The sequence below is a fragment of the Phascolarctos cinereus genome, unplaced genomic scaffold, assembly GCF_003287225.1.
Source record: "Phascolarctos cinereus isolate Bilbo 61053 unplaced genomic scaffold, phaCin_HiC Scaffold_5;HRSCAF=322, whole genome shotgun sequence".
Lineage (NCBI taxonomy): Eukaryota > Metazoa > Chordata > Mammalia > Diprotodontia > Phascolarctidae > Phascolarctos > Phascolarctos cinereus.
The window spans coordinates 453,085,967-453,190,730 of record NW_027555958.1 but is presented as its reverse complement, the minus strand read 5'-3'; the positions used below and the strand labels follow the sequence as shown (position 1 = coordinate 453,190,730).

General features: G+C 45.4%; 1 protein-coding gene across 7 annotated transcripts; it reads left to right on the top strand.

Annotated features, from left to right (window-relative positions):
* The first annotated feature begins 33,925 nt into the window (after window positions 1-33,925).
* TUT4 (terminal uridylyl transferase 4) lies at window positions 33,926-104,100 on the top strand. 7 transcript variants are annotated; one of them, XM_020987780.2, is made up of 33 exons: window positions 33,926-34,016; window positions 44,328-44,418; window positions 47,565-48,289; window positions 52,450-52,613; window positions 54,940-55,056; window positions 55,645-55,797; window positions 58,630-58,807; window positions 60,763-60,851; window positions 61,832-61,883; window positions 63,936-64,005; window positions 65,446-65,572; window positions 68,752-68,871; window positions 71,302-71,523; window positions 71,975-72,149; window positions 77,769-78,508; window positions 82,565-82,715; window positions 83,550-83,636; window positions 86,192-86,295; window positions 90,238-90,295; window positions 90,380-90,483; window positions 90,746-90,835; window positions 92,506-92,619; window positions 95,370-95,447; window positions 95,567-95,744; window positions 97,437-97,484; window positions 97,572-97,654; window positions 97,807-97,922; window positions 98,463-98,638; window positions 100,116-100,216; window positions 100,476-100,998; window positions 102,416-102,589; window positions 102,832-102,964; window positions 103,578-104,100. In XM_020987780.2, exons 3-33 carry the CDS (start codon window positions 47,659-47,661, stop codon window positions 103,729-103,731), a joined length of 5,310 nt encoding a protein of 1,769 aa, XP_020843439.1. In that variant the 5' UTR covers window positions 33,926-34,016; window positions 44,328-44,418; window positions 47,565-47,658; the 3' UTR covers window positions 103,732-104,100. The 7 variants fall into 7 exon arrangements, with proteins under 7 accessions (XP_020843439.1, XP_020843440.1, XP_020843441.1 ...); XM_020987781.2 differs by having other exon boundaries at window positions 47,561-48,289; window positions 98,478-98,638; XM_020987782.2 differs by having other exon boundaries at window positions 47,561-48,289; window positions 100,509-100,998.
* Window positions 104,101-104,764: the final 664 nt, after the last annotated feature.

Here is a 104,764-nt window from a genome sequence, read left to right as displayed (position 1 = left end):
GGATAGAGGCTACGTGAATGGAGAAAAGGGAATAGACATATGAGGTGTTGTAAAAACAGATTTGGTAAGGATATGGCGAGTGATGGGATAGAGCGAGCAAGTGAAAGTCAAGAGCTGAAGATGACTGGTGAGTAACACCTGGGTAATTGGGATGATGGTGGTGGGGGGGAAGTTTGGAGCAGGGGAGGTTTTGGGAGGAGGGGAAGATAGGCCATAAGCATTTATTGAGCACCTACTGTGTGCTAGATATTGTGCTAATCCTGAGGGATACAAAGAAAAGCAACAAAACATCCTCAAGGAACTCATGGTCTAATGGGGAGACAGCGTGAAAACAAGTATGTACAAACAAGCTACACAGGGTTGACTAATGACTGGATCCAAGGGATTTCTTGATGGTTCGATGGTCACGTACGGGGAGTTGTCTAGGCAAGAAAACTACCTCCTTGGCTGCGTGTCATCTGACGTTTTCATCATGGACTTGGATGAAGGCATAGATGACACGCTCATCAAGTTTGCCAAAGCTCCAGAGGGGAGTACAACAGCTCACATGTAGAATGGAGGGATCAGCAGGCGGTAGGTTCTAGAAATAAGAGAAATCAGGAAAGGCTTCCTGTGAAAGGTGGAATTGTAGCTGGGATTTCAAGGAAGCTGGGGAAGCCAGAACATAGAGATGAGTGGGGAGAGCATTTTAGTCATGGCGGACAACCAGTGAAAAATGCCTAGAGCCAAGATTATGAACTTTGCTTTGGGTGTAGTGAGTGTGAGATGCTAGGCAGCTGGTAATGCAAAATTAGAGGTCAAGAGGGAGATATGCACTTACAGATTTGGGAACCATTTGCATAGAGATGATAATTGAGCCCATGGGAGCTGATGAGATCACCACAGGAGAGATCTTCCCTTCCTAGATTGATATTTTTTGTGATGGTAAATTAGGCCATTGTTTTGGTCTCAATTCTTACCTAGCCCGTAGTCATTGAATAGGCTTGCCTTAGACAAACTGAGGCCTGGGAATGACTTTAATTTAGAAAGGCCAAGGTCACCCACTCCATTCTGAGCCATCACCAGTCGTCCTGACTTTTGTCTTGCCACAGAGAAGACTCTGGAAGAGAAAGTGATCTGACAACTTTGTGCAGCTCTGTCTCACTTAAATCAAATTCATGCACAAGTCAAGGCATCATCCTCATGATGTCGATGATCTTCCTCAAGGATGAAGGATGAATAATTACAGAAACAGCAACACTAATATGTAGCGGGAAAAAAAAGAAAAGGACCCAAGGCAGAGCCTTGGAAGATGCAAAGTTAGTGGGTAGTAAAAGAATGATGATTCAGCCAAGGAGACTAATGAGGAAAGCTTAGAAAAGTAGGAAGAGAAGCAAGAGAGCATTGTTACAGAAGCTAAAGGTGGAGAGAGTGGCCAAAAGTGTACAAGAGATCAAGTAAAATGAAGACTGAGAAAATGTCTCTGGATCTAGCCATTGAGGAACCTTTGTCAGCCTTGGAGGGTGTGGTTTTCATAAAGTAGTGGGGCTGGAAATTAGATTAAGAGACAAGAAAGTGAGGAAATAGAGACCAAAATCATAGACAATATTTCCTAGGAGTTTAGCTGTGAAAATGAGAGATATTGGATGATAGCTTGAGCAGATGATACGGTCAAATGAAGGCGTTTTAGGGCTAGGAGGGACCTCTATGTATTTGTAGGCAACAGGGAAGGGATGGTGGATAGACCAAGGCTGAGGTGACAAGTTCCTGGAGGTAATAGGAATGGCTAGAGATCAAAAAGTATAATATATGCCTTTGGCACCTTTTCATAAGAGACTGGAGGAAAGGAGGGGAAAGTGGGGGATGAGGAATGGAGCAAAGGAATAGAGTGAGCTCACAGCAAATGGCTTCCAGTGATGTCCTCTGCTGAGTGGAATAAGGGGAGAGGTAGGCACAGGATTTTTGAAGCAAAATTTTGAAATAGCCACTGCAGGGAGTGTGATAGAGAGGCAATTTGGGCAAGAACAAAAGGACGTTTATTAGAGGCTAGTTGAGATTACGATGACAAAAATTTGCAGTGAATCCATTTGGAATGTTTGAGTGAGCAATACATGAGTAAGAATGGAAAAGGCAAATGGTAGAGGTAACCAGACCTGAAGTTTAGTAAGGTGTGACTTGACTGGACAAGGGAGAAAAGGGTTCAAGAGGAGTCAATAGTATGTGACTGCACTGGTCAATCACAGGGTCAAGACTGGGAAGACAAGAAAATGAGTCCAGAGAAGGGTGATGGTCTCCAGAGAGACCACGGAAGGGTGGAGGTCCCCCTAATTCTATGATGCTATGATACTGTGATCAGATGTAAGAAGAGTGAGGCATAGAGAGAGACATAAGGTGCTGGTCAGACAGGTCAAATGACTACCTCTAAGGGCTATTATGGTTAATTGGATTCAGAACTGGGTTGACTAATGATTGCATCCAAAGAGATTTATTGATGGTTTGATGGTCACGTATGGGGAGTTGTCTAGTCAAGAAAACTATCTCCTTGGCTGCGTGTCATTTGATATTTTCATCATGGACTTGGATGAAGGCATAGATGACACGCTCATCAAGTTTACCAAAGCTCCAGAGGGGAGTACAATAGCTCACATGTAGAATGGAGGGATCAGGATCTGAAAAGGTCTTAACAGCATCAAAGACAAAGGTCCCATATGCTCCAAAGTATTCATAGAAATACTTCTTTATGGTAGCAGAAGAATAGAAATAAAGTGGGTGTCTGTGGATTGAGGAATGACTGAACAAATTGTGCTATATAAATGTAATAGAATATTATTGGACCATTAAGAAATAACAATGTTAGAAACAACTAAATTGTGAAGATATTGAAGTCAGTCAACAAACATTAATCCACTATGTTCCAGGCACTATGCTAACTGTTGGGGAAACAAAAATGGCAAAAACCAATCTCTGCCCTCAAAGAGCTCACACTCTAATGGGGGAGAAAACAAGCAAACAACTACGTACAAACAAGCTATATACAGGATAAAATGAAGGTAATCACAGAGGGAAGGCACTAGAATCAATGGGGGATCAGGAAAGGCTTCTTGTAGAAGGTGAGACTTTAACTTGGACTCGAAGGAAGCCAAGGAGGCCAAGAGACAGAGAACGGAGTGGGTAGCATTCTACGCACCAGGGTTAGCCAGTGAAAATGACCAGAGCTGGGAGGTGGAGTATCTTGTTCTAGGAACAACAAGGAAGCCAGTATCACTGAATCACAGAACACATGAGGAAGAGGCAGAGGAAGAGAGGAGAGAGTATAAGCTCTTAGAAGATTGAAAATAGAGGATGGGGCAGGTCATGAAAGGCTTTAAAAGCTCAACATGATGTTATATTAGATCCAGGAGGTAATGGGGAGCCACTAGTGTTTATTGAATGGGGGCAAGGCAAGACATGGTCAGACTTGTGCTTTAGAAAGATCATTTTGTGTTGGAGAAGATGTGGTAAAATTGGAACACTAATGCATTGTTGGTAGAGTTGTGAAATGATTCAACTGTTTTGGAGAACAATTAGGAACTATGCCCAAAGGGCTACAAAAATGTGCATACCCTTTGACCCAGCAATAGTACTTCTAGGGCTATATCCCAGAGATCATACAAATGGGAAAAGGACCCACATGGACAAAAATATTCACAGCAGCTCTTTTTGTGGTGGCAAAGAATTGGAAATTGAGGGGATGCCCATCAGTTGGGGAATGGCTGAGCAAGTTGTGGTATATGAATGTAATGGAATACTATTGTGCTATAAGAAATGATGAACAGGCTGACTTCAGAAAAACCTGGAAAGACTTGTATGGTCTGATGCTGAGTGAAGTGAGCACAACCAAGAGAACGTTGTACACAATAACAACCACATTGTGCAATGACTAATATTGATAAACTTAACCCTTCCCAACAATACAAGGATCTAAGACATCTCCAGAGGCCTCATGATGGAAAATGCTGTCCACATCCAAAGAAAGAACTATGGAAGTTGAATTGCTATGTTTTTTTCTCTTCTGTTGAGTTTTGTTTCCTCTTTCTGGTGGTTCCTCCTATTGGTTTTAATTCTTCCTTACAACATCGCTAATGTGAAAATATGTTCAATAGGAATGTAAATGTATAGCCTATATCAGATTGTGCACCATCTTGGAGAGGGTGGTGGGGAGGAAGAGGGAGAAAAATTTTAAACTCAAAAGCATATGGAAGTGATTATCGATAAATCAAAATAAATTAATAAAATTTTAAAAAAGAACCAGAAAAAAAAGGAAGATCATTTTGACAGCTATGAAGAGGATGGGCTAGAGTTGGGAGAGTTACGGGGCAGGCAGATCAACCAGTAGTCTATAAGGTAATGAGGATCCACATCAGGTTGGCGTAAGTGTTAGAGGGGAGAAGAGGGCATGTATACAAGAGATGTTTTGAACGTAAAATTGGTTGACAAGGTGTCTAAGAAAGGGAAAGATACCAAAGGTGCTTTGGGGGAGGGGACTCTATTAATGTTCTCCCTCTCACCCTGAAAAATATGACATAAAGACATTTTTTGCCATCTAGATAAAATTGTTATGAGAATAATCTAGTCATGCCTAGAAGGAATCCTTGATGAAGCTGGTAGTGCACGATCCTACTGTGTTGATTTTTCATTAACTATTTTGAAAGTATTTTATTGGAGAGTCAGTTAATAAATATTTATTAAGTGCCCAAACCATTCCAGTATCTTTGCCAAGAGAACCCCAAATGGGGTCATGGAGAGTCCGATGTGACTGAAACTATTCAACGACAGTATGTGCCAGGCACCGTTCTGAGCCCTGGGGACACATTGCTGAATCTCCTGGGAGAGATTGGTAATTACTCAAAGGAGGTTGACTAAGCATCCACTCAGGAAATATCAAGTGGAGGAAGAATGTCCATCGTCCAGACCATGGAGCGCAGTTGTATGGACAGCTTAGAGATCTTGTCCATCAGTATATGTATCTCATACAGATTGACAGTGAACAGTGAATTAGGTGCAGAATTAAAGAGGAGCAGGAGAGCATTGCCCTTGGAAAATTGCAAAGCTCTTTTAATGACACCAAACTTTTCTCCGAAACAGAGCTCCATCTTTTAAAATCGTATTAACCCGTTTCGCCTACCTGTTTTTCTTTGTTCAAGGCAGTCTCCTGTGGAAGTCTTCATTTTGCTTGATCCCAAAAGGCAGAACTAGAAACAATGGGGAGAAGTTGCAGAGAGGTCGATTTTGGCTCGATATAAGGAAAAATTTCTAAATGTAACTTATACCCCAGGACCCCCTGATTCTGGGATTACGTGCATTGGGTACAATCCTGCAGGTTTCCTAAAAGCTTTGGCTAGTTATTACCCACATCTAGGATTTACTCTGGGAAACCTTTACATATAACTTGTATTTCTATAGATATAGGAAATGGAGTCTCCAGATCCTATACAAGCACCCAAGGTAACAAATGATATCAAGTGCAGGACAGCCTTGATTTCATCCCATACAAAATGCAGAAAAGGATTTGAAGAAGATCATAAACAATTGTAGAAAACATATAAAGTAGCTTTCAAAATCCCATTAACAATCAACACAGTTCTACTTTTCCACAGGTTCTGAGAGTTCTTGTAAGATTTAGCTGCCCTGTGGTTTGGACTCCACCTTTGAGAGAAATACATTTTGGGCCTGCAAGATAGGCATCCCCCTTACCACAAGACATGCAATGTCACAGTTACCCATGGAAACAGAGGAGAGTAGAGCTAGAATCTTTTGTTTCCCCAAACGATGGCTTTTGACCCTCACCAATCTTCTAGTGTCTGGGAAGTGGGGCAAGGAACAGGACACATGGAGGGAAACACTAATATATGCACTAGCTTACAGGATTGGTTCTTGGTGGACACTTTGAAAACTATGCAGAAGTGACATTCTTATTAGCAGGGATTTCTATTCAGGTATGGATTGGATTGGATGGCCATTGACATCCCTTTCAGCTCCAAGATTTTGTAACAAGGGCTCTTGTATGGGGTAGGAAATTGGACTAGAGGACCTTTGAAGCCCCTTTCAGTTCTGGAATTCCAGCCTTCCAGAAGGATAGAATAAACAAACTCAGTAAATATTAGCTGACTACTGAGCAGAGCAGGAGTAGCTACTAACAGTGACGATGGCGTGTGCCATGGGGTCTTGGATGGAGAACTGGAAGAGACCTTGGAGGCACTCAGCCTAACTCCCTCATTTGATGACATGATTTTCCCAAGGTCACACTGGCAGTAAATACCAGAGACAGGATTTGAACTCCGGTTAGAGGATCATAGATCCAGAGCTGGAAGGGACCTCAGAGGCCATCTCCTGGGAATTTAGAGCTAGAAGTGACCCCTGAGGACATCTAGTCCAGTCCCCTCATGTGACAGATGAGATTCCTTATACACAAGGAATAAGTATCAGAGTCAGAAATCAAATCCCACTGCATTCTAAGATTTACAAAGCACTTTACAGATGTGATCTCATTTCAACCTCACAATGCTCCTGGTGATAGGTGCTGTTATTATTTCCATTTTACAGATGAGGAAAACAAGGCAGACAGACGTACCTAGGATTACTCTCTAGTAAGTGTCTCAGGCAGGATTCACACTCAGGTCTTGCTGACTGCATGCCCAATGCTCTGAGCACATTGCCAGCCGGAAACCATTGGGCTGGCAAGATGAAGGTAAGCAGATGCTGCCGAGGAAAAAATTCAAAGTCCTGGGGCTTCCACAAGAGATGGTACATTTGAGCCACACTGGCTTGCTTGGAAGAAGCAGAGAGGGTGAATGTCTGTGGGGAAGTTAAGGCTGTAGGGCTATCAGAAGGGAAAAGTGCTATTCCTAATTCATCTCCAAAAGTGAACTCAGATCTCCTGCTTTGTCTACATGAACACGGGATCACCAGCCCAGGGGCTGGAGGCAGAATGTGAAATCAATTTATCAGTCAATCCACAAACATTTTTTAAGCATCTATCATGTTCAGGCATTATCATATGGGGGCACATAGACAAAAAGGCAAAAAATGAAGGGAAAGGATGATTAGAAACACTGACCTAGCTCTGAGAAACCACCTATTACTGCTGAGGCTCCAGCCTGCATACACTTATTTTCCTGTTAAAAATGTCCTGTCTTGGGGCCAGTGTCTTGGCTCACAGATGGACTTCAACTCCTGGCAGCCCTGAGTAGAGTGAGGCTCAGACAGCTTGTTCTTGGCAAAGGTTCAGCCCGTTCTTTCTATTATGTATGGCTTTCCTCCCCCCCCCACCAAAAAAAAGAGAGAGAGAGAGGAAAAAAGAATTGTAGTTCTTATAAACACTCGAAGGAAGAATTCTGATCCTGTCAACAGGCAGTGATTGACTCTAGGAATGAGGCTGCTGCTCTTAATTTGGAAGAAGAGAATCATTGGGACCTTCATGCTGGCCTGTCAGTTTGGGACAACTCGGACTGATTTCCCACCCTGCTCGGATGTCAGCAGCTAACACGGTACTGTCCTGGAGGATAACCAGAGAGCTAATGAGTTTTGTGAAGCTGCCCTTTTGAAAAAGGATGCTTTCAGGGGAAGGCAGGCAGCTGGGCTCCTGAGTCTCTGCTCCCTGACTTGGATTACCTGGAAACGAGGTTTCCCACTGTGCTCACATTGGCCTGAATTGCATTCCCTCCCTTTTTGGACAGCGCACTCATAATCAGGATGTATCCGGAGATATGGTTCATATGGAAATTAAACAAAAACAAAAACAGAAGTCTGGCTCCACTCTCCTTATGCACTCCAATTTACTTAGTATTACAGCTGTGTATATGTAGGTCTTAGCTCATGGGATCATTGGTCCAGAGCTGGAAGGGACCTTAGAAGCCATCTAATCCAACCTCATCGTTTTACAGCTGAGGAAATGGGTCCAGAGAGATGCAAAGATAAGCCCAAGTCAGTGACCATGGGTTCTCATCTTACCAAGCTGGAAAGGATCCAGGAATCCTAGATCCAGGGACTTAACATCCCAAGAAATCAAAGGCATCAAATCCAACCCCCTTACTTGGCACAGGAGAAAACTGAGGCCAGGATGAGTTCACTGGGATGCCAAGCTAGGTCCTCTGACTCCATAGCCCATATCCTTTCTTCTGTCTCATGTTGCCTCTCTCACTAGTCCATAAGGATCTTGAAGGCAGATATTGTCATCATTTCTACATCCACCACCACCCCCTCCCTGGAAAAGGCATGTAAAAATAGCTTATTCAATGTCAACTGAATGTTGATCTTAGCCCTCTGCCCATATATTGTGAAGTTACTTCATCCTTCCACTTACTCATGACTATTCTTTGTTCAAACCCTTGCAATCTGGCTTCCCACCCCATCCGAACCACCACCACCTTACTGAAACTGCCTTTTCCAAAGCCAGCCACAACTTCCTCCTTGACAAATCCAATGGCCTTTCCTTAATCCTCATCCTCCTTAACCTCCTGGCAGCATTTGACACTGTATACCACTTAATGCTTTGAGAAGTTCTCCCCTCTTTTCACTTCTGTGACAATGGAATCTCCTCCTACTTCTCTGACCACCCCTTCTATCTCTTTCATCAGTGCCTCTTCTTCCTCCTTCCCAAAAGGATGGCTGACACTCAAAGTTCTATCCTTGGCCCTCTTTCTCTCTGCCTCAAGTTTCTTACCTTCCAATCAGACCAGATGAAATCCGCAAGCATTTATGAAGGACCTTCCGTGTATCTGTCCTGTGCTAAGCCCTGAAGACAAACACAAAACTGATCCTACCCTCAGGGCACTTACGTTCTAACAATCCACCAGGTAGAATGCCGCCAGATAGAGCTCCAGAATCACAGGATCATGGATTCATTCGGAGCTCTCTCTCTCTCTCTCTCAATCCCCTTTTAAGGGGCTTTGGAGCTCCTGAAATCCCAGAACTCGGAAGCTGGGAGGACAATCCGTAGCCATTTCATCCAAGCCATACCTCAAAAGGGAATCTGCACCCAGCCAGGGATCGCCCCGCCTCTAGGCAAAGACCTGCCAGGAGGTAGACCGTCAGCCCTCCAGGCAGCCCATTGCACTGATGGACTCCTCTCATTGTTGGGAAGGGTTTTCTGCTATCCTCAGTTGGTCCCTTTCTAGCTTCCCCCACCTTGCTTCCAGTTCTGACTTCTGAACCTCAAACAAACAAGCACGATCCGTCTTCTGAACAAACAGCCCTACAAATGCTGGACAATAGCAACCCCATTCTCCTGGAGTCTACTCTGAGCTAAATAGCTGGCATTTATGTAACACTCTTAGATCTGCAAGAGCACTTTACATATATTATCTCGTTTGATCCTCACAACAACTCTGTGAAGTAGGCACTATGATTATCATCCCCATTTGCAGGTGAGGAAACAGAAGCTGAGAGAGGTTAGTGACTTGCCTAGGGCCACACAGCTAGTATCTGAGGCAGAATTCAAACTCAGATCTTCTTGACTCCAAGTCCTATGCTCTGTCCACTGAACCACCTGACTGCCCTAATTTAATCTGCCATGGCCAGGATTCAAGACTCTTTGGCATCCTGGTTGCACTCTTCTGGACTCTCTCCATCTTATCAATATCCTTCAAAACGTGATGCTGCTCAGACCAGAACAGAGCACTCCACAAGTGGTCTGACTGGAGCAAAGTATGGTGGGAATCTCACCTTCTTCCTGGAGGTTATACCTCTCTCAATGCAGCTTTGGACTGCCACATCATACTGCTCACTCACCTGGAGCTTGCAGCCCACTAGACCCCCAGATCTTTTTTAGAGCAGCTGCTGTCTAACCATGCCTCCCTCATCTTATACTTGGAAAGTTAAAGTTGATTGTTTATCCAAGGGTCCTCAAGTGCGGCCCTTGGATTGAACCCAAACTTCACAGAACAAATCCCCTTGATGAAAGGGTTTGTTCTGTAAAACTTAGACATGGTCAAAAGGTCACCCTTGAGGACCTAGAGGGCCACAATGTGGCCATGAGGCAGCAGGTTCCCCACTTCTGGAAGTATAAGACTTCAACATTGATTGCTAATGAATTTCCTCTGATTTGCTTCGGGCAAGTCTGTCAAGATCTTTTTTGGATCCTGCTTCTACCATCCATTGGGTTAGACACCCCACTCAACTTTGTGTCACCAAAAAATTGGCTGAGCATGTCATCTCTGCCTTTGTCCAGGTCATTGATAAAACTGTCTGAGAGCTCAAGGCCACGAACAGGTCCCAGAAGTGCTCACTCCATCAACAACTTCCTGCCCCGTTGACATGGAACTGCTAACGGCTCTTCTTTAAATCTGTCCCTACAACCAGTTTGTTCTGAATCTACATGATTATATGACTATCTTTTCCATGTAAAAAGTATGAAATACTTTATCATATTGTTTTCCAAAATCTAATTAAACCATCACGTACAGCATTCACATGATCTATGAGTTTAGTGAAGGTGTCGCCAGAAGAAACAACGCTAGTCTGGCATGACCCATCCTTCATGGAGCCCCTGCCTTTTTCTAATCCCCACTTCCCTTGCTAGATGTTCAATACCCATCTCTTTAGGGATCTATTCTAGAATTTTCCCAGGAATCAAAGTCAAGCTCACTGGCCTAGACGTTGCAGATTTGAGCGTCATCACTTTTTTTAAAAATTAGGACATTGGCCCTTCTCCAGGTCTGTGGTACTTCTCCCATTTTCCATGGATTTTCAAATGTCGTTAACAGTGGTTTAGCAATCACCCCTGCTAAAAGGAGTTCTTTCAGTACTATCCTAAGGTGCAATTCATCTGGACTAGGTAACTTGAATCCATAAGGGGAAATTAGGTGTTCTTTGCCTGCCTCCTTATTTACAATCTTAGGGACCAAGTCCCCCTCAGCCAATTTTATTCTGTCATTTCCGGGCTAGGCATCATTCTACTTAGGAGAAAAAGACAGAAACTAAATACGAATTCAGCATTTCTGCCTTCTCTCTGCTGATAGTGATTGCTGTCCCGTCCACCTCAAGATCCAGTCCTATCCCTGCTTTGAAGCTCTTCCTTTCCCTAAAACAACTGACAAAAACAAGCTGACCTTAGCTGATCAGCGTCATCTCCTTCTGAACTTCAGCACGCCTGATTCCCTTCTTCCAGGACCATGCCAGCCTCTGTTACTGTCTTTGCTTCTAGCTGCTGTTCCTTGAACAAGTCACTCTGTCTCCTGAATCTGGGCATTTTCCACTGGCTATCTCCCTTGCCTGAAACTCTCTTCTTCCCCACTTCCATCTCCCGGCTTCCCTGGCTTCCTTCAAGTCTCATCTAAAGTCCCACCACTGCAAGAAACCTTCCTGATCCCCCTTAATGCTAATGCCTTCCCTCTGTCGGTTATCCTCAATAATGTGTGTGTGTGTGTGTGTGTGTATACACACACACGTGTGTATATGTACACACACATATACACATATACACATACATATTTGTACATAGTTGTTTGCATATGGTTTCCCCCATCAGCCTGTGAGCTCCTTGAGGCCAGGGACTGTCTTTTGCCTTTCTTTGTATCCTCAGAACTTAGCACAGTGCCTGGTGTATAGAAAACACCTAATAAGTATTCGTAGGTTGTTTAATCAATTCGTGATTTCCTTGATGAATTCACACCAGCCGCTTCAAACAACTCCTAACGTTCCTTTTCATTTCAATTGTTTCTCTTTTCATCTTCAGAAACCTATTCTTGAGAGTGTCTACCCTATTCCTCTGGGATGACTTCCTTTTTAGAATTTCAGACCTTGGGATCTACCTAAACTTCCTCTGAATGCTTTGAAATCTTATTTCTCAAAAAATCTAACATGTATGTCAGACTTTTTAGACTGTGCCCCCTTTTCATCTCTTCCATCAAAAACTCTATGAGGAGTTTGGGTGGTTGCTTCCCTTCTAAAGGAACCAATTCTTCCCCGGTCAAACCAACTGTAGAATTTTCACTTGTTGGTTCCTTGGTCTTTTGAGAATAAAATTCTCATTAAGAGGAAGTCAAAGGGCAGCTAGGTGGCACAGCGGATAGAGTACCAGCCCTGAATTCAGAAGGACCTGACTTCAAGTCTGGCCTCAGACATTTATTAGCTATGTGACCCTGGTCAAGTCACTTAACCCCAATTGCCTCCAAAAAAAAAAGAAAAGTCAAGAAGTTACCAGCTGCTCTGCTTTTGGCATTGAAAGCTAGATCCAGCTGATGTGTCTGAATGACTAATTGATCTGCTCTCATTATGGTATCTGTGTCAGGCTTGTGATTTCTTTCCCAAACTCCTCATTTATTTCTCCTTTCTGTCCAGGTGGTCTGTAGCATCTGTAGGTCTGATGACATAATCATTCCTCCATTCATCTCCACCCAAATGTTTTCCACCATACCTCCCCACTCTGGATCCTGGATTTCCTTACATGGGCATACCTTCTTAATGTACAATGCTGCCTCACCTTCCCCCTCCTCCTTTAACCTCTCCTGTTTCTTTTGAACGAGGCATGCCCATCCAGCACCACATTCCAGTCTTGGGTTTGTTTCATTCTGCCATGTCTCAGTGGCACCTGTGAAGACTAATTTGCTTCTTTGTGTTAGAATCTCTACTTCCTGCTGCTTCTGCTTAAACTTTGGGCGTTTGTGTATAGATAGATAAAGGACCACCTAGTTTTAGAGCTGGAGATGATGTCACACAATGCCCTCACTTTTCATATGAGGAAACTTGGGCCCAGAAAAATGAGGTGACTTGCCTAATGTCACTTAGGTAGCAAATGCCAAACAGAGATAGGATTGTCTCCCTGCCCCAAGACTCTCCCCATTCCAGTCCACTCTCTGTTCAGCTGTCAGAGTGATCTTCCTGGCCATATCACTGCCCCACCCCCATTCCAGTGGCTCCCGGTTATCTCCAGTGTCAAATATAAGATCCTCTGCTTGGCATTGAAAGCCCTTCATGATCTGCTGTCCCCCCCCCCACATCTTTCCAGTCTTCTGGTCCCTTTACATACTCTACATTCCAGTGACATCGGTCTCCTTCATCTTCTTCAAACCCTCTCCCTCCTCATCTCTACTTTCTGCCTTCCCTGAGATTTGCAAGTCTCAGCCAATGTCCCACCTTCTGCCAGAAGCCTTTTTCTACCCTCCATAATATTGGTGCCCTACTATGGGACTGTTCTCAGTTTATCGTGTATGAATCTTGTTTATACACAGTTGTTTGCAATAGAATGTAAGCTCTTTGGGAGCCCAGCACTGCTCCAGGCTTGGCCAGAAACTGGGTTTACAGTGAACAGTGTATTGGACTTGGAATGAAGAAGATGAGGGTTCAAATCCTGCCTCTGACACTTAAGACCAGTGTGACCTTGAGCAAGTTACCTAGCCCCACTGAGCCCATCATCTGTAAACTTTAGGTCATAATCTCTAACTTTTTTTCAGCTCTAAGTTTGTGATCCAGAGCTCCTGGGATAAGAAGACAGATACCATACATCAAAGTATCTAAGTACTAATTACATATCCCAGCATTAGTCAACAAACATTTATTTTTTGAAATAATATTTTATTTTCCCCCAATTACATGTAAAAATAATTTTTAACATTTGGGGTTTTTTTAAGTTTTGTGTTCCAAATTCTATCCCTCCTGTCCCCCCTCCCTGAGATGGTAAGCAATCTGATACAGGTTATACATGTACAATCATGTTAAACATTTAATAAACATTTATTAAGTGCCTACTATGTGCCAATGTAAAATGCTTATTGAATGAATGAATGAGTAACATAGCTCAGGAAATGTCTTTTGAACTGCCCTTACTTTGTTGTGTGCGTAAAAGGCCTGGTCCTAAAGGCAGGTTTGTGACTAATAAGGAATTCTCAAGCTTGTAACAGGGACAGTTCCAAAAATCAAAACCTTCCTTTGTCTTCCAGAGGGAACCATCCCTCAGAGTGGGAAATGCACCCAATTGGGGCAGGAAAATGCATTAGTTTATAAATTAGCCAGGCATAGAAGACATCATCAAGGGCGTGTATAACTGGCAAAAATAACTAGGTGGTAGAGAAAGACAGACAACATATGGGGAGGTTTAGGGCAACCAAAGGACCTCAGACATAGTGAGAGAAATCATAGCAAGCCTCCAGGATGTTGGGGGGAGGCCGAGAAGGGGCAAGGGTTTGTGAAGGGGATATGTCTAATGGTATAAGATGTGTGTGGATTGCCCATGTCCACATGTCTAAATGCATATCATAGAGAAGCATTGATAGATATCTCTGGAATCTTGTCTACCCCTCTCCAAGGAAAACTGAGATTCCTGCTTTGGGAGGATCAGGAGAAGAGACCACAGAACTGGCTGTCAGGTATCCTCTGAGAGACTGGGTACCAGAAAGAATTATTTCTATCTGCTCCTTTAAATATTGCTGGTCTAGAGGCACAACCTCAAGATTTGAAACAAAAACCACTAGTTTCCCTGGTTGCTACCCCTTAAAAGAGAAGCCTACCTCAAGATCACACTCCCAGTTTTTTACTCCTTACCATTAAATGCTACTTACACATAAGATCATCACAAAGAGAGGATAGCAGGTAAAGTCATTTATCCAAGCAAATAACAGACAGAAATCAGAGAAGTTATACAGACGAGAACATAGTGAAAAGGCCCTTCAGATGAGAGTGACGTGGACTCTCTACCCAGAGAGAGATGAGAGAGAGAGACAGATAGACAGACAGAGACAGAGAGGAAAGAGAGACAGAGAAAGAGAGAGAAGGAGGGACAGAGAGAGGAGAGAGACAGAGAAAAGGAGAGACAGAGAGAAGGAGAGAGACAGAGAGGAGAGACAGAGAGAGGCAGAAGCAGAGAGGGAAGGAGAGACAGAGAGAGGAGAGAAAGTCAGAGACAGAGAAAGGAGAGAGAGACAGAGAGGAGAGACAGAGAGAAGGAGAGATAGAGAAGAGAAAGAAGGAGAGAGAGACAAATAAAGAGAGGAGAGAGAGAGAGAAGGAGAGAGAGAGAGAGAGAGAGAGAGAGCCCAAGACAGAGAGACAGAGACAGAGAGAGGAGTCCTGACCTCACTTAAAGTCCTCAGTGTTTCTAGGGAGGCAAGGTGAAAAGCAGGGATGTGCTGAGAAGCCAGTTTTCTCTACATGTTTGTGAAAGAATCTTCTTTCTCCTCCCTAGAGCAGGTACTGAAAAGAGTCTGGAACCACATGTATCTCTCAAAGAAGAAGAAGGAACAAAGGTTTTTCTTATCCAAAGCCCATGGACACACACGCACACAGTATTCACTCCTCCAATAGGAGGTTTTCATAAAAAATGTTTCAGGCTTGGCTGGACACTTGGTTTACGTTGGATGGTATGTGGGACTTAGAACGAAGATGATAAAAGTTCAAACCCTGCCTTTGCTATTTAAGACCAGTGTAACCCTGGGAAAGTTATTTTACCCCTGTGATTCTCTCATATGGCAATTGAAAGGGTTGGGCTCTAGGCCATGCTCTCTAAGGTCCCTTTCAACCCTAAGGCTATGACCCAGAGTTTTTTGGATAAGATGACAGATGCAACATATTACCTATTAATTACATATCCCAGCATCAGCCAATAAAGATTTGTTAGGTGCTTACTGTATGTCAGGCACTGTGTTAAGCTCTTGGGATACAAAGAAAGGCAAAAGATACTCCCTGCTCTCAAGAAGCTCCATCTAATGGGGGAGACAACATACAAACTACTATGGCCAAAAAAATAAAATTATGCAGGATAAATTGGAGATAGTCAACAGCAAAGGAGACTGAGAAGGAAGGGTCAGATAGGTAGGAGGAAAACTAGGTGTTCCAAAAACCTAGAAAAAAACCAGAGTATCGGGAAGAGGAGGGTGATTGACAGTGCTTTGCCAATTGCAGGGAAGTCACGATGGATGGCTGAGAAAAGGCCATGAGATTTGGCAATGAAGGGCTCATTGGTAAGTTTGCAGAAGGTGTCTTTGATTGAATGATGAGGTCAGAAGCCAGGCTGTAGAGAGCTAAGAACAGAGGGAGAGGAAAGGAACTGTGGGCAGCTATTTTAGACAGCCTGTAAGACAGAGAAATATGCAGTGATAGTTAGCAGGAATGGAAAGGTCAAGTGAGGGTTGTGGTGGTTTTTTTTTCAGTATAGGAGAGACACTTATAGGCAGTAGGGAAGGAGTCAGTACAAAGGAACAGATTGAAGATCAGTGAGAGTAGGGGGGAGGCTGATGGAGGGGGCAATCTGTTGGAGAAGACAGGATGGAATGAGATCACTTGCGCAGGTAGAAGTTTTTGCCTTGGTCAGGAAAGGGGCCACCACATCATGAGTGAAAGGGAATAAAGGAGTAAATAGTGTCAGAAGACATCTACATTATGAGGAGGGGAGAAAAGGGAGCTCTCAGAGAATGGCCTTAATTTTTTCAGTAAAATATGAAGCAAGATGAAAAAGTGGGGTTAGGGGAGCCATAGGAAGTCTGAGGATGAGGTTTTGGAAGGGTTAGAAGAGGAGTAGGATAGTGAGCTAATTTGGGAGCTATAAAAAGATTGCCATGCAGCATTGAGGGCCCAATGGAGCTTATGTAACATAAATTTGTAGTGGACACCATCAACATGGTTGTGTGTTTTTCTTTGGCTACGTTCAACAGAATGTATGTGACAGCAGAGGTTGCAGATGTTAGGGGTGATCCAAGGCTGAGGCTAGGGAGGGCAAAGTCAGCCACAAGACAAGGGATAGAAGCAACGAATACTGTGTGGAGTTGAACTGGTTCACCGAGGGATCAGGGTGGGGAAGGGAGAAAAGAAGGTAGCCAGTGCAAGGGTGATGGCCAAGAAGAGACTGAAGGTCATATGGTTTGGGGTTACCGAGTGATGGTGGTGGAGGAAGAACCTAGAAGTGGCAATGGGGAGCAAGGAGTATTCCAGCTCCCCCACCTCAACCAGCAAATCAGAGGGAAACATATGAAAGTGTAGCCGATGCTGGAAAAGGAGGTCAATGAGGCTGTCAACAGAAGGGAGTCAGATCTCAATGAAATCAGAAGACGGAATGGGAAAGGAAATCATTAAGATGAAAATGAGTCTCTTGCTGATGGAGTTAGCTTAGAGCATCGTACCTAGAGTGAAAAAGATTTGGGTTCAAACCTTGCCCCAAACATTTACTTACTGTGTGACCCTGGGCAAGGAACTTAGTCTATTTCAGACTCTATTTTCTCTTCAGTAAAGTGGGGATCATAATAGCACCTACCTCATAGGAAGATCAAGTGAAATGATATATGTAAAGTAACATACAAATGCCAGCTATTATTATAATAACAACTTAGTTGGGGAAATGAGGTTTAGATATATTTAATAAGTAGAGAAAAGCTTAATAGCTAGCATGTATATAGCACTTTGAGGTTTGCAAAGCTCTCTACATATATAATCTCATTTGACTCATTGAGTTTGCAGGATGCAGGGATGTCACTGAATGCTAGCTCTGGAAGCCACCTTACAGGTCAGCCAGTTCAACACCCAGATTTCTCAGATGGAGAAATTGGAGTTCAGATAAAAGTGATTTACCCAAGATTACACAATGAATAATTAATGGTAGAGCAAGGGTAGAAACCAGGATTCCTGGCTCCCAGGACGTCTGCTACCCCAGAGTGCTCATGACGGTCACAAGGATGGAAGACGATGATGGTGACAAAGGACTTCTCCTGGTTCACATTCTTCGGTCTTTGTTGAGGAAGGCAGTTCCTCAAAATTCTGGGAGTTTTTCATCAAGACCAATCTCTTTTTTTGGGAGGGTGGTCTTGATGGACAATCTGTCCCTGTGGATTTGCTCAGGAAACCAGAATGCAGATAGCTTCCACTCTATCTGTCAGCAAGGAATCAACACTATAATGATAGTTTTAATAGTAAATGCACGTGTTCCTGGGGGTGGAGTGTAGGGAATGGTAACCGGCATCTCCTTTGAGGTTGGATCATAAACAGCAAGAATCCTTTTCCAAACCTGGGTTGTCTTTCAGTCACTTTAGAAAAGGTTGGGATGGTCCCAGAGAGCGAGTGGACATGTATTTGATCCACCTGAGTTGCTAAATTGAGATTCTTGGGAAAAAAAAGAGTCATGTCATTAAGCGGCTCAGAGCTTCAGGAGGAGCAAAGATATGAGCCACGAGGTAGAGAAGCAAATTTGGACTAGCCCTCCACTCTTTCTGTGAGTCATATGGACTGTGCAGGTCCAACTGGACAGGAATTGCTACCTTAGTACCCTCGGCACTTCTTTTTGGCCTTAATCTTAGAGTATAAATCTGGAGAATTATATGGGTCCCCGCAGGAGGTATGAGCTTACCAGAGGATAAGGGGTTGCCTGTAGCAACCCTAAGCATATTTCTCTTTGGGGGAATCTCAGGGTGCTGTTACTGTTCCAGAGAATTATATGGGTCTCTTGGGAAATGTAGAACCCACCCAAGAGGGAGAGTTATCTTGACTATTTACTGATTCTTTTGAGGCTTTTATATTCTTTTTGAGGACTGAAATAAAGGCTGGCTGTCCTATATCCATTACATAGTTAGCTTGAGTTCTTGTATAGAAAGTGGGTACTATTTTTCCCACATCTTTAGAGACTTGGGCACGAGCTAATCTCTAAGCTTCACAGGGGAAATCTTGGTGTATGACAGAGTGATTCATGAGAAGCCTTCTAAGCTATAACCCAATCTATATGAACCCCAAACCTAGGACATTCCTTGGGGGTCTGGGTCATAGGATAAAATCTCTAAGGAGAAAATGGTTGTATTTGTGTAATTACCTACATGTAGCACCCCAATCTATTAGTGGATGAGCATTTATTAAGTGCCTGCTGTGTACCAGGTACTGATTTGAGTTCAGGGCTAATAAAGGGGTTCAGATGTCAGGTTTAATCCTTAGATGGACTAACTGGCTTCATCACCACTATGACATACTTGATAAATGGTCACCCAGTTTCTGCTTGAAGACTTCCAAGAAGGGGAAATCACCATGCTTCAAGGCAGCCCATTTCACTATGGGATAGCTTTCAGGTGCAGCCTCAGTTTACCTCTTGGCAGCTTCCCCTCATTGCTCCTGGTTCTTTCCTTTGAGATTAAGTAGAACAAGTTATTTCTGCTCTACATGATAGTTCTCCAAATACTTGAGGGCTGATACCATATCCCACCTCAAATTTCTCTTCCCCAGGCTGCACCTTCCTGGGTCTTTCGAACACTTCCCATATGACATGGAATCAAAGACCTTCCCAATCCTGGTTGTCCTCTTCTGAACACTGCCCGGATGATTAATATCCTTCCTGGACTGTGTCACCCAGAACTGAACATGCGACTCCAGAGATGGACTGACCAGAGCACAGGATAGAGGGACTTAGATGGCCTTAGGGTTTTTGGGCTACCACTGCTAATTGAAATCCAGAAATAAGATTGGGAGCTGGAAAGGACCTTGGAGGTCTACAAGATTAACTCCATCATTTTACAGATGAGGGAACTGAGGCTTAAAGAGGTCACATGACTGATCTTCCCATGGGTATATAGCTAGTATCAGAGGCAGAATTTGAACCTACGTCTTTCTGACTGCACCTCCAGCACTCTACTTAACTATACTCAGAATCAAAAAGGGAGATGCTAGGTAGATTGGTTTTCTAACCACCTAAAATGCTTTTTCCACTCTTCTATTTCCATCTAAGTTCTATCCATTCTCTATGATACAGATCAAAAATCACCTCTAACAGAGGTGTGATAGTAAATGTTTAACAACCAGCTCTCTGAAAAAAAATATATATATAAACATGACACTTTTAAGTTTAATAGATGTTATCAACATTTTCTCCATTATTCTCTTAAATCTAAACACTCAACAACATTAAATCAAGCCTTGATTTGTAGCATTTGTTGATTATAGAGGTATAAATGCTCACATTGAAAATTTCACAATTTACCTCTGTAAACCCTCCCCACCCAGGGAAGTTAGCTCTTTCCACTTTTAATCTTTAGTAGAACTTTCTTCCATATAATTCATTTAGCAGCTGATCATGCACCTCCTTCCTCACCCCTCCCACCCAATCAGTTGCTTGCTTCATCAACCGCAAGCCCAGTGCAACATGTGACCCCATTTTGGTTCTCACTTGTCACCCGTGCTGTTGCCATGGTTGTTATTGTTGCTCGTCCTTCATTCTCAAAGAGGACCAACGACATCGGGAGGGTGATGTCTTGACTTGCAATGCTCGCTGGCCCCGTCCGCCAGCCTCCAACCCACTCTGCCCATTCCTGCGAGGTGAATGTTTCAAAGGCCCAGCTCAGATTCCATTGCTTCAATGTTCAAAAACACTACGGTCTTCCCAGCTCCCTCCTTCCACTTGGTGTTTAGGGCTCCAACTGCATTCCCCTTGGTAGGTTTGCTTTGTGCCGTTCTTTTTCCTACTTCATACCCCAGTCAAACTAGATTGCTGGTAGACCTCAAAACATTAGCCCACACTTTCCAACCTGTGTCCATCTGTCCACACCATCATTCTGCCTCTGAAATGCCACCTACATATTGCTACCTGCTGAATTCTTAACACCCAGCTCAAATACCACCTCTTCCATGAAGCCTTCTCTGACTCTTATGCTCAGAAATTTACCTCCCAGAAATGTACCTCTCAGAGCCTATTTGTACTTCTCATTCACTTAAATTCCATTTGGCAGTTTAGTTATTTCTGTATAGGTCTTATCTACTCTCCTAGAATGTAAGGTCCTTAAGGGTAAGATAGATCCCAACTTTTTTTTTCCTCTTCCCCTCCCACCTCTCCCCCAATTCAATTCAATAAATGCTTTTTTGGTTTGAATTATCCTGTGACATTTATTATTTAGGGTTGATTTGAAGACCTATTTAAATCTTTATTAAACTTTTCACATGCATATACTCTATCTCTCCACCTAGATGCAAATCTCCTTACCAGAGGCTAGACTCTAGACACACTGGATCAGGCTGAGCCATGCTAAGTTCCTGGTAGCCATGAGGGTTGCCAGTCGGCAGGGTACAGAAGGAGGTTTGGCTGGTCAAAATCAGGAAATGCCAGCTGGGAGAGCATAAGGCCAGAGACCAAAGGAAGAACAACTCCACTCACTGCTCTCACCAAGAGGAAACTGAGGCTTAGAGAAATGACTTCCCCCAGGTGTTAGTGCCCCCACCAAAAACAACAATAACAACAACACTTTGCATTTATTTTGTATGAATTTTTAATTCCTTCCTCTTTGTCCATGCTGTTCCCTCCAGTAGAATGTAAGCTCCTTGAAGGCAGGGGCGTTTTCACCTATTTTATCTTTGTATCTGCAATGCCTGGCTCAAGACAGGTCCTTTGCAAATGATTGTTGAATTAAGTTGCCCACAGTCATACCAATGGAAGTTCCAACTCAAGGAGACCTACTAACTCTACTCAGAGTGCTCTTTACTCAACACCAGGCTGTCCTCCATGACATCAACTATGTATTAAAGAAGTCTAGTCAAACTGGAACCTGGAAGCAAAGGAGGTGGAGAGCAGCACTGAGCTCTGGACCACAAAACATATCAGAGCATTCCTGGACCCTGAGAAGGGATTCATGGAATGAGAAAAGTCATCCAGGTACCAAATCTGCCCAATGGAAAAGGAACAAGTAGAATTACAAACTGAAAAGGGGAGACAGATGACATGGGCATCTGGGCCACAGTGGGAGAAGGGAGGGACTGCCCACTGGTGGGTGTGGGTATCGGAGGACCTTGTCTTCTCAGAAACTTTAAGGGGCAAACAATGCATTAGAATTGGGGACTGGAGAGAAAATGCACATTCACAGAGTATGAGAGTTGGAAGGGACCTCGTTGACCATCTAGACTAACCTAATGTCAGATGAGAATCTTCACTATGGGGGCAGCTAGGTGGTGCAGTAGATAGAACTCTGGCCTTGGAGTCAGGAGAACCTGAGTTCAAATCCGACCTCAGACATTTGACACTTAACTAGCTGTGTGACTCTGGGCAAGTCATTTAACCCCCATGGCCTCACCAAAAAGAAAAAAAAAAGAATCCTCACTCTAACAGACCCACCGAAAGGTTGTCCGATCTCTACTTAGAGATGTCTTACGAGGGAGAGCCCACCACCTCTGGAAGGAGTCACCCTACTCTCACCATTGGGAAGTTCCTTCCTAACATCCAACTTCAATTCACTTACCTCTTGGCCACTTTGCCTTCACCCGCTTTGTTCCCTCTGAAGCCAAACAGAGCAAGACTAATAAATAATTCCTCCTCCTCCAGAATGGTCCAGCAAACGTCCAGAGACCCACGATGAGGAAATCATAGGTTCCTGACGCACTGGAGTTTGGTGCTCCCTCAAACCCGACATCTGTCAAACCAAAGAGTCCTACTCCCTCCCGGCCCCGAAGCAGCACCTCGCTCCCTACATCCTCGTTTCAACCCGTGGTGTTGCCCTTCTCTCCATCAGCCACGTCCCAGTCTTGAGAATCCTCTGCTGCACACCCCACTTAGCCATCACACCCTTCTGAGTCCCGACGCATCATCCTTAGCGTCCCTTTCTATTTCTACAGAAGCGCTGCTTCTGAATCTCGGCTCTGCTCTGCTTCCTTACTGACTATGTGACCTGGAACAAATTGCTTCCCCTCAGGCCTCAGCTTCTTCCTCTCTAAAATGATGGAATTGGGCAAGATCATCCCGAAGTCCCCGGCAATTCTACAGCCTGTAGTAGTACTAGCTAACATTCGTATGGTCCTTACTATATGCCAGACCCTGTGCTAAGCACTTTACAAATAATGCTCTTATCTGATCCTCACAACAGCCCTGGGAGATAGGTGTCCCTATTGTCCCTATTTCCCAGATGAGAAAACTGAGACAGAGGTTAAGTGACTTGCCAAGGGTCACATAACCAGTAAGTGTCTGAGACCAGATTTGAACTCAGGTTTTCCTGACTCCGGGTCTGACTCTGTCTGCTGTACCACCTTGCTGCCTATGATCCCACCCTCTTAATTCAAGTCCATTAACTTATACGTAGGCCTTATATCATAATAGCCTCAAGTTTCCCTCTACTATGAGACTCAATAGATATTGGATATCCAATTGGATATTGGAGTATTAGGCTTGGTATCAAGCAGACCTGAGTTCAAAACCTGCCTCAGAAACTTAGGAGCTGTGTGACTCTGGGTAAGTCACTGGGTGTGTAGCAGGAGGCATTAGAGAGGATTCTCAAGACTGGGACGTGGCTGATGGAGAGAAGGGCAACACCAAGGAGTTGAAACAAGGATGTAGGGACTCGACTCTGTCTTAGTTTCCTTATATGTAAAATGCGGATGATAATAATCCCCAATTCACAGGGCTGTTGTGAAGCCCAAATGAGATAATTTATGTAGAGCGTTCTGCAAACTTCAAAGGGAACTATAAATTCGCATGGTTATCTTTTCTTATCCCACACACTGTCAGATTAATCTTGCTGATACATTGTCTCATGTACAAACACTTGCAATGGCTCCCCATCGCCTTGTACTCAAGTCCAGACTCCTCAGCCTGTCATTGGCGGGGAAGGGAATCTTCTCGCAAACCTACATTAACTCCAGGTAGGAACTTTTTGCTCCAGGCAGACTGGCCTATCCATTGTTCTCCAACTAAGTCATGTCTTCTTATTCCATCATTCTATCTCCCTCCATGCCTAGCACACTGCCCTGCACAGAGAAGGTGCTTTATAAATAAGTGTTTGCTGAAAGGCATGAGCTTTCCCATCTGTATGTCTTTGCTCAAAACATTCCCCACCATACACTCCCCTATCCTCTTAGCTAAAACTTCCCCTTTCTTCAAGGTCCAGCTCCAGATTTCACAGGCTTCTGCTGAGGGCCCCAGGGACCTGTTTTTTGACCCTATGCTGATTAACATAGAATCCTAGATCTAGAACAAGGACCACCCAATGGAAGGCCATTCAATCCAATGCCCTCATTTTATGGCTGATGCACTGAGACCCAGGAAGGGGTGGCGATCTGCTCAGGGTCACACAAGCTAGTAAACGTCAGAGGAGGGATTCAGACCCAGATCTTCTGATCCCAGAGCCAGGACTCTTTCCAATATACCACAATTACTTGGATGAAGGTAGAGATGAGAAAGACTGAGATGGAATGCTTATCAAATTTGCAGAGGACACACAGCTGAGAGAGTTAGATAATAAGCTGGATAACTATGGCAGGTTTCAGAATCACTCAATCAAAAACATTAATTAAGTGTTGACTGTGGGCCAGGCACGGGGTTAAGAGCTAAGCACTGAGGAGAGAAAGAGCCTTGACCTCAAGAAGTTTGCTTACATTCTAATGGACGAGACAACATGTGTAATACAAGTATGTCTACAAAGAATATAGGCAAAGTGGATTCAAGGCTAAAACAGCATCTTGCCTTACTCTGATAATGTGAAATTTAATCCCGATGAATGTGACCTTACATATGGGTTCCAAAAATCAACCTTGTGAGCACAAGGGGAGATTAGAGAGCAGCTCGTCTATACAAGATCTTGGGGTCTTAGTGAACCGTAATAGAGGCATTAAGTCAACACTGATTTGGCAGCCAAGAAAGCTTATGTGATCTTAGTCTGCCTAGGAGAGGTATGATGTCCAGGATTCAGGGAGGTCATAGTCTGGCTATATTTTCCCTCGATGAGAGATTGAGGGCACTCTGTTGAGTTCTGGATGGCACATTTCAGGAAGGACGTTGGTGAGCTAGTGCAAGATTCTTCTCCTTTTTGTGTGTCATGGACCCTCTCCACAGTCAGTCTGGGAAAGCCTATGACTACTTCTCAGAATCATGTTTTTAAAAAGACAAGTTGATGGACCCTTAGGTTAAGAAGCCCGGAGCCAGAGAAGAGTAAACAAGATGGTGATGGGCCATCATTTGAAGGAACTCGAAAAGGCTTAGGGAGGTAGGGGCATACCAGCCTTCTTCTTCAAGCATTGGAAGGGCTGTCATGTGCAAGAGGGCCCTCAGAGACCAAACCAGGAATAGGGCCTAGCACACAGTAGGTGCTTAATAAATGCTGATTGATTGAGAGGCAGATTTAGGTTTGAGGTGAGGACAAACTTTCTAATAATTAGAGATATCCCAAAATAAGACATCAGGGAGTGGCAGGCTTCCCCCATGCAAGAAGTCTCCAAGCAAAAGTTGAATGACTACTGTCAGGAATGTCATACACTTCTGTATGAACAGTGCTCTGCATAATCCAGCTCACTCAATCTTCCCTGATGGCAGACATTCCACTCTCGCATGGGCAGGTCTCCTCCTCATCCACAAACATGCTCTCCCCCTCTCCCCCCACTCAATGTACTCCCCTTCATTCATTCATATGCCACTTATAATTCAAGACCAAGCTCTTGAAGAGGAGCATCTTCTCCAGCAAGTTCCTGAATCACAAGGTCACAGAGCAGGGAGGGTCCTCAAAGGCTGGCTTGTCCACCTTGCATTTGGTGTCTTCTCTCTGAGGTGACCTTTCATCCATGCTGTAGGTGGTCTGTACATGGCTGATGTACCTGGTTATTTTCATGTTGTCTTCCCTATTAGACTCTGAGCTCTTTGAGGGAAAGGACTATTTTTTGGGTTTTTTTGTATCTCCACTGCTTACTGCAAGGCCTAGTATACAGTAGGCACTTAATACATGCTTATTTAGATGATGATGGTGGTGGTGATGATGATGATGATGATGATGATGAACAAGCAAACCCATTTGGTCAGCCAGCCTTCCTCTGAAGACATCCAATCAACCCTCTCCTCTCTTAACTCTCTATCTTGGTGAACTTATCAGCTGCCACGGATTCAATTATCATCTCTATACCAATCACTCCCAGGTCTCTCTGTCCAGCCCTGCTCTCTGTCCTGAGGCCTAGTCCAGCATCACCAACTGCCCACTAGACATCTCAAGCCAGATGTCCTTATGGCATCTCAAATCCAACAGATCTAAAACAGAACTCGTTATCTTCTCTCCTACACCTGCCCTCATCCAAACGCTCCTACTGTCCTTCTACTTACCCAGGATTTGAGTCATCCTTAGGCCTTACATCTCCCTGACTCCCATGTCCCATCAGTTGCCAATATCTCACAGAAAGGCATCCTTCCTTCTTGAAGAGGACCAATGACATCAGGAGGGTGATGTCTTGACTTGCGAGTGAATTGGATTTAAGGGAGGCAGCGCTGTGCAAGGTCATCAGCCCCACTCTCTCCTCCAGGGTCATCAGAGTCCAGCGGCAAGACATAGGTCAAGACCACTGGTGATGGCCCCCGGGATGTTGGTAACTGTTTAACAACTGACTGTCTAGAAAAAAAATAAGCAGTGCACACTTTTAGGTTTAATCTGCATCACTAACATCTTCTCCATCACTTTATTAAGTCTAGACAATCCACCAAACGATAAATCAAGCTCTGATGTGTAGCGTTTGCAGATTTCCAAGGTGTAAATGCTCACACTGAACGTTTAACAATCAGTTCTTGTGAGCCTGTTTAAATTGGCTCCAAAGCCTCCTGGTTCTAAATCTTTCACCTCTCTCCCCTTCTCTGCACTTAGGTAGCCACTCCCTGGCCTGGGCTCTCCCCGCCACTCTCCCACGCTATTCCAATACCCTTCTTCTAGGTCTTTCCTCTCCCCCCTCTGATCCAGTCTTCCCACAGCTGCTAAAACAAGATTCCTTGCCACTCTCCCGGGCTATTCCAATACCCTCCTTCTAGGTCTTTCCTCTCCTCCCTCTGATCCAGTCTTCCCAAAGCTGCTAAAACAAGATTCCTTGCCACTCTCCCGGGCTATTCCAATACCCTCCTTCTAGGTCTTTCCTCTCCCCCCTCTGATCCAGTCTTCCCACAGCTGCTAAAACAAGATTCCTTCCTAAGCCACAGGGAATTGCTCCCTTCCTTAAAACCCCCAATGTTGCCTTATTGACTTTAGGATAAATACAGACTCCTCAGCCTGACATTGAAAGCCCTTCCCCTTCTATAGGATTGTGGAGCTGGAAGAGACCTTAGAATTCACCAAATCCAACCCCTTCATTTTACGGGTGAGGATCTGGTATATTGGGTATAGGACTAAACTTGGCGTCTGAAATACCTGGGTTCAAATCCTACCTCAGATGCCCACTAGGGGTGTGTGTGTGTGTGTGTGTGTGTGTGACTCTGGGCAAGTCATTTCACCTTTGAAGTCTGTTTCCCCATCTATAAAATGAAGGTATAAGACACAATCATCTCTGAAGTCTCTTAATACCCTAAATGTCTGCTCCCATGAACCAAGGACCATAGAAGGTCACATAGGTAATAAATGGCAAGACTAGGATTTGAACTCAGGTCTTCTGACTATAAGCTAGGGCTTTTTCCACTGTAACTCTATTTCCCTCTACTCCCCAACCCAGACCGCCATGCATTGTTAGTTATCCTTCTGTGATTGTGTTCTTTTTCTCCAGCTATTTCTCAGAAGCACCTTATTAACCTAGACCCAGCTTTGGTCCTAAACGTAGAGTCACCATGTAATTATGCATGCTTTACCAGACTTGGGATCTGAATTTGGAATGCTGGGCTGGGCCCAGGTGAGATAGCAGTCACAAAGTTTGGTCAGTAGACCCAAAGCAAAGCCAAGGGAATCTTCTCTGAAGAAGAGCTGGTCAAGTTGGAGAAAGGAGGAGCTGCTTCACTGACTCAGGAGCTAAGGAATAGACACACTTGTATTCTGTAGGCAAAGTCAGGATCAGAGGAGCAACAGAAACAACAAAGCTAGCCTGGCTGAGCGAGACGAGTCAGGATAACAGGGCAGATGACATATCGGGGTCTGAGGTAAAAACCAATGTCTGTATGGGGCAAACCATACAGCTGATATCGATTCAATAAGCATTTATTAAGTGCTTAATAAATGCCAGGCATTGGATAACACTGTGAAAGAACGTGCTTATATACGTATGAATTGTCTTCCTGGTTAGAATGCAAGCTCCCGGAGAGTAGGAATTGGTTCATTCTTGGGTCATTCTCAGCCCTAGCCCAGTGCCAGTACCTAGCACTTAGTAAGTAATTCCGTTAATGCTTATTGATTGGATTGATTCAACGGATGAATAAATAAAACACAAATCATTCATTAAACACTGACTATGGGCCTAAAACTGTGCTAAGCACTTGGATTACAAATGAAAAAGTAGAGATTATTGTCCTGAGTTTACAATCTAATAGTTACCGATGATCTCTTCGTTGGCAAACCCAAAGACCTTTTCTCAATCCTCATCCTTTTTGACCTCTCTGCAGACTTTGTCAGCATTGCTCACATTCTTCTTGAGATTCTCTTCTTTCTAGGTTTTTGGGCCATTGTCCTCTCCCCGTTCTCCTAGAATCTATCTGACCAATTCATCTCCATCTCCTTTTATGGATTCCCAACCAGGTCATACCCTCAGACCTAGGTGTTCCGAAGGGTTCTAACCTGTCCCAGGGTAAAAGGCAGCAGAGAGGTCAAGAAGAATGAGGACTGAGAAGAGGCCTTTGGATTTATCATTGATAACTTTGGAGAGAGAGCAGTTTCAGTGGAACAAAGATGTTAGAGCCAGATTGTAAAGAAATGAGTTTGAGGAGAGAAATTAGAGGCACCTTTTATAGATGGTCTTTTCAGGTTTTCAAGTTTGGCCACAAAGGGCAGAAGAAATTTAGGATGATAATTAGAATGGAAGGATCAAGTTTCTTGAGGATAGGGAAACATGGGTATGTTTGTAGGCATACAATGTTTGTAGAAAGGAGCACATAGACAGGGAAAGATTGGAGATGTGATTGACAGAGAGGGGCAATCTGTTGGAGGAAATGAGATAGAATGAGATCACTTGTGAAGGTAGGGTTTGTCTCAGTAAGAAGTAAAGGCTCCTCTTTGTATGACAGAGGGTTGAAGAAGGAGATAGTGGCAGAAGCCATCTGGGTAATATGAGGTGAGGAGGAGGGAGAGGGGAGAAGAGGAAACTCAAGGCGAATGGACTCATTTTTTTCTATAAAATTAGAAGGCAAGGTTTTTAGCTGAGATGGCTGGGAGAGAAGGAGTCATGGGACATTTGAGAAGGAAGGACAAAGTTTGGAAGAGCCATTGTGGAGAGTGGGGATAGTGAGTTGATAAGGGAGGCAGAGGAAGATTGCTTTGTGGGCCCAGTTGAGGTTACGTAGAATAAATCTGTAGTGGATGCAGTCAGAGCAGTTGCACAATTTTCTCCAGCACAGAAGGTAGAAGTGAAGGAGGTGGATCCAAGCCTAAGGCTTGGCAGGGTCCAATTGTCAAGACGATAAAGAACTCGAGCGAAGAGGACAGCATAGAGTTGAATTGATTCAATAAAGGGTCACCTTAAACAAGTGCTTACTTTACTCAAAAAAATCTTCCTCACTCAATAAACTTCAGGGACTCCCTAATTCCTCCAGGATCAAACACAAAATCTTTTGTTTGGCATTCAAAGCCCTTCAAAAACCTAGCCTCCATCCTACCTTTCCAGCCTTCCTATTACACCTTATACTGCTCCTGGAGAACACTGGCCTGCTAGCAGTTCCTGGAACAAGGCCTTTCACCTCTCAGCTGCAGGGATTTTCCCTGGTGGTCCCCTGTGCATGGAATTCTCTCTCTCCTCACCTCCACCTCCTGGCCTCCTTCAAGTTCCGGCTAAAATCCCACTATTTTTTATAGGAAGCTTTTCCTAGTCTGTCTAAATTCTGGTGCTTTGCCTCTAGTGACTATTTCCGGTTTCTCTTGAACCTGACCTGTTTGTACATATTTGATTTCTTGTGGTCTTCCTGATTCAATTCTGAGATCCTCTAGGTAGGAACTTTCTTTCACCTTTCTTTGTAACCCCACTACTTGGTGCAATGCCTGGCACTGGCTTAATAAATACTTATTGGCAGACTAATAGGAGAAGACTCCTGCTTGGGGGGGGGGAGTGGTAGCTGGGGATGGAGTACACAAATAGGTAAATACAAAGATATTCACATGACCCTGTGATATTGTTGTGGCTCTCTGCCTACCTCTCCTATGGAACTTGCTGCCCATGTCTGACCAGGTTTGCCACAGATACCCATCTAACACGCTCTCACAGCTGCCCTTGCCAAGGTGAGGATACCAGCAGAACAAATGGTAACCCTCCGGAATATAAGGTACTCCTCTTCTCATACGTCATTCTTGCCTAACTCAATTACTAGTCATCCCTCGCCCCCCACACTGGTTTTATGTCTCCCACCTCTGTGCACTTGTACAAGCAGTCCTGCCTGCCTGGACTGCACTCCCCTCCATCTCTGCCTCCCAGAATCCACCACTTCCTGCCTCTAGTACTCAGCTCAGTATCACCTTCTCTTCCCTGGATCCCCCTCTCCCACTTGTTAGTTACCTGTCCCTCTTCAGATGACCTTGAACTATACTAGCATGTATATACCATCATACTGTGGAAACAACACAAGTTTGGAGTCAAACGATTTGTATTTGAACCTGGGTTTGGGGATTTATAGATGTGTGACCTGGGCCACATAATTTCATCTCTCTAGGCATCATTTTCCTCTTTTTGGACTAGATGGCCTCTAGCTCCAAACCTATGCTGCTTTGTCCAGTGCCTGCCACCCAGTAAGCACTTAATAAATGCTTGTTGAATTCAAACTGAATGGTGATGCTGTTTTACAGGGTGTTTAAATCCTGGCCAACTGGTCCCTTCCAATCTAATCTGCACAATAGGGTAGCATCTTGAGCCTCCCAGCCTCAAAAGGACAGGAGACTCAGGAGGAAGAGGGACATCTTGGAGCCAGATGAGGGGTTCACTAGTTCCCCAGGGTGTGCCCCCTTCCACCTTTGAGGCCTTTGTTGTCCAATTCAATCCTCAGGGGGTCAGTTCAAAGGGTGTGGAAACCTAAGCTTTGACAGAAAAAACAAGGCATGAACACACATGAAACAACATCTGAACAATGCAAGGCAAAATATAATTAAGTGCTGAATTGTGTGGTATAGGACTCTAAATCCTGAAGAAGTTCTGAAAGGGTTCCCAATGTTTTCTGAAATGGAATGATTAGTCTGGCTGTCACTAATTCACACTCGCCAGCCATGTGGATTCATTTCCATTCAATCTAACAAGTACATATTGAGCACCTACTAAGTGCAAAGAATGGTGCTGAGGCTGGAAACTGCCCAAACCCATGCCAACAAGAAACAGATATTCTATTCTTCCTTTCTTGGTGGTTCTGTTTCCTTCTGGGTCATTTAAAGGAACTGGGCTTGGTCATTGATAAGGTATATCTTATTACCAAATACATATATATATATATATATATATCTTATTACCAAATATATATGTATATGTATATGTATATGTATATGTATATGTATATGTATATGTATATGTATATGTATATGTATATGTATATGTATATGTATATGTATATGTATATGTATATGTATATGTATATGTATATGTATATGTATATGTATATGTATATGTATATTAAAGATGAATGGAGTGACCAAAGCTTCCTAGACAAGACAGGACAGGACAGGACAGGATTTAACACTGAAGCTAAGCATAGATTTGGAAAGGTGGAAGAAAGGCCATTTGGCAGGAAGGCCACGAGACAAGCATTTTTTAAGCGCCTACTATGTGGCAGGCATTGGACAAAGGAGCATAGGTTTGGAGCTAGAGGCCATGTAGTCCAAGAATGAGGAAAATGATGCCTAGAGAGATGAAATTCTATGGCCCAGGTCACACATCTATAAATCCCCAAACCTATATTCAAACCCAGATCCTTTGACTCCAAACCTGTGACTTCATTGACATGAGGACCTCCAAGACAAAGCACTTCCAGTGCTGGAAGAGTCAGAGAGACCCATACACACACACGGTCATATGTGTCAGAGATAGGACTTGAACCTGGGTCATTTTGGCTCATAGCCACTAAGACCAGGTACCTTCCTTGGCAGAAGGGGATCTGGTCATTTCCTTCTAGGACACTGAAAAACCAGCTGAACTACTCTAAGAGTGTGTCATCATTATTAACACATTTATTAAGCATTTTAGCTCAGGGCACTGTGGGGGAAAAAAGCTTAAGATTTTTTGGAAATGAAGAAACGTCAGACCCTTCCTACCTTTTAGGAGGTTACAATGTCTGGCAGAGCTGATGCAAAGAGAAAATGAAAAAGACCAAAGAGCCTGTGTTGGCAAATAGCGAAAAAGAGATTTGGGTAGCTAGGATGAGGTTTATTTCTTCCCTGGACCAACTACAGTAGAGAGATTGGTAAACCAACCCTAGCTTCTCCTATGGGGATGTTTACATCCAGCTGAGCAGAAATCAAGGATTAATTGTATGACTCAAAGTCTTCTTGCCCAGAGTGTGGCCAGTGGCTAAGAGCTAGGTTTTGACCTCAAGTTCCCGGCTTTTTAAGTCTCCTCCAAGGCTATGGGTTGCAGGTGACGCTCTCTCATACGCCTTTTAGCTTTCATGGTGGCGGAGTGGAAGGAGCCCACTGAACTTGGAGTCACAGAATTCGAGTTGGAATCCCGACACACCTACTCTGTATCTTGGTTTCCTCATTTACGTGTAAGGTACCGTGTAGACGTCAATTCTAAGAATGTATCTTTGCTTCGGAGTCTCTGTCTCCTGACTCCGGCTTTCGAGAGTGGCCCCCAAGCGCTTGGGGCCGGGGTATAAGACAGGCTGGTGCAGCGGCATTGGCCGTAGGAGGGGGCTGGATTCCGAGTCCCAAGCCCGAGCCGGAGCCCGAGCTTCCGAGTCCCGGCTCGGCTCGTTCGGTAGGTGGATGGGGAGGCGGGTGACTGCACAACTCCCTGACTGTCTCTAGGTCTAGAGACAGGCAGGCTGCGGGAGCAGGGCGAGAGAGAAGCAGGAGCGTTGGGACGCCCCCCCCATCCCTGCTCAGCCCCAGGCTGGGGTGGGCGCTCCGGCCCCCTCACTACCCTTACCCCCGCACCCCCGCCCCCGCGCACCTGTCCTGTCCCTTTCTTGAGGCTGGAGCTCTCGCCCACTGCGGGTTAGTCGGTATCCTCATCCCTCAATCCCCCTCCCCTCCGCGGGGTCCATCCGACCCCCCTCTCCCCCACCAGCCCTGCCCTTCAAGCACCCTCCAGCCCCACTACCCCGACAGCGAAGAGGCCTAACAGGTGTCCTGGCATCGAGCCCCCTCCTCCCGGGTTGGTGGGGAGGGGGCCCCAGCGCTGCCAGTGGGGCGCCCCCCGCGGGTCTCTGGGCAGATGGGCTGAGCTCCCCTCCGCCCGGCAAATTGCCGAGATGGCGGGGGAGATGGAGGAGGTCCTTTCGCGTGAGCCCACTCCTCATTCCTAGGGGTGCATCCGTGAGCCCACTCCCCATTCCTGGGGAGGGGTGTGGGGTGTGAGGGGAGGTCCTGGCACCTGTTCCCTAGTCTCTGCCCTGCCGGGGTCTTTGCGCCCACTCTCTATTGGGGGGGGCGGTTCTTCCGCCTGCTCTCTCTCCTGGGGCGGACAGGGTCCTCGCGCCCAGGGAGGGGGGTGGGGGGGCTCGCTCTCGATCTCCGGTCCCAGGGATGGGGAGGCTCGCGCCCCTTCTCTGGTCCTGGCGGGGGGGGGGCGTTCCCCGGTGAGGAGAAGGGCTCGCGCCCGTTTCCCAGGCTCGGGGATGGGGAAGGAGGGGGTGGCCCCTGCAGCCGATCCGCGGCCCCCGGGTCTCCGGCCCGCTCCCCTCCCCTCCCCCTCCCCCTCCCTGGGGGGCGCCCTGGCGCCGGGCCCCGGCCCTCGGGCCGCCCCTGCCGGGCCCCGCCCCCCGACGGCCCCGCCCCCGACGGCCCCGCCCCCTCCCCGCTCACCTCCTCCGCCGGCCCTCCCCCCCACAATGCAGTTCGCGGCGCGACGACGGCCATGGCGGCAGCGGCGTCCTGAGCTCGTCGCGTCCGGGCCTCCAGCGGCAGCGGCGGCGGCGGCGGCGGCGGCGGCGGGGACCAGCGGGGACCGCGGGGACAGCGGGCGCGGGGGCCGGGGCGGCGGCGGCGGGCACGGCGGCGGCCGAGGGGCGGCAGCAGCGCAGCGCGAGCCCGGCATGAGGAGCCGCCGCGCGAGCCCCGCCACAGGTAGGCAGGCAGGGGGGCAGCCGGGGGGGCCGGGGGGGGGCAGCCGGGGGCGCGCCCTCAGTCTGGAGCGCCGCGAGCCCCCGGCAGGGCGTCCGTGCCGAGCCCCGGTTCGCCGCGGCGGGCTGCTGTGCGGGCGCGGGGGCTGCGGACCCTCCTCCGGGAGCCCCCCGAGAGCGCGCCCCCGGAGGGGGGCTCGGAGGGGGGGCCGGGCAAACAGGCGGCGCAGCCCAAGGGTGCGCTCCCCGCGGAGCCCGCGCGGGTCGACCTATCGGTCGATCTACCGGGGCACTGCCGGAGCGGTTGCAGGGCGCCCCGCGCCTCCTCGGTCCGGGGGCCGGCTCCCGGGGCAGCCGCTCGGTCCCGGCGGCTTGCAGGCGCTTCCCTTGTGCACCTCGGAACGTGCCTCCCCGGACCGGGGCGAGAGAGGCGGGCGCCGAGACCCCGGTGGGGACTGGGGCGGGGGGGACCCTGCTTCGGATTGGAGGGGGGGCTGGGGGGTACTCCGGGGGAGGAGGCGGAATCACCGAGGATCCCGTATCCCCGAAATGTGGCGGGGGTGGCCACAGCCGGAGACGAGCAGGAGAAGAAAAAAAGCGAGAAAGTTGCCTCCTTTCCCCCCCTTCTTCCCGGCAGTCGGTCCGGTGTGGATGGGGTCAGTGCGAATGGTCAAACTTTGTGGGTAGTAGACGCCCCCCACCTCCCCTCCCTTGTCTTGGTCTTTCTCTGTAGGATTCGTTTCACCAGAGTGTAACCTCCGTCCTCAGGCTCAGCTTTGGAAATCCTGAAACATTGGTTCGCTCTGACACTTGGTGATGTTATTCTGTCGCTGTGTGTAATGTGGCATGAGCCGTTCTATCGCAAGCCTTTTAAGGTTTGGAAAGGGCATTTTCCAGGGGGTTTTTATATCTGGAGACAGCTTCTCATCGTATTCGATTATTAATGGAAGAAATTTCAGAGCTTTTCAAAATTAAAAAAAAAAGCAGAAGTCTTTTAGTAGCGTCTCTCTGCTGTATTTGCAATTCAGTTATTCATTGAAGTTCAGGTGGAAGGATGCAAAAATGAAACTTCTCAGGAGATAGCCAGGAAAGGAAAATGAAAGTGATTGACGTATTGAAAGCTGGCAAATATCTAAGTGTAAAAATGTGTTTTTTAAAAAAGCTTTGATGTTACTAATTCAGATAAGAATAAAACTAGCAAATTGATCTGCTTTGAAATGACACAATCCAAATAGGCTAATTGATCTCTTTTGAAGAGAAGCCTCAATCCCAATGCACATTTTTGACAATTCCAAATCATACTTAAAATTGTAATTATTTAAAATAAAATTTTAACACAATGCTTGGCACATAGTGTTTTAAAAATGCTTTGTCTATGTAAAAGTAAGTAAGTCCCTGACAGTAGATGCAGGAATCTTTCTTTGTGTTATTAGGAAAGCTAAAGCTTAATTAAATCTTTCGTTTCCAAAAATGTAGCGGGTTACAAAGGTGTAGCAGAAAATATTTGTGTTTATAAAATATAGATTGTGTTTCAGAAACACCTTTTTTTAGCCCTCTTTCAGCCATCTCAGTTTGGCAGCAAGTGGTTGGAGAATTTCTTTTGGATTTTAAAGCACATTCTGGTTTGAGAGAATACCATCAAAATCCTTCAGTGTATTTACATTATGTCAGATCAGGATCATTGTGTAGGAAAAAGTGTTTAAATAAATTAGAAACAGAAAGTTTCCAGCTTTTAAGAAACAAATCTTTTGATATATAACTGCTTGTAACTTGTCTTAATCCTGATTCAGAGAAAGCAGTCAAACCATTGCTAGAGTAAATTAAAATTTGGTTCCTTCCAGAATACTTTGTATGTACCTACCTTAGAGATGTTATGTTGCTGAAGACATTGAGGCAGTCACCCCAAATAAAAACTCACTTTTTTCCTCCCTCTTCCTGCCCCCACCTCCACCCCCCAAAAAAGTAATTCGACAGAGGCTGGGGGAAAAGGATAGGATATCTCACAGTGGGATATGTGGATTTTTCATTCTGAAGCCTTTCAAGGAAAAAGAATTGTTTTTATCTCACTGATAAAAGATATAGTCGCTCTGTTTTTATATCCGAATCCGAGAGAATTGTACCATTTGAAAAATACATAGAGGCCAGCATGACTCTTATGTTTTATAAACTTGGCCATTTGAAAAAAGGATCAAGTATATAAAGGCAAAAAATAAAGACCTCAGAATATTTTCTTTTACAACGCCACACTCGGAAGAATAGTTTTGAACTGCCATATTTCTCTAAGCACAAAATAGGTATTTAAAAAATGTAAAAATATGGTTTTATGTATTACTTCCCCCTAAGAAGTTCAGTGCTTTCCCATAGTTGGTGAGAAGCGTTTATTGAGAACCTACTCTGTGTCTAATTTGCCATCTTATTTATCCTTGCAATATATTATTCCCATTTTGTAAATGAAAGACTAAGGCACATTGAATTGACTTGTTTAAAATCACAGTGTGATTGAACCTTGGCCCAATGCCAGGGCTCTTGGTCCAGTGACAAATTCACTTTGGATCTAGGAGCCCATAGACTTTTTCAGGTTTTAGGGTTTAACCATAGTCACACACACCTTCCCCCCAAAAAATAAAATTACAAATTACTACTGGATAATGTAAATTGAATTTTTGATAAAATTACTCTAGGTAAAAGATCTAAGTAAGGTCTTTCCAGTCATAAATCCTATCCCAAACTTAACATTTTTAATGAGAATAGGAGAAAAATTTTATTGTTCAGCTTTTTTGGGACTCTTTTACTTGTCCTACGTCATGAGAAAAATCCTTTAAGATGACCACTACTTCCCTTAGAAGCAGGCAGAGAGGGATCTCTGCTAGCCTCTATTTACTGTTTTCCACCTGAACTATATCTCCCACCTACCTTGGCAGTTTTAGTGTTTGGTGGTTGCTGTCCCATGGCCTTACACAGTAAAGGATTTTTCTTGTCCACTTACAAGTTTGTGCTAAAGTTTGAGAACACATTTGTACACTGGTGCTGGGACACTCTTGGTACTTGCAAGCATCAGAGTGCTGGCCTCCAAATAATAAGCCTGGAAAATTGTTAGAGGAGCCGAAAGTTTTATAAACCTGGCTTGTCACCTGGAAATCCAGATGTGGCTCTGCCTACAGTTACAGGGCATTTGAGTCTTGGTCAAGCTCTGAGGCAAAGTTTTGGGGGTTTTTGGGGGGGGAGGAGGGGCTAGGTTGAGCTAAAGATGAAGAAGGGACATGGTGCTTTTTCTGGCATTGAATGTCACCCCTTTCTAAATTAAAAGTGACCATCTGTCCTGAGAACAGTCAGGAAGTTCATCCATCCCAAGACAACAGTTGTTTTCTGGAGATATAATCTCGAGTTCCAGTGCTGCCTTTTGGTCACATTAGCTTGTATTGGGACACCACCATTATGAATTTTTAAATCCAGATTCTATAGTCATTTAGCTCTTTGTGATGGGAAAAACAAACAAAAAAGCAATTTTCTGCACTTTGGTTTCTGATATTATGATTTTCCTTCTCAAAATCTGTGATTTGAGAGGAATCCTGGGAGAGTGGAAAGAGCAACCCTTATTTGGGATTCCGATTACCCCTGGTCTTTAATATTTGTTCTCCCCCCTAGATTATCTGTGTAATTCTGGAAAGGTCATTTTACCTCTTGGGGAGTAAGTTTTCTTTTCTGTATGATGATGGGTTGGACAAGATGATTTCATTGTCCCTTCTGACATATTCTTTGGTTGAGAATCCTGCCTGATTTTACACTCTTGTTTGGGGTGGGGAGGGGGGAATGATACCAAAATATTAAGTGCTTACTATGTGAATTATGCCCTGGAAAGGTAGGCCCCTCCACTTAGGAAACTCCTAAAACAAGTACAACATAAAATATTTTACATGATAAATGCATTGGAGAATTCCAAAAAAGATAATGCTGTGTGAAGTCAGAGGTGGAAGGTGATATGCAGACCTCAGAGGAGATGGTATATGAATATGTGAATGATTTAAATTTTGTATCAATTTCCCCAAATTCTTTTTTGTTAAATAGTAACAGTTAATGAGGGAAATATTGAAATTTACCACATTGTCTCAATTATCATCAATTTGTAAAATTCAAAATTAGGGATGATTTCAGTTACTTTATTTTTAGCAGTTAATAGTTATGGCAGATTATTTGAGGGGCTGATGCCTCAGTAAGTCTTTATCATGCTAGAAACTAATGATCCCTTCTCACTGGATTTTCCATGTGTATGGTCTGCAGCACCCTGTTTTCTAGTAGGAGAAGGGCTAGTCTTTCTAGCATGTCTGGTTTACAGGGAGGTGAGAGAAGAACAATCTCATTTCCATGAAATATTGTCAGGTCTGGCAATTACTAGCCCTGTGTTCAGATCTAGTTGGTCTGAAAGTAAGGAATGAAGTGGTATTTCAGAATCTTTTGCTTTTGGGTACCAATATCTCAGTTCCCCATTATCGAAGCACCTTCCCACCCATATCACAAATTACCACAAACAAACAAGTGAACCCCCACACCAGGCACTCACTCCTGATGCCCTAGAGCCTGCTTGAAATAGGGAAGAAACAAGAAAGGCCATGCGTGCTGCTTCGGAGGGCTCCTGTGTGACAGAGTCAGCCTTGATTATCTGTGTTTTCTGGGAACAGGAAAAGTGCGGGGTAGGTAATTGAAATCCATGGGTGATTCCCAAACCTCATTTTAAAAGCCAGTAATTTCAGCCTGCTCCGTTAACCAAACCACAGCTACTGAAAAGAAGCAAGATTTTTATTTCTCTTGACCACCTTGGGTGAAAGTGCTAAATGAGTTAAAGGTTAGGTGGCTGGAGAAATTTGGAAAAGGCATGGATAATCCGCAAATGAAACATCATCTTCCAAATAAACATTTCATTAGTTTGGCTTCAAAATCCTACTTGTTCACAAGGGAGGTAGGGAGAGATGCGTTCTATATGTCTCTGATCACAAAAAGTCTTTGGATTTGCCCAGAGGAGAAAATGGGTAATTTTTTTAAAGCTTTCATAATTATAATTTTAAATGATGATAAATCTATTAGACATCTGGGTTCTAATTAGTTTTCTATTACAAATGTCAAGAATTCTTTGTTTCCTATTTTGATTTTAGTAAACTTTTTATGTTTATTCAACAAGTATTCATTGATTACTGAATTTATGAATTATTGGGAAATAATCTTCCATTGATCTAAGAGTGAACTTTATTGATCACTGTAGTAATGGCATAAATAGCAGGCAATGAAGTATGATTCAGTTTGAACATGTTTTCAGAATTTTGCATATTTTTGTCCATTAAACATTAGGGTAGGTTAAGTTTAGCCTCTTGCATATTATTGAAGTATAACAAATAACCAGTAGGCTTATGTCCGGTTTTAAGATTTATTAAACATGTTAGTGATCTCTGTTCATTAATAATGCATGGAAACATTTCATTATGTGAAGATATTTGGACCTCTGGCTATTTGGACCATTTTGCTTAGCCAGTAGGGTAATGTTATATGTAAATGCATTGTTCTTCCTTATGTACCATGAGGAGTTTTTTATAATTTTTTTATAACTTGTTGAATTAAAGCAACAACAGGACGTTAGCAAAGACTCCCGGGACTTCCTGATTTATTCAGTTCATTTCCACAAACATTTATCAAGTGTCAGTAAGTTATTCTGCCTTGGTGGTTTACTTGTTCTTATGAATTTTAAGGGCTTAGCCAGAATGGATGCTTTATGTCAGTCTAATGTTTTGTGGGTCTTAGAAGTCAGACTTTTTGCAGTCTTCTCCTGTTGAATTAACAGAACTAGAGGGGCCACCCCATATAGGTTAGTGTGACTTCCTGGTCTGGCTCACAGGGCAATTACTTACTTGGTCAGCCACTACCCCATATGATTAAGATCCTAGTCTTGTTGGCTGGCTCTAAAGCAGAACTTTGAGGCCCCATAAAACATTATTTACACACAACACTGCTTCAGCTAAGCCTTCTCAACTTGCCTGGACCAAGCAGGGCCTCCAGTGCTTAGATTCCCAGCACATCAACTCTGGAAGGTCACTAAATCAGGAAGTCACCCAGTGGAGAACTGTGGGTTGTTGCTCTTTGAACTTAAGAACATTTTCTACAATGGGCTGATCAAACTTTTATTCTAACAATATCTATTTCTGCCTGCATCTCTAACTTAAATAAAGACTATAGGAAGGGATGGGTCTTAAGACATCTGTCAACTACCTAGATTTTCTTATAACTGAAAAGTTTTTATTGATCACCTTGTATTGCCAGCTGCTAGGATCCCAGGACCATAGATTTATAGCCGTAAGGAATATTATAGGTCATCTAATCCAAACCCCCTCCTCAGATGAGGAGACCAGGGCTCAGAGAGATGATGACTGACTAACCCCAAGCTACCCTGTCAACGACTACCACTTTGGGAGTCCCAAGACCTGGGTTTGAATCCCACTAACAGAATTAGGATTCTAACAGAGGTCCCTACTCCAAATCCAGAGCTCTTTTAACTGAATTAACAACAGTAGGATATTTAGCCAGCCCCTCAGGGGCAGAGGTAAGAGGGTGTGTGGGGAAGTCGAAGGACAAGAATGGAAATTCAGTCCCTTTTGCTGGCCTCGGGACCTTCTAGTTTAGGTTACACGTGACCATTACTGTACTTAAGTTCCCTGATTTTTGAAGGCTTCAGAAATGATTTAAATCGTTCGGTTGATAATCCAGTAGATGCCACAGTTAAGAAAGGGAAGTTAATTTTAATTCTAGGAGTGATCTACATTATTTGAAAATACTGTCTTGCCATCGGTTATCACAAGTCATTGTTACCATTGTGACATTTGGAATGGCTTTGTAGCAACTTCAGGAAATGTCATAGTTCAGTGGTCCCCAGCTGGGTAATCCAGCCCGGCCCTGTGTAACAAGTAGTTTCTGCTGTGCTTCAGGTGATTCCTACTGCAGTGGGCATTTCCAGTAGCAAGTGGGGATATGGCTGGAAGCACCATGTCCTGTACTTCTCCACTTCTATTAAAAGGAAGTAATTCCTCTCCTCAAAACCATCTGGGACTCTTGCCATATTTTATGGGGTATTTATGAATATCTTCTTGTCACAGCTTCTCCAGGACTCAGTTTTCTTACCTGGAAAAATAAGGGAGTTTGTCTAGCTTATCTCAAAGATCTTTTTCAGCTCTAAAATTCTGATGCCAAGGGTAAAGAAACTACTTTTTTTTGTGATTTCACAAGTGAAATAAGGGAATTTTAAGCACGTTAAGGCTGAGGTCCATTTGATCTTAACAGAACATTAACAGTGATATGGTTATAGGAAGGAACTAGGACAGGAGCTTCTCAGAGTGTAAATTCTCACCCCTCCCTATGGCCTGATGCTGATGAGCTAGAGCAGCTTCTGGACCGCTGCTCTTCCACCGTGTGGTCTGTCATGGAGAGCTCAGCAAGAGGAGGTGGAAATGGACCAACATGGAGATGTTTCTCCCTGGGAAAGGAACTGAATGCATTCCAGATCCTGTCCGTTTGTTCTGCCCTCTTTGTTGATTGATTTATTCAATTGCCTTGAATTCTCTGCTTTCTTCATCATTAAAAAAAAAGTTAATTAGCTACTTAATGATGCATTTATTTCTTATACCAATTGATCACATTGTTGTAACAGCTGAGAACTGGAAGACACATTTGTGATCAGTGTAGTGGAGGTCTACAGATCTTTCTGCTTTAGGAAGCAGAGCCCTAGGATCTCCTTGGAGCCTCAATTTCTAACCTCTTCATCAACTTCCTCTTTCTGTACCAGTAGTCTCTAGTAAACTCCATGAGAGAATCTCCTTTCACTTCTGTCTCACCTTTGACATTCTTCCCAAATGTTTTCCCATTCTGGTTCCTGGATTTCTTCACACAAAGAAACCTTCACTGCTACTGTGCTCTTTCCTCAGTCTCTTTTTATTTATTTATTGGGGGCGGGGTGAGACAAGTGATTTGCCCAGGGTCACACAGCTAGTAAGTGTCAAGTGTCTGAGGCCAGATTTGAACTCAAGTCCTCCTGACTCCAAGGCTGTGCTCTATCCACTGTGCCACCTAGCTGCTCCTCCTCAGTCTCTTACAGGAGAATTTTACTCCGTAGTTTCTCTGGCTCTCCTGTGTCATTCTTGGGAAGACTAGCAGCTTCTTCCTTAAAACAGCCCACTCTTTCTTCAGGAAGAGCCTCCAGTCTCTTTTTAAGTTCTAATTGCACAGCTGCCCTTTTCTTTCTCTGTTGTCATACTTTTCCATTCTCTGTTATCCTGTCCTGACAGGGGTTGTCCCACCTCCTTCACTTTAATCAAAACTTTCTCCCCCCCCCCCAATCGAAGCCTTGTTTCTGTTTATACCTTTAAGAACCCTTCATCTCTCAGGAGGGAGATCAGACTGAACTTGGAACACAGAAAACAATCACTTGACTAACAGAATTACAACTTCCCCAATTTTCTATAGAGGTTGAGATTTTTAGTCTCTTAAAATTACTTGTAGATGTTTATCCACCAAGTACCTAATTAAAAAAAAATCACCTCCAGTTTGCTTCACCTCCCTCACCCCACACACTCTGTCGGTGTACATAGCCTTCTATTTGTTCCACTTAGGTTTTCTTCTCTTCCTTTGCCTTGTGTTGCCAGCTACCTTCTTATCTTTCTCCAGCCTTTCCTAATCCTCCTTAACTGTCCTTAGTCTTTTCATATCCTCCTTAATTATCCATTATCCTCTTCTTAACCCCAAAGTAGAATCCAGGCCATTATTCTAAGCCTGGAGATCGTTCTCCTTCATATTTTCCTCAGTTTCTCCCAAATGTTGCCCATTTCTCCTTAGCTTCTGACATAGGTTACCCGATCCTCCCACACTTCCTCTACCTCCCTTTTCTCGAGGTAGCCAGTAGAATAAGTGCTCTGCCCTCATCAGCCCTTAACTCCGGTATTATGTTCAGTTTGAGCACCATGGTTCCACGGCGTTGATAAGCTGAAGGATGGCCAGGATGCTTGAAGGGTCTTGAGTTAGTGACATGTGAGGATCTGTTGAAGGACTTTGGTGTATTGAGCTGTGATCACTTTTCTTATGTCTTTGAAGAGCACTATTGTAGTGGGCTGATCAGACTTGCTTTCTTTGGCCCTGGGGGCAGAACCAGAGGCAGTGAGTGGAAGTCAGAGAGAGACCACTTTAGGCTTCATGTCAGGATGAGCTGTCCCACAGAGGAACTCCTGCCCCAAGAGCTAGGCTCCTTAGCCTTGGAGGTCCTCAAGCGGTGGCCGGACAGCCACTTGCCAGGCATGCTATAGTGGTGATTCCTTTTTGTGTAGGGCTTGATAGTCTTTGGAGGTGTCTTGCAGCTCTCAAATTCCATGATTTGGTGACTCTTGTCCCCATCAGTTTTTTCCCCTGAAAGCATCAGAATTTTACTTATATCCAGGTCTCTAAATGGTACAGTCCTTAGTTCCCACTCAAGAACTCCAGCTAATAAAACATTGATAAGGTTTATTTCACCCTATAGCAAACAAAAGGATTCATACTTACGCCCACTGACAATGGAGGAACCTCCCTTTCCCTCTCTGGTAAGTCCCCCTACCTCCCCCAGCAGCCCAAAGGTCTTCTCTACTTAGGCTGCCCTTTTATTTGAACTTTGCTGTTCTCTCCCAACTCTGCCAGCCCCCAGGCCACTCAAGGAGGAAGTAGCTGAGGTGGATTGTATATGTCCACAATAGAGTTGACTCACCAGAGAGGGAAGAACAGTTATTGTTGTCTTGACTGTTAATAAAGAGACTGAAGTCAGTCCTTCATATTTTCTTGATGGGTGAAATGAAGCCTGCCTGACATTGTTTTCTTAGACTCAGTGCTTGCCTAGCACCTGAGGACTCTACTTCTTGGGGGTGATCTAGATGTGAGCCCCGCATCCCCTTTGAGCCATAGGAGAATTACTTAGGATTGCTTCCCGGAACCTGCCCAGTTCACAGAGCTCACAGTACCAGTGAAAAGCAGCGTTCGGTTTGACTCCTCTACTTGGTGGCTGCTTCTTGCTCTTCCTTGCCCCTAACTCTTTGTCCAGTAACTCTTTCTCTGCATCCGAGAAGCATGGCACTTACTCACTGCTGCTGGCTCGAGCTCTTGCAGTAACCAAGGAAGTCCTCAGTCCCCCTGGTGCCACCATCTCAGGGCCTCTCTCCTTTGAGGGGTCTTATAGATGGGCAGGCTTTCCTTATAGGGGACGGAATGGCATCTGGAATCCAATGTATCGATAGGCCAACCTATCTCTGTGTCTTTTCTGCAGCTCCGGTCGGCCCTTTTTAAAGGCCAAGTCCAAGGGAAGCCCAGCTAGCAGTCATCCTCAGTTTGGTGTCCTTGGAGCCAGACTGCCCAGGGTAAGGTACCTCACACCTATTTCAATAATACCAAAACAAAGACATTTTGCTAACTTTAATGTCAAAGAAAAAAACCTCGTCAGGGGAATTCCATGTCTCCTTAAGAGGCATAAAAGGTATTTAGATTCCTCCTGGGTGCAGCCCAGACAATTATAATAACGATAATACTATTATTAAGTGAGATTCCATAAAAAAATTTAAAAGCAGTTTTAAATTTTATTAGATGAATGTGATTGCAATGATATTGAGGGATTAATTTGAAAGTATCTGAAGGAGGGAAAGAAAACAAAGGTATGGAAAATTCTCAGATCTTATAAATATCCAGAAAAGGCCAACTGTATCACTCAGCCAGGCAAACCTTTATTAACCACCATTTATTAAACCATTTATTAACATGTGCTAGGCACTGTGCAGGCTTCTGGTGCTACAAAGACAAAGAATGAAGTCATTTCTACTCTCAAGAGGCTTAGTTCTGTCCGGGGAGACAAGTGTATATAAATAGATACCTCCTTCCCTATCTGTGTAGACTTTTTATGAGAATAATCTACAGGTGAATCTGTGACCTCTTCAGTGAGGGTGTTCAGAATGGGCAGACTCTTGTGAAGGGGGGGTAGTCTACCGTAAACTACATTTTACCATTTAACAGCCTAATGAAAGGTATAGAGAAGAGCCTACTATGCTTTTTGTTTGTTGACTTTGTTTAAAGCACACCTCATTACATCAGAGCAAAATGCTACTCCAGATGCTCTTCCAGTAAGGGATCACCCATCCATCCATCCATCCAAATTACTTAAGATTCCTTGAAGATAATCAGCAAGTATTTATTAAGCACCTCCAGGTGCCGATCTCTGTGCTGGGTGCTAGGGGTACAAAGACCAAAAAAATGAAGCAGTCCCTCCTCTCAAAGAGCTTCTCCCTCTAATCATTAATGTCAGGTGAAACATAAAACAGCGAGACAAGCCCACTAGTGTCATACACTCCTATTGTGCTGATCTTGTGCACAGTGCTAAGGAGAAGAGGCATTCTCTATGGGTGGTGAGGTCTTCCAGATACTCTGGTTAGTGCTGGTTCCATCCAGCCCCTAAACTTGCGGAGTGGAAACTATACTGACCAAACTGAAAAGAAGGGGAAGAAGAATGTCCATTTTCCAGATTGATGTGCAGTTGGACTACCTGTAGACCTCCTCATCTGTGGGTGCGTATCTTGTACAGACATTGCAAGTAGACAATGAATAGGGGCTGAAATTAAACAGGAGGAAGGGAGAGTGTGCTGAATTTCTTGGGGAAATTACAGGACTCTTTTAATGACCTTAAAAATTCTCCCAGAAACAAAGGCTTTATCTTTTTGCCAGTGCTCTACTGGTGGTGTGTGGCTGCAAATCATAGAGCAATAGATTCTCAAAAGAATTAAGAAAGAATGTGATTCAGAGGCAAATGGAGAAGCATAGGGTAAGTGTGAGTAGGCTGTGTGCTGTGCATCCCTTAGGAACGAGGAGGAGCCAAGATAAAGGGGGGAGGTAGTGAAAAAGGTGGCCAGAGTAAGAGTTAGTAGTCCGGCAGCCTGTGTGAATGGATGGATAGGTGGATAGGTGACTCCCTGGTACATTCTAATGTCAGGAAAAATTGAGGAGGGCCTCCTCAGCCCCTGGATAGACCCCCGGTGGCGAACCCAGAGAAGAGCATGGAAAGAATTGAGCAGCGGGGGCTGCGGGCTGCCTCCATGGAGAGGAGAACTCATTTCTGGTCTTCTAGTGAAGGCTCCTTCTGGCTTGGAAGGTGAGCTTGGAGGTTACCTGCCTTCCCTGCAGCCCCCTAGTGACCAGAGGAAAAGGGAATCTTAAAGAAAAATGCCTGGGTCACCCATTAGAAATACCTACCAAAGGAGGGTATCTTAGTATTCTACATTGTAGCCACTAGCACAAGGCCTTGTGCTCAGGAAAGGAGGGTTGAATTTCTCATTTTAGGTAAACTTTTTTTTACTCTAAGTTACCATTAAAATATACATTATTTTTATTGAAACATTTTGTTTTGGGCACACTGGACCCAGCACAGTAAATTCTCGATGAAATCCTCCGCAGTGCACAGCTCCTGACACACTTTATCTGAGTCAGCATTCCTGAATTTACAGATTTGTGACTAATAGATTGTGGAACTTAGTGAACAATAGTACAGAGGTTCATATTGGAATTCAACAGAGTTTGTTTTCACCTGGAAAAAAAAGGTGGTTTTTTTTGGTTTGATATTAATCTTTGTGAAGTAGATTTTTTTAAAAATGCTATGTGAACCGATCTGGATTTGGGTATTTTATTTTATAGCAAGCTGAAGAATGAAAAATCCTGGTGTTTCTAAAGTTTAGCATAGGTGTATGCGTTTGAAATGTAGAAATCAATTAGCAGTAAAATTGTGAGTCCATTTCCTACTTGTTAAACATTTGAGTTTTGTGGCAGATACATTGTTCCTCCTCTGGGATGACAATATCCATTATATCCCTAGGACTAAGTGAGTTCTCTTGGCTTGACTTTATTAATGCTTCTGTCATTTTTTGGTAATGTTGTGGTTTTGTTCACTTTTCATTTATCTTTTCACAGAATGATTAATTTAAGCTACTCATACTTCCAGAAGTACAGAAAAAGTCTATGCAAAAGTATTTTTCTATGTTTAAAGAGTCAAGTGTGAAGAAAAAGCAAAAATTAGCAGTAGAAATAGGAAGTACTTAGTAAGAAGGTCATATATAAAAGGATTACCTGGTTAGTATCACATAAGACATGTTGATATATGTGGCCCAGCAAACTCAGAATTCCTAGGTTCCACGCCTTCCTTGTTTTTACATGTTAACTCTAAAGATTCTATTACTGTTTTCAACCTTATGTTGGTTGAAATTTTATTGAGTAATTAAATTCTGCTCTTCTAAAATTCCCTTGTTGTTTTGATGTCATGGTTACCATAATATCATTAGAACCTCCTCATTGGGTACCTGTCCAGTCTGTTGTATTATTAGTGTGATTTAATTCCTTGTGAAATTATTAGTTTCTGGGTTTTGGCATTTTTCAGGTTAGGAAGCTTCACTATGTCTTTTATCAGATGATTATCATTGTTGTTGTTATTTTCACATTTTGAGTAACTAATATTCTTTTCTCCACCAGACAGTTTGCTTGCCTAAACTGGACTGAAAGACACTCAGATTACTGGAGATCATCTTTTTTAAGGTATCTCAAGAGAAAAGAAGCAGGTCTTCATAATAATGGAAGAGTCCACAAGCTCTAAAAATGGAAATCATGAACCAAGGAAGTCTACTCGGGTTGTTTGTGAAGAAAGCAAAGCTCCTAGAGCGTCAGCCAATCAGAATTTGAGACCTAGAAATGATAGGGTCGTAAGGGACATTGGAAGAAGTTCTCCAAGTGGGAACAGTAATAAAAAAAATAAACAAAATGATGTTTGTACAGAAAAAATAGAACTTAAATCATGTAAGGTAAATACCTCTACTGTCCCAGGCACGAAAGACTTGGGATCTGTCCCAGGCACGAAAGACTTGGGATCTGTCCCAGGCACGAAAGACTTGGGATCTGTCCCAGGCACAAAAAACTTGGGATCTGTCCTTCAGGATCAAAGTCATTGCAAAGCAAAAAAGTCACCAGGACCACTGGTGACTGGAGAAGGCGTGAAGCCAGTGAGAGCTGAGCAGGTCGAAGAGGATGTTCCAAGCACCTCTGCTTCTGAGAAGGATGTGAATAAAGAAACTTTACCTACTGTACAAAAAGGGAAGTCAGCTTTAGAAACTGCACCAGGCTCTCCGAAACTAAAAACCTGTACAGATAATACTAGTGACTCTGGTAATAGCATTTCAGGAACAGAAGACAAATCTGATGACTTGAGTAAGTAGGAGTTACACTGCACGTGACTTTTCTTTGGTGGGAAAGAAAATTTCCTATAGAAATGCTTTCTGGGGCAGGTAGGTGGCACAGTGGATAGAGCTCCAGCCTTAGACCTGGATTCAAATCTGGCCTCAGACACTTGATACTTACAAGCTGTGTGACCCTGGGCAAGTCACTTAACCCTGATTGCCTCAATAAAAAGCAAAAAAAAAAATTTGCTTTCTAATTTGCATTGCTTCTTAATTATTTAATTACCTTTGTTTACAAAGAGAAGTCTTTGTGATATCTATATATATCTTTTAAAGCTGAATTCAGTTCCATAGTAGATCTAAGTGTTGAATATTAGTTACTACATATGTGTTACTTTTAACTGATCTTAAAGATTATTTTTGGTTCTCACTTTGTACCTTGAAAAATATTCTAGAAACCTAATTTAGGTCCTTAGTAAGCGTGCAGTTCTGTGTTACATATAGTGCTTGGTCCTGATTTTGTGTTTTTTTTAAAATTTGTCCATAATTAGTAAACTTAATTACCCTTAAACTACTTTAGAAATAGATTCCTAGAGTATTGGGGTTGGAAAGGTCCTTATTTTATGGACGATGAATCTGAGGCTCGGAGAAGGGGGAAGTGACTTGCCCATGGCTATACAGGTGTCCAGACTTCCCAAACGCTGTTCTCTCTCCCCTGTATTAGGCTGCCTCTGGTTTTGGTGGGATGAAGGATCAGAGGAAAGTGAACTGTATCATTTGATCATTCCATATCTTTCTAGTCTATAGAGACCTGAGTAATAATGCCTTCAACAAACGTAGCATTTAGGTAGAAACTGCTTCCAACTCCATTGAGAACTATCTAGTTCTAAATCTTATTTTGGATGCATTAAGCACCCCATTTAGCCTTATAATTAACCCAGCTGTTGCTTAATGATACATTGGCCATGTCTCCAGAGTGTTTCGATGCCACTTTCTCTGGAATCTTGAATAATACATCTGTCCCAGGTAAGCTTTACTGATGTGCTGAAATTGGAAGGAAACAGTCCTACTTAACTTGGATGGACATACAAATGAACACACGTGTTCCTGAGTTCTGTGTTCAATAAAACCTTCAGACAGACCAGATCCGTAGAGTGTATCTGATCTAATGCGCCCTCCTTTTACAGATGAGCAAGCTGAGGCTCGGAGGTGGGAGATGACTTGCCTAAAGTTGAATGGTTGGCAGAAGTGTTGGAGCCAGGACTAAAGCTCAGTTTTCCTGACTCCAAGTCCACTGAACAGAACTAGTGAAAATTCTCAATTGAATAATATTTTTAAAATGCAGTTTTATTTACTTTCAAGCATAGGCACATTTATTAGCTTGACTTGGGCTAAAAAATGATTGTCAGGTTTTTCTAGTGGAACTTAAATTTATACTACACTTTAAGGTTTGCAAAGCACTTTATCCACTTTCTGTCATTTGCTGCTCAACACCCTTGAGATGTAGGTGCTCTTATTCCTTTATTACAAATGAGGAAATGGGATCTGAGAGTGCCCTGGCTCCCACGAAGCCTGTGGAAGGCAGGATTCAGGCTGAGGTCTTTCTCTGTCTCTGGGGATCTAGAGAGAGCAGGTGTTTGTAAACAAATGCACAGAGGAATTTTCTGTTCTCTGAAATGACTGCTCTGGCATCTTCTTGACACTCCCTTTGCTTTGCTAATCATATTTTTTGTTTTTTCCACATAGTGAAGAATCATCTAACCAAATTAATGGGGTCTGAATTAATGACATTTCACTTTAAGCAGAGTGTAGTCGGACCTCCTTGCCAGATAGCTAGGGATTGAGTCTGATCCAGTTACGAGGAAGCAGGAAAGCTTTCCTGAGCCCTGACATTGGCGCCTGGTCCCATGTTCTCTACCTCTCTCTACAGTTTCCCTCACAGGTGTTACTGTTTCCACCCCTCATTTTATCCACCTTGGCGTCTTTCTCCCATACTCTTATTAGCACTACCCTCCTGTTTGGCCCTCTTTAACCTCAGAAAGAGATTCAGGTAACTCAGACCGGAATGTGGCGGGGCCGGAGATGTGTGATTCTGTTGTAACATGGTTTTAAATGGAACAACAGCGATCAATAACGTTCTTGAGTAGGTTGGGCTCTACAAATGACCTAGCAGCTTCACTCATTGCTGTGGGCCTAGTTGCCTGGGTAACCCAGCTGAACCTTTGAGCTTTTAATCAAATTGGTTTGTGAAGGCTTCTGCTGGTTACATCTGCACCATTAGGTCTGACTTGGAAACTTGGTGTGGACAGGCACCTGTTTTTTACCTCCAAGTATTTATGAGTATTTTTGAGTATCCTGGAGTAGAGGATAGTTTACAGAGCCCTTGTTCACACAGTGAATAGATTCCTGAAAAGGCACATGGGATTGAATTTTTGTAGCTCAGATCAGAACTTTAATTTAGTGAAGCTTACTTCTAAAAGGAATTTTAAGGCAACGTCTTTTGTAAAAAGTGACTCTACAGTGAGTATTTCCTCCTCCCTATTGTCTCCTCCACCATCAAAAAATAAATTGTTGCATCTGTTTACCTCCTCTAAGGTCCTGCTCAGATGCCTTAGGGCTGGTGAGTGACCCTGGGCTCTTGAAGACTGGGCGGCAGAACCCAGGCTCTAGCAGTCCTCAGCTGGACGCGTATTGAGTTTGAGTACAGAGATCATCAGGTCCAGCCCACCTCATTGTACAGAAGGGGAAACTGAGGCCCCAATGACACAATAACTTACCTAAGGTCACGTAGTAGTAACAGAGCTAAGATAGAGATCAACCATTACAGTCTTCCCATGTGCCAGACACTGTACTAAGTGCTAAGTCCCTGCCCCCAGGGAGCTTACATTCTTGTGCCCCAAATCCTCTGTAGTTCTTGTCATACTTTGCGGTTACAACAGCAGGTCAAAAATTGTTTACTCTTGGAGGTTCTCTGTTCATTTCTTAGGATGCAGAAGGAGGCATGCCACAGGCCGTGCTCTGCAGGAGGTTACACGGGGGAGGGTCACGGTAGGAAGAGGAGGAAGGGAGGTACCAAGGAGAGTTCAGGCAGAGTGCTGTCAGACACTGGAGAAGGGAGGTCAGGTCAACGCCGTTGATCAAGCACCTGCCGTGCGCAGAACCCGAGAAAGATCACTTCCTTCCAAGCCTGAGGGAACATGTGTCTGGGGTCTAAGGGTTAACCAGATCTGCTTCGAGAGCATTCATCCACAGAAGGTTGGCCACTGGGTGATGGATTTCATTTCACTTCGGAGTCTTGACCTGTGTCAGTGAAGAGAAAGCCCACCAGAGCTAAAGACACTGGGTGTCAGGGAGCCTGTCCAGGGCTGGGGACAGCGGGACAGGAACTCGCGTGGTTTGGAGCCCAGTGTTGCTCAGGACAGTCTGAACTCATGTTGGGAGCCTCTGATCCCAAAATCCTACTGCTACTGATTCACTTTGTAGTTTATTTGCTTTAAAAACCCTGAATGGGAAGCTGAGAGGCCCGGCTCTTCTCTTAACTTGCTGTGTGACCTGGCACAAGTCAGTTACTTGGCTTCTAGCGCGCATGGGTCTCCCTCGGCCCTCTCCTCTCGTGCTTGTGGTGTCCATCTCTGGAGCTTTGGGCTATGACCTTTACCTGTAGGGAGGGCCAAAAGGAGCAGGGCAGCACCTTCAGTGCCACTCACCTCAAGCTTGTGTTTCCTTTCTGGGGTCCCTTTACATTCTCCCCCAGGTGTGGGTGAACTCCATGGAGGCTCTAGAAGTAGCAGCAGGTGAGCTGCAGTGTGAGGAGACTGGGTGGGGACCTGAGTCTGAATCCTGGCTCCTACATCACCATGGGCAACCCCTTGGACTCTTTGGAGCTTCAGTTTCTTCAGGTGTAAAACTGGGCAGTGAGGCTTATCTCACAGTGAGTGCCTGGCAGGGAGAGTGCTTCGTAAACCTTAAAGCCCCCTAGAAAAGTGTGTCATTCTTGGTGCTGTGTTGGGGTGACTTAGGTCCCCCTGAGTCTGCTTTAGGTCTTTCAGTGTGGGGTGGCTCCCAGACAGCACTGTCCCTGTAATGGGTCAGCAGGTGCCCCGCTCAGGAAGTGGCAGCTCTCTTCTTCCTCCTCCTTAACTGCCCAGTGGTTCTGGTAACAGTGACTTCCCGCTTGGCTTCCTTCTCCAGGTAAAATGAAGAGTGCTGAGCCAACGAAAGACCCTCCTTCAGAGCTGGATTACTTGGAAAATGTCACCACGATCGATGAGTCAATGCTCACCCCGGAGCAGAAGCTGGGGCTGAAGCAGGCAGAGGAGCGCCTGGAGCGCGATTACATCTTTCGACTGGAAAAAGTAGACTATCTTCCTTGGCTTATTGGGGGCTGGGGGCTGCGCGGCTTCTCATTCATTCTTCTCCTTGCATGGCTGTCCCTCCCAGGGTGGGCTGTGCTCCTGTCCCCCCAGGGGGTAGTATCTCTTGTGGAGTAGTTTTGGGTTCCACACATTTGTGTTCTTTGTATGCCTCCTTCACTCAGACACGCCTTCTCCCTTGCCATTCATCCCTGACAAACTGGGGGGCTAATGACTGAGTTAACGATGAAGGACCAGTGTGTTGGACACAGATCATGAGGGGAGAGAGTTCTTAGTGGGAGTCTGAGGAAGCTGGAGTGGTGGCCTTTCCTGATAATTGAGGAAAGGACTGGGGAAGAAGAGTTCATTCAGCTGGAAGAGGTCCAACTTGGAGTGGGGGAGGCCAGAACTAATGGTAGATTAGCCAATTAACCCCGGGGTGGGAAGAGAAGAAGAGAGAAGGGAGGGAAGGGGAAGAGGAGAGAAGAGAGAGGGGAAAGGAGAGGGAAGGGAGGATAGGAAAGGGAGGCCAGCCTTACTGAAGGCCTTGGGTGCTCCGTAAGGCCTCCAGATTGAAGGAGACCCCAAACACAGTGTCCCTACTGCTCTTTTTGTGTTTCTGCCCCACCCATCTCACATTTTGGACTCAGCTCTTCTCTGGGTTCTGGCAGTGGAAAGCAGCCTGGTATATTCCTGGGGAAGAGGAAGAAAGTTGTGATTGGTAAAGGGCTGGGCCAGAAGAAATGGCAAGGGAGACTGATATGGTTTGTTTTTGGCTTGGGGCATTCACTTAGTAGGAGTCTAATAAAAGTATCCTGATTGATTGATTTACCTCCAAAGACCCATACCCTCTTCTGTCCTTTCATTTCTTTTTTTCTAAGGCCTTTTTGCCCTATTAACCCGTACCATGTTTCCAACTGGACGTGCAGAGTGTTGGGAACTGAAAAGAAGCCTTCCCTTTTCTGCCTTTTAAAACTCAGCAGGATCACCCTTCCCAAATCTCTTCTGGTTTATAAATCCTGTGTTGCCACTGATTGGCTCATCTACCACAGAGCCATAGAATTTGATGTAATAACCAATGTCTCACAACTTCGCAAGGGTTTTCTGTCTGCATTAGCTGACCTGGTCCTTTGAGTAGCCCTGTGAGGTAGTCAGAGCGAGGGTGTTGTATGTAAGAGAGAGAAATTTGAGCCTAAAGGGGTGAAAGTAGCCCTCAGAACTTAGGTCTTCTCACTCCACCATGTTTCTTCTCCAAAGGAGGGATGGGCTCTAGTGGCAGCCTGGTGGGAGGAGTGAGGAGGATGGTACTCACATGGGAAGCAGGTCATAGACATCTCTGCATCATGGCAGGGATCTCTAGCATCATCATCCATATTCCCATTGATAAAAGCACTCTTCTTACAACTACCTTGTGAATTGGGGAGTACAACAGCTATTGTGGCCTCTGTTTTACAAATGAGGAAAGTGAGTCTCAAGATAAATTATTTCTTCTTGATCGTATGGCTAATAGGTGTTAGAGACAGGATTGGAACTCAGGTGTTCTGGCTCTAGATCTACACTCTCTGATCTAGATTGGGCAATCCTGCCACATTCTTTTCTTCTCTTTTCCTACAAACACATACCGTCTGCTTAGGTCTGGTAGAACCAACTATATCTGTAACGATCATTATCATTACTATTATGTTACTACAAAATAGATTCCTGAAGTATTTTTTGAGGCTATATTCTTGACCCCCCCCCCAGTCAAGAGTATAAATGAAGACAGATTTAGAAATGGTCCTTGATATCCACAGTTTTACATTCTAAAATGTTTAATTTTCTGAGGGATGTTGCAGTAGAGTCCCTTCTGAGGACCTCATTAGGTCAGGCTAACGCCTGGAAAAACAATGTCAGTATTAAGGGATGGTGCGGATTGAGCTCAGCTTCCGGGGGGCATTGTTCTTACTTCTACCGTTACTAAAAACCCTGAATGACCATCTGGCCTGAGCTGCAGTGCTGCGTGTCAGCCATGCTGTAGGGCGGGGGCCTACTGTTGAGTATGGGTGGGCAGCAGTACCTGCCCCAGGGCCTGGAGTGTTGGGCACATGAGCAGTTTGCTGACCACATCTTCCCCACCCTCTACTGGGGCAGGTGAGTTTCTCCACACAAGTGCAGAACGTGACAATTCTCCCCATGAAATTTCACTTTTCTGTCTCCTAAATTTGTTCCTGGTAAATTTGCTTCTTTGTAACCTTAAGAAAAGTGCATTTGAAAGTTTGATGTGAACAGCCAAGCTTGGGTGTTTTGTAGGCTTCGTGTCCTCTGTTACCTTTTTACTTTTCTCTTTCAGCGCTCCCCGGAATACACCAATTGCCGATATCTATGCAAACTATGCTTAGTTCATATTGAAAATATCCAGGGAGCACATAAGCACATAAAAGAGAAACGGCATAAGAAAAACATCACGGTAAGTTTTGTTGTTTGTTTCTTAAATTTTCACGTCAAAAAAGAATGTCCCATTCAAGTTTTTGTTCAAAGGCCAATCAAATCACTTTCCATTTTCTTAAAATCTGAATGTTTACCTAGGAGCAGCAGTCCACCACGTGGTGGCCTGCTCCCTCCTTATGTCATGTGGCCAGGGAGGAGGACCTGTATAGGGAGCAGGGTGCCCCTCCTCCGGGCTGGAGGTCATCAAATTAAAAAAGGTGTGAAGGGACAGGCTAATGGCCTTTTTGTTGTTCTGGCCACAGCTGCTTCTTCCACATGGGTAAACTTGGTATCTGATCTTTGGGGGTAGACTTTGTGTGCCTTTTGGTAATAATTTAGTATAGGTAACTATTTAAAAAAAGATTTGTCTCTGAATTTGCCTCCTTACTTCGAGTGGTACCTCTAATGTACCTCCTTAGCTCTGTACTGGGTACTTACTGCCTTTTGTATTTGATTTCCATGACTACCCAACAAACTATTCAGAACATGTCATGTAACATTATTTTTCTTTCATTCGTTCATTTATTCATTCATCTGAACCTGTCATCACTCAACACTATGAGAGCAGAGATCTATTAAAAACACCAGATCCAATGATCCCTGGCTCGCTCTTTCCATGTCTCTCCCAACAACTGGACCATTGGCTCATCCCACTGAATTTTCCACCTCCCAGTCAGCTGTTTGTGGTCCTGTGGGATCCAGTCTACACAAAGCATTATGTGTAGGTGAAAATAATTTTGTTAAAGTATTCTTGCATCATCTTCTCATTAAACATGCTGCTAATATGCCCTGTTGGTTGAACCCTTTAAGAAGAAAGGCGGGCCTGCAAACCTAGGTGCTTGGCCAAGAAGCATACCTAATTGGGAATTGCAGATAGACCCAAGGACCTTTAAAGAAGGGACTTATCTTGCTTCCTTGGCTTTAGAGTTCCCAAGGCTAGGTGAGCTTCATCTTTAGCCAAGCTTTCATGACAGAGAGAATTTTAATTTAACAATGAACTAACCTCTGGGGGCGGGCTGCCTGGAGGCAGGACTAGCGCTGGGAGCTCTGTCACAAGCACGTTGGGACCCTTCTTCTCCTCCTGGATCGTATGTAGAGTTAGTCATGGTCAGTCTCGTCCCCCTTAAGCTCTTTGGCTCGATTCAGTTTTGGAGCTTCTCTTAGGGTAGAGCAGTTGTGACAGTCTGGTCTAGGCTCAGCCTGAGAAAAGCTAGTTGCCAGTCAGAAGTGCCTCAGACAGCATTACTGTAAACCAAGTGGCGATCCATTGTGCAGAGGCAGAGAATGTGTAATGTTGCCCCAACCAGTGTTATTTCTTCATGATGTCATTATGGTGGGGTTTGGTGATAGCCCATTAATGACAGCCAGCTGCCCGAGGTGCCCACCATTGGTGGTCAGCAGTGATCTGAGGGAGCGTTGGCACCTTTCCCCATGCCATTAATTCCCTGAGCTTGTCTGCTTCTCTTTACCACATTGCTTATTGCTCATATACAAACATTCCTATGGAACTAACCTCTTCCCTGCCTCCCCCATGTTGTTCTGCTTGCCATGAGGAGATTGGACTAGATGGTCTCCAGGGTACTTTCCAGCATGAAATCCAACCATCCTGGGTTTTCCCAGAGTCACCTGGCATCAGAGGGGATGTGCGTATGTAGTGTTTTCAGAAAAGTTTGCCCTTTTCCCCTGTCCCTAGGGACAAGGGTATCTACTTTGCAGCTGGATCATGTCAAAATTACAATACAGGACATTAAGCTGCAGCCGAAACAAAGTCTTCTTGTCTTATCTGTAACACAAACACCTGCTCCGTGGCACCTGCTATGCTGGTAGTTTGAGGCAAAGAATGAGGCATTCTGATATCATTCAGTGCAATAGGAAGTTTTTCAAAACCATGTACAGTTTTTTTCTGTGTGCTGATTATTTCTTAACTGCTCAAACCACTGGCCTTTTCTCAGCCCTCCTCCTTTACCTAGCTGCTGCTTCTGACCTTTCTTGCCTTTTGGCCACAGTGTTCTTCTCTTGGCTTCTCTGACTTTGTCTTCTCTTGATTCTCTCACTTCGTTTGACTGACCTAAATTCTCATGAGATAGATCCTGCCGTTGCTGCTCCCTAACTGTGAATGCCTCTGTGGCTGTGTCCTGGGCCCTGTCCTCTCTGTCTCTCGTCCCAGGTTCCCAGCTCTCTACTGGACAGTGCTCCCTAGACTTCCTGTCATCTTCTTAAACAAAACACATGCACAGCAGAATTCCTCCTTCCTTCCAAACCCACTCTTCCTCCCAGTGTGCCCATTTCTGTGGACAGTACCACCATCTTTCTGATCCCTCGGATTGTAGAGTCCATAACTCTTCCCTTTCTCCCAGTCCCTGTGGCCAGTTTTCCAAGTCTTATTGATGCTGCCTCTACAATATCTCTTGCCTCTGTCTTCTTCATCCCATTTTTAGGCCTCTACCTTAATTCATACTCTCCTCAAGTTATTGCAATCCCTCTTAATTGGTTTCCCTGCGTCGTCTCTTCCCTTTCTAGAGGCAGCTAGGTGGTTCAGTAGATAAGAGCATTGGGGCTAGAGTCAGGAAGACCTGAGTTCAAATCTAACCTCAGATACTTCCTAGCTGTGTGACCCTAGGCAAGTCACTTAACCTCTGTTTGCCTCAGTTTCCTCAACTGTAAAATGAGGGCCTCACAGGGATGTTGTGAGGATCAAATAAGATAATATTTATAAAGTTCTTAGCATAGTACCTGAAACATAGTAGGTGCTAGATAAATGCTTAACCCTTCCCTTCTGTTCTAAACTATCCTCCAAATAGCTGCTAAATTGGTATTCCCAAAGTACATATCTGACCATGTGACCCTGCCCCCCACTCAAAAGTCTTTAATGTTGTGCTATTGCCTCTCAAGTAAAATAGGAATTTCTCACCCTGACATTTCCTCTGGCTCTCACCTTTCTGGTCTGTCTTCTTTTGATTCCTCTGCACGTGGGCCTTCTTCTGGTCAGGCCTGCTGTGTTGTTCCTTGGGTGAAACGTTCCATCTGTTGCCTCCTGTGCCTGGAATGCACTCTCTCCTCCACCTGGACCCTTGTGAGCCCCTTGCTTCTTTCAGAGCACTGCTCAGTCACCTCCTCTATGAGGCCTTTGGCTTTCTCTCTCTTGATGTTATCATATTAATGTATGTACATGTTGCCTCTCCTTGCTGGATTTTAAGCTTATTAGGTGCTGAGTAGGTGCCTAGTAAATATTTTTGAATTGAATTGGAAATAGGATTTAGAGCTGGAAGGGCCCTTAGGTAGAGATGATCTAGTCCAGGCCCCTCACCCTAGTAGATGAGAAAACTGAGGTGCCAGAGATTAAGTGACTTGCTCCAAGTCACAGAGTTAGTAGGTAATAAAACAGGATTCATAGCTGGTGCTTAGCAGAAGGCCTTGCACGCAGTAGGCACTTCATAAATGTTTATTGAACTGAAACCCAGGCCCTCTGATTCCAAACTCAGGGGCCTCTAGGCTGCTTCACGCTGCCTCTTGTGTTCATAACTTCACCTTGTAATTTTGTGTCCCTTGATAGGAAAAGCAGGAAGAAAATGAACTCCGAGCCTTGCCACCCCCTTCTCCTGCCCAGCTGGCTGCTTTGAGCTCCACCCTCATGCAAGCAGCAAAGGAACAAGGAATTTCTGACACTGACTTTGGGTTCCGGCAGGAAATTGTGACCGAAATGGAAAAGGTTGTGCAGCAGCGCTTACCAGGTACAGGGGGTCGCTCATCGTCATCACCATCATCCTCAACCAGGGCGTTTTATTTCTTCTTCTAAGGCCTGGCACAGAACCTCTCATCTTCTTCTTCCTCCATGTTCTCTATCTTAAAAAAAGGGTTTATTTTGAATTTTTGCTTTAAAAGGCAGTTTTTCTCTGCCTTGCAGGGACTCCAAGGAGAGTAATATTTTTGTATTGTGAAGAGCTGATCATTTTAAGTTTCTGTTTTACAAAGAGAGAATTTAAGTAAATAAATGTGTGTCTGCTAGAAGGTATCCCTGCCTTACCAGCAGGCGTCCTCAAGATTGGAGTTGTAAGATCATGCTTTTGATCCCTAAGTTCCTCCTCTCCCTACAGGTCACATAGCCCCTTCTTTACACTGAGAAAGAGCCCTTTTTGAGTTGCTGTGACTGAAAAGTTCATCCCCCTACGGCCAATGTGGTGGTGAGACTGTCCAAGCTTAGCTAGACTGACCCTTGAGTAGTGCCTCCTTCCCTCATGTAGCATGCCAAAGATGGCGTCGCACTAGCATGGAGCCGTCAAGGACCCAGGGTCACATCCGTACCACACCATAGCACGCCCCAGTGAGTGAGGCATTAGTGGAGACCACTTCTGATTCAGAATGAAAGGGATGGGCGAACTCTGCAGAAGAAAACACAAGAGATGAGAAGATGGATGATTGATTAGATTTTGATTGGGAAAGAAATGTTTAGTTATCACTGTAATTTGTATTAACTAGCGGGTTCAAGCGTTTGAAGCGTTTTTCTCCTACATTGGTTGGGGCTAGCCAGATCCTGGGAGGTTAGTGTAGGCGGAGTGGTCCTGGCACCTTTGGTATTCCTCCTTCACGATGGTACATCTCTGGGCCTTAGGGCTCTGCCCGTGGCTTGAGGAGGCTCTGGTCCATCTGGCCAGTCTGCAAGGCTTTGGCTGCAGGCCCATGGGGCTGGTGTCTGAAAAAATCAGCTTTAACTAAGTTTAGGAAGGTTCATTATCAGAACCTTTGGCAGAAGGTGATGATTGTTTTTGGTCATAGCAACTCATGAAAGAGTTTGCTGAGGCCTGGAAGTATTGTGCTTGACACCAGCAGGGCAGATGCACTCACAAACCCAATCATGTATCTTGGAAATAGGAAGGGTTTTCCTAATAGGTGAATTTTGTCCTAGTTTTAAATACAGACATTATAAAAATGCAAAAGAGAAAATTACCAGTACCTCTTTGGCTTAGCCAGATCGTTTGCAAACATTTGATAACAAGTCAAGCTTTTCTACATCAAGAAGAGACTGAGACAAAATCACGGTTTAGGGAGAACTCCCTCACCTTTCCAAAGCTAATCATTGTTAACGCTAACCTTAGCCAGAGGAGAGGCTGCCCCGTTCATCCTCAGCCTCCTAAATGTGTGTTGTCTTTCAGACTGGTCCCGTTGGGACTAAGTGTGAGGTGGTCCGGGCCGTACCGTTTTCCCCCATTTACCTCTCTTCTAAATAGACTCGCAGTCACGGCATCCTAGAAGATCCCCGTTGCAGTCATTGGTATTGGTGGTTATTCATGATGTGGCTGTACTTCAGCACTGAACAGCTCATCCACACTGAGTCTTCCTGGCTTTTCTTCTAGCCCAGATGTGCTGTTTTCTTATGTATAGTAAATAGTCTCTGTGCTGGATGGTCAGAACCTCAGTGGTTTGTAGCCAAGTTCGCATGTGTCCTTAGCTTTCCATTCTCTCCGAGTTAAATTGTTAATGAAAATAACATTAAAGTCTGCAGTTTGATGCTCAGCTGCCTTGCCTCAGTAGCTGAACCATAGAACTGCTTGGTCTTGTGGCCTGTCAGAGTTCACCTGTGAAAGAAGGGAGACACAGAAAAGCTTGTCTGTGGTTCGTTTGCTGTTATTTCTTTAGGGCACCATTATCTTGTGTGTTTTATGCCTAATGCACTTCTCTTGTCTTCCAGACTGTTCGCTTAGGCTGTATGGCTCCTCTCTGACTAGGTTTGCTTTTAAAAGCAGTGATGTTAATATAGATGTAAAATTTCCACCCAAGGTAAGTAGCCATAAAAGAACCCTGTCAATGGTCTTCTGAACTTAGTATCTCTGCGTTGCTTTTGTTTGGTGAAAATTTCCCCAAAGTAAGGAGGGTAGTAGCCTCTTTAGGCCTGAGTCCTGCAAGTACTTTTCTGTGCAGATGCTCCTAAGCAGAAGGGGGCTGAGTGGGTGCCTCGCCCTCTTGTAGAGGCTGACCATTATTATCATAATAGCAACGGCTCACCATTCGAGAGAGCACTCCCAGGTTGACAAAAAGCTTTCTTCCCAACAAAGCTATGGGAGTCTGGTTAGACTATTATCCTTTTGGACCTACAGAGGAGGCCAGAGAGGTAAGTGGCTGATCCCCTGACCTTCAAGGGGTGTCTCCTCTTAGGCCTCCTGACCGTCAGGGGCAGGCCTTTTCATGCTCTGCCTCACTGCCTGGCTTGTGTACAGGGAGCAGATTTTTCTTTAATCATTTGTGTACATGGATCTTGAAATCAGATTTGTTGAGTCAGAAAATGTACCTTTTTGAAGTTTGGTTCAGGGAGAACGTGAGTCTGTCACAGCTTCTGTTCCATCTCTCTCATTAACAGCAGTGTACTAGATATTAAACATCAGCACTGACGAGCTTGTTGTTGGGAGCAGACTTTGGTGGTAAGCTTCTTGGGCAGTCTGCTGATAGTTCCCAACTCAGATCATCCCTAACAACCATTCAGAACACTGACTGTCCCCTTTGCTTTTGCAACGAAATTGTAGAGTCAAGTTCTCTTTCTGCAAAATACTCAAGCCCACAAAATTTGCTTAACTGTACTTCTGTGATTGAGATGGTAAATAAAAACATAAAACACATTGATTTTCTTTTCATTTCTATAATTTTAAATTAAAATAATGACAGTAATTTTATATTAAAATGCCCTTTCATGGAGTTGAGTTTACTCTGATGTTCTGCTATTTGGACTGTAAACCTGTATTGATTCTACCTTGTAATTTTTTTAGATGAGTCACCCAGATGTTTTGATTCAGGTGCTTGACATATTAAAAAACTGTGGTAAGTTTCTTTTTTAATTGACACTTTCCAAAGAAGGGTGTGTTAGAATATTTTCAGTTTAAATTGCTTGTGTAGCTAACAAAATTAAAATTCATATCCCTAGCACATTTGAGTCCTGGGATAGATAAAACATTTATTTCTTTCAGTTCACTTATCCTAGGATTTAAATAGTAGCTATGCTAGCTCTTGAAAAGATTATTTGCAACCTAGAAAAGTCAAAAGTAAGTATAATTAAAGCAATAATGTTAAAAGTTGCCCCCATTTGGGTTTTTGATTGTTTATTTTGAATATTGTCAAAGCAGAAGTCCTTATGCCAAAAAAGATAACTAGTTCTAATCGTGAAAAGAGGGATGTAGTGAGAGACTTTGAAAGAGGAGGGGTGCCAGTACGGAAAATAGATTTTTCTGTGAATTTGAAGATGTTTTATAACCCCAGATTTAACCTAGTTTAGTGCTTTACTGAAAACATAATCTTGCACACACAGTAAATGTGCCTCATCTTTCTGATTTGCTCTGGGTTGCAGAACGACCATTAAAATTGGTCAGGAAATCTGTTTCTAAGGAAGACTTTATATACTAATTAGACAGTCTTTGTCTTTGTATGCCCAAAACTCAGCACAAATTGTCCCAAAACAAACTGTGAGCTGTTTTTAAAGAGTGTGTCTGGTTACTTTCTCATTTTGCCCTTCCCAGGATACTTGAGCCTCTCAATCAAACAATATTTATTGTCAATCAAACATGTATTAAGTGCCTTTTATGTGCCAGGCACTATGCTAAATGTTAAGGACACAGAGCCAAAGGATGAAATGATCCTTGTTCACAAGAAGCTGCTTTTAACATCTCATATATTAATTTTGATTTTAAGAAATGTAAAGATATTTTCAGTGACTATTATTTTTCACATTTTGATTTATTGTGGTTTTTTTTAAATTTGGTTAAAGTGCTTAGTAAAAAAAGATGTGCATTTGGCTCAGGGGTTACCTTTCTAAAGCCCGTCCACTCCAAGCTCCGCATCTCCTTAGCCCTGTCCTGTTCTTTTCCACTGTATGCCTACCATCAGCCCAGTCACCTGCATGATTCTACACACCTTTCTTTCCTCTACTTCATGTCATTATCTTTAATAGTAATAATAATAATAATAATAGAAATGACTCAGTTACCTTAGAAGGGAAATACTACAGATAGCATTCCCATTTTATAGTTGAAGAAACTGAGGTACCAATAGTTTAAGGCCACAATTTGAGATAGGATTCAAGCCCAGATGTCCTGGCTCCAGGTTCAGTACTTTCCCCGCCACTACAACAAACTACTTCCTTTACCTTTTAGATTTTATCTTCCTTTTGGCTATTTTTTATTTTTTCTGGAAAAATCAGGAGGATTTTGTAGAGCAAAATATATATAAATATGCATCACATATCTTTAGTCCAGGTTTCTCCCAGCTTATTCTGACCAGTTTTGGATATCTTCTGTAAATTGAAAATAAAATAGCCAGGTCACTCATTTTTGTATATTTGGGGCATTGGGTCTATAGTGGAGGGCTGTAGGAAGGAGATAGACAGATGTGCAACATCCTGTTTGTACTAGGGCCATATTGGTGCCACTGGACCTGGGTCCATGCAACAGCAGGAATTTTAACTGTATAGCAGTGTTAGCAACTTTCTGTTTGCGTGCAGATTGGAAAGCCTAAACTCTTAACCCATTCATTGTAGGTAGTCACCACGGGCTTCTTGTGGGCTATTTTTTCGATTTAAGAAAGCTCAGTTCTTACCAGAAAACATGCTTAACAAAATAGAGGGCACTTTGGACGGGGAAAATAGTTGATCCTTTATGGATGTGGATTCCTCTTTTGAAAAATTTGATGAGAATTTCTATAATGTTCCTGATCTAATTCCTCCTTGCACAGCAAGTACGGAGAAAAAGGTGATAGTCTTCCAGTGCCGATAATGAAAAGTGAATTATCTTTGAGAAATCACTAATGAGATTCTGGAAGGAATATGTCGTTTAAATTGTTGTTTACACAGCTTGCTTACGTTTGTTTGTTTCTCCTTATCAGCATTATACTCAGAGGTGGAGTCTGACTTCCATGCCAAAGTTCCTGTTGTCTTTTGCAAAGATGTGAAGAGGTTGGTTGTGATGATGGCAGATAAAAAAAGTGGGAATTGGTTTTTTCTTTTAACTAAAGAACAACAATATAGTGAATAAGCAAGAAAATCCCCGTTTTGGGTCTCTGAACCGCTCTGAGAAGCTAGTCCCAATTACTAAAAATAATGCACTTTTTAGCAAAAGATATACGCTTCTGGGCGAGTAGGCCTTTCTAAAAGGGTATACGTAAGTCATCAACCTTACGTTTGAGTGTCCTGTCGTTAGCTGAAACTTTGATGTGTCCTTTGACCTTCTAATCAGGTATGAAAAAACAAAATATCAACCCTGAATGATCATTGTGCACAGAGTAGGGGGCAACAAGGGCAGAGGTGCCCAAACAATTAAGTCTTCACTAACCTCCTTGGATTATGCTTCCTACTCCCACCCCTGCTTTTGTTTCACAGCATATCCTTTTGAAAGGCTATAAGTTATCCCATTGTGGTTGAAAATAATTTGTCTTCAAGAAAAGACCAGGTAACTCCCTAAAAGTCTGGATTTGTAGGGGCATTGTGGCCAAGAGACTGTTCGAAGGATAATTCAATCCAGCAGATATTAAGTGCCTAACTGTGCTGGTTCCTGTGCTAGGCACTGGGGGTTCAAAGATGAGAAATGACCCAGTTCTTACCTTCGAGGAGGTGGGGAAATGTAACATATATACACACAAATGAGCCTGGTGGAAAGTAAAAGGGAGTGATAACAAAAGCTGGGACTATAGAAAATGAACTTTAAGGGGGGAAAAAGGTTAGATCATGCAATAAATTGTGATGATAGGGAAGAAGTTTTTTGAATAGAAGGGATTTCATATACACACATACATAGATATGGAGAGAGAGAGAGAGAGAGACAACTAGTGAGTTAGATTAGGAAAGATGAAAGACAGAGGAAATGATCAGCTGACCAATATCCTTTTAAAATCTGAGATCTTTTTGTGTTCTTTGTGGGACTCTGCTACTGACTTTGGGGCCTTGGCGAAGTCACTAGACCACTCTGGGCCTACATTTCCTCACCTCTAAAATCAGGGTTTTGGACTCAATGATTGCTCAGATTGCTTCCAGCTATGAAACTCTAGGTACTTTAAAGATACCATTTAAACCACCACCCAGCTTGGTAGATGGCTCGGTGTGTTAACATAACCCACAAATGAATATTTGTTGAAAGTTTGCCCAGACAAGATGACAATGAAGTAAGGCCGTCGTACAGATCAGGTGGGTAATAGGAAGGGCTTCCTTCTTTGGGGGTGCCCATTTTTCATCTTTGCATCTGTGCTTGGCGCCTTTGCACTCGGTGAATGTTTGCTTTTGGGGGAATTTCTTATACTTTGAAATGATATGAGATCAGAAGGATAGCCATAGGTTTGGGTGTGATAGACTGTCCAAGGTGTTGGGTGATTAAAATTAAGTTTGTTTCTCTTTTCTTGACAGTGGTTTAACCTGTAAGGTGAGCGCTGGAAATGATGTGGCATGCCTCACAACTGATTTGCTTGCTGCTCTTGGCAAGCTAGAGCCTGTCCTAACCCCCTTGGTGTTAGCTTTTCGCTACTGGGCTAGGGTAAGTGGAATCTAGGAGAAAATAGCTCACTTTGAGAATTTACCAGGATTTTTCTTGCACTAACATGATAGCTAAAGTTCTCTGCTGCCTCTCTGTGGCATCGGGGCAAACTGTCCTGGGTTCACGTAAGCTCTGGGACCTTCCATCCCACTAGGCTGGAAAAGTCTTCAAGGAAAGGCCCAGCAAAAAACTCTTGGTGAAAATCTAAAGGTAAAGGACTGGTCACCAGGTAATGAGTTCTGTTGGCAACAGCAACTTCTTTAACCATCTCCTAAGGCAGTGGTGTCAGAGTCAATCAAGAAACATATCCCTGGCTGCGTATTGACTCAGAAAACTTCACGTTAACGTTGTTTTTGTCTTATTGCCTTTTTATTTATTTTGTTCAACACTTCCCAATTATATTTTAGTTTGTTTGAGTGACCCATAGCGCATTTTGACACCTTTCTCCTCAGGCATGCTGGTCTCCAACCGTGTGTGTAGAGCAGGCATTTGGGTGAGACTGGGTGTGGATCTTTGAAGAATATACCCTTTCCAATGCAGCTTGGGACAGAATAGTTGGGTCAGAGAGTTGTCAGCTTGGATTCTCCTTTAGTATCTTCGTAAATATTAGATTCCTTTACATGCCACCGCCACGTTGCCACAACTTTTCAGTCTCCACTCTCTCTTTACTATCACCTTCAAAATAGAGCCTGGTCCCTGTTTCACTGGGGCATTTCATTGAATCTTCACTCAGCCTTTGGCATGTAGTCTCTTTTTTCTTTGATTTCCCCCAAGGAATTTGTGCTTTGAGGGGCCCTGGTCGAGCTTTGAAAGGCTGTTGTTTGGATCACAACAAGGACATACTGGCCTCTCGTGCTAGTTAAAATTTCATAGTTCTCATTCTCCCAATTTGTTGCCAATGACTCATTGGCTATTGTATTAATTATGCCGCCTGGTCTCTGGCAAATATTTTTTCCTCTTAAATCTTCGAAATTGTGCTCACACATCTAGTGAAGTATATGCAATTTCCTTTCGTTTAAGCTCAAAAAAGCTGCAATAGAGTTTATACCCATACCTGAAACATTATAATTAATTGACTATTTACTGTGCGCACTTTAGGACAGAATGAATCTGACCACTTATCACATCCTGGCAATCTCATTGTCAGAGTAACTGCACTCTTAACCTTCTGGTAGGGGATTGAAGTCTCTAGATAAAGTTCCCTTTATCTCCAGCTGGTGAGGGTTCTTATCTCAAACTAATCAAAGTCAGTGGAGTTGGTTACCTATCAGACAATCACTGTTTACTGCTGACCCAAGAACTGGGAGTTCTGACAGTTGTTGGCATCTGAAAGAGACTCTTATTTGTAGGAATATTCTCTTTTAGTCTGGGCTCCTCTGTGCAGAACCACTGCCTGGGAGTAGAACCCAGAACTGTGGCTCCTGCTGAGGTTCAGGCTAAATGCCCCCTGCGCCAATGAGAACCCATCAAAGGAGGATGAAGTCCCAGTGTCGCCAAATGCAGCCTTGTGTTTCTGATGTTGCATTCATTTCAGAACATAAGCTCCTTCGCCAGCCCATCTGTATCACCCTTTCCTTGACATTCCTCGTCCTTGCCTCCAGAAGTCCTCCATTGTGTGGGCATTCTTCCTTTCTGTCTTCTATCGAAGACCCAGGCGTGTAATTCTTTTTTATTTTTAAATAATTTATTTATTTTTAGTTTTCAGCATTCACTTCCATGTGATTTTGAGTTTTAAATTTTCTCCCCCTCCCCAAGACTGCATGCAATCTGATATAGGTTCTACTTATACATTCATATTAAGCGTATTTTCCCATTAGTCATGATGTAAAGAACAATTAGAACTAATGGGAGGAACCACAAGAATGAAGCAATAAAACAGAACAACAAAGGAAAAGGAGAGCAAATAACCTGCTTCGATCTGCGTTCAGACTCCAGAGCCCTTTGTCTGGATGTGAGCAGCGTTTTTCCATTGTGAGTCTTTCGGAGTCACCTTCGATCCTTGCATTGCTGAGAAGAGCCCAGTCTGTCAGAGCCAGTTGCCGCTCAGTGCGGCTGTTACTGTGCGCAGCGTCCTCCGGGCTCTGCTCCCTTCACTCAGCACCGGTCCGCGTAAGGCTTTCCAGGTCTCCAAGCGTATAATTCTTGAAAGTAGTTCATCAGTGTACAGTAAATGGGGCAGCTAGGTGGCTCAGTTGACTTCAACTGAGTTCAACTCCTGCCTCAGACACTTACCAGCTGTGTGACCTTGGACCTTGGACAAACCTTCACCCAGTTTGCCTCAGTTTCCTCATCTGTAAAATAAGCTGTAGAAGAAAATGGCAAACCAGTCCAGTATCTTTGCCAAGAAAACCCCAAATGGGGTCACCAACAGTCTAACACGACTGAAATGACTGAACAATAACACCTATACAGTAAATACAGGTAGTTCCTTCAAGGAGCCACAACTTCATCTTTATGGGTGATGCCCCTGCCAGTTCTGAATCTCCACCCCTTCATGCCTCATTCAGTAGTTTCATCAATTGCTGTGGCCAAAAATAGTTAATAACCTGGTTTCCAACCCTAGGACAATGAGCCTCTCTACCGTCCTCAGGTGACAGGCATACAGTCAGCCTTTTGGGCCACCCTCAGAGCTTTGTGGCCGGGAAGGAGGCTCTACCAGTTCTTCTGGGTCCCATTAGCAGAACCTAGAACCTAGAACCCCCTCAGCGTCATGAGAGGTCATGATGAGCAGAACATTAGCAGAGGCTAGAGAGATATATACCTGGATGTGTTTGTGTACCTGTAGACAACTGGGTAGTAACTCTCTGTTAACTAGAGTATGCTGAGAATTGGAATACCCTGTCCCTGATAAGAATTGCTCACGTCTATGTGTATTTTCTCACTCGGTCCTCACAGCACCTGTGGGAGGTATAGACACCCTGAGTGTTACTGCTCCCTTTCAAAAATGGGATCCTGAGGTCACCAGCTAGTGAGTGGCCAGAAGGCTTGAGACCAAGTCTTTAGGTTCTAGGGCCAGGGCTCCCTTCTCAACACATTGTTTCTCTTTCATTCTGGATAAATGGGAGTTTACTATGTTCTAGTGTACATTTTCCAAGTTCCTCTGGGCAAGCATTCCAGAGCTTATTTTTTTCTGAGTAAAAGTTTTAAGTGGTGTTAATTTCCCTTTTTTTGTTTTGCAGTTATGCCATATTGACTGCCAGGCTGAAGGGGGGATCCCTTCATACTCTTTTGCTTTAATGGTGATGTTTTTTCTTCAACAAAGAAAGCCCCCTCTTCTTCCTTCCTATTTAGGCAGTTGGGTAAGTGTGCACACTTTCTTGTCTGTGTCTAGAGAGATGGTCCTGACCATACTGCCTCAATATGTGCTTATTCTCCACAGACACACCCCTTCGCCAGCCCTGCCCCTCATGTGGTGGCTACAAACCATTTACTGTGGGCACCATTCTTTTCTTAGTGCCAGGGAAGATTGGAGTATGGAGAGAGGAATCTTTGCCATCAGAGGTTACAGTCCAGTAGGGAGGGCAAAAGTAATGAGAGCGCTTTACAAACACAACTTCATTGGATCCTCCCAACAGTACTGAGAAGCAGGGGTGGCGGTATCCCCATTTCACAGATGAAAAAACTGAAGCAGGAAGAGGTTAGGTGTGCCCTGGGGCACACAGCTGGTGAGCAGCTGAGTGCTCTACTCACTGCACCTGCAGCCTAGCTTTGTGGTGGAAATATAGAATGTGTGAGATAATGTGGGGCAGCACCATCCTGTGGAGAGGCATGAAGGAGTTTAGGTGGTAGAAGATGTCTATCAGAGATCCTGAGCTAGAACAGTTCTTAACCTGTGGGTTAATGTTGGTTCTAACCAATAGCTCCATAGATAGATTTCAGGAAGTTCCATGAGCTTGGATTGGGGGGGGAAATTGCACGTTTATTTTCATTAACTGAAATTTAGCACATCTATCAATTATTTGAAAACCTGATTCTGAGACAGGGTCAGTAGAATTCCCCAGACTGCCCAAGGAGTCCATGACCCAAAAAAGATGAAGAGTCACTTCTCTAAAGGAGTGGTGAGACCAGATCGGTCCATAAAAAAGATGTATTCTGGCAGTAGTGTAAAGGCTGAAAGACAAGAACAGGGAGAGAAAGGAGGCAGAAAGATCTCTTAGGAGATCATTGCAGCAGGCTAGGTGGGGATAGTGATGAGGGCCCATTGTCAGGTGATGACAGTGGTCATAGAGGAAATGAAAATGGAGGTGGGTTGGAGATGTTGTGAAGGTGGAAAGAATCAGCAGCACCTGGTAATGGGACAAGGGAATCCAGGGAGTGGCCAGGTCAAAGGGAACTCCAAGGGCAACAACATAGGAGAGGAGGTGAATGGTGGTGTCACAGACAAATAATTGGTAATGTCAGAAGAGCAAGGAGATAGAGGAGAAAAAAAAATAGTTCTGATTTAGGATCCTTGTCAAGATGGCAGAAATGTGTGGCAGAAGCTTGGGACCATTAGTTCTGGTTGTAAATTTATCCTCTGACCAGACTCAGAAATAGGACAGTGGAGTAGCCAGATGACAGTTGACCAACAGCCACAGGTGCCTGGTAGGGAAAGCAAAAGAGGGACATTAGGCTAATGTCAGCTAGAGAGACAGAGTTGGGAATAAATCATGGAGGGGTGATGAACTTGGGGGCATAGGGACAGTTCAGGGGACCAAAGAGCATACACACTCAGCGGACAGAGGACTCTTAGTAGAAAAGAAGCAAAAGGAAACAAGATGGTGCTCAAAGAGTAGAAATTTGAAATTCTGGATCTTGGAAATGAGGGCGATCTTGAGGGGTTACAGGGTTGAAGGTCAGCATGTGGTTGAAATGGGATAGAGGGAATTTGTTGTAGTTGGAGAAGTTGAGGAATCATGTCTTCAGTTTGTCAGAGGGATTGTCAGTATAACTGGAAATCCTCAAGGGTGATGGTCAGGGCATAGGATGGAGAGGAGGAAAGTGCTAGAATCATTGACTAAAAACTAGCTGTTAGTGGGTGATGCTGACGAGGATGGGAAGAGTGAGGTGCCAGTAGATTTTAAGGACCTTGAACAAACCTTCAGGCCATGAAGTGGGGTGGTGGAAGACTGGCCTTGAAGGGGCAGTTTGGAACAGAGCATATACCTCTTCCTCCTCTTCCTTCTCTTCCTCCTCCTCCTCCTGGCCCTGGGAGGTCAAGGATAATGGGCAAAGGAAGGGCCTCCGGTGGAAACAGGGTTGTAAGGGATGTGTTGTCTTCAGGACAGATTTAATCAGGATTCTTCAGAGTTCAAGATCAAATTTAGGAGGTGGATTTTTTGGAGTGTGCAGCTCTGTGAGGTTTTTCTTCTGTGCTGTGGTTCCCTGATTGTGAGTGTGGGCTTCAGGGCAAAGATGTGCCCCAAAGCTGGCCCACCTCCTTCAGGAAGTTGCTTCTCAGTACAATGGGTTTCATAGGGTAGATTGTTTATGTCTGTCTTTTTTCCACTCCTAGTCTGTAAGCTCTGTGAAGGCAGGCAGGGATTTTATCTAAACTTTGAATCTTCCTAAAAGTCACTGGCCCAAAGCTCTGCCCATAATAAATGTTCCCAAATGAATAGGTGCTGCGCTGGTCAGTGAAATGCACTCATTTGCAGACTTTTTTCTTTGAAAGGTAAAATTTCGTTTTTTCTGTTAGGCTGATGTTTTTAATGACTTGCCTTGACCAGTGTGGAATACTTCTGTTCCAGATTGAAGGTTTTGACTCAAAACGAGTTGATGACCACCAGCTGAAGGGCATCGAAGATGAGAAGTTTGTGAAGTGGGAATACAAACCTATGCCTAGTGGGCCCGGGAAGAACTCAGGTGCCTCCGAAAGTAAAGCAAAAGCTGATCAGAGAAGTGGTGCCAAGAAGCCCAGCAGCTCGGAAACAGACCCCCAGAGCGGTGCTACCAAGGAGAGACACGGCAAGGTGAGCCCTTCCCGCATCTGTGTGGCTTGGGGGTGCCTGCTCCTGCCTGCTCTGCCATGGCTAGGCTTTCTAAGTCCTGAGGGATACGTAAGGTGATTTCCGAAGGGTTCCTGACTTTGGGTTTGGATTTGTCTTTTAAGCATGGATTTCCTTTAAATTAGCCACTGTTCTAAGAGCCGTAATTTCCTTGGCTTGGGTACACCCTCCAGTAACAGCGAATTAGTGACAGAGACAGTATCAGGCACCACGTTGCAAGCCTTCTGTGCCTTCCCATCCAATGCAGTTTTTGCCAGTGGTTTCCCATAAATCCTCCCTAGAGGAACCGCCAGATGTGTCCTTCAGACATTCAGGGGCACCCATCCATGACCGTGGGGCTCTCAGCCTTTTCTGGAGTGTCAAAGTATGCATTGCAGCCAGGCTTATGTGACAACAAATATCTTTTCTCTTCCAGTCTCCGTTAGCGTTGGAAATACCAAATCAGGTATCCCTGGGACAATTATGGTTAGAGCTGTTAAAGTTTTACACACTGGAGTTTGCTTTGGAGGAATATGTCATAAGCGTACGGGTACAAGAACTCTTAACACGAGAGAACAAAAACTGGCCTAAAAGGCGAATAGCCATTGAAGGTGGGATGATGTGTGTTATTTCATTTAGAAAGTATTCATTTCTGTGTCACTTCTCGTCTGTTTCTAATGCAGCATTATGAATTCCTCAGTTTCTGTGCGATGCTTTGTGTGCCACGAGGTCACCATTTCATGTTTTCATCAGTTTATTTAACATGTGACGACCCAGGGAGGTCTCACACACAGTTGTGGTGCTTTGTGTCTGAAAGTTACCCATTTTACAGATGAGCGCACCTTACGCTGGAGTTGGGCAATGTTCTGCTCAAGGTCACACAGATATAATTTGTACACTCTCCATACCTAGAAATAATCGACGTGTTGTAGCGGTGAGTGGCCAGTCTGCATTGGTGGAGAGAGTTTGTGCACCGCGAGCTCTCGACATCAGTGACGTCACAGGTCCCAACCAAAATGATGGTGGTGATGGGGTGCTGATGGTGCCTGAGGCCTGGAGCCTAGGCCTCATACTCTGCTGCTCTTGCAGAACTCTCCTGCCTGCAAAGTGCCTGGCTTTCTCCTAGACTCGTTCTCTCTAATAGGAGAGTGGGTGTAGTGGAGGTCGATCGAATGAGTTGGGTTTGAGTACTGCCTTAGCAGCTGTGTCCCCATGAGCCAGTCACTTCCTTTTGGAACCTCAGTTTCTCCTCTGCAAACTGAGAAAATTTACTCTTTACCTTATAGACTGCAGTGAAAAGCCTGCAAACTCCAAGGAAATGCAGGCTGTCAGGGTTCAGCCAGCATTCTCAAGTGCTCAACATTTGGTGAAATCACTTGCCTTTTCTAGGCCTCAGTTTCCTAAATTATGAGATGAAGGGTGTTGGACTAGAACTCTAGGAGCTCTTTCAGTGCAAGGATTTTGTGAAGCTATTTTAAAACATGAAGTCTTTTCAAGATTTGTTGAATTTGTCTGGTTGAATTCATTTGTTTCATTTTCTCTTACTCTTTGATTGTCTACCTAAATAGTTGACAAAATATTTGTTAAATGTGACTGACTTAGACATAGAAAAATAGCACTTGATGTTAACCCAGAAGAGTACAGTATCAACAACACAATGAAAACTTGAAGTCCTTAGGCAGAAAGTACTAGAACACCTTCAAAAGTCTGCATTCAGAAGTTTGAACTCCAGAAAATTTCTCCAGACTTACTTAGAGCAGGAATGTGAATCATGCTCCATCATTTTAAGCATTTTTTTCCCTCTGCCTATTTTATTTTTTTTAATTAATTTATTTATTTTTAGTCTTCAACATTCACTTCTGTAAGCTTTTGAGTTTTAGATCTTCTCCCCCTCCCTCCCCAAGACGGAGTGCAGTCTGGTAGCTGTTTGCCTACTTTAACAGAGCCCTACACTTCCTCACGGTTAGGCTGGCATCCGCTGCTGCCCTTCTGCACTTGGTCACCCATTCACACAGATCCTGACGAGCTTCCCACGTGTTCTCTCGTAGAGGAAATATTTAATTATTGCAGCATGAGGCTCCCTCTTAGAGAGCATTTTAATGTTTATAAAGGGCTTTCCTCACAAACAATCATTAGGTAATAGAAGTATTATTGGCCCCATGTTCGAGATAAAGAAACTGAGATCAGAGCTGAGGTGGTTGGCTGGTGACTCAGGCCAGCTGCTTGTTCAGTCCGGTGCTCCCTCTATGGCACTGTGTTGCTCTGAACCCTTTGCCCTATACTTTCTCCCCTTTTGTAACCAGAATAGAGAATCGGGAAGGAGAAAAACGAACAACAAGAATTGTCAGGAATCTCTGAGCTTCAATACTGAGCTCAGGAAGATTTCGTCTCAGTTGCCAAGACCGGAGGTCTCTTCCCAGATTCTTTTATTCCCCTGAGCCTGGGAAAGTTCATCCTGTCTTTTTTTGTTTGTTTGTTTGTTTGTTTTGTTTTGTTTTGGCTAGGCAATGGGGTTAAGTGACTTGCCCGAGGTCACACAGCTAGTAAGTGTTACGTGTCTGAGGTCGGATTTGAACTCAGGTCCTCCTGAATCCAGGGCCGGTGCTCTATCCACTGCGCCACCTAGCTGCCCCCTCATCCTGTCTTTTGATCATCATTTTTGGGGAGGCTGTTATTTATCTTCAGGTTTTAAAAACAACCCTTAATCCCTAACTTTTCTCCATTCTGTTCATAAGTGTGGTGTTTCTGGAGAAGTAAGTGGAAGTAAGGTTACTTCTTTCAAAATCTATATGAGGTCATAGAAATTAGCATTGGAAGGGACTTTATGGCTAACTTGGCTAATTTGGAGATGAGGGAACGGGGGCCCAGGAAGGGGGTGGCACTCCCCAAGTCGCACAGCAAGTGCTGGGGTTGAAACACTCCTCTTCCAGCGCCAGCACTAGATCGCCAGTGTGGGTGGATTGCCGTTCATTTTCTGGAGCATGTGCATGGTACAAGCTTTGCAGATATTAACAATAATAGTAACACTAATTCAAGTGTAGTGTATGTTGACCACACTGACTGTGCATCGACGACACTCTAGCCCTCAGGATTTTGGAAAACTCTTTCATCCATCATGGAACCAGTGCCTCTGATAGTGGCATAGGTTGTAAAAAAGGGATGCAGTGGAAAGAGCCCTGGGCTCTGGGACCGTGGGCAAGTCACCTCCTCTCTCAGAGACTCGGTTTCTTTATTGGTAAAATGAGGGTGTTAAGCCAGATGACCTCCAAGGCTGCCCTCTGCAGCCTCACCTCCTGCGGGCCTAACTGTGATGTGGTATAAATGGAGGCTGTGGGTCAGCTTTTCATCTGCCCACAACCCGAGGCCGGCCTGCCTTGTTTGTTGTCAGTCTTCTGTTTGATTAATCTCTTGTCAGTTTGGTTTCATCAGTGATACTCACTCTAGGAATCTTGAGTACTGAAGGCTTAAAAGAAGGTTGGGGGAAGGACTACAGGGAATCTCTAATGAGATCAGTGGTCCTATGTGTCATTTCTCAAGAGTCCACCATCCCAGGCAGCGTTTTCTTTTAAAAGTAATAATCTTAACAAATAACAAATAAAATCCCAAATAAAACCTTAAACCCTGAACATTTCACATTTTAATTAAAGAACTATTTGCAAAATAACTTTTTTCTTCTTTGTGCTTCTTTCTAATCTCTTTCCCATCAAACTTGTAAGATTTTGTTGCTGTTTTGGCATAGCCAGTAGTCGCTGTGTGTATCGTCATCCTGACTTGTTTTCTTAGAACCGCTTCATATTTCTTTGTCTTCTTCTTATGTCATTTTTATGATGAAATAATATTCCATTATGTTAACATGCCACACTTCAGCCATTCCATAGTCTTGGGCATCTGGGTGTTTCCTTTTTTCCATTGTTAACAAATAAAGTGGCTGCAAATGATTTTGTATAGAGAGGTTGTTTTTCCCCTTTTAATAGCATCCTTGGAACATCAGTTCTGGTCACATTGTGTGTCTGTTTTTTATGAGTTATTGTTTATTGACAGATTGTACCAACTCACAATTACACTAACAGTGTGATAGGATAGCTTTTTCCCCACAGCCCCACCCATGTTAAATCTTATTGTCTTTAAACTTTTTTTTTAAATTTGCTTTTTGGTGAAGCAGTTGGGGTGAAGTGACTTGTCCGGGGTCCCACAGCTAGTAAGTGTCAAGTGTCTGAGGGCAGATTTGAACTCAGAACTTCCTGACTCCACTGCGCCACCTGGCTGCCCCCTAAACTATCTTTTGGGAGGTAGAGTACTGGACCTGGTCCCAGCTTAAACTTGCTAGCTGTGTGACTGCTAAATCTTCCCAAGCCTCAGGCAGCTTTCTTAGGCCATAACCCAGGACATGGGTTGTTCATGGCATTTCAGCATGAATGGTCTTTGCCAGGTGGGTGGGCGTGTGGAGAGCAAGTACCTCAGCAGTTTTTCCTGGCCTTTCTCTGACTGTCGGAGAACTGGAACAGTTTTTCAAATTGTGATGAACAATTTGTTCCGCTCCCCCCAAGAATTCTGTTCTGAGGAGTGGTTATCGCTTATCAATTCATATTCGTTCCAAATGTCACGTTATCAGAAGCATTTACCACATTCCCCCTCCCCATATGTTTTATTTCAGATGCACTGTTTTTGTTGTCTAAAATGCTTTTTTTTTTTTTTAGGCAATTGGGATTAAGTGACTTGCCCAGGGTCACACAGCTAGTGAGGCCCGATTTGAACTCAGGTCCTCCTGACTTCAGGGCTGGTGCTCTATCCACTGTGCCATCTAGCTGCCCCCTGCTTTATTCTTTAGTAACTGCTTTTTGGATACATTTTGTTTTTTACACCAGTTCCCCATAAAGTTCCTCCATGCTACCTCCCATACACTAACAGATAGGCAAAGTTAGCCCATATGGAGCTTGTCCCTGACACGGAGTGTGTACATGTGGCACACCCCCGCATGGTCCCCCACCTGTCTACAGAGAGGCAGGAAGCATGGTCACCTGAAATCAGTGGTCTTTGTGTCAGTGTTTTCTTCATTTACTTTTCTCTTGTATTATTCTTGTTACTTCTTTGGCTCTATATCAAGTCACACACAGCTTCTCTATTTCTGAAAATTCCTCTTTTTCTTTTTTGCTGTTCCTTATGGAATATATAGTTATATAATATACTGCTACATCTAGTCTGTGTTTAATTATGTAACATATAACTCGTTATTTTCTATTGCATTATATCACATAACAGTTTGTTGAGCTGTTCCTCCCAATCCATATAATGATTTTCCCAATCATTTGATGACTTTTTATGCTACTTGCAATGGATAAATGCCATTCTTTTTCTAATAATTTTCATCCTAAGGCTGTCTTAGGAAAAATTTTAGATGGCTGAAATTTTGAGAATTTCTCACAATGAGTCTGTTTTATAAAGTGTGACTGAACTCCTCTTTCACCACAGTGGGATCCACGTTCCTTTCTCTTGGGTCCTCCAACAGCAGGATCCGTCTCATTCATTTGGCCTTGGTTTGGGGTCCTTTGCTCTGTTTCCTTGACTTGTTTCTTCTTTTTGTCCAGCACTAAACAAATGCTGCTTATACCCTATTTTACAATCTGGTGGTAGCCCTTCATCGGTTTTTTCCCATAATTTCTACTAAGATTCTTGCTTCTTTTTCTGTCATAAATTTTACCTCATTCTGGATGCCCTGCCTGCCTTTTTCCTCAGCCAGTGGTTCCACCCCCTTCCCTCACCTCTTGGTCCTTTGTGACAGTGTTGTTCCGTCTTCCATCTCTCCAAGACTCGGTTCCAATGCCGTCCCATAGGACGGATCATAGGTGTAGAGCTGAAAGGCGCGTTACAGGTCGCCTTAGAGCGCCCCTTTCATTTTGCTCATGACGGGACTTGAGGGAAGTGACTTATCTGCGGTCACACAGCTTAGTGCCTAGCAAAGGCAGGATTCAAACCCAAGTCGTCCGACTCCAAAGCCGGCAGGCCCCGAGCCTAGCGAGGTGCTTCCCAGCTCCTCCGGGCCCCTCCTGAAATGAGCATCGCTTTGTTCTGCCTGCACGGTTCATTGTCCTTTGTCTGTGGTCATTGCTCCGTGAGGACGGGACCAGGCCTTGCTTTGAGATGAAAGACGTAGAGTTAAGAGCTAAGGCATGGATTTTTAAGTGCATTTTAGAAACGTGTATTAACATGCTGGCCTTTTTCTTTTCCACTAGACCCTTTTGCACTCAAGAGGAATGTTGCACGGAGTTTGAATAGCCAGATGGTGTTTGAATATATCCTGGAGAGGTTCAGGACAGCCTATAAATATTTTGCTTGTCCTCAGAGTAAAGACGGGAATAAGTCTAAGGTGGATTCCAGGAAGAAGGAGAGGGGGAAAATGAGCAACAAGAAGCCTGCGAAGTCTGGAGACGTGGGCCCCAGTGGCTGCCCTCTCCAAGGGGAAAGCGTAGAGAAGACCAAGCCAGAAAGTAGGGGTGTTGCACACGTTTGTCAGTCTGAGGAATGTGACGAGATGGAGTGTGCGTCCCAGAGAGGCAGGAAGGACGAAGACCCAGCAAAGCAGCTGGACGCGGCCGACTCCAGTTATGACGAGGACGCTCGGGAACCTTGGACTCCTAGCGACGGTGACGAATCGGAGCCAAAATCTCTGGACGAGCAGCGTGACTTGGAGCCTCCGGAGCCTCGTTCGAAAGAGGAGGCCGGTGGCCAGTGTACCTGCCCCGAGCATAGGTCACCTGACCCAGACGCCATTAATGAACTGGAGGGGACCCCCTGCAGGTCAGATGTGGAAACACCATCTCTGCAGCCGACTCCGGGCCCTGGCACTGACTCATCAGCTACCTCTCCCCACTGCCAAGCTCCGGCAGAAGCTTGTGACCTTAAAGACGAAGACCAGCTCTGCCCTCCAGAAATGCATTACGTGTTTGATAAGTTTATTTTGACTTCTGGCAAGGTAGGACCCGTTCTCTCACCTACTCAGTGATCATTTGGCCTAGTGCGTAGCTCCCTTGGTGTTTCATACATCCCTAAGCGTTCACATTTTTCCATGGTGGTACCATTGGAGCCGTATTTCCTTGTTTCTGTTCACTTATCTGACCAACGAGTCCCCTGCTATTTGCATTTCGGCTGATAGCTGCTTCTTAAAAACAAAGAAGTCATTTTGTCACTGTAAGTTCTAAAGCAGGTTTCAGTACAAGCCACTGGCTTCCCTTTCCCCTGTCCCAGAGAACTGAATCAGTGAGTCTCATGGCGCTCAACGTGAAAAAATCACGCAGCCCCCAGCGTTGTCCTCATCCTCCGTGTTTGGCATGATTTGTCGTTTATCATAAAGAATCTTGCATATTCTCAAAGCACTTAATGATTTTGTTGTTTTATGGACGGTCACACCCCCAAAATGGGCGTTTGGGGGGGGACAAAACAAGGAAGCAAAACTTTGGATAGTCGAATCTTATCTTTTATACCGAGTGACTGCTTGGGTTTAAGTGTGTCTCAAACTGGCCCAATTATAAATGCCTCCATTTTTCTCTCAGTGAAAAAGGGGCAATCCTTGAAAAGGGATAGTCTTAAAAATGAAATGCCCAGCATAAAATGAATGTAATCATCGATTGCCTTACCAGTGCATGGCACCCAGATAGATTGTGCTTAGAGTTGAGGAAGACCTCCACCCCCAACCCGTCCAAATCCTGTCTCGGTGGGATCCCAGGCAAGTCAGTGTCTCTGGGCACAGGTGAGTTTCCTCATCTGTAAAATGAAGGAATTAGGCTAGATGGCCTTCCAGGGACCTGTCAACCTTAAATTTATGATGGTGTGACCCAGTCATAAATTCTGTCATCAAAAAAAATAATAATAATAATAGAAATAAATTCTGTCATCAGAAACTTGCTCAGTGCCTAGGACATCCTGTTGAAAGGAAAACTTTTTGAATCAGCTCATTCTGTAGTACTACTGCTTTTATTCCCATTCACTCATTCATTAATCATCTACTATGTGCTAGGCACTATTCTAAGTTCTGGGGATACAAAAAGAGGCAAAAGACAGTCCCTGCCCTCAGGGAGCTTACAGTCTAATGAGGGCACCAACGTGTAAACAAATATCTACAAAGCCAGCTGTATGCAGGATAGATAGAAAAGGAAGAGGAAGGACGCTGGAATCAAGATTAGTCTAGGCCTGAGGTGATGAGGGCCTGTAACAGGGTGGGGGCAGTGTCAGAGGAGAGATGCTGCAGAGGTGAAGTCAGCAGGCCATGGCAGCAGCTTAGATGTATATGGAGGGGGTGAGAGAGGAGAAATCCAGGCTGAGTCCTAGGGTCTGAGAGGAGGGTGGTGCCCTCTACAGTGAAAGGAAAGCTAGAAGGAGGGGGGAGGCTTTAGGGGGAGAGAGAACAGTTTCGGTTTTGAACATAATGACTTTAAGATGTGCGCTGGACATCCAGTTGGAGATGTCTGAAAAGCAGATAGAGATTGGTGGTCTGCAGAGAGGTTGGGGCAGGAAAGGTAGATTTGAGAATCATCGCATCGAGGTGGTCATTAAATCCACAGGAGCTGATGAGATCACCAGGTGAAGTGGTGTGGAGGGAGAAGAGAAGAGGGCCCAAGAAAGATCCTGGAGGAACATTCCTGGTTAGAGAGCATGACCTGGATGAGGATCCACCTGGGGCCAGAGAAGGAGCGATTAGAGAGGGAGGAGGAGAGTGGAGGAGGGGAGGTTCAAAAGAGAGTATCAAGGAGGAGAGAGTGATCAAGAGAGGTCAAGGAGAAAGACGAGGGTAAGAGAGTGTTCTTAACCTTAGACACAGCAGTTTGGGCAGAATCACGTGGTCAGAAGCCAGGTCGTAAAGGCTTAAGAAGAGAAAGTGGGAGAAGAGAGTGGAGGCACTGGTTGCAAATGCCCCTTTCCAGGAGGTGAAGCTACCAAAGGCAGAGTCTGCTCCGTAGGATTGAGAGTTGGTGGGGGAGACATGAGCATATGTGTAAGCAGTGGGAAAGGAGACATTGAAGGTAAGTGAGAAAGTAGGGCTGCTAGAGAGGGTGATCTGTTGGAACGGGATGGAATGAGGTTACTTGTGCCAGGTAGAAAGGTTAGCTTTGGTAAGAGACACTCTCTTTGTCTGAGAGTGGGGTGAAGGAGGAGAGAGGGGCAGAAAGAAGGCACCCGATGATGGGAGAAGGAGCTCACGACCGCTGTCTCTTCTTTAAAATCTAAGGCAAGGTTCTCCATTGAGAGAGTGGAGAGAGATGAAGCTATAGGAGGTTTGAGGAGGGATGAGAAGTTTGGAAGAGCTGGGGGGAGTGGGAGAGTACGTTGACAAGGGAGGAATAGTAGGCTTGCCGGGCAGCAGGGAGGGCCCATTTGAGGTTGCTTAACATAAATCTGTAGCGTGGAAGGGCACAAGAGGCCAGGGCCTCAAGAGGACAGTGTCGAGTTGAGCTGGTTCACCAGGGGGTCGAGATGGGAGGAGAGAGTGGCTGGTGCAGGGGAGTTGGCCTCAGGGAGAGAACTGAGGGGTCAAGGGATTGTGAGGTCACAGTGCAGATGAAGCATAGGGTCATGTAAGGGGGGAGGTAAAAGGTGGGTAGGGAAAGGAGAAAGACAAATACGTTATTATTTCTTCATTTATAAAATCAGGAAGTTGGCCTCCTTTGGCACGGAGGTTTAAATTTGTAAAAAACTTGAAATTGAGCCTTGTGAAAATGATCCTTGTATCTTCTGGCCAAAGAGAATCTGTCATGCCATGGGAAATACGCTTCTCTGAGTGTGATTTTCCTGGAAGGCGCAGGAACACCTGGGGCAGGAACAGCCTGGTTTGTGGGTGAAATGATGACTTGATTCTATATTCACACCACCATTTCCATGTCTTGCTATGGGGAGCTCACTGGGCTGCTGTACCTCCCAGTTACCTGGGGCTTCTGTGGTTTATGGGCCCTCTGTCTTATTAATTTGCCTTACATGCACTAAATTTTCAAAGGCATTTAAACTCTTAAGTGACAAAGTAAAGGTGCGTAGTATTTTAGTGACAAAGTAAAGGTGCGTAGTATTTTTACCAGGTCAGATTACTCCATATGCTGTATATGTAACTAAAATACAATGGATGTGAGCTCTGATTTCTGTGTGATGAAATAGACATCACGTAAGCTAAATAGATTATTAAGGAAAACAAGAACATGATTGTCTAGGGACAAACTGTTAAACTTTTCTGCCTTCATCCTTGAGCACCACGTGGAGTGCAGTGACGAAGGATGGATTGCTTGAGGAAGGAGGACAGAAGGATAGAAATCTCTTATTTAACTGTAAGTGTATAAACGCTTAGCACAGTGCCAAGCACATGGTAAGCACTATATGTCAGCTGCTGTTATCATCATTATTATTATTATTTCTTCTACTACTACTACTACTACTACTACTACTACTACTACTACTACGATTTACTTTGGTGGGGAGGGGCTACAGTGTTTGCATTTTTATTCACCAGCCTATTGCCTGAGTCTCAGAGAAGGTGGCAGTTGGGTACTGTGTGCCTTGGCCCTCTTTCCTCACTAGACCTTTCACTACAAAGGATGATATCATGAGAAGCGCATTACTTAAAATTAATCTATTTCATTAGTTGCTAGAATGTTCTAGACAGTGGCTTTTTACTTCAGGTGGTTGCTTGATCAGCTGTTTATTGGGGGTAAATAAACATTTGAATTATCCATGCCCTCTGATTTTTTTTAAAATACTATTTTTCTGGACCCTTTTTTGGGTCATTTAGTTACTTAATACACATTTCACTATTCATCTATCAGCAGCTTTGAAAAAAAGGAGATGGAAGTTGTTGGCTCAAGGGAGTTTTTTTTTTTGTCCGTTCTGATTCTTAATCACATAGGTTTTCCTCAGCTGTTTAGCACAGTTAATCAGACCTGAAGTGTACATGCTTTGGACCCATCTACAAGGAATTCCAGTGGCTGGGAAGTGATATTCCAAAGGCTTAGTAGCTTTTCTTCTTTTTTGTGTGTGTGTGTTTTCTCTTTAGCCTCCAACTATAGTATGCAGCATCTGCAAGCGAGACGGGCATTCCAAAAATGACTGTCCAGATGATTTCAAGAAAATTGATCTCAAACCGCTCCCACCAATGACATACCGATTTCGGGATATACTTGATCTAGTGTGTAAAAAATGCTTTGGTGAGTACGTTTTTACAGGAAACGACTAGAACTGAGTTAGTGCCTAGAACCTGACTTTGTCCCTCCTGTTTGTTTCGGTAGTAGCTTGTGTCAAGTTTGGTGATGAGTATAAGTTGTTGTTTGTGGGCTGGAGAGATGCCTGGTAGTCCAGCTTGGCAGCCGTACACTGACAGATAGGAAACCGCCAGAGATTAATCAGGTCCATCTTTGTGCATCCATCCATTAATCAACAGATATGTAGGAGACTTAAGTTCCTCTTGTGTGAGTGCTATCAGAGAAAGCAAGGAAAAAGTTTCTTCTTTTGAAAGAATTTACTGTCTAGCTTGAGGAGAAGAACCAGAGAATAATGCCAATGACAAAAGATAGTTAAATTGTGGGATCCACTCAAGAATGCTGTTAGGGATTCAGGGAAGAGGAAAGCCATTGAAGGTTGGAGGGTTGTTGAGCAAGGAAGACTTCAGGGAAGGGTAAACCTTCGGTTCTTGCCCTTGAAGGAAAAGGGGGAAGGCATTCTCCTTGCAGTGGCTTGGACAATAGGCAGGAACCATCTGTCCCGCTCTGGTTGGGGGACAGGTAAGTGTCAGGCCTGGCTGCAGAGAGGAGGGCCCGCATTGAGAATGGGAAGAGGTCAGTTTGGGTGTCACGTGAGGACAGTAGAGACAGTTGGCAGGACAGGAAACGGAGAGTCTGTAAGAAACTTCTCTGCTGCCCCTTCCCCTAAATATTCATCACAATAATGAAGAAAGAGAGGAACATAGAAGAGGTTTTGGTTGAAAAATCAAATGCATGATGATATTTCATCATTTTTCACTCTTCTTTTTCTTTCCTCCTTAGATGAATTATCACCTCCATTTTCTGAACAACAAAGCAGGGAGCAAATTTTGGCCAGCTTAGAAAGGTTTATTCAAAAAGAATATAATGGTATGTTATTTGGGTTTGCCATGCACTGTTCTCATTTTCCCAGTGAGCTGGTCTTTTCATACTTAAGGGCACATTGTCACATATGGAGAGAAAAGAAGAATTGTCTGTTGGGGTCAACATGCGTTTATACCGGGCATGAGTAATCAGCTGTTAGCTTGGTTTGTATTCCATGCCCTGAGGTGTGCTCATGTGGGAGATGTAGGTGGAACCTGGGTCCCAAGTTCCTTTTCACTTCCTGATCAGTCAGTGCATTAAGCACGTACTCTGTGCAGGTCCCGGCTGGGGACCCAGGGACAAAGAATGCAACCACCCAGCCGCGGTGGCCACCCCTGTCGGTAGAGGTAGCAGCTCGCAAGCCTCTGTGTCCTCTAAGATTTAACAAGGTCATCTGAATTCTTCTGCAAGTATTTGGGGAAAGAGGGTAAATCAAGACAGCCTGGTGGTATTTGAAAGAGCTCTTGGGTGTGGCCTGAGAGGCCTTGGGTTCAAATTCTGATTGTGCTTGTATGGGCTGCACAATCTTGGCCAATAGTCCAGAGTCTCTTAGGGCCCTCCCAGCTCTCATTCTTTTTTTTTTAAATTTTTTTAAATTTTATTAATTTATTTTGATTTATCAGCAATCACTTCCATATGCTTTTGAGTTGAAAATTTTTCTCCCTCTTCCTCCCCACCACCCTCCCCAAGATGGCGCACAGTCTGATATAGACTATACATTTACATTCCTATTAAACATATTTTAACATTAGTGATGTTGTAAGGAAGAATTAAAACCAATAGGAGGAACCACCAGAAAGAGGAAACAAAACTCAACAGAAGAGAAAAAATAGCAATTCAACTTCCATAGTTCTTTCTTTGGATGTGGATAGCATTTTCCATCATGAGGCCTCTGGAGATGTCTTAGATCCTTGTATTGTTGGGAAGGGTTAAGTTTATCAATATTAGTCATTGCACAATGTGGCTGTTATTGTGTACAACGTTCTCTTGGTTGTGCTCACTTCACTCAGCATCAGACCACACAAGTCTCTCCAAGTTTTTCTGAAGTCAGCCTGTTCATCATTTCTTATAGCACAATAGTATTCCATTACATTCATATACCACAACTTGCTCAGCCATTCCCCAATTGATGGGCATCCTCTCAATTTCCCATTCTTTGCCACCACAAAAAGCTGCTATCAATATTTTTATACGTGTGGGTCCTTTCCCCATTTGTATGATCTCTTTGGGATATCAGCTCTCATTCTTTGATGGAATGGAGGCGACCCTGAGTGAGGATCCTCACCCTGCTGATAAACAGTTTCTGTGAAATACATTGCTTACTTTAGGGAGAAATTCGCCCTTGGCTTACCAGAGTGATATTTAGTAAACCAGTAACTTTCAAGCCTTAGCAAAAACGGAGAATTAACTTCTCAAAGGTGAGCCCTCAATTCTACAAGAGTAGTTGAGCTGGTAGTAGGAACAAGTTTATGATGATTTTTTTCTTTTTTTTCCTTTCTTTTCTTTTTTTTTTTTTTGCTTATAGGCAATTGGGGTTAAGTGACTTGCCCAGGGTCACACAGCTAGTTAGTGTCAAGTGTTTGGCCTGAGGCCAGACTTGAACTCAGGTCCTCCTGACTTCAGGGCTGGTGCTCTATCCACTGTGCCACCTAGCTGCCCCTGATGATTTTTTTCAAAGAAAGAAATTAGTCTGTCAAAAGAATGCAATTTGTCATCCAGAAACAACCTGAACTTAAATCTTTGGTTTTCTCTGGCAAAATTTTTTTATAACACAGTATGTGTGATCGCATGTTTCAAAAATCCATTGCCAAAGTCCTTATTCCCTGCCCAGCAGTATGCAGAAATGAAAAAAAGACAATCCCTGCCCCCCAGGAGCTAAATGGGAGGAGAAATGTGTACAGATACTTAATTACAGGAGAGGTCCTTGTGGCACGAGGTTTTGATGAAGTAGGGAAGGTCATCTTCTGGCTAGAGCAATCTGAGGAGGCTTCCTGGAGGAGTTCATACAGCCTACACAGTGATTCAGGTCCAGCATATGTCCTTCCTGCTCTGCCACCCTGCCTTGTAGAGGGCACAGAGCCCTTGTAGGAGTCTTTGTAGCTTGAGGAGCCCCAGTGATGTAGTGCTGAATGTCACAAAGCCTTCCCTTTTAGCCAGTTCCCCAAGGTGCACATGAGCTGGTAGGTAATAATCTCAACTAAATTATCAATTCGTGCTCCCCTGGGGGGCCTAGCATTCCCTCCCCTCTGTGTAGGCTACAGAAGACAGCTCTCTCCTCTCGGTCCCACTGAGGCACAGGAGTCCTAGGAGCGAGCTCAGCCCTCACAGCCGGCCTTCATTACCCCTTTCTGGTCTGTCCATCTGAAGAGAGCTTAAAAACCCCCTTGGGACGTGGCCTGTTCATAGCTTCGTGACTTCTCATTCAATTTCCATCTCAGACCTGACAGCATTTCTCTGGGTTCTTTGTCATACAAGAATTTCGCTCAGTTCTCCCTGTTAATCCCACTTTTTGGAGCAACTGGAAACTGCCCTCATACATTTTTGTTTCTTTTTTTGATCAGAAAAGGCCAGACTTTGCTTATTTGGTTCCTCAAAGAACGGATTTGGATTCCGCGACAGCGATCTCGACATCTGCATGACACTCGATGGCCATGAGAATGCTGAGGTAATGCTGAATACTGTAGGTCACTCGGTATTGCTGTAAGAAGCTTTTGTATCCATCCATTTGGGAGAATTCAGGAAACATTTGTTAGATTCCCATGGTGTGTGACTCACCGAAGCTGGATAAAGATGCCCTAATACCACAGGCCTGGTTCTCAGGAAGCTTGTTATCTAATGAGAGGGAAAACGTCCGGTATACACATTTAGGAGAGTCCAGCATGCGGCTAAGTGTGCTCAGAAATGAGGAATCCGAGCTAGTTAGGAAGAGAGTCCTCGGGGTCTGCAGAAGGTGGTGCTTAGCACTGTGTGTCTTGGAGAAGGAGCAGTGTTCTGTAGGACAGAGACAAGACGGGGAGCATGCTCCCCATCTGGGGAGAGCCAGAGACTCCAGGTGACCAGAGAGAAGGCGAGTGGAGAGGTAGGTGGCTCTGGGTTGTGAAGAGCTCTAACAGCCAGTCAGGATTTTTCCATTTTGTCCCAAGGGTTGTAGGGAGCCATAGAAGTCATTGAGAAGGATAGATTACTTCCGTGTACTCTGTGTACATCTCGTGTGTCCTGGGTATTTATATGGCGACTCCTCCATTACGGTGTTTGCTGCTGGAGGGTGGGAACTGTTTTTTGCCTTTCTTTGTATCCCTAGCCCTTAGCATGGTGTGTGCATGTAGTAAGTGCTTAATAGATGCTTGTTCACTGACCAACTTCCTGACGCACACAAGCCCTCATCACCTGCCACCTCTTAGTTGGTTTCTCTGCTTCAGATCTCTCCCCTCCCTTTTCCATTTCACTGCCAAAGCAATTTTCCTGAAGCACAGATCTGACCACATCCTTCCCCTGCTTGGTAAACTCCAGTAGCAACTCATGATCTCCACAATCAAATGTTCTTCCATCCCTGTAGCATCTTCCTCACAGGCTTGTTGTGAAGACCAGATAAATACCAGAGCTCAGGTGGCGTGCTGGCTCAGTGCTGGCTCTTATTACTGTCCTTTTTAAAGTGTCTGTTTTGGAGTACATTTTACGGTGGACATAAGCATCATTAATATAGTAGTGCCTCTCATGTACACTGACATTTTGGAGGTGTGCCCCCCAATTTTACTGATGGGGTGCCCAGTCAAAGACGGTTGAAGACCCCTGCTTAGGTTAGAGGTGAGACCTGAGCCACAGGCGGTGACTGTGAGTGGAGAGAAAGGATTAGTCAGAAGATGTGAAGGCGATGGCGGCGGCATCAGCAGCAGGGTTTGGTAATTGGGTGATGGGACCTCTGGCGGCAGCAGGGACTGAGGCTGTGAAGGATGATGGCACCCTGGACAGTGGCAGTGGAGGTGGGAAGGCTCGTGGAGAGAGAGTCCAGCTAAGGTTGCTGCAGGACACCCAGTGTTGCCGAGCTTCATTTGCTAAAAATCCAGGTAGATTATAGCCAAAGCATGGACTTGATCCCCCCGCATAGCAGCCCTCTCAGTCTGTTCTGGGCAGTTCTGGATCCCCCACATAACTGGGCAGGAATTGAGCTACCACCTGTAAAAGGTCATAAGTGAAGCCGTGTTCCTCGTCTGCCTCAGGCCATCGGGACTGTGGGACTGTTTGATGGGGCCCCAGCCGTTGGAGCAGGGGCTGTCCTTTCCCCCTTTCATTCAGCCACAGCCCTGGGGAGGGAACAGCTTCAAGTGTGGAAGTGGGGCCAGAGGCACGGCCAGGGGCTGAAGTGCTCCAGTGGGTCCCTGGGCAGACTGGCCCTTCTTCCATAAGGAAAACTACTCCTTCTGCTGGCACCTGCTGATCCTGCCAAAAGGGGCGGGCCACTCCTCAGGAGAGGGGGCCATCGGGGTCAGTCTTCTGCGGGGGTGCTCTAGAGAGAGGTGGTGCTCACTCCCGCCTACTTCTTTCATCGGGTCCCGAGGAACTGCTCCCTGTTCTGTGGAGAAAGCTGCAGGGTCACAGTGGATTCCACGTACACCCACTTCTAGGCTGCCTCCTTCCCATGCACATCATGAAATGGAAGGAGTCAGCAGAGGGGACCTTGGGTTTGGTTTTTTTTTCTCAGAAAAGATTGTAATCTGAGCTATTTTTGTTTAACAGAAAATGTAATGTATTTGTAGTCACTATTTCTGTGTTTGCTTTCTAAAGCAAAGCTAAGGGAAAGGGAAAATTGTCTGTACAGAGTTTTGCTGGAGAATGAGTGAATTCATTGTGGAGGGGAGAGAGCAGCTGGGGCAGTGCATTTGCTGCTGCTTCCAAAGCTCCTTGGTTTCACTGGCCTGGGCGCTGCTTTCACATCTGGTGAATCCTGAATTGCTGGAACAAATATTCATCAGAGGGTGAGGAGCCGGGCAGCCTTTGAGTCTTTCTGGGGATGGTCCTGTGATCTCGTGAATAAGAAAAGAGAAGACTGGCTCGCTTTGAAACAGACAGCTTGTAGAAATGCATGGTAATGTGGGGGAGCTCTTCTTGTTCCGGGGCTCCCAGGCACCAGAACCGCCCAGGGGACCCCATTCCCCAGCTTAGCAGCACGTGGCATGGAAGGACAGTTAGCCTGTTCATAACACGAGATCTCCCATACCTGGCGGTGACTTTGAGGACTGGTAGATTTCCAAGAGGCTTTTCTGACATCAAAGATCCTGCATGCTTTGAAGGATCAGGCTGTCCTGTGACTGAGCTGGCCAGAAATAGGACATGTGCCTTGGTCAGTGGTCAGTGCCCTGGAGGTCCAGGCAGAGGCCTAGTGCACCGTGCCTGGCACATAGTAGGGCCTCAGTCAGTGGGTACAGGTTGGAGTAGGCGCTCTCTGCAGCGTCCCTTTTAAGGTTGGAGATTGGTGGGCTCAGTATTGCTGGCATGTGTCAGAGCATAAATAACCATGTGCACATGGAGTATGCAGGCATATGGAAGCACCCCAGGGAGTGTGCAGAAGGCTGCCCTGGCCTTAGAGCCAGGAAGACCTGGCTTCTGCCACCCCCAGGGGCTGTGTGACCCTAGGGAAGTCCCTTAACCTCTCAGTACTCCAGCCCCTCTCCAAGACTGCACTACAGAGAAGGTGCTGACCTGTGGGCCTGGAGAGCGTTTCCTCATCCCAGATCTCCCTGTGCCCTCCCTGTGCTCTTGGGACTGCCCCTCCCTCTGTGAGTGTGGATGGATGGATGGATGTATGTGTGCATGACAGCAAGCATTTAGCCTCTAAGAGGGGCAGAGAAAGGCAAAAACACAGTCCCTGTCCCCTGGGAGTGAACTCAGTGTGCCAGTGACCATGAATGCAGGAGATATTTCCAGGGTGCATCGGAGGCCTTCTCCGAGAGGTGCCAGCAGAAGGGCACCGCACAGCGGCTGGAAGCAGGTGGGCTCTAAGGAAAGCCAGGAAGGCAGGAGGCAGAGGGATTTGGAGCAGAATTCTATTTATGTAGGGAACTTACAATCTTAGCGGGCTGCCTGAGGGTGCCGAGAGGGTAAGGGACCCGTTCACAGCTCCCTGGCTGTTCTCTGAGACGGCACTGGCACCTGGTCAGGCCCACACCCAGGCTATCCTCCTGGCTGCTGCCTGACTACCCTTCTTCTTGGACAAGCAGTGCTGTCCCCATTCCACAGATGAGAAAACTATGGACTGAGGCACAGAGAAGTCACCTTAGGTGCCTGTGGTCATATGTTGTTGTTTCCTGTCATTGGACAGCTAGAAAGTATGGCAGCTAGGCCTGGGACCCAGTTTTCCTGACTACAAGTTCAGTACTCTGTCTTTCACATCGTGCTGCCTCTTGCTTTCTCAAAACTGAGGGACAGAACAGAAATAGAGTCTTCCATTTACTCCCCAGCTGAATGGGCTTTTGCCCAGAGACTATAGCATCAGAGTTAGATATTGGAGCTTGGTATCGCCCGCACTGAATCAGTACATTGGGGTGGTTCGGATGGACAGAGCCCTGATGTTAAGCATTAATTATTTATCATTTTCTGTTTTGTATTTTAGAAATTGAATTGTAAGGAAATAATTGAAGGTTTGGCAAAAATTCTTAAGCGACATCCAGGTATGTGTTTTAAATGTGGGCTCTGTGTGTGTATTGTTTGCATGATGAAAATGATACACACTGAAGTCCTGCTGTATTTATTAGGTTTAAAAAACATCTTGCCTATAACTACTGCCAAAGTGCCTATCGTCAAATTTGAACACAGGCGGAGTGGACTAGAAGGAGACATCAGCTTATACAATACCTTGGTGAGCTTCTATCTGTCTGAGATCGGTGTCCCTCTGAACTGCTCTCCTAGAGCACACTTGCACATGTTCTCTCCTCCTTCTCGGTGCCAGCCTCTGGATGTGCTCGTGTTTGTCAGGACCTGGCCTTCCCCCCGGAGGAGGCCCTGTGCCATCTCTGTCACTTGGGAAACTAGCTTTCCCATGCTAAACAGCGTGGGTTTGCTTCCAGCTGTGAACTCTTGTCATGCATTGGAATGTTTTCAAACACAAAGCTGTTTTTCAGGCTCAGCATAATACAAGAATGCTGGCTACGTATGCAGCTATCGATCCTCGGGTGCAGTACTTGGGATATACCATGAAAGTGTTCGCCAAGGTAGGCAGCCAGCGAGGGTGGCTTGGGAGCAGGCAGCATGCTGATGGCTCTGCAGAGACCTGTGTGTTCTCAAATGATCTCATTGCAGTTTATTTAGAATTCACATGTGAGGTACAGAGTGGTTTCTCCCCTTCTGAGGTATGCGGTGCAGTTTAAGGACCTTGGAGACGGAGAAGGAAAGTTCCTGGTCCATGGTATCTCACTCTTCCCCCTGCATCTTTTCCCCCCTTTTTTTCTCTCGCTCCCTCTTCCCCCCTTTCTCTCTCTCTTCCCCCCTCTTTTTCTCTTTCACTCCCACTCTCTCTCTCCCTTCTTTTTCTTTCACTCACTCTTTTCTTCTCTTTTCTTCTCACTCCCTCTTCCCCCCCTTTCTGTTTCTCTCCTTTTCTCTCCAACACACACACACACACACACACACACACCACACACACACACACACACACACACACACACACACACACTTGTGTCAAAGCCAGTCCCTTTTTTTCCACTTTGACCACGCCCCATGAACACTTTGAGGGTTGGAGGTGTTTTCAAATTAAATTGAAATGCTGAAGCTTGACCTTCTTGCTCCTGTCTTGCCTAGGAGGGTTGATGTGTGAGTCTTGTGCGATGTTGCCTCTTTGTCGGTTGGCTTTTGCTGTGTTTCTGTCCCTTCTGTTGATGGGCTATGTTCTGCACATTGGGCCTTGTTCCTCCAAGGGGATGGTGGTGGCAGGTGCGCCACCCCAAGAAGATGGAAGCTGTTCAGTGTTGAGGCTGTTGGGACTAGACCAGCCCTTTTAGGGCCTGTCATGGAGCCCTTGGGGGGACACCCGAGAGGGCTCTCTCTGCCCCATGGGCACATACTGCCTTCGTGAGCTCTTCTCAGAAGAAAGGTCCAGGTTTAGCCACTTCGAGCCATGAGTATCCCATTGTAGGGCATATACCACTGTCCCCTTCTGCAGGGTACGGGGAAGAGCAGGGAAGATCAGCCTCTCTTGGCCAGTCCATTGTGCATGGGGCTCCCCGATCATGATCCTGACCCTACTTGGCTCTCCCTCCACTGCCCATAGGATGAAGTCTAGCTGAGACTCTTGTGCTTGGCATTCGATGCCCTGGGCAGGCATCTTTCCTGCCTTTAAGCTCTGGGTACTTAGCTGTGGAAAGCCTCCCCCCATCCCCCCCACACTCTCTCCTTCACAAGAGCTCATGGAGGGTTCCGTGAATGGGTCTGGTCCTGTCCAAGCCTTTTCCCTCCTCCCTACCGTTTTAGATAACACCTCTTGCCAAGATTTAGCTCAGACCCCACCTCTTTTCTGCAAATTGCCAGCCTGCTTATACCCAGTGTGTGCCTTTTGGACCACCTGCCAATGTGACCATGGTAGTCAAAAGCATTTTGGAAAAATCTAAAAATTCACGTCCAGGTTTAGAGCTTAGAGGGTCATTTTTCCCTGAAGATGTTCCACAGAATAAGATTAAAAAGGAAGGCTAACCTTTGTCAGAAGCTCAGGGTTCAGGTCCCGACTGTCCTGACTTTGTGTAACTCTCCTGTAACCGTGCTGGGTCTGCGGGTCTTCATCTCGGAGGCAGGGGAGGATTGAGCTGGCAGCTGCCAGGCTTCGTGGCCCTCCGTGGGGGTCATTGCGTTGTCTGATCTCACACCTGACTTGCGGTTCGTGCTTTTTTAGCGCTGTGACATCGGTGATGCGTCCAGAGGAAGTTTGTCCTCCTATGCTTATATCCTCATGGTGCTGTACTTCCTGCAACAAAGAGATCCCCCCGTGATCCCAGTGCTCCAGGAGGTGGGTGTTTGGGGAAGAGCATGCAGGCGCAGGGGGCTCGGGTCTAGCTGAGAGAATGAGGAGGAAGTGCGAGGCCCTTCTCAGGCCCATGAGACCTTTCTGTCTTGGCGTCTGTGATGTCTGTCGCAGATGCACTGAAGCTTCTTTTGACTTTTTCCAAGGTAGTGAGTGAGGTAGCTAAATGGCCAGCCTCAGACACTTAGAGCTGTGTGACCCTGGGTAAGTCACTTAACCTCTGTCTGCCTCAGTTTCCTCAGCTGCAAAATGGGAACTAGCACCCCCCACCCCCCAGGTTGTTGTGAGGATCAGATGAAATGGTATTTGTAAAGCACGTAGCAAACCCTAAAATGCTCTACCATTGCAAGCTGTCCTCACCGCTGTTACTACTACAGAACATTCCAGAGAAGACCTGCTGAGGACAGAACGTTAAATTGAAAAAAAAATGTATGGCACGTGCTAGGATTTTAGCCATCCCGACTTTCCTTGGATCTTTCTGTCTCAAGATCTCTGTGACCCGCCTGTTCCTGGTGAAAGCTCTTGGCAGGCCGGCTGTTTCGGTCCGCCATGCCCTCGTATAGACTTTGGTCCGTAATAGTTATTACATCCCTCCAGGTCTGGGAAACGCTGAGCCTCTGGGCACCTTTCTTTCCAGAGCTGTCTTCCCAAGCACCCGGCTGTCTGTTTTCACGCCCGTTCCCTCGTGGATGGTGAATCAGGAGTCCCATTTTATCATGATGTAGGAACGGTCCTTCTCTCCATCACTGAGCCCTGCCTTCTCTGCAGTCAGTGCTTTTGGTCCCCTCCTCAGCATCTGGGAGTGGCCAGCTCTGGTTTCAGAGAAGGGCGTTTACTTGGACGTGGGAGCTAAGAGATAGAGTTATTTGGGGAAATTGTAGGAAATCACCAACTGGTGAAGCATCTGGTGGGTGTCTGTGCTGAGCTAGAAATACGAAGGATTTCCATGTGCACCAGTTAGTCGCAGCCCCTGGGGCACTCTCCTCTCCCCCTTCTCCAAGACTAAACAGTGAGATGAAGAGCCCCATTTGGCAGGGTCCCCTTTCCTCTGGATGCTTTGTGCTTGGGGGACAGCGAGTATTGCTCCCACGCCCAACTGCTGGATTTATAGGTAAAATTCAGGGGGTGCTAGGTTGCTCATAAAAAGTGGCAGGCTCTGTTTAGAGTCCTAGATTCCTAGACTTTTAGAGCTACGAGAGGCCTGAGATGACAGTTGTAGACTGTCCGAGTGCCGACTCGTTATCTGCATCCCAGTCCTGTGCTTCTCACTTGAAACTTTGCCTTCATCTAATTATTTTCTGTTGTTAGGAAGGGCTAACTGTGCCCCCTTGGACCCAGCAATACCACTACTGTGCCCCTTAAGCCCCAGGGGAACAAAGAAAGAGGGAAACCCTAACCCCCAGGAACACAACTATTGATGGCAAGTGTTGTGTGCTGGCCTGGAAACCAGAGGGGAGCCCCGTCAGCTGGGATGGGGTCAGACAAGTTATGGTTGTTGGACGTGATGGGAAACTGTAGGGCCATGAGAAGGGAGAAAGGGGACGGTTCAAAGAAAGCTGGACCAAGGTTTCCCGTCTTCTAAGAAAATTGTGAATGAAGTGAGCAGAACCAGAACGGTTTATGCCATGCCATAAGCAGACAGCTTTGGCAGATTTAAGAACTCCAGTGACCACAAGGACCAGCCATGATTTCTGCAGGATCCAGGGTGGTCCCTGTTGCCCACCTCCCGACAGAGAATTGATGGATTTGCTACAGAATGACTTCCCTGGTTTTTAGACACGGCCTGTGTGGTAAAGTGTTTTGTTCAACTATCCATATCTCTTATGAAGATCTTATATTCTTTTTCATTTGGGGGAGGGAAGTAGGAGAGAAAGAAAATAGATTTTTGTTGATTTCGTGTGTGTGTGTGTGTGTGATGTGTCACAGATGCACACACAGATACATAAAAAAGTTTTTGAGGGGGAGCTTTTTTGGTGAGGCAGTGGGGTTACATGACTTGCCCAGGGTCACACAGCTAGTAAGTATCAAATGTCTGAGGCTGGATTAGAACTCAGTTCCTCCCGACTCCAGTGCCAGAGTGCTATCCACTGTGCCACCTAGCTGCCCCCTAAAATTTTTTTTAAGAGATCTAAACTTGGAGTCAGGACATTTGGGCCCAAATTCTGGCTTTGTTATGTACTTGCAAGAACGTAGAAATGTTGGGAAATCTGCTGACTCTACAGGTCACTTTTCCCTCTGCATTTGCTTCTTTCTTAGGAAGGTGGGTACAACACTTTGGCTGCTGACCTTACAGGGTTGTTGATAGGCCAGGTTTCGGGCTAAATAGGCAGTATTCCTGTATTTGATTTTAATTTTTTTATTTTTGGGCAATTGGGGTTAAGTGACTTGTCCAGGGTCACACAGCTAGTAAGTGTCAAGTGTTTGGTCTGAGGTCAGATTTGAACTCAGGTCCTCCTGACTTCAGGGCCGGTGCTCTATCCATTGTGCCACCTAGCTGCCCCAGTATTCCTGTATTTGGACCATCTTATCCTATTAAAATGTCCTTAGCCCATTACAAACATGCTTTCAAGTATGCATGATCCATTAACTTTTTGGTACTCTCCTGTCCTGTGTTTATTAGAGGAGGTATTACTGCTCTTATTATTATTTGGAAATAACTTTGAAGGACAGGCTTAGCGATCAGCCCGCTAAAAAGCTGCCGTGAAATAACCAAATAATTGGTTTGTTTGCTGCAGATATTCGATGGAAAACAGATTCCCCAGCGAATGGTGGATGGATGGAATGCCTTTTTCTTTGATGACATGGAGGAACTGGTAACTGTCACTGTCCTCTTGTTTGTGATAGGATTTGTCTAGTAAGTTCATGCAGAATTTTGACTTAGCTCTGTTGCCCCATTGCTGGGTAGTCCTAATAAATTTCTCTCTCCCTCCAGAAAAAGCGTTTGCCTTCTCTGGGCCAAAACACAGAGACCCTGGGGGAGCTCTGGCTGGGGCTGCTGCGCTTTTACACCGAAGAATTTGATTTCAAGGAATATGTCATCAGCATTCGGCAGAAAAAGCTGCTGACAACTTTTGAGAAACAGTGGACATCCAAATGCATTGCGATCGAAGGTATTTGCTGAGCAGCCTCACTGGGCCTGTGGATATCACCTCGGCGCTGGGGGTCCATAGAGGAGCATCCCCAGGGGAGGCCAGTGTGTGGCCTCCATCGTCGGCCTGGGCCTGTAGGACTTCAGGTGGTCAGTGTGTGGTTCAACTGAAGTGAGGTTTTTAAGCCTCTCTTAGGTATTACAGTATTGTTAGGGCCTTCTGCGAAGGCTTTCCCCCACTTTTGAAGACAAATTAATGCATTTGTTTCCAGTAATAAATTCGTTCTCAGAGTAGGCAGCCCTTCACTTATTTCCCACAGGGACTTTTCCAAAGCTTTCCAGGCCCTAGACCACATCTCCTCACGCTTGCCAAAGGCATCCCAGCCTCTTAGTTCACTAAAAAGATCTAAGCCATCCACAGTGAGCTTCCTCAGTTTCCCTTTTCCAGTGGTAAAGTAGTCATCATTCAAAAGCTTTAGCTAGTTGGAACACACTCAGCTATCCCACGTGTCTCTTGTGTTCTCAGATCACTGAGAACGTAATAAAGTCGAGATAACTTCACCCTCTGTGGATCGATTAATGCTTATTCCATGGAGTCCCTATTGTATCTCCTCATGCTTTGGCACGGGCTGCCATGCGTGCCTGGCATGCCCTCCCTCAGGTGCCATCCCCTACTAAGATGTCTTCCCTGACCCCCCGATCATCCTGTGTTTATTGTCTGGGTACTTGTGGATTCTCCCTGTTGAATGTAAGTTCCCTGAGGACAGGAATTTATTGTTTTTTATATATTTGAGATCCATAAGCCTTTAATCTAACAATTGTTGATATCCCCCAACCCCGCAGAAGCTGCTAGTGCACCCCCCAGTTAATCCATAGCGCATTTATTGAATGCCAGTTTGGGAAGGCTTCAGAAGCCAAGCAGGATTTTATATTTGATCCTGGAGATGATTAAATACAGGGCAGCCTGGTCAGACCTGCGCTTTAGGAAAATCCGTTTGGAGGCAGAATGGGGAGAGACGTGAGGCAGACAAGGCCCCAAGGAGGCCGCTCCAGGCAAGGAGGTAGGAGGGCCTGCTCTGGGGGGAGGCTTGATAAGGAGCGAGAGGGGGCCATACGTAACAGACGTGGGAGGGGGCAGAAGGCAGACGAGTCTGAATGAAGGGGAGTTTCTCATTTAGGGGGCAGGAATTCCACTGTGCCCAGAGGAAGGGGCCGGCAGAGGATGGGCTGGGAAGGGTATTCTTAGGCAGAAGGAAGTTCCTCATCCCAGGGATTGGGAGAGCAGTGGTGAGAAAAGCAGCTCTTCGGAAGAGGACTGGTGAACGTGAGCAGCTCCACCTCACGCTGCAGTCCAGACAGGGAGAAGTGGCCTTGTGTTTACTTAGTGATCAGTAGTAAAAAAGCACCAAGCACTGACTGTGTGCCAAGGCTGGGGATACAAATGGGGGGCAAGGAGACAGTCCCTGCCCTCCAGGAGCTTCCTTCTAATGGGGGAAGGCACACACACACGAGAGGGAGAGGGCGGAGGGCATTCTGGAGAAGTCAGGGGAGGACCGAGGAGACGCCCGAGCTGAGCCCTCCTCTGCTGGACATCTGCCACCTCCCCGGGTTTCTGACAGATGGTAAATGTTAAGGAATGCTTATCTTGGTTGGTTGCACCTAAAAATTGGGATTTCTGTTCAAAGTGCTTAAAAAGGACATCCTTCTTTTCTAGATCCTTTTGACTTGAATCATAACCTTGGTGCTGGAGTCTCTAGAAAAAGTAAGTTCTAAATAATATCGGCACTGTGGTTTTAGAGCAGGGAACAGTTAGTGTTTGCATCTTATCTGCCGCCTTCTTCCCTCCCAGTGACCAATTTCATCATGAAGGCCTTTATCAATGGCAGGAAACTCTTTGGCACCCCGTTTTATCCTCTTGTTGGGAGAGAAGCGGTAAGTCCATGTGCTCGGCACCGCAGATCCTTTCACACGCGTCTCATATGTGTTGGGTTTAGGGGAAGGATATACGTTCTCCTTCCCCCACCCACTCTCCCTTCACCTCGTCTCTGAAGGCAGAGTTCATCAGCAGGGGGTTTTCTTTCTAGGAGTACTTCTTTGATTCTAAAGTATTGACGGATGGAGAGTTGGCCCCCAATGACCGCTGCTGCCGTGTGTGTGGGAAAATTGGGCACTACATGAAAGACTGTCCTAAAAGGAGGAGGTGGGCGAGCAAACACTGGGCAGAAACTTGAACTGCCAAAAACAAGATTTAAAAGAAAGACTCTTGGGGTTGGGGGAGAGTGAGGGCAGGTGGCAGCTAAGGGGGAGGGGGGGTAGGCAGGGAAGGAAGAAGTATTTTATAGCAGGGAAAATGTGGCGATTCTTATTACCCCTTTGCCCCCCCTCCCCACACACACACACCACACACACCCCAACATCATTGTGTCTGTTGCATTAAACATCGGAGATCTCGATTCCTTACGGCCAGGGTTCCCAACCCACGGGTACAAGACACTTGCCAAGGAGCTATGGGGGATAACTAGTAACTAACTAGGTTAGCAAATTAATCTTTATTTGATTGCTTATGTGAATAGACTCAGTAAACTGTCAGGTTTCCTTTCACATTGCAGCCCGGGTTAGGGGAAATTTACCCCGAGCTAGGGATGTGGCTCAGATGATAGGGGATCGCGGACTTGGGCTTAGTTTTCCATTGGCCAAGGCTCCTTAGAAATACCTATCCATACAATGTTGTTGGCATCAGCGCTTTACTGTTTAGGCTGAAAAAGAAAGAGAATGAGAAAGAAGATGAGAAAGAAATGAAGGATGAAGACAGAGAACTTCGAGAGAAGAGATGTTTTATCTGTGGAGACGTGGGACACGTCAGAAGAGAATGCCCCGAATACAAACAAGCGCGGCAGAGGAACAACGGTCTGGCAGGTAAACATCTGGGCCTGGGTAGGCTGCGGTCTGGCCGGCGGAGGCGACTCCCGTCCCCCTGTCGTTAGGGCTCCACCTCTGTTTGCGAGGTGCTCCCCCCGACGGGACCAGAGGCGGAGAGAGGAGACCCTGTCTCCACGTGGGATGGGAGAAAGACGGCAGTGACTCTCCAGAGCAGAAAGGGAATGGGCATTGATGAAGCCCCTGCTGTGTGAAGGCTCTGTGCTAAGTGCTTTACCTAGAGATCCGCTTTCTAGTTTGGGCAGAAGGACAGCCAGCTTGTGATCTGGGCTTCAAGGACGGGTAGACGTCCGATCTCCAGAGCCCGTTATGGTTGGGGAGCATGGTCCTCCATCTGGGTGGAGCGGGGGGCCAGGAAGGCAGTTCGTGAGAGCTGCTGTTGTTATGTCTACACTTCCAACTTCCTGGAGTGGGATATGTTCCTTTTTTATTAAAAAAAAATGCTTTTTATTGCTATCTTTTGTCGTCATTCACTTATATATCTCCTGTGTCTTTCACTTTCCCAGAAAACCATAACAAAGAATTTAAAAAAAAAAAAAAAGAAAAAAGAAAAATTTCAGCAAAACCAACCAATCCATTGAGAAATCTGCCAGCGTCTGCAGTGCTCCACAGCCGGGGGCCCTCCTCCCCCGCTTCTGCGCTGGGAGGAGGAGGGGTCTTTCCGGGGTCCTTACTTGGAGCCAGGCTCACTCTCAGTCATTCTTGGAGTGGGCACAGTGTTGGTTGAGATCGTTTCCTAGTCACTGTCCTTTCCACTTCCATTGCTGGCGTCATTATCAGTCTTCCCGTGCTTCTCTGCCCTCTTCTCATTCAGCAGATTTGCCATTTGTTACAATAGTCATATCTCATTACCTTAGCTGACCACAGTTTGTCTGGCTTTTCCCCATGGATTCGCATCTGTGTTATTTCCAGTTCTTTACTACCACAAAAAAGGCTGATAGAAATATCCTGGTGTTTGGAGGACCTTTTTGGTCACTGATGTCTTTGAGTATATGCTTAGGAGTGGACTTTCTGGGTTGAAGGGCGTGGACATTTGAGTTGCTTTATTTGGATGATTCCAAATTGCTCTGCAGAATGGTTGTGTTCATCCACAGCTCAGCTCCACCAATAATGCTCTAGGGTGCCCAGTGTCTCACAAGCCCTCCAAGATGTAATCCTTCTGAAGGGAGCTTTTGTAAGTGTCCTTGTGTGAGCACCCTCACCGCCAGACAGCCGTTCCTTCTCTTTCCTTCGGCTCAGAGGCAGCCCTGTTTCTTAGCATCTTCTCCCAGCCCCCGGAGAGCAGGAGTTCAGTCTAAGGGCTGGGGCCTTTGATGTTACATATCAGAGCCAGGATTCAAAGCCAGCTCTTCTGAGCCTGGCGCACCTTCCACTGTGGCCCAGCTTGTCGAGTAAGAAGTACCAGGTGTCCGTCTGGTCGTCACCGGCTCAGGCCCCTGTGCTGTTTCTCCCTCAGGTGCCCAGCTGGTACGCAGCCTCGTCAGCGCCCCGGCAGTAGCCGGCTCGGTCCAGCAACAAGTCGACCGGCCCTCACGGACCAGGCAGCCCTCTGAATGCGTAAGTGCGATTCCCTCGAGAGCCGAGGGCCGGCAGCATCTGCCCACGGTTGGCGGCAGGCTGCTGGGGCCCCCGCCTGGGGTGACTCCTCCGAGCCTTCGCGGCCCCTTCTGTACGGTCGGTGGCGCCCTTCACATGGCCGTGGTGGGAGAAGCGCCAGAGTCGTAACTGTCTGTGGCTGGCCCGTGGTCTGTGCTGTGTGGGGGTGCTCATGATGGACCTCTCGGATCTAACTGGGGACTCTCTCTCTTCTCTGCAGTCTGATTCACAGCCGTCATCTTACTCTCCACAGCCCCCGCCATTCCCCCAGAACTCTCCTCAGCCAGCTTCTCTTGCCCAGGCCACGCCACAGCCCATAGCCCAGCCCAAGCACGGCCCGCCACCGGCGGCCCAGCCGCCACATCAGGTCCAACTGCCTTTGTTTAACTTTCCCCAGTCGCCCCCAGGTCAGTATTCTGCCCTGCACAGCCTGGGACTGCTGCAGGTGCACCCCCACCCCCACCCCATCCCTCTCCCAGGCACTACCTGGCCGATGCACGGCCCCGTGATCCACTCGGCACCAGGGAACCCTGCCCACCCCGCCGGCGTCCCCTTTCCCATGCAGTCTGGTGGCAGTGGCGCCGGCAACGGCCAGAACACTGTGAGTCTGAACGACCCCAGCATCATCTTTGCACAGCCCGCCGCCAGGCCCCCCCTGGGCATCCCCGCTTCTCACGAGGGACACTGGCACAGCCCTGTGGCTCCAAGCTCACTGGTGAACAACGGTGCGGTGGGGAACTCAGGTAACCCTTCCCTCCCCCGTCTGGCTTTGGGGCCGCGGTCAGAGCGGCCAGTCTGGTGGTGTGGCGTCAGGGGCTCTGGGTTCAGGAGTCACAGGAGCCGCCCTCGCTGACTGGGTGGCCGGGTACAAGTCACTCCTTCCCTCAGAGCCTCAGTTTCCTCATAAGAAAAATGAGGGCATCGGGTTTGGATGACCTTGGCCAGGCTGTGAGTCTGGGGAACGTTTGTAGAATAAGTCCTTGATTGAGTCGTGGTGTTGGTCAGACGAGGTCCTCAGACGACAAAACTCGATAAATGTGTTATAACTTGGAGAGCAAACATCCAAAGCCCTGAGTTAAATACACTCCAAGTCGGTTTTTCTTCACATCATATTAGGGATTTGAGAGCAGCCTGAAGTTGTGGGGAAGGCACAGGAATTGAATTCAGGAGTCCTGAGTTCCAATCCTCATTCATAGTAGGGGCCCCTGGACAGGTCACTGAGTCTTGTGGTCCTCCAGGCCACTCTCTGAGGGAGGGAATTGCAGATGGATGGTAGATGTGCCCCCCTGAGGAGTCCCTTCATGGATGAAATCCCAGGACAGACCCTCAAAAGCGGGGATCCTAATGCTGAGCGCTGCCTGATTCCTGCCTCCAGTAAGCTTGAGCGGCACAGAATGTCTGGGAGTCTGGAACACAGGGCTGCTTGGGTTCAGTCTGCAGGGAGTTCAAGCGCTAGCCCACCGAGCTTGGCCTCCAGGGAAATTCCCCCTCCCTCTCAGCCCTAAGGGTCATCCAGCATGAGGGAGAGCCCTTTCCTGCAAGGGCCTGAGGAAGCCCAGCCTGCCTCCCATCTCACCATGGGCAGGTCCCTTCACCTGCCTGGGAGTCTCGGTTTCTTCATCTGTAAAAATAAGGACGATCAGTCTTGGATGAGCTGTGAGGAAAGGGCGAATCGGCTTTGTTGGGCTCTCTGATTATTTAGAGCTTTTTTTTTTTTGACCCCAAGCCTCAGTCTGCATCTTTGAAGCTCTCCCCCCACCCACCCCCATGTAGCAGAAGAAGAGATTGTGACCTGGAGAGATGGAGTGACTTGTCTTGGGTCCCACAGCGGAATTTCCAGTAGAGCCGGGGCTGGAACCCAGGGCTTTGGCGACCATTTTCCTTATGACCATCTCAGGACCCCAGAGAGACAGATTTTGATCAAAGTGAAGAGGAAATTTCTAACAGTGAGGGATACCTAACAGTTGACTGAGCTGCCCCAGGAGATTAGGATGCTGGATGGCCCACGTTAGGGGCAGCGTAGGCTAGGATTTTTAGGGCAAGTAGAGAGGTTCCACGTTCTCTGTGGATCTGAGAAAGGGCAACGGCAGCCTTCAGACTGCTGAGATGCTGGACCCCGAGTTCTGACACATCTGTCTTTTCCTTCCCTTTGGAAAGCAGATCAGGGCTTTCAAGGACAGTTTGCAAAACTGACCCCTCCAATTCCTTGGGATCACGGAGCCCCCGCCCACTTCCCTATCCTCCAAGCGTCGTGGCCTTACGGTGGCGTGCCTCAGAACTTCCTCCAGCAGGGGAACGCCAGCTTTCAGCCGAACAAAGCTTTCTACCCTCCAGGTACCACTCCTCACATGCCATTGGCCGGGCAGGGCTGCTGCGTCTGTGTAGGGCAGACCAGGGTCTTAGGTAGGAACCTGTGAGTGGCTCTTGAGCCCATTCCTCCAGGGAGCCAGGCTGGGGGTGCTGGGCCCGGAGGGCAGTGGAGGGTTTGCCATGCGTGGGGGGTGAGCCTCCCCGCTAAGAGGAATTTAGAGGGACAGCTTTATTGTTTCCCCTAAAAGTCATCTTGGTTCTTACAGGCGACATAGGAGGTCTGGGCTTTATTCCTCAGTTGGTGTGGGGCTTTTCTAGAGAAACAGAGAAACTATTTCCTACCCTCACTATGGCAATCAGAAGGATAGTGCCCTGCATGCCCACTGCTGTGAGCTTCAGGTTTGACAATTCATAAGTCTCACTCGATCCTTGGTACACTTAAGTCCTATGGTTCACGTCACCAGAGCCTTCCTCACTGCCCAGCCAGCCGTTCTCCAGTCAGAGGTCTCTGCCCACACCAGGGGGAGTCTTCTAGAAGAGGGAGCCAAAAGTCCTCTTATCTGCAGGGAGCTGGAGACCATGCTCCTTCATGTGGTTGCCCTGGACCTCCAGGGGCACTGAGCTTGGGGATGAGGGAAGCCTGACCCTTCCCTCTAGTCCCTCATGTGACAAGGGTCTTTCCACCTAGGTTGGGAGAAACTCCCGTCGCATAGGGCTCTGGGGGGGCCATCAGAAGTGTGTCCCTGTGAACCTCCTCTCCCCGTCCTCCACTCCCCACACCCTTGTCTTATTGAAATGAAGGTTAATGTGATGCATTTCCTCTTCCCCTGTTCTTATAACATCAGTAAGAAGTGTAACAGCAGATAAAGGTCATTTATGGGGTCTTCAGGGAGCAAACAGACCGACAGATAGGCCCCCTGGTCCTCCCAGATGTAGCCATGTCCCCAGGCACCCACCCAGAGGAAATGCACTGTGATGTAAATGAATCTGCTTTGTTCTGGTTGGTTTGCAGCTGGCCCACTGATGCCAAGCAACCCGAGATTCCCTCTGCTGTCTCAAGGGCACCCGTCCCTCAGCTTGAACTACATCCAGCAGAAGAAATGACATTTCGTGGAAAGCAAAGCAAATCAGGTCCTGGATTTAACATTTTAACACAACTTGTTTAGATACAGATTATTTAAATTTAAGACTGTTTTTAAAGTGTATCATTTGTATATAGATACAAGCTATAGTTTTTACTAGTATCACCAAAATGAGTGATACAAATTTCATCTATTTTATTACCCTATTTTTAAGGGACTTTTGTGTTTTGTTTTACCTTGATGAACTGTAAAAAGAGAGAATTTAAAAAAAAAATTAAGTTCTTTATTTTCTATTAGCTGTATTCATACTTTGGTTGCTTCAGACTTTATATATATTGTTCTTAAAAATAAGAATTAGGAAGGGATTTCATGTGTTTTAAAATTTGTCACTTCTATTCTTTACAGAACCATGTAGTGCCAAAAACTTTTAAAAAATAAAACAAAATTGCAACAGCAGGAGTCCGTGTTTTTTTCTTCTCCGTACTTGCCTGTTGAAAGTTCACAGGGACAGCGCTGCAGTAGTTCTTGTCACCTGTATTGGGAGAAGTTCTTGTTTCGGTAGATTCCTTCTTGAGCCACACAGACGTGGCCAGTCGCACTGCGGAGATGACAGAAGGGGCAGTCGACAGATTGCATTCACAATCCGTGCTGGAGTCCCTCACAAGATCTTTGAAGGGAAAAAAAATAGGCCTAAAAACAACAGGCAGGCTAAGCTTTGCGCTTGGCTTTATGGAGAGACTGGGCAAACGGTAGGTTTGGAGTTGGAGGGCCTGAGTTCCGACCTCACTCTGCCGTTACTCATGTCACCTCTGCGGAGCCGTGTCCTCTTCTGTTTCCGTGCTTCAGTCTTGGGAGGAGGCATGCCCTCGCGCCCCACAGCCAACACCAGTTACACGCTGGGATGCAAGATTCTCTCTGGTGATTTGGGGGTGGTTAGTGCTGAATGCTCAGGTGCGTAGAGAGCTGCCTGGGGCCCTGGAGGTGATGCAGGACTGAGCCAGGATCCCCCACGAGCCAGGACTGGAGCCCAGGTGTTCCCGAGGCTACCCACCAGGCCAGGCTGTGTCTCTGATGATATAGATAGGTAGCGTAAGATGCTTGAGGGGAGTGAGGCAAG

Excerpts from the sequence above, each read along its gene's own strand:
- TUT4 (XM_020987780.2), top strand. The coding sequence starts at position 47,659 with ATGGAAGAGTCCACAAGCTCTAAAAATGGAAATCATGAACCAAGGAAG. Across the intron at positions 52,614-54,939 it reads ACATCTTTCGACTGGAAAAA|CGCTCCCCGGAATACACCAA; the intron begins GTAGACTATCTT and ends TTTCTCTTTCAG. Across the intron at positions 102,965-103,577 it reads CCCACTGCTGTGAGCTTCAG|CTGGCCCACTGATGCCAAGC; the intron begins GTTTGACAATTC and ends GTTGGTTTGCAG.